General features: G+C 44.3%; 2 protein-coding genes across 4 annotated transcripts; one reads left to right on the top strand and one right to left on the bottom strand.

Moving 5' to 3' along the window:
* Nucleotides 1-40,349: 40,349 nt before the first annotated feature.
* On the bottom strand, nt 40,350-40,628 carry LOC133102613 (U6 snRNA phosphodiesterase 1-like). Its single transcript, XM_061207658.1, has one exon. The coding sequence runs from the start codon at nt 40,626-40,628 to the stop codon at nt 40,350-40,352; it is 279 nt and encodes a 92-aa protein (XP_061063641.1).
* A 3,207-nt stretch (nt 40,629-43,835) lies between these two features.
* On the top strand, nt 43,836-102,468 carry SCML4 (Scm polycomb group protein like 4). 3 transcript variants are annotated; one of them, XM_061207292.1, is made up of 8 exons: nt 43,836-43,991; nt 63,535-63,664; nt 65,847-66,047; nt 68,437-68,568; nt 70,412-70,606; nt 90,467-90,757; nt 99,523-99,668; nt 102,158-102,468. In XM_061207292.1, the coding sequence occupies exons 1-8, from the start codon at nt 43,836-43,838 to the stop codon at nt 102,281-102,283; spliced, it is 1,377 nt and encodes a 458-aa protein (XP_061063275.1). In that variant the 3' UTR covers nt 102,284-102,468. The 3 variants fall into 3 exon arrangements, with proteins under 3 accessions (XP_061063275.1, XP_061063276.1, XP_061063277.1); XM_061207293.1 differs by lacking the exon at nt 68,437-68,568; XM_061207294.1 differs by lacking the exons at nt 43,836-43,991; nt 63,535-63,664; nt 65,847-66,047; nt 68,437-68,568; nt 70,412-70,606 and adding an exon at nt 79,839-80,071.
* The last annotated feature ends 34,768 nt before the right edge of the window (nt 102,469-137,236 follow it).

A 137,236-nucleotide genomic window follows, 5' to 3' on the forward strand; every position in this document is an offset into this window, starting at 1 on the left:
CCACACAAAACAAAACAACAAAATTAGATGATTAAGTGGTGAATTTATTTCTTGTTCAATAAGTACAATGCTTTGACTTCAAAAAAATTTAATTTTTTTCCATGTTTATAATTTGAGGAGAGAGATTTCTTATTTCTTTCTTTTGTGACTCTGTATATGTATTTGGAAAAACCTCAAATTGTAATTTCATTTTTTTCATTCTCAGTAACTGTCCAAATTGTGGTCTAAACCTTAATTATCCCTGGTTGATGTTTAGTCCTGGCTAAATTTGCTTGTTGTTCATCCCCAGGAATAAGCCTGCAGGTGGTCACATATTAAACGGATGTTTCATCTTGTAGGAAATACTTGGGAATAAAATGCCAGAATGGGGTGAATGAAATGGGCAATTGGGAGCCTTGCTCCACTTTACAAAAAAAAGAAGAAAAAGTCCCTTTACCACTATAAATTGATTTGCCACAGAGAAAACAATAGGGCATAGAGGATGAATAGTAGCCCTTATCCCATGTGAGGACCATTCTACCTCATGCAGGACCCAACCATGTTTATGAGTGTAAACCATGTTTACGCTTCTGCACTTACGCACAGATCTGGAGCCCAAGTCAGTGCCCCGTTTAAAAGAACTAACCATATGTGTTGTATGCAGCTGTAGGGTCAGTACGTATGAGCATGGTGTGCTCACCTGTAGAGGCACACTCCTCTGGCAAACACACAGTCTCCCCTGAACAACGATGTCATTAGAATAATTCTTTTTATTTTATTTGTTCAAAGTCAAGCATTCACTGCTTCAGATCACCAGTATCTTATAAGCCCGGTGCTGGCACACTGCTGCAGGACTGGGACAAAGAGATGATGTTACAGTCTGGTTCCTATGGCAACAGAGGAGGGGTAATGAAAACCGAAATGTTGGAAACACCCATTCTGACAATTGTGACATAATTCAGGTTATTACAAGGACGTAACTACCAAGGAAGCAAAAGTGTCCTTACCTTGCAGCTTGTGTCAGCAAAAAGCTACACTGCACATTTCTCTTAGTTGGGCTGCTAAGAGGAAGGAAACACAAAACACACACACACACACACACACACACACACGCACTCGCACGCCTCGTTTTCTGCATGTAAAATGTGTGTGTTCTTTAAAAGCCAGTGGTTGGCTGGTTTTCCGGACATGAGGTGGTTGAAGCTGTCATCGTAATGGAAATTCATTGCTGTAGCTATGGTAAATCGAGTTTTCTGCCTGTGCTGAATGCATTAGTCTAATGAGATGTTTGCAGCCGGAGAGCAGGGCTGCTGGAGACTAACTGTGAGCTACTAACACACGGGTGGAAGATTAGCTTTTGCAATACTCGGTTTGCATGTACTGAAAGTCATCTGTCTTCTGAGTCAACATTCCCGGCCTGGTAAAGAACCTGATCAGGGCTCTGGTGAACGAGCTGTAGGTAAGGGAGATGCACAATCGGAGGGTGTGCCGTTGACATGGGATCCTTCTCTTTTCACTATAAGCATAACAGATTACCTGTTTCAGTTCTTCTGGATTGCATGCCTACATTTACGGCAATGCACGAGTGTCCTGCACTAAAACCGCTGAGGCAGGCAGGTAAACTTTAGTTCCTCCTACTCAAAATACAGTGTTTGATTTCTTGACCAGATCTCAGAGGGGAAGACATAGTATAGAATTATATAGTTTATCAATTTGGGGTACATATACTACTCTTTCACTCTGCATTTGAATATGTAGAAAGTTATTTTTTTTCCCAAATGTGCACTCAAATAATTGGTTAGTTTGTTTTTTTTTTTGGCATGATGATTACACTTTGCTTTGTTCTGTTTTTTAATTTAAAAATTGTAGTATGTCTTGGGATAAAAATATTCACCTAAAATTTAATTTTTATAATCAGTATGTTGTGAACATGTAAGAGTGGTTTTTAAAATTGAATTTTGTTTTTTATATCTCAGATGGAATATTTTATGTGTCTTTGTACTAGTTTCTCCTAATTTACCAGGATAGATGAGAATACTATTTATTGCTAGTTGCTGGTGTTGGTTAGTTTTGGGGAAAAAAACCAGGTGACTATGGAGTGTCAGGAGCAGTTTCCCCAAGTTCAAATACAGAGTCACCTCCTTCCAGGTAGGGCTTTGTGTGACTTGAATCCAGGGGCGTGATTGCTTGCTGAGCAGGACAGGACAGTGGATGAGGGTGAGGTGCGGGCTGCAGGTAATCATTAGATTGATGGTTGAGGTGCTCAAAAGTTCTTTCCATTACCTGTAACAGTGAAGGAGAGGAGGCCCTGGATTCTGTGATGATACTCAAGAGGGTCCGACAATCAGTAGCTTCCTGAGAAAGTGGCTTTTTGGTTGGTCTCAGAAATTGTGGTATTTGAGAAAGTAATCCAGTCACTTCAGAATCCAGATGTTTCTTGTATACTCTGTTTTTCTTCCTTTTCAACCAGAGGAACCATTTTTGAAGAGTGAGAAACATAGTTGCTTTTTTTTTCCCTCAAGACTTTAAAATATATATATAAGATAGGATATTTGGAGTGAAAGCATAAAAATAACTATAAAGGAATTTATAGTGTGGAAAAGTAAACTACCTAGGGGTGCAATATTCATGTGCAGCATTTTTGTGTGTGTTGTTTGGTAGAACTAGCCTGAAGAAATGAAGCGGGTATTTGAGCAACAGTGCTCGGTGAAGATTACCTAGAAAAGCAGTAGTGAATCGTCTAAACTCAAATAAAATGTGAACGTAGAGCCTTCAGTTTTAGGGGAGTTGTCTGGTGGCTCCACAATCTACCTTTTAAACATATTTGTGACAGATATTTTTAAAAATATGAATGTGTTTTTTTTAATCTTTGTGTATGTGGAGGGGCTGTGTAATATTTTGGTAAATAATTTATGTCTGCTTGATTTGTGGAATTATAAGAAAAGTGAAAATTCCGCAAACACCCAGTTCTTTTATGTTTAACGTGTTTAAATTTCTTCCCTATGCCACTAAAATGACTTCTGTTTTGCTGCCAGGACCCACCCCCCCAAAACCAGGACAACAGCAAGAATAAAAAAAACTGACAAGTAAATGAACAATAATAGAAAGAAAACAATAAGAGATACAAGAGTAAATTGCTTTGGGTCATTTATCTGTTTTTGGTGGTGTGTTTTTGAGGCAAGTGAAACCAGCAGAAGCAGTTTCACTTTCTAGTTCTTGGCTTCTGTGGGCTGGGGTCGCAGGGGCTCCTCTAACAGCAGGTAAGACAAGCAGACCAGCTGCTAGAACACGAGCCAGCCCCGGGTACTGTCTCTGCTGTAAAACTTTTATATTGAAAATTTGAAAGAATAGTGACTTTTAAAATGTGAAATAACAGTTGCTTATTATAAAATTCAAGCGATGCCCCAGAGTACAAAGATAGAATTTAAAAAAATTTTTAAACTTTAAATGATGTGAAAAATCACAAGCAGAAACCTCTCATATTGTGGCGGCTTTTATGCATTTTTTAATCTAAATTTTGGATCTTAAATATTTCAACAAGTTTAAGGAAACATTGCTGAAGTGCCCTTAAATCAAAACAAGGAATGCTCAGAGAGAAATAATCTTTACGCACACGTGGGAAGTTATAGTTTAGAGTGTTTTGGAGGTCTGCAGTTCGGCGTGGCTGGCTGACACATCACACACATTCAGTCGCTCCTGAAGACACTGTAGAGCGAACACGGGGTCCTGGCAGGCAGAGGTGGGGCGGAGCTCGGAACTGGCTCCCTGGGGCCCCGGGCAGAGCTCCGAGGGACAAGGTTCCTCCCGAGTCTGTACCCCTGGAAGTCTCAGCGTCACACTGACGCCAGGTGGCCGGGCGTGCTTACCCCGATCCACACGTCCTGGAGAGAGCAGGAGGCGACACTGCCTGGGAGCTTCACAGCCCAAGCACCTCCAGTTTCATTCCGTGAGGCTTTTCTTCCACAGAGCCTCTGCTTTTATTTGCAGATGGTGTGGGAGAGAAGGGAAAAGAGATGAGGAAAGACTCTTTTCCCATCAAATTAACAAAGGGCATAAAATTAGGTCTCACATTTTGGAAATGAAGTTTGTGAAAGCAGTCCCTTTTGGTGTGAGCCCATGTGATTCTTAATTTCAGTGGACAAATCTGACATTGCTAGGAGAGAGCTTTGTTTAAGTGTCTCCTGGACATCTTACTTCTTAATCCTGCAATCTCTCAAAAGGCTGGTTTGAGATTTACATGTTTTTAATGTTTTTGTTGCCTTCAAAGGCAGACAGGTGAGGAGAGGCCAGGGGGATTAAAAACAGCCCCTGGGAGAAAAATCAAATGGTTTTATACTATATAATGTAACAGAAGCCACCGCTGTGTCTAGTAAATTACTCTAAATTTTAATTGAGTCACAAAAGCCACACCATAAGCTTTAAAAATTACCCCTTTATCAATAAGGTGATAATTAACTTTCTTTGGAATTAGCAATTCTCTCAGCCCCGGGCAGGCTGCAGCCTAGTAAGTTCTCTGGAATCTTGCCAATTTTTAACAATTGGTCTTTTGGCAAACCTACTGGATTTTAATTCAAACATCTATTGCGACATTTTCCAATGTACTTCAAAGACCATTAGGATCACTCAAATTGTGCAATTTCTGAGGTTGAAAGAGTGACTCAGAGTGTTTGGATTGCATTTGCATCTGTCGCTTTCTCTTTCTTCATTTTCCTTTTCTACCTTTCCCCCCAAAACCTCTGCCTTTGCAAGAGCACCACACGCTAGTCTCTGCTGTAAATCTCTGCTAGAATCTCTGCTGTAAATCGCTGTGGCGAATCCTGCATTCATTGGAACGTTCAAACCAAGTTCGAGTGTCTGGCTGCGAGCCCACGAGGTTCTAAGTGTTTTTCATTGCTGCACTCATCTCGGTTGCAGTTCTGGCAAGGGTTCGTTCCTTAATACGTCTTCAGACTCTCACCCTGGGGCTGTCAGATGCCGAGGTTCAGACTGAGGCTCAAAGAAGTGGAGCTGCAGGCCATTTTAGACGTGCTCAGGGCTGTTTGAAATCTGGCTTATCCTGACCTATGTGTATAAATGTTCGAGGAGGTAGAGGAGCACCGGGCACTTCAGAGCAGCCTGCCCCGCAACAAAACCCCCGTGCCCCACTCCCCTGTGCTGTTGGTCACTTGTGGGTGGCATTCAGGGGCAGCCTGAGGAGGGACGCTGCTGTTTGGCCACAGCAGATGGAAGGCAAGTGGCGATGTGTGCAGATCACTCCTTCCAGGAGTCAGACCTCTCTCTCCACCCTCTGGGTTCTTCACATGTTAGCGTTGGTGAGCTGTTGCTTCTCTTGGCCAACAGACCTGGCGAACAGGGTGCTGGAGACAAAACTTCCTGCTGGGTTAAACTGGCAGTTCTGACACAGGCCAGAACATCCCTGCCTTCAGGAGCGGGGGACGGAGACGAACAGCCAGCAGGATTTCCGCATTCTGGAATAAATCAGCATTTTTCAATCTGAAGAGGCACTTTGCCACCACTGAGGAGATAAAACACCTCTTGCTTCTTGAAGTGATTACTTCGTGGACTATCACTGCTTCTTGCAGTGATTATTTTAGGACAGAAAGGAGTTTATTACCCAGTGGCAATTCTCACTTTGCAGTAGGCTGAAAAGTCATTCCACTGAGTCTATGTGACACCTGGAGTAACAGGAGTATATTCCGAGATGCACATCGCGGGCCTCCCTGGCATTGCTATTGTTACTGTTTGACCAGTTGTGATTTATAGAGAATCTGGTGGCACCAAACTGTATAAACTCCTCTTTACTCTCCCACAAACTCAGACACGTTCTCCCTGAAGTTTTATTTGTGGGGAGGCAGGCGTGCATTCTTTTTCATCAGCTTCATTTATTGATCATATAAATGGAACTTGGTCCCAGTGTTGCTGCTTTTTAGGAAGGATTGCACACTACTGTGAGCCCTTTGGGGAAGGGGCTGGACTGAGGAGTGGTGGTCTTACTATCTCCAGAGGGCATTCAGTACAGAAGCAGAGGAGTGGAGTTGGCTGTTGTGAGAAAATTAATGTGCCAGGGAAAAATAGTGTCAATGCTGTGCTTTGAAAGGTGGTGATGTTGTCTGGTTAGCCCTGTGATGGTGACTCAACTTTCGTGAGCTGAATATTTGGTAACAAAAGACTTTGCCCTTTTTGTCTCTCTGTGCTGACCATTCTAGAGCAAAAGCCCCAGTTCTTTCAAAACACACACATATGGCTGAAATTCATTCTAAAGAAATATACAGCCTTTCATGAAGATGGGCACTAAACTTGAGAGCAAATGCTGATCTGGGCAGAGCAAAGAATTACTCTGGTTAGGTCCTAGTCCAGCCCAGAGAAAATGGCACTGAACAAAGATAAAACCAAGAGGAGAGAGCCTATTCCATCCCTCTTCCAAGGAGGACTTGGGCATCACCCTCCCTCCTATATCCCCTGGTGCAGTTCAGAAAGGATTCAGTAATAGCCAACAGTAGCACAAGGCTGTCAGCTCACAGAGCTTTATGGGTCGTTCGTTTTCTTTTGGAAGGAAAGATTTTCTATGTTCCCTTTCGCATTCGTCCACAAGTCATCCTGGGACATCATCATTCTGATGAGAAAACCAGGGTGGAAGGCCAAGGAGTGTGTTTTTCTCTGGTGTCCGGAGCCAGGCCCTGAGCCCTCTCACCAGACTGGTGTTAACACTTACAGCGGCCCCGTGTGAGGGTCTGCCTTGACTGCAGTCTTTGAGCAGGCCTGGGACTGGCCTCAGGATTTGCATCCTGTTTTGACAGGGCCTTGGTAAAAGAAAACAAGAAGAATTGAGGAGAAAAACCCAAGGTGAAAACCGACTTCGGGGCATTCGCACTTTTTGTTTTGGAGCCAGGATTTGAAGTTGGATGCCAGTGACAGTGATCAGGTGCTTGACATTTGCTACCTTCAGTGCAGCTAAAACAGGCGAGTGACACTGGAGACTTGGATAGCACAAGCTTGTGCTGCTGCCAGTGACATGGTTTTCCAAAATGGTAAACAACTCTTGGAATTCTGAACAAAATAGAGAACAGTCTTTCCTTGGTTTATGTACTAACTGAATTCCTGGAAAATATTATAGCTGAATAGAAATACATTATGTTTATACGCAAAACGAAGTTAGTTCTAGATTCAGAAAAACGAGGTCTTCGCTTACGTGACTATATGGTGAGCAAGTGCTTCATTATGTGCGACAGCTGCATGCACCCAGCGTCCCTCGTCTCTGCCCTCCAAGTACAGTAATGCTTACCCTGCCCCCTGCATTGGACCAGCGCATTTCCAAAATGCCCCTCTGCAGGGGTGTGACCACCACCGCCGAGCACCTGTGGATCAGAGCATGCCAACTGTCATGCATTTCACTCTCTCCTCCCTCCCCAAACACCTGACTAATTATGGCTTAGAAAAAAGATGGTTCTGTTTTGCCAGCTCCCTACATGATTACTAAGCAGAGCCATCTCAAATATCACGGCAGGAATTTGGGGGGTAACTTTGACATTCTGAGAAGATGCTCGCTAGCGATTTCCTCCCAAAACTGCAGCTTTAAGCTAAGTGAGAAGGCTCTTTGTATCATGTCTCATTCTCCTTCAGAGTATGAATAGGTTTTATCATAGATACAGTATTTTAAAAATACCTTTGTAAAATCATCAGTTTTTTCTGGGTTTGCTTAAAAGCATTAACTCTTACTGACTAAAGTAAGTCTTTTTACTAGGTATCCACACGATAGCCCTGGAACATACCATTATTCCACTTTACAGACAACACTCCCCCACCCCCGAGATTCAGTGAGTTTAAACTCAAGGTCACCCAGCAAGTGGTGTAACTGGTGTCAAAGCTAGGTGTGCCTGACTTCCAACTGATGCCTTTGCTCCAGTGTGACCTGGCTCCTGCCTTAGTTCTTAGACGATACACTTTTATCCATGATGTGGAAATCCCATGTCTGAGGACTTTCTCCTTCTTCAGTACGTAAGAATGGGGTGAAGGAATAAAGATGGCACAGATTATTTGACATTCCTACCATGGAGCTGTGGAGTCTAATTCCCTCTCTTTGACTCTGGGCTGTCCTAAGTGACTTCCTTGGCTCATAGGATGTTGCGGAAGTCACATTCCAGGACAGACAGGAGGAACCTCTGGGACTCTCCGAATGCTCGCCCTTGGAGCACTGAGCTGCCACATAAGAAATGTGACTGCCCCAGGGCTACCAGGCCATAAGAAGTCAAAGCTCTGTGGAGAGGCGCTGGAGGATGAGACACCAAGGGGAGAGAGGAATAGGCAGGAAACACGGAGCCACTAGACATGTGAGTGAAGATACCATCCTGGAAGTGGATCTTCCTGTCCCAGCCTCCCCAGCTGATGCCACAAGGATCAGAGACAAACTGCCCAGTTGAGCCTTTCCTGAATTCCTGACCCACAAAACGGTGAGACCTACATAATAAGCCAAAGTTTGGAGTAGTTTTAAGTGTAGCAACTGATAACTGAAGCACATAGTAATGGCATTCTCTCTGTTGTATTGAGTATTACTTTTGATGCCTAAGAGGAAGGGATTTTCCACTTGAAAGGAGGGTAAAATTCACTATAAAATATAGTTGATCTCCATTTGCTAGGGACTGAAATGAGAGACAGAAGTTTTGTGCCATGTACAGTTACCAGAAGTGTGTGTTTTCAGGGGAACTATTATTTTAATAAGTGTGTATTTAATTTTACAGTTAGCTTATATATTTATATTTTTAACAAAAATATTTGATTTAAACTTGTCAATATGACAAAGTTGCATTTTAAAATGCATTTATTTAAATAGGCTATTTAAAGATTTAGTAGGTATTAAGTAAATATGGTACAGGGGGTGTATTATTAGGGTTCTCCAGAGAAACAGAACCAATAGTATAGATAGATAGATAGACAGACAGATTAGAGATAGAGATCTATTATAAGATGTCGGCAGGGAATTCCCTGGTGGTCCAGTGGTTAGGACTTGGTGCTTTCACTGCCGAGGGCCCGGGTTCAATCCCTGGTTGGGGAACTAAGATTCTGCAAGCCATGCGGAGAGGCCAAAAAAAAAAAAAAAAAAAAAAAGGAATTGGCTCCCATGATTATGGAGGCTGAGAAGTTCCACAATCTGTGGTCAGCAAAGCAAGCTGGAGACCCAGGAGAGCCAATGGTGTAGTTCCAGTCTGAAAGCTGGAAGACCTGAGAACCAAGAAGAGTTGATGTTTCAGTTCAAGTCTGAGGGCAGGAATAAAATAATGTCCCAGCTCAAAGGCCATCAGGCAGGAGGAGTTCCCTCTTACTCAGCCTTTATGTTCTATTCAGGCCTTCACCTGATTGGATGAGCCCCACCCACATTAGAGAGGGCAAATCTGCTTTACTCAGTCTACAGAATCAAATGTTAATCTCATGCGAAAACATCCTCACAGATACACTTAGAATAAAGTTTGACCAAATATCTGGTTACCCCATGGTTCAGTCAAGTTGACACGTAAAATTAACCATCATAGGAGGTGTTCAGACATGACAAATATTGTGAAGGTTGTAGCCAAGGATCCAAAGTTTGCTAACCACTCCACTGTGCCCTAGGCCATCCCTATCTCTGGTCTGAGGGTTTGGAGCTGAAATCCTTGGTGATATTGCTTAGTTCACCCATGGAGACTGTGATCCTCTGAATCCTTCCCATAGTGTCTCCTGGAAGAGTTATTCTTTGGCTTTCAGAGCAGCTTTTAGAGAATGTCCCTGTTGGTGACTCTACTTCTGGGGAGGTTTGAGCCACCCTTCAGACTACTGGCTGCCTTCCTGGGAGTGGCCGTTCCCTGCCTCTCCCAGCTGGCTGCCATGTTTGCTGTCGGTGCCTTGGGCTGCCCACAGTTCTGCGGCTGCCGTTCGGGCTCCCTGCCAGCTCCTGCACAGGATTGTATGTCACAGCAAGCTTGGTTCTCTGGTGAGAGAATGTCTGCCCCAGAAGTCAGGGTCGCTGGACACCCTGTCTCAATATGTAATGTGAAGTCTGGCTCAGTGGTGACAAGGAGCTCAGATGTGATGTATATGATGTGACATCATAGGAGCTATGATAGGTCCATGTCTCATGGCCATGAAGGGAGCTGAACATTTTCATATCCCCCTCTGGGCTGGACTTGTTTGGATGATGCTATGTAGCACCATCAATTTCACTTACCCACTGTCCCCTCTCTGTGAATTTGTGTCTAAACTGCCCTTGGAAGTGGAATAAAAAGTCTTTAGGGCAGCATTTTTATCTCTTTGACCTCTTTGACTTAGTGTCATAGCAGAACAGAAAATCAGTGGTGGGCACTTCAGTGGGATTGAAGAAGACACATCTTTTTCTCCAGGAGGATGCCTTTTGACTGGGGGCATTCTGGGCAGCCCTCATTTACACAAACTGCTGCAAATCAGCAGAGCCTGTAATTGTCTTCACCCTATCTTCGATGTCTGAGAGAGGGATGGAACTTCCACTCCCTGAAATGATGAGTTCTGGTCAGACTAGAGAAAGGAGTAGGGGTAGGTTGATTCAGAAGTAACATGAGGAACAACAAGAAGCAAACAACACAATAAAGAAAACAAGGAAGTTCACAAAAACAAGTTGTATTTATTTTGATTATATATCTATAGGATGAAAACAGCAGTGATCTCTTTCTGGTACTAAAGAAGAAAATATTCATAGTGCCTGTGTTAGTCTGCTTGGGCTGTCATAATAAAATACCAGAAACTGAGTGGTTTAAACAACAGAAATTTATTTTCTCACAGTTCTGGAGGCTAGAAGTCCAAGATCAAGGTGTTAGTGGTTTCACTTCTCCTGAGGCCTCTTTCCTTGGCTTGTAAATGGCTACCTTTTCGCTGTGTCCTCACACAGCCTTTCCTCTGTGCGTGAGTACTCCTGGTGTCTCTCCCTCTTCTTATAAGGACATCAGTCCCATTGGATCAGGCTCCCACACTTATGACCTCATTTAATCTTAATTACCTCTTTAAAGGCCCTCTCCAAATATAATCACATTGGGGGTTAAGCCTTTAACATATGAATTTTGGGGGTGTACAATTCAGTGCACAGCAGTTTTAAGATTTCAGCTGACAGTTTTCATCTATTTCCTTGGAAACTATCAATGCTAAATGTGCCTCATGATGGTCTCTTATGACTTAGCAAACACCTACATTTCTTTGAATTTTAGGTCAGTCATATATCTGTCGAACCCACTCCAGATGGCCGGGGGACCTACCTCACAAAGGTTCCAACTCTCCCCTCAGGGCAGAGGAGGTGATCTGATGTGTCCAAATTCTTTTTAAATGGCAACTGGAGTCTCCCCCTCTCTCCTCCTCCCCCAGCGGTGCAAGTTCACAAAGTTCATGACGTCGATGGAACTCAACAAGGAGGGTTGTACTGATAGCGCCTCAGAGTTTATGCTGTGGACACAGCTCCCACTGTGCACTCTACCTCTCCCAGTAGGACACGAGGCATCTTAGGATGTCTTCGGAAATATCCTAAGATGCTTTGTGCACCAGTAGGGTGGGGGAGTCTTGAGGATACAGATTCTATTCAAGTGAAAATTATTAATCTAAGTTTCATCCCTTTAACTAGATTTTCTTGAACTCTTCAATCTGGGAGTTCCCTCTTATTCTTAAGAGATTAACCTGTTGAAAATGAATAATAATTATTGACCTGAGTTTTGACACTGATGTTTGGATGCGTGTGCGCTGGTTAACAAGCTTCGTTGCAAGGAGACTGATGCGCCCTTGTTGCAGGGTCTATGACAGTAGCAGGGTTAGGATGAAGAGCTTGCATTCTTGAATCCCAGGCCAGAGCCACTGTCAATGTTAACCTGTAAAGTTTTCCTAGAATCCCTGATTTGAGGATGGGCAATATGTGATGGTTGTGCATGAAGAAGTTTGAAAATACTTTGCTATAACATATAACTCAAGCACTCTCCTCACTCATATTTGATGGTGTGAATTGGCTTTGACTGGCCTGTCATGGTTTCGGTTGGTGTCCAGGCATTGAGAGAAAGCACTGGGATAGCCGCCTTACTTGGGGGCCAGGGGTTTTCTCGGGGCTTTTGGAGTGACTTTATTTATCTGCATACCACTTGATGCCCCTGACTGAAGATTTCCGGTGACTCTTGGCCCCGATGTGGCAGGCAATGTGAAGAGGGCTGTAGTGAGTGGAGTGAGAATGAGTGCCCTTGTGTTTGAGCTCCTCAGCTGATAGTGGTAGCATCAGGATTGTTGTGTGAGCCTCCAGGACAGGGGCCATGCTTGAAGTGGCTAGTGCCTTATCAGCCCAGGAATGGCCTCTCTGTTAGCTGCCCCTTCTCTGGACCACGAGAGCAGCAGGCCTGGCGTGGAGCTGCTCCCTGTGTTTTCCGGAGGGATCGAAGGAGATGTATGGACAGAAAGGGGAATGGGTGGTTACATGAGGGGGTTATGCACCCAAAGACTTGCTTGGCTAGCTTCCCAACTTCCAGGTTGGAATTTCAACTGTTTTAGTGGACATCTCCACCTACATGTTCCACAGGTACCCTAAACTCAACATTTCCAAAACTGGACTCATTATTTGCTCCCTTCCCCACATCTTCTCCTTCTCCTTTATTCTGACTTCATGAAAGCGATCACTGCTTCCTCAGCTACCCAAGATAACAGTTTCAGAATCCCTAACTCTCCTCACCCCATGCCTTCCAACTAGAAACCAAGTTCTAATGGATGCTACTTCAAAAGAGTTCCTGCACTTTCAGGTCCTCCCTCCACCCTCTATTGCCCTTGCTCAGGCCCTCACTGTCACCCTTCTCCTGGACCATGGGCTTCAGCCCTGCTCCTCTCCCTGCAGTTCCTCCTCCCTTCATCCACTTCGTGCATTGCAGCAAGGTTACCTTTGTAACACATGGATCCACTCTAGTCACTCAGCTGCTTAAACATCTCACATAGACTCCATTGCTTACATCAATAGGTGCCAAATGTTTGGACTGTGTTCTCCATCATAAATAATTCCTTGAGCGCACATTTCCAGTATATGTATAGTCATAGATTATATACATACACTTGTATTAATGTAGTATACATATTATAAAACATATGCAAAAATAGAAATGAAAAAGGCCATATGAGCCTTTTGCCCTTTCCCATACATTCTCAAAGCCTCTGTGTTTTTTCACTTTCTCTTCCCATGTCTTCCCTCACTTCTCCATGTGATGAAATTCTGTGTCTTTTAAAACATTGCTCACATATCACTCCCCTGACCCTGATTCTCCACACAGACTTTATATATAGTATTTAGATCCTTAACCTTCTCCTGCCTCACGACTTGAGAATATTTTTCTGGTGGGCAAAGAGAAAGAAGGAAGGTATCAGGATATACATCCCTGTTGTGGCCAAGAACAAAACTGTAATAGTAACATGTCTTTCCTTCCTTGTCAAACATCCCAAAGAGGTTTTTGTTTTTGTTTTTGTTTTCTTTTTTCCTCATCCAACTTCTCTATTACTCTGGGTAAAATACGTCTCCCACAGATGAGTGCGGAAGCAGGCAGCCAGACCGACAAAGCAGGAGGGAGTAATTGAGGGAGATGTGCAAAAGTAAACTGAATTCCGAATATCAAGCAATTGGGCTGAAGTGATTTGGAACAACGTGATGGGTGATGTTTGTGTTTGTTTTCCCCTCACACTGTAATTAAGTCATGGAAGTGCTGTAGGTTGTTAAATTTTAGTAAACAGATAACAGAACTGTTCTTTGAAATAAAAACAATGGCAACAACCTAGTCATTTTACAGTTTCGTGAATGCAAGACAATTACAGTTTGCGAGAACGTCCCCATCCAGTGCAGGAACACCGGCAGGGCGGCTTGTGTTTGGCGGGGAGTTGCTGTGAGCACAAATTGCAAAGTTAATGTGTGTTCAGAGAAATGGCCAAAATGGCCAAGCATTTTCCCCATCTCGCCAAGGAGAGTGCTTAACTCACTTTTCAGATATTCCAACCAGTGTCCAACAGGGAATTGTGCTAATAAATATGACAATAACTTTGTTATGGGACAAGAAAGGCTGACACGGCGTTTAGTTAGTGTTCAGCATTAGCAGGGAGCTTTGCGACCCCTGGGCAATGAAGCAGGAGCATATTGGTTGACTGTAGTCATTCTAATTAGGGGTCTTGGGAATATTTCTGTGCTGTGGCAGCTGAGTGAGACCTGGCCCCACGAAGTTTACCCAAGGTGGGCTTTCCTCCTTGCCCTCAGCAGCCATTAAAAAGTTTTACCCGAGGCAGGGGTCTGGAGGAAGGGAGGAAAAAGTTTCTAAGAAGAGGAGGACTCCTGGTGGGCTGGGGTCCAACACCAATTAGCTACTCGGCTGTCAGCACCCAGAGCCCTTGTTTTAACCAAGTGGTGGCAAAGATTGACATAAATGGCTCGACCCCATGATGGGTCCCAATGCATTTTTAAAAGGTTCTTTTGAGTCTTGCTACCTTTTCATAATTTGGCATAAATACAGTGCAAGAATACAGACATCATAAATCAAAAGCTGTTAGCGCACATGGCCCCTGAAATTTATGGGTATTAAGTAGAAAAAGCTTAGGAACATTTCACCAAATAATTTTCCAATCCCCTAAGACTCATTTAAATTTCCCTCCTCTCCCTCTCCTCTTGCTGATGCACGTTCTCTGGCTGCCAGCGATTTATCGATTATCACACGGGAGCACCTGAGCCTTAAGGCAGGGGAAGCCAGTTCTTTGCCATCAGACAGGCTGGAGGATTCTTACTGGGCGGAGCTCAAAGCTTCGTCCAGCTACCAGCACCACATGGGCAAAGAGCCAGGAACCAAGAGAAAGATATGGCAACTGCCCTCAGGTCAGAGATTTGGCCTTGGAGATGGCTGAATCAGAGATGAAAAGAGGCAGTGTCAGGGCTGGGATTCAAACCCTGGGCTGCTCGGACACCAATGCTGCATCACAGAGCCTTGAGTGCGAGGCAGCAGCTGTCCTCAGAGTTTGCCCTAAGTGAGGAGAAGACATAATTGTGTGTGCATGAGTGCGTGCACCCGTGCACACACACACACACACACACACAGAGAATAGATAACCTCCGACCTAAGGGAGCAGGGGATTGAGGTGCAGACCTGAATGGCCCTCCAAGAGAAAGAACAAGAACTGGAGGAAGACAGGGAGGCTTCCTGGAGGAGGTGGTCCTTGAAGGGCAGGAGACCCACTTCTGGTGCTAGTGGACCTGACTTTGTCTATCTGCATGGCCAGAGTAAGTTACTCCATGTGTCTCACCCATCAGAGGGGCTCAATAATTATTTGTCAAGTTCACTGATTACAAACAAACGTAACATCACTAATTGGTTTCTACTTCTCCACTAGCAGTGAGACCCAGTAACCACCATCCAGGGCACAGCTGGGTGGGTCTGCTCCTTAATGTTGACCTCTGCTGGGCCCGCTGCTCTACAGACATGAACACCTATATCATAGGTAGCTATGGGGAGCAAATGAGGTAAGATGGGTATAACACTTAGCATATTGCCTGGCCACAGGGAGTGTGCAATAAATTGAAGCTGATATGATACTGTCATTTAGCACATGGATTGTCAACTGAGCCCCTATTCATTGTCTATTAGGACAAAATCTCTTTTTGATTGTTTGTCCTTCTGAGTTGACAAGGGGCCCTCTAAGTTGAAAGCTGCCTGGGAGAAGTAGAGAAGGTGGTAGGCATAGGACTCTCTGTGGTATCACCTGGCCCCGTGATAAATCTTATTTTGTTCAATGAGGAAAGAAAAGAAAAGGAATGTCTCCTTAAACATTCTTCTGAGGCTGACAGAAATCTACAGATCAAGAACTCATAACCGTGGCCTTCTCCACGTAAATCCCTGGGTTCTCATGCTCTCTGATCCCCTGCCAATCCTGGTTCTCCTCGGAGATAATGTCTGTCCATTTCAATGCCATTGTTCTTATTATAATTAGGGATATTATATTTCAGAACCAGGCTGATTTCTCATCAGGTCTGATTGCGAATATTATAGCTGCCACGTGCTCTCAGATCTGAGGGCCTATAAAACAGCTCACCACATATGTGAAACTCTGCATCACTCATTCCCAGGCACTGAGAGGCCAGCTGTAAGAGGAGGTCCTACAAAGCGCCATGGGTCCTCGCTGTTGGACAGGGTAGGGAGTCTTGCCAAGAAAATGCCCTTGGAACCATCTGGAAGGATGGCTTTGAGTGTGCCGGACAGAGAAGGGAGGTGGGAAGGGATTCCAGCAGGCTGAACGGTGTGTGCAAGACAGTCTGTCTGTGGATCCGGGGGAGCATGTCCTGGGTCTGGAATGGAGAGAGGCAAGATGAGAAAGGCAGGCTGAAGGTGTGAGTCTCACCATGATCCTCTAGAAACATAAAGAATTAGTCTTCCGTATGGAGGGGAAAGTGGACTTCCCCATGTAAATCCAGAGATAGAACTAGGGCCGGGGAGAGAAGTTTCTGGGAGGCAAGGTTGAACTCAAGATTAGGAAGAATTTGCAATCAGTCATGTCCAGCAGCGGAGCAGGCTTCGTCCTGCTTGCTTGCACGCCTCCCATGTGTGCCAGCAAGAGCCAGGGCATGTGAGGGCAGCAAGTATGGGGGTGTGGCTTGTCTGGCAAACATAGAAGGCATTCGTGAATGGGATGAGGGGGAGACATGAACTTGAACCCCACCCCACTCAGATGACCGGTGCTGGTCTCACGCCTCAGGCCGGGATGAGAGCAGGGCCTCTTCCCAGGTAAGGGCCACGTGTCCAGCTCGGCTCTGGGCTGCCTCGACAACCCCAGTTTTGTCACACTTTTTCCTTTCAAGGGCTGAGAAAAAAATGGGACAACTGGATAATATCCTCTGCTAGCAGGAGAAATTTGGAGGGCTAGCCAATTCTTAAAATTAAAGGTTGTATGTGTCTGTGTGTGTGCACATACATATACATAGGTATAAAATACTGTGTTTGGATTCCAATATTAGGTCTACTTGGATGCTTAAACAACATATTGCAATTTGAATCTGGCCCCCATTTTCTCTGTCTCCTCTGGACTCCCCTCTGGGTGTCCTGCATCTATAAGGCTGAAATGAAACTTGAGAAGCAAAGCCCTGGACCCCATCTTGCCTTCCCAGGGGGCCTGGCCTCAAGCAATGGTGGGCACTCTGCCAGGACTTAACTTTGTAGCAGGCTGTTGAGGGTTATTTACTTATTTTAAATTATTTTTTCAAGATATACAAGTTGTACACATGCATGTTCATGTTTAAAATGAAAATTAGTAAATTGGTACAGAATTCACATAGCTGTGCTCTCCACAGCAGCCAGAGCGAGTCACATTATTTCTCTGGCTTGGAAACGTCTGGTGGTTCTGCATCTTAGAGAAAGATCCAACACTCATAAGTGGCCTACGGGGTACTACAGTCTCTGGTCCCTTATTCTCTCTCTCACCTCATCTCCCATCCCTCCCCTCAGACAGTCTACGCCCAATATCCTGGCCTCCATACTGTCCTGGAACACCCAAGTACATACCCACCACAGGACTTGGAACTTGCTGTTTTCTCTGCTTGGAACACTCTTCATTCACATATCCCCATGGCTCATTCTCCAAGTTCCCTGAGGTCTCTGCTCAAGTATCCCTTGATGAGAGAGGCCTTCCCAGGCCATCAATATAAAAAAGCACCCACATTGCCATCAGGCTTTATCCCCCTTAACCTAATTTATTCTTATAGCATTTATCATCACTTAGCTTATAACATATTTGTTTATTTGTTTGTTTATTGCCTGTCTCTCCCCATTAGAATATAAGTTCCAAGAAGATGTGGCACATATATACAATGGAATATTACTCAGCCATAAAAAGAAATGAAATGGAGGTATTTGTAATGAGGTGGATGGAGTTAGAGTCTGTCATACAGAGTGAAGTAAGTCAGAAAGAGAAAAACAAATACGGTATGCTAACACATATATATGGAATCTAAGGAAAAAAAAAAAAAAGGCCATGAAGAACCTAGTGGCAAGACGGGAATAAAGACACAGACCTATTAGAGAATGGACTTGAGGTTATGGGGAGGGGGAAGGGTGAGATGTGACAGGGTGAGAGAGTGTCATGGACATATATACACTACCAAATGTACAATAGATAGCTAGTGGGAAGCAGCCGCATAGCACAGGGAGATCAGCTCGGTGCTTTGTGCCCACCTAGAGGGGTGGGATGGGGAGGGTGGGAGGGAGGGAGATGCAAGAGGGAAGAGATATGGAACATATGTATATGTATAACTGATTCACTTTGTTATAAAGCAGAAACTAACACACCATTGTAAAGCAATTATACTTCAATAAAGATGTTTAAAAAAAAAAAAAGAATATAAGTTCCATGACAGCAGTGACTTTTTGTTGTTGTTCATACTATATCCTTAGTGCCCAGAACACTGGCATATAGTAGGTGCTCAATAAACAGTTGCTGAATAAATGAATGAATTAACAAAGATCATAGTAAAAAGTAAAAATGTCTCTCTTTACCCACTTATGTGCTCACTCTCATTCCACACTTCTCAGTCTTTAGTCTTGTAATAGCATATACTTCTGGAAACTGTCTTTGCATGTGCAAGAATACCTAGAGACTTCTACTTCCAGTTAGGATGTAAAAAAATGTGAAATATTTTTGGACATGGGAAGCAACAAGAAAAACTTAGAAAAATAAAACCCATACTTTTCAATGGGACTAGCAAAAAGTGATAGATGCAAAGAAACCTTGATGAACTATATTCCAGAGAGAAATGAGCCCTTCCTAGGTGTAGCAGAGAACTCTAGCTTCCATACCTAGGGAGTGAGCAGGTATAGGTAGATGTAGGAATGGGGAGTTTCCTCAAGGAGATGCCCTCTGAGCCATCTGGAAGGATGACTTTGAGTGCACCATGCCAGGAAGGGAGGTGGGGAAACATCAAAAACCAAAATATAGGGCTTCCCTGGTGGTGCAGTGGTTGAGAATCTGCCTGCCAATGCAGGGGACATGGGTTCAAGCCCTGGTCTGGGAAGATCCCACATGCCGCGGAGCAACTCGGCCAGTGAGCCACAACTACTGAGCCTGCGCCTCTGGAGCCTGTGCCCCGCAACAAGAGAGGCCGCGACACTGAGAGGCCCGCGCACCGCGATGAAGAGTGGCCCCCGCTCACCGCAACTAGAGAAAGCCCTCACACAGAAATGAAGACCCAACACAGCCAAAAATAAAAATATAAAAAAATAAAAAAACCCCAAAATATACTTAATGATAAATTTAACAAAATGTGTGAATGATATCTACACCAAAAACTACAAAAACATTTCTGAGAAAAACCAAAGAAGTCATAAATAAATGGAGAGGTATACTACGTGTAAGGATTATAAGACTTCATATTGGTAAAATTTCAGTTCTTCCCAAATTGATTTATAGTTTCAATGCAATCCCATTCAAAATGCCAGTAGGTTTTTTTTTTTGTACTTATGTGGAAATTCAAATGTAAGTTATGAAATAATCTTGAAAAAGGAAAATGAAGTTGGAGCACTTACATTACCTGATTTTAAGACTTACTATAAAGTTATAGTAAGCAAAAGAGTTTGGCATTGGCATAAGGATAGACAAATATGTCAGTGACAAAGAATAAATAGCCCAAGAAATACACTAAAATTCATACGGTTAATTGATTTTTGACAAAGGCACCAAAGCAATTCAATGGAGAGAGAAAAGCCTTTTCAACAAATTGTGTTGGGGATGACTTGCTAACTATGTGTGGGAATGAATGAATCCTGAACATTATCCCACACCAAACGCAATAGTTAATTTGAGATGAATCATAGACCTTAAACTGTAATAAGTAAAATCACAAAGCTTCTAAATTAGAAGAAAACAGGAGAATATCTTCATGATCTTGGGGTGGGAAAACATTCCTTGGAGAGGGCACAAAAACCACTAATCAATAAGATGTTGCTATACTGGACTTCACTGAAAAAAAAACTAACCCAAACTTCTGTTCATTAAAAGACACTATTCAGAGGGTAAATAGGCAAGCCGCAGACAGGGAGAGAAGTTTTGTAGTACAGATATTTGACAAAGGACTTGTATGCAAAATATATAAAGAACTCCTACAGCTCAATAATTTAAAAGGCAAACAACCCAATAAATATTTGGGCAAAAGACTTGAACAGGTACGTTAAATAGAGGCTACGTGAATGGCCAATACACACATTAAAAATGTGCTCAACGTCTCTACTCATCTAGGAAATACAAATTAAATTCTACACACTAGGATGGCTAAAATGAAAGACTGACAGCACTGATATTGGTGAGGATATGGATCAGCTGGGCTCTTTCACGCTGCTGGTGGAGTGAAGACGGTGCAACCATTGGAAAATTGTTGCGCAGTTCCTTATAAAGTTCAACGTAAACCTACCCCATGACCCAGAGATTCCACTCCTAGGTATTTACCTTAGAAAATGAAAACATATGTCCACAAAGGACTTGTACATGAATGTTTCCAGCAGATCTGTTCAAATACCTTAAAAACAGAAACAATCTAAATGTCTATCAACAGGTGAATGGATTAACAGGTTGTGGTATATTCATATAACAGGATACTATTCAGCAATAAAAATAAATGAATTACTGATATGTGCAAAAATATGTTTATGAACTAAAGATGCCAGATGCAAAAGAATATGTATTGTATAATTCCATTTAAATGAAACTCAAGAACAGAGAAAACTAATCTATGGTGATAGAAATCAGAATAGTGGTTGGCTTTGGAGGAGTGAGGTTGACTGGAAAGAGGCATAAAGGAATGTTCTGAGGTGAAGAAAATGCTCTAAATTTTGACTGGGATATGAATTACATTGGTGTATGCATTTGTCAAAACTCATTAAACTGTACCTTTAAGACCTGTGCATTTCACTGTATGTAATTGTGTATCAATTAAAACAAATATTTTTATCTGGAAAATGTAAATTTAAGTGGAAAACTTTACTTGCACAAATTAGCTTGAAGGTAAAAAAATTATGGTTAAATTACAAGAAGGGCTAACAGATTTTCTTCATCTTCCCAGGGGATGTAGGAAGAAAAATGTCTTAAATTATAGCAAAAGACTTCTATAGAAATTCATATTCTAGTTAACATACCACCACAGATGGTAAGATAAAGACAGTATTTCCCCCAAATGAAAGGTCGATGCATACTACTTGTACTGGCCTGGATAGTGTCCCCCCAAATTTCACGTCCATCCAGAACCTCGGAATGTGATATCATTTGGAAATAGGATCTTTGTAGATGAAATTGGTTAAGATGATGTCTAACTGGATTAGGATGGGCTGTAAATCCAATGACTAGTGTCATTACAACAAGGCCATGTGGAGGTACAGAGACACACGGAGAGGGATGAAGGCCATGTGACCATGGAGAAAAAGACCGAAGTGGTGTAGTTGCTGGCCAAAGAATGCTAAATATTGCTGGTGACCACCAGAAGCCGGGAGAGAGGCACAGAACAGACTCTCAGATTCTCCCTCAGGACCCTAAGAAGGGACTAAACCATGCTTGGCACCTTGATTTCAGACTTCTGGCCTCCTGAACTGTGAGAGAGTAAATTTCTGTTGTTCTAAGCCACCAAGATTGTGGTAATTAATTATGACAGCACTAGGAAACTAATTCACTACTCAACTAGGTTATCAAAGAATAAAGTTTAAGTATTGGAACATTTGTTTGGGACACTCAAGTAGATTTTAATCAATAAAGTAAACAAAATGTGCTCTGAAAAATGTATATACGCCTTTTCTTGTATAAAACATGAGATAAATGTACATGCTAACATACTCTTTGGCTACTTCTTATTGTTGTTTTCTAACGGAACAATAAATCCTGGAGACATTTCCCTGTTAGCACACAGAGAGATGCCTGAATGTGCTCCTCTGGGCTGTTCTGGGGCCAGAGAATTAGTCTTTCTAAAGACTGCACCGTGTTCCAGGATATGGATTTCCCATGATTTATTTTGCCAGCCCACCTCAGTTAGATGACGGTTTATTAAATGCCTCATCCTGAGCGCTTCTATTTAAATCTGTTCAATTCAATCCAACGTAGTGCAAACCAACTCAGTAAGCATCTATGGAGAGCACCTTCCTTGTGCCAGCAACTCTGCTGTGATCACATCTTTGGTTTCATCTTAATTGACTACCTCTGCCCCTCAGGTCTCATAGCAAACAAAGATTCTTCTTGAAAATCTATTATGAAATATAATATGAGACTGATAATAAGACCAGAGTAAAAGAGTCTGATGTTTGGAATGGATACAATATTTTTCTTTTCCTATACTGACCTTCTTGTTTTAATAGGCTCTAATGTCCTTACTTAACTGGGCTTCTTAGAATTTGGGATTTGCCGCAGATAGAGAGGTGCAACTCATCCTATAAAGAAGTTACAGAAGAGATGAAAGCAGAAAGAATGTGAGTCCACCTGAGTCACAGTGAGAAAGATGCTCGCCCAGAAGCAGTGAGGAGGAAGCCAATGTCCTGTCCTGTTCAGCTTGGGTTAATTATTTGTTTGTCCGGTATGATTCCCAGTTATTGGTTCTGTGTTTCACGTGCATGCAGGGGCTTCCTGCCCCGTAGAATAAATACCCACTGGCAGTAATACATAGTATCTCACTCAGTTCTTCTTGCTGCTGATGTAAGGAAGCAAATTAATTACTGCTTTCCCACTTTTGAGTTAGACTGGGTCTTAGATTATGAGAATTCTGAGTAATCAATGTTTCCGTTAATAATTTAATTTAAATTCTTGACACAGTGTGGGAGTGGAGATGGGGATCATTGGGGGCCATTTTGGAGGCTGCCTATTATATTCTGGTTCTGACTCGTTGTGCCACATGGAATAATCAATCTCTTCTCCAAGCTAAGGGTCCTCAGTTATTTCAACTGTTCCACAGAGGAAAGTTTCCATATGCCATTTTCCCCTCCTTTTGGATATAATATTTCCTTTAATTTTTGCCCCCAGAAACAAGTGTAAAACTCTAGATGTTCTGCAGACAATGAGGTTGTTTCCTTTGATCTGGACACTCTACATAATCTATAATCCTGTGAGCTTTTTAATAAAATAGCCCACACCATAGTCTAAAAAAGACTTGTCGTTAACTAAAATTCCTAGATCTTTTTCACACAGGAAGCCTTCCTGTCAAGTCTCTCCTGTACATCTGTGAATGAGGATTTTAAGTATTTTGTCTTTTAAAATTTCTATTTGATTGATTTGGTTTACCTGGTTAAAAAATTTTTTAATCTTAATTCTGTAACCTGTAGCATTAGCTGTCCCTCCCAGACTTGTGTTATCCACTATTATTTGGTAGGCCTGCTTTCCAGATCTTCATCCATGTCATCAGGGAGAATATAACTTACACTAGAGACCTGTGGCGTGCCACTAGAGACAACCTGCAGATTGGTGTTGTCATTAGTTATGCAACTTAGAACCTAGGTGGTGTCTCATTAGTTACAATTCTACCCAAAAGTATTCTCCTTCTACTCACATGTACTCTTGATCCATGAAATAATCTTGGGAAATTTTGCCAAATACTTTGTGGTAATCAAGACAGCCCGTGGTTATAGCATTCCTGATTTCCAACCTAATCCCTACTTCCCCACCCACCCCCCTTGCCCCACCAATAAATCTAGTTAGGTTAACCCTTAAACTTTAAGGGAATTTGCTCTTAGCAAGCCAATGTTCCAATATTAGTGATGGCCACATTCTTTTATAAGAGTTTACCAATTTGTTTAAATATCAGTTCTGTAATGGCTTATTCACATCCAGAATTCAACCTGTTTTGAAAATTGGGATAAAATATGCCCCTCTGCTCTTCTAGTACTTCTCCACTTTCCATGATTTCTCATAAATTTCCAGCAGCAGCTCTGAGACCCTATGTGTAAACTCCTGCTGCCCTGGAGGAAGGGTTTGTCTGAGTCTGGAGAGACTGAGCTCACTGAAGTGATGAACAGTTACCAATTTTTCTGTCCCGACCCAGGGCAGCTGACCTCTTTCTCACCCTGTGTTCTGCTGCCTCCAGTTTGAGATCCTTCCCCTTCCCGTACTAAACAGGAACAAATAGTCCCCAAGCCTTTTGGCAGCTCACTGTCACTTGCGAACTCTCCAGTCTATTTTAAGCAGTAGGCTAATTCCATCCTTGTTCTTCTTGCTTTGAAAAATAAAAGTTAACCCAATGGCACATCCCTGTGTTCTTTAGTGCTTTTTGTCACTCTCAGCTCCTTCTGTGCTTTGACCTCTGCTGAGACTTTTCTGCCTGCCTCTTGCAGTAAGTTTGCAAGGTTTGTCCCAGGCCAGGCAAGCCTGCCGCTGCAGATACTTTTCTGTTTGCATGCTTGTCCTGATGCCCCTTTGTATCTCCAGGGCCTGGCACACGTGCCTTGCACCTAGTAAGTGGTAAGTGTTCAATAAATATTCATATAGGTATGGATTTTCAAAAGGTAAATGTTGAAAGCTAATTAAGAATTGATTTAACTGCCGTTGCACAGCCTCAGGAGACCTCTGAGAAGGGGAGAAGATGTAGAAAATTATCCAGGAAGCCCCTGTTTGCTGACTGCTAACCCACTGGAGAGAGACCAGGACGAGAGAGTCATTATTTTTTCCTTTTTTGACCTTTTCTTTCACAACCAAGCAGTAGAAGGCCACAGTTGTGTTGTTCTATGCTCCCCTCCCTCCCTTTCTTTTTATGAGTCAATCAAATCATATTTGCTGAGGATTCACTCCATGCAGGGCCCCAGCAGGTCACATAAGCTTTACCCAGCCCAGGTACAGCAGTAATAACATCCTTGACTTCTCTCAGGTTGTGTGCAAGGCTTCCAGACTTTTCGGTCAGACATTTTAAAATACAACACCTCCCACTCCACCTCCAGCCAGAAACAAAAGCCCTGGGAGATGACACTCCTTGGGTCTCAGTGACTAACATCTTGTTAACCAGGTGCTGGTGGTGAGAGGCTGTGTCTGGCCCAAGGCGCAGAGCCTCTCTGAGCCCTCATCTGTGTAGATTTGATAGACTCTTCATCTGTGTCATGGGGGTACATAATAATACTTGTTTTAAAGACTTGTATTGAGAATTTAACAAAATAATGTATGCACAGTTACATGCTTCTTTTATCCATTTACTTATTCATCCACTGTTTGTTACCCTGTTGGTCCTGTGAGCTGGGCCCTACGTGTAACCATGTCTACCAGGGACAGCGCCTGCAGCATCAGGGGCACAGGTGTGAGGGAGGCGCTGACAAGGGCTGGAGGGACTGGGGATCCCGTGCTCCATGGGTGGGGTGTCCCAAGGGAAGAAGGAGTTGCTCAGGGAAGACCCGAACATGAACTTGGCTGTTGTGCCATGGGCTGGCATGCCTGGTCTGCAGAGGCTTTGCATTTGTGGTTACCAGCCACCCCTCCTTATCTGGACTGAGTGTGTGCTGTGACTGCTTTTCCTTGTTGAGTGACCTGCGAGTGTCACCAGGCTAAGAGCCATCCTGGGAGACGGAGACTGAGAATTTGGCTGTGCTCTGAACACCACAACATGCCATTGGGGCCCCCCTGGAAGGAGGTGTGTGTGTGTGTGTGTGTGTGTGTGTGTGTGTGGTCAGCATGGGCTGGGACTTGAGGACATGTGATGACCTGTAGGTGCTCTGCTTTCCTTCTGTCCTCCTGAGAGTCTCTGGGGAAGGGATCACTCTGGGTTCATCTTCATGTCCCCAGTGGGCTCTGCACAGGGCCTGGTACACAGTATTGTGCCCAGAAGGTATTTGTTGAATCATTGAAGGGATGACCAAGGGGATAAGAGTCCATTTCTGAGCAGCGCTTCCCTTTTGAGGGCCAAGAAGTTGCTTTTTCATCCCTAGTCTTGTAGTACCGTGAACTCTGGGGCCCCAGGCTGTTTAAGGGTGGCCACTGGGGGACACTGGTCCAAGAAGTAGTGACCAGCCCACCGTGTCCCTGGTGGGATGATGCTGCAACTACACTTAACAGGACAACTGGGAAGCCTTTGTGACCCTTGGTGATCAGAAGCAAATAAGGACTACACTTTGTTTTCCTTTTTTACGTTAGGAAAACAAATACGGAAACAAAGAAACAAAAAATACCGCAGGGAAAAGTTTCCCAGTACTCTTTGTTCCAGCCCCTCCTTCCCTTCACCCATTCTATCCCCAGACCTGGTGATAGTTTCCATTCCTATTTAAAGACCCTGGGATTATTCTTTGTGAAATAAGGGGAAGAGTGAACCAGTGCGCAGTGACTGCACGTACAGATGATGGATGGTGACAGTGTGAGGCATCAAGGACCCCTCCAGCCTCACAGCTTTCTAGAGAGCTCTGAGTCCCCCAGATGCCAGGGTGTCCATAGCAGCTTCACCCCCATGAGGAGGGTATAATCCAGCCGGGAGACAGGACTAGTGTGATGCTCTGTAGGCGGAGATGAGGAGCGTGGCGTTCTCTGGATGCATTTGGGTGTATTTCTTTAATAATAATAAGATTAGGATGGGCTCTTGTGGTCATTTTCTTATCGGATTCTCAAGGCAGCCTGGTGATGTGACCCTGGCAAGTACTGGTATCTCTGTTTGACAGGTCAGGACACTGACGCCCAAGCATCACATTGCTTTTCTAGTTACTTCCCACTTCAATTCAAAACCGGCTCTCCTGATCCTTGCTCGCTGGACCCTGACCACCAGCTCCTCCTACTGGCCTCTCGATCAAAGAAACACGGTCCTTGTATATTGCGGAAGCAAAGCTTCCCACCACCAAACACAGAGGACCAAAATCAGTTTCAAGATAAACATGCACGTGCTGTTGCCTTTCACCTCTAACGTACATCTCTCCTTGACTTGCAAAGAGGTGAGGGCATTGGTTCCTGGGTTATTTTCATATTTGTTGACTGCTGTATCCTGCCTATGTGGAGCCAATGTGTATATCTTTCTTAGACAGTCCAAGGTGTGTATCTTTCTTAGACAGTGAGTTCTTCCAGGGCAAACATTGAGTTGCTAAGTCTCATTGCAGACCACTAACAGAGTGTCTTGGATACTTCAATGTTTTGCAAAGAGTATCATAATGCAGATAGCATAGTTTCACATTTCTGTGCCTGAAAAGTTTTGTGAAAATGTTTGTGTTGAAAAGGATGCTGTCTAAAACATCCCTGCATGAAATCCTTGAGGAATTCACAACCCCCAGGACTGCTGAATGGATTCCCATTCCGTGAGGCATTGATTTAGAGAGTTGTGATTTGTCTTATTGTTAAAGCTTTAAGAATTTTTCTTAGCAAAGTATTTTAAAGGAATCTAGGTCTACAGTTCAGTTATATGACAAAACATCGTCTTGAAAAGAAAGTTTGCTTTGTTGATAAAGACTGAACTAGAAACAACCAAAACACCAAACCACCAGTGCTTTCTCAAAACTAAATGTAAAGTATAAATAGAGAACAAAACAGGAAATTGTGGTTTTCAAAAAAAGAAATTGTTGTAGTTGCCCTAAAAAAGTGCCTTTCCCTACACTGTGGACTGAGTTCAGAGACCAAGTGACAGAAGGTCACTGGCTCCACCTCCCAGCAGAGACAGCATCTTCCAGCACGCGCTGCCTTACTGCTGCCTGCAACTGCTCTTTAATAATCTTCCAAAAATCTTTGGATCAGTCTGTATGTCACAGGCACTGGCCAAATAACTGTGCTCCTGACTGTTCAGTCACCACATGCTCAGTGAGTTGATTGGGTTGCCTGATACCACCTAAGCTTTCCCTTAGTGTCAGTGTCACCTCTTTACATCCTATAGAGATGTGGAGATGTGTCTTGAAGGGTTGGGCTTCCCTCTTGTCCCCCTGACCAGCTCCATTGCCAGCTCCTGGCATGCCACCCAGGGCTGACCCTGGGAGGCAGCTGTAGGGATTTGTGCAGAGGACCCTGGGGTGGAATCTGAGTTCTGCCCACTAATGGGTGATCTCATGCGACCTCTCTGGGCCATAGCTCTGCATCTGTAAATCCAAGGACAGTAATACTTATCTTAGAGAATCATGAAAATGAATAGAGATGAAGTAGGTGAAGGCCCATCTTGGGAGCATGTGGGGCACTGTGTCTTGCTGGGGTGGCCTTGTTGTAGGAGAGTGGCTATTGTGGGGTAGAGTTCTGAGCTTGCTGGTGGCAAGTGCCCTGGGCTGGATCCTGCTGCCTCAGTGCTGGGGAGGGGAGGGAGTCCTGGAAGAGGGGCTGGGTTGTGATCCTTCACTCATCGTTTATTCAATAAATATTTGTTAAGTCCCTAAGTTGTACTAGATGCTAAATTAGATGGGATATGTGGATCAAGATACAGTGCCTCCTTCAAGGAGCTCAGATATATTAGGAGACACAGACAAGGATACAAATAAATGGAATGACATGTTTGTGGTGTTGTGATAGAAATTGTCAGTCACAGACACTGGGGGGATGTAGAACGGAAACATCCTATCCAGGCAGAGCTGTGCGGGAGGAGTCTCTAGAAAGCCACCTTCTTGAGGAAAGTGATTCCTTTTTATCTAGCCAAGGGGAAAGGCCTCACATTTCAGGGAGAAGCTGATGGCTTTTGGAGAAAGGATAGATCTCTCTCTTGAAAAGCTGGGCAAAGATCAAGTAACGGCACTTCTCTGACTCCGACCTTAGAGAAAACTGTGAGTGAGGGCACCACCTTAGAGGCTTCTGGGGAGACTTGTGATTCAACTCACTCACCTTGAGTTCTCCTTCTACCCTTCAGTCCGACTGGAAGCAGATCAGTTTCACCACTATGTTCAAGCCCATGAAAGCCACCTGAAATGAGCTAGGAGTAGGTAATAGGGCAAAATTCCAGGGCTGCATCAGGGGACCCCCTTCAGTTTGGATGTCCTCTTGGTTCAGTAGCAAAGGGGAGGGTGCCCAGGGCCCCTCGGGGAGTGCCAGGCTGCAAGGACCTGCGGAGGGTGAGGTGGAGAGAGGTTAGCAGGCCGCACGCTCTGACTTCCCTTGGTTGTTCTGCGGCCCCAAGAATCTCAGCCCCACAGACCTCTTCTCTCTGAGCATCCTGGACCCTTTGGTCCTCATCCTAAGGGTACAAGTTGCCTCAGAACCGTCCTCCTGCCATATCGTGTACAAATATCTCTTCTCCCCTCCTCGGTGCTTAGCTTCTTGAAGGCTGGAGGGGAGTATGGGGACCGGCTCAGCCATGGCACCCTGGGGACTTGGCACGTCTCCACATAGGCCACCAGGCAAAGCTCAACCAAGCTGATGTGAGTCTTGGCAGAGCCCCTGTGATGCTCCCAGACCACGAGCGTGTAGGAGGCCTGTGAGGAGCTGCTAGCAGGCCACTTGCCACTCACCTCCCTATTTGCCCAAGGGCCGTCGTGGGACAGTCTCCCATTGCCTCCTGGGCGAGGCCTTCACCTGGCTCTCCCGGAGGGTGCAGCTGCAGCCTCTAAAACTGCTTCCTGCAGCGTGAGGGCTCCTCAGCAACAGGGTGCAGTCATCTGGCCCTTTTTGTTTCTGTGTTGTCCTATGGGACAAGGGACACGGGGGCATTGGTGCTCTTCTCGCTGGTGCTTCAATGTCAAGTGAGAAACTGTCTGGATTGAACAAGGGCTTGTTGTCTTCTTACTGGAGGTATCTGTCAGCTTTGTTCTTCAGGGAGTTTAGAGATCAAAACCTGCACAGATTAGAGGGCGGGGGCTGGGAGAGTTTGAGTGGTCTTTATCTCTCTGCCTGTTAGGAGCAGAGCCGGGACTAGAGGCTAGCTCCCTAAATTTGGGGTCATTTCCACTAGCACCTAATACTATGCCTTATGGCCTATGAATGCCCTTTGAAACAATTGCTGGTCCAGTCAGTCAAGTCACTGGGGTTATTAGTTGTCCTGGTCAGTACAAATGCACGCAACCATGGCACCCAATGAGCGTAGCACCCACATATTGGCTTGTGATTTGTGGTCCTTGCAGGGTCCAGAGCACCTGACCTATCCTATCCCGTACATGCTAGTGCAGATGGCCCTGGCTGATCAATGGCTGCGGATGGTAGAGCCACTCATTCATTCTTCTCTGGAGTAAGAGATTGCGCATGAGCTCATTTATTTGTTTGTTATTTTTATTTTTGAATAGACACAAAATACAAAAGGTAGAAAACAGTATGCAGAGAACAATCCCAGTCCTCCCACCGCCAACCTCCAAGAGATGAATGCTACCATTTTTAAACCCTTCCTGAGGTATTTTATGCATATATAAGTGTATATATGTGTGAGTGTATATATTTGTATGTGTATCTTCCTCACCTACCATATGATAGCATGCTATCCATGCTACTATGTAAACTTAAGCATTTATCTTGAAGGTCATTTGCTCTTATTTTTCTTAGCCACGATTCTGCTGACCACAGCAATGGCAGAAAGCATTCTATCTCCTCCCTCCTCCAGGTTCCTGCTCACAACCCATGGGTTTGCATGTGCACAGAGCTCCAGGTGTGGCCACAGAGAGACAGACTCCATTCTTGGAGATAGCAGGAAAGATGGGAAATTCCCAAAGGAGGCTTCCTTACAAAGTTCTGCCCGGTCATGAACTGACCTGCCTTTCCATGTCAGTCTGTCGGGGTCTAACTAGGAAACCTCTTTAGTATTTAAGGCGCTGGGCATGTAATGCAGGGAAATGGTGGCACAGTGATGGAAGAGCCAATACAGGAGGCTGGACCATTAGCCACAGTCCCTGGAGGTGAGCCACTGTAGGCTAGAGGGGCAGAGGGGCGAGGTGGTGTGGCAGGAGGCAGGGCCAGGCCACCCAGCAGAGTGTGGGACCACGTGGGCCTGCCTAGCGGGAGCTAGAGCCTCAGAGGAGAGGCAGCTCCTGGCGGAGACCCAGCAAAGCAGAGTCAGTGGGTGACAGAGCCCTGGCTTCACCCATGCCAACAGCCACCTCCAAACTCAGACCGGCACTTCCCATTGAGCAAACGCAGCCAGCAGCCAGCTGTCATGGCAAGCTTGGAAAACAGCTTTGGGGACCAGGCCCCTGGTGTAGAGAACTGCTGCGCAGCATAAGGGGCGGAGCTGAGGGAGGCCGGCCAGGGCTGGCCCGTGGAATCTCCGGAGGGCTGTCTTCTCTAAGGACATCACCTGAAGGGGGAGGCCTGTCAGTGTGGGGGACTGGAGTTTTAAAAAAGGGATGAACACTTGAAACAAGGAGGTGGCAGCCAGTGCTTCTGGGGTCTGGCCTCTGCTTTCCCTTGTCCTCTGAAGTTTACCTTCTGAGGAGCAGCTCTAGGCCAGATGGCGGTGCTGGAGTTAGAAGCAGCTTCCTCTTCTTCTTGTGCCAGCTGAGGGTACTGGCAGGACCCAGAAAATAGTTGATTGAGGGTACCGCCGAGCAGCTGCCCAGCCAGTAAATAATTCATACCTCTGCGGTGTGCCTGCCTCTCATGCTTTCAAATGTTCTAACGTTTTCCAAACCCTGCAGATTGGAATGGGTGTTTTCCCCACTTCGAGGCTCATATTCTCTCCTCCTCCTTCATGTATCTTTCCTCCTTCCCCTTAAATATATGAATTTTGGCTCTCTATCACCCTGGCTGCTGCACCCTTTCCTGATGCAGGGAAGGTTGCAGAATCGGGGGGGAGGGGCTTTTGTAAGTTCAGCCAGGGGTGCAATGGATGTGACAGGCTTTAGAATCTACCCTCTCAGCTGACAGCCAGTTACAAGAAGGCGGGAAGCCCTTGCGCCTACCCAGCAGCAGAGCTGGGAGTTCTGTGGAGAAGGAGGCGCCTGCACCTTGAAGTCTCCACACACTTACTCTGCACATCTAGAAGCTTCATCTCTGGGGACTGAGGGGGTAAGTCTGCACATTAGAACCCCTCTAAAGACACTGAACAGATTCATCGCCTTCAACGTTCTCTTGAACCCACTTTCTACCTGGTTATTATGTGGCATAACTGGGGCTAACCAGTCCTTTTCGTCCCTGGGTCAGTTGCTATTTTTCCAGAATAAGGTGGCTTATTTATAATTTCTTTGTACTCACCCATGTGTATTTAGACATGGAAAGACAAGGGCATATCAGTATGCAATCAGTGGATAAATAAGTTACATTTTATTCTATTCTCCCTTCTATTGTATTAAAACAATTACAAATAGAGTTTGGGGCACCTTAGCTTAGTCTTCTGAGTATCATAAAGAACTCATAGCCTTTCACAAACAATTATTTCAATTCACTATATTACCATTGTTATTATTATGGTTGATTCATAAATTGTTACAACTTGCTTCTTTGTCCTCTTAGCACCACCCCTGATATTCTTTTTTTTTTTTAAACATCTTTATTGAAGTATAATTGCTTTACAATGGTGTGTTACTTTCTGCTTTATAACAAAGTGAATCAGTTATACATATACATATGTTCCCATATCTCTTCCCTCTTGCATCTCCCTCCCTCCCACCCTCCCTATCCCACCCCTCTAGGTGGTCACAAAGCACCGAGCTGATCTCCCTGTGCTATGCGGCTGCTTCCCACTAGCTATCTATTTTACATTTGGTAGTCATCCTTGTCTGGTAATAATAAGATGTTCCAAGCTAATTCTGGCCTTTCTCTGTCCCCAAGATACAGAATCAGCTCCCTCTAAGGAGTCTTGGTTTTTATTTCCAGTGGAAAATAGTGGCAGAGAACAAAAAGTGAGTGCCAGGAGTGAGTACAAATGAGTGTTGGTTTTGGCTTCTGTGGGCCCAATTTTTGTGACAGAATTGGGGAAAAATGTATATTAAGGGAATTCTTTTTCTCCATTCAACAGATTATATTGCTGTCCCTCTTCTTATGGTATGAAGCTTTCATTGACCAGCAGAGTGTTCTATTATGTTCATATATTTCTAGCCAAAATTAAAACATATGAATGCACAGCTCTGACACCAGCTGTGGGCCGGGAGCCTCGGTGAGATGGCAGACTCCATGGCGAATGGTATTGCCACAGGTGCCAGGTGCACTCTGTGGGGGCAACATTGCACCAGGTGCTGTGAAGAGCATAGTGACAAATGAAAGAAGCATGGCCCCGGGCCGCCAGGGATGGACAGAAATCACTTACGTGCTTGCAATGAGAAAACTATATAAACCATCATTTAATCAGTGCCTGCTGAAACTGGCGGCACAGGCAATAGGTGGTGAAGGAGTTGAGAGAAGGGAGAGATCAGTGTGTGGAGAAGGGAAGGTCCCTGAAGCAGGAGGGCTTAGGTCACCTTGGAGAGTGGTTGAATTTTAGATAGATGCCAAGGCTCATCCTACTTGCTTGAAACCACCTCACATACAGACCTAAGAAGCCTGGGGAGCCGTGGGTATTAGGATGCGTACGAGGCTGCTGGCAAAAGAATGATGCTAGAGACTCTGGCTTATGGTGAATTCAACATGGTGCCCCCAGAACGAGAGAAAATAAGATTCCGGTTGTACTTTTTTTTTTAATTAATTTTTATTGGAGTACAGTTGCTTTACAATGTTGTGTCAGTTTCTGCTGTACAACAAACTGAATCAGTTATATGTATACATATACCCCCTCTTTTTTAGATTTCCTTCCCGTTTAGGTCACCACAAGAGCATTGAGTAGAGTTCCCTGTGCTGTACCGTAGATTCTCATTAGTTATCTGTTTTATATATAGTAGTGTATATATGTCCATTCCAATCTCCCAATTCATCCCACCCACTCCTTCCCCCCCATGTGTCCACACGTCCATCCTCTACGTCTGCCTTTCTATTCCTGCCCTGCAAATAGGTTTATCTGTACCATTTTTCTAGGTTCCACATATAAGCAATATTATACGATATTTGTTTTTCTCTTTCTGACTTACTTCACTCTGTATGACAGTCCCTATGTCTATCCACGTCTCTGCAAATGGCACTATTTCGTTCTTTCTTATGGCTGAATAATATTTCATTCTATATATGTACCACATCTTCTTTATCCATTCCTCTGTTGATGGACATTTAGGTTGCTTCCATGTCCTGGCTATTGTAAATAGTGCTGCAATGAATGTTGGGGTCATGTATCTTTTTGAATTATAGTTTTCTCCACATATATGCCCAGTAGTGGGATTGCTGGGTCATATGGTAATTCTATTTTTAGTTTTTTGAGGAACCTCCATACTGTTCTCCATGGTGGCTGTACCAATTTACATTCCCACCAACAGTGTAGGAGGGTTCCCTTTTCTCCACATCCTCTCTAACATTTATTGTTTGTAGAGTTTTTGATGATGGCCATTCTGACTAGTGTGAGGTGATACCTCGTTGTAGTTTTAATTTGCATTTCTCTAATAATTAGTGATGTTGAGCATCTTTTCATGTGTTTGTTGGTCATCTGTATATCTTCTTTGGAGAAATGTCTATTTAGGTCTTCCACCTATTTTTTCATTGGGTTGTTTGTTTTTTTGATATTGAGCTGCATGAGCTGTTTGTATATTTTGGAGATTAATCCCTTCATTTGCAAATATTTTCTCCTATTCTGAGGGTTGTCTTCTGGTTGTACTTTTAAAATGACAGTGAGAAAGAGCATGACTGACACCAAAGTCAGAAACCCATCCCATGCAGTTAATAGAAGGAAATAATCTCGAGTCCATTAGGAGGCTAGAGAGCCTTGTAACTACCTCGTCTCAATGCTTTTAGAAACAACAGAAAGCCATTGGTCCTGCTTCCGGTCTGGCTGGCCCATCCCTTCTCCATGCACCACCAAACATCCCTGAACGTACCTGCTCTATCGCCAGCTCTGTGCGTTTAGCTTGCTCTGCCTGGAAAATCCTAGCTCTGATGTCACCTTTTTTGTGCTTCTCCTGCCTCCACTCTTTCCAACCCTGTTAAAAGAAATGATTTCTTTTCTCCTTGATGTTCTCATAGCATTTCATAGGAAACCTTTGTTATACCATCTACCTCACATATTATTATTGCCTCCTTACTTGTCTGCTTCTCCGTAGTGCATATCTTAGGGAGATGTGTTTTATTTACTCTTGTCTGTAATCCAAGTGCCTATGCACAATACTTGACACTCACTTCATATTCAACAGATATTTCTTGGATGTATTAATAAATGAAACAGTGAATGAATGAATGGATACATGAACACATGCCTCAGGATTGAATTAGGTGACTCAGTGGCCCCATGGGATTGGTGTATGCTTTGAATTTGGTAATTCCTTGTTCTTTACCTTGATGAAGTACCATTAGCCAGGATCTTGATTTATGTGTATTAGATCTGCAAGGCAAGCAGGTAAACTGTCATCCCCAAATTCATAGACCAGATCTTAGTTTCTCTTGGTTTCACCTATAATATTTCTAGCCAAGCCTGTTTTTGATAAGAAGAGGGAGACTTAGAAAACCAGCAGCAAATCACTTGATTTAATACGTTGTCAGGATTTGACAACCACTTAAAGGTTATAACTTGGAGATTTAGAGACTTGAATGTTAGGTTGTTCTAAGGACAGGATCTTTTAATGTTTACTAAAGCTCTTTGCTCTAAGATGGCTTCCAGTTCTGAAGTGAACTGAGGCAGTCTGTATTTACCAAAGTCCACAATTGAAAACAGAGAAATTCAGAGGTATCATATATACCTCGGGATTTTGACAGTTCTCAAATGATTTATATAGTTGGTTGTATCAAATTATGTGCCCATGGCTAGGATGTCCTTGGAAGCACTTGAGGTCTTTTGAAGGTCTCTGGAGATGAGTGGAAATCTTTGGGCGAAGAGCAGTAACCCAGCTGCCAACTGGGTGGAAGTGCCTGCAGGGAGGTGGTATCAAGGGCGGTAAAGGCAGTGAGCTGGTTCTCTCAGGAGCCCAGCAAAGCACCCCTGTCCACCATCTGTTTATGGACATTCTTAGCTCTGAAACAGCCTTCTCTGTATTATTGGTTATAAAGTCTTTTTGCCTTTTTGTTACAATTTATTTGTGATGTTAAAGCAGTGGCCAGTGAAGTTCTGTGGCTTAGGAGCCAAAACCGTTAGAAAACAAGAAAACAAAAGGCCATCTAAAGAAGCACAAATTTCCAATAGAAACTTCCAGAGAATGAGAATTATTCACTCATTGTTTATTTTCCCTTTATACTACTTTTCTGCCTATGGTTTAAAAATTCAAATAATGCAAAATGGTACAAAGAAGAAAGCAAAATCATCTTTCAATATTTTTCTGCCCAGAGCAACTACCATCAGCCTTTTTGATGATTATCTTTCTCAGACTTCTTTCTGTGCCTAAACACATGCAGATTTTTCTCTATCTGTATATGTAAAAGAGGTATGAATAGAATCGTACTATAAATGCTATTTTGCAATCTTTATAAATGCATGTATATAGGCATGTATGTATATACACACAAATTACAAAGTATTCCATTTTATGAATGTGAAATAATTTACTAAACCAAGGCTGCTTTGAGAGGGGCATTTTGATTGCTTTCAGTGTTTTACTGTCATAAACAATGTTTGAAGAATATCCTTGGCCATCTATCTTTGTGTTCTTCCCAGATTATCTTCTTAAGATAAATCCTTAGGAGTGACATAGCTAGATTAGGAAGTGTGCACGTATAAAGCTTGTAAGTGATTTTCAAATTGTCCTCCAGAAAATTTAACCAATTTCTACTTCTACCAACAGTAAATGGGAATTTCCTCTACCCCCTTGCCAACATGGAGTATTATCAGGGTTATTCACATTTATCAATCTGATAAGTGTCAAATGATATCTCAATTTACTTTTTGGAAGGTTACCAGTGAAGTTTAGAATCTTTTCTTGTAATAATTGATCATTTATTTCTCTCCTCTCTCTTTCCTCCCTCCCCCCTTCCTTCCTTCCTTTTCTTTCTTCTTTTTTTCTTTCTTGCCTTCTCCAACACACCCCCTGCCTTTTGTGAGTTGTCTGTGTCCTTTGCCCATTTTTCTATTGGAGTGTTAATTTTTATTTTAATAATTTGAAGGAGTTCTTTGTATTAACCTTCTGTTGGTTCCATATGTAGCAAATAGTTTCCTCAGATTTTCATTTATTTTCAACCTTATTCATGATTGTACTTTTGCTGTATGAAAGCATTTGTGGTCATGTCCGTCAGTCTTTCCATGTCCACTTCCTGAGTTTTCCATCATACTTAGAAAGTCCATCCCCATCCCAAGAGTATTAAAAATGTTGACTTATATTGTCTCCAGCACTTCTTTTTTTTTTTTTTTAATTTGCAATCTTTTTTTTTAAATAAATTTATTTGTTTATTTATTTATTTATTTTTGGCTGCGTTGGGTCTTCGTTTATGTGCGAGGGCTTTCTTTAGTTGCGGCGAGCGGGGGCCACTCTTCATCGCGGTGCGCGGGCCTCTCACTATCGCGGCCTCTCTTGTTGCGGAGCACAGGCTCCAGACGCGCAGGCTCAGTAGTTGTGGCTTACGGGCCCAGTTGCTCCGTGGCATGTGGGATCTTCCCAGACCAGGGCTCGAACCCGTGTCCCCTGCATTGGCAGGCAGATTCTCAACCACTGCGCCACCAGGGAAGCCCTCCAGCACTTCTTAATGTTTCTTTTATTTTTGTATATTTTAGTCTTAGATATCTCTAGGATTTGTTTTGCTGACATATAGTCAGAACTTTATTGATTTCTCAGTGCCAGTTGTCCACAAATTATTTACTGAGCTGTCTGCATTGATATGAAATGATCCTAAATTTCAAACAAATGGAAACTTAATATACGTTTAATTTCTGGACTAACTTTTCCATTGATCTGATTGCTTATTTCTGTACCATACTACTGCCGTTGTTATAGTTTTATAACACATTTTAAGAACCAGAAGGGCAAGTCTCTCCTGCTGGCCTTTGTTTTGTCTTTCTTTTCTTAAAATCAGTTTGGATTTTTAATGTGATTACACTTAATTTATAGAATAATTTATGTAAAAATTATATTCTTAAAATATCCATCTGTCCAATGATAGATTAATATTTTAATTTATTCATCTTATTTTTAAGGCATAAGTAGAATTTCAAAAACCATTATTTTCTTCATGTGACTTCTTCCACTTCTTATTAAGTCTATATGAAGAACAGAGAAGGGTCTGAAATTTTATCCTCTGCAAGCAGACAGGTTAGCCTACCCCGGTGTCGTGGATGCTGGCAGAAGAAAGGTGACTGCTAGATCAGAGGCACAGCAGGTGGTATAATCTTCATGTTCCCATCTGCTTCTCTTGTCCAAGTTCCATTGTGGATGCTTTACATGCAGTAGTCACAGCTGAGGAACTCTAAGCTTAGGGAACCTTAATGAGAACTCAGGGTAAGTTTCCTTGAGCTAACTGCTGAAGAATGAGGGTACTAAGCCAGAGCAGGAGGAAAGAGCATTGTAGGCAAAGGCCCTGTGATGGGAGAAAGTGTGGCAACAATAAATATCTGGAAAAATGGCCACCATAGTGATTCCATTATCTTCTGGCTAATGGAGCTGAAGACAGCTAGCCTGCTTATTTTTCCTATTGTAAATGATCTGTTTGTTCTGCCTAAATGCTTATAGATTTTTCCCTTTGCTGTTGAGTGTATTTTTTTTAGGATTTTTTTTGTTGTTGTTCATTCTTAAAGGAAGTTTCTTAAGACACAGAGAGACTCTTTATGCTTGATGACAGCCTCTTAATATATCTTTGAGTATTTTACTTTGCTATTAGTTTTGACCTTTTCCTTAAATATTTGATAAATTGTGATTGTCTATCATCCATAGTTTTGTTTTCCCTAAAAAATTTCCATCTGTTTTGTTTCCACTGCAGTCCAAGATTGGGACCTTTCTTTATTTTCAGTATTGATCTTTGCTATTTTTACTTTTTGTTGTTGTTCATGTCTTAGTTTTGGAAAGGAAGACTTTGGGGACCCTGCAGTTTTGCCACCATCTTTTCCAAAGTGTCTGGATCTGGTTTTTTTCATTTTGTTTTTTTTTACCCACAATAAATGTGTATTTATTTATAAATTTCAAACATGTGCTACACTGCAAAATTATGTGTTATAAAATGTACACTTGGAACAACAGAAATTTTAAAAGATGAGATAAAGAGAAATACCTAAAAAGGTTTTAATACTTTTCTCTCTAATGGATCATCTTGATCCCTTCCCCAGGCACATACAGCCCACTTTCAAGACATTACCCTAGAGATAAAGGCTGTCAAATGTGATGCCTATTTCCCCAGCCTTTTCTCAGTGCATGTACTAACGTATATATCTTATTTGTTAAAAACGATGAGGGCATACCAGTTCTTCAATTGGCTTTCTCCATATAACATTACATGTTGGACAGCCTTCCTCTCATTACGTAAATCAAACTCATGATTACAGCTCCACAGTAACCCATAATCAGAAACAGTTCATTTCTTTAATCAGACATTTACTAGACATTTAGAATCTCCTGATAGACATTTAGAATGCTCCTAATTGTTCATAAAGACAAAGAACACAACAAGGACCACCACTGTATGTTCACAGATTATTCATTTTTAACCAAACATGTGACTAGAGCTGCATGGTTAATAGTCTGCTCACAACTAATAAGTTACTCGATTTGCCCAAGTGCCCTGTGGAGTAGGCAGTATAGAGAATCATTCTCATTCTGTGGATGGGGAAATGGAGGTTCCAAAAGTCTACCTGATCTAACACAAAATAATAAGAGCCACTACGTTCTCCGTGTATCGTGCTAAGAACTTGACATAGATTATCTGATTTAATCTTCACCAAAGTCCTAGAGGATAGGTATTACTACTATCCCCATTTTAGAGATGAGGGAACTGAGGCTCTGAGAAGTCAGCAACTTACTAAAGGGCACACAGAGTAGTGGGTAGCGGAGTGAGGTCAGACTCTGAAGCCTGGGCATTTACTGCCTGCCACTAACTCATTAGGGCTAGGGTGGGGTGGGATTGGGGGCCAGCACACCTACAGCCCTCTTCGAAATAAAGTACCAGCTACAGCTGCAGTCTGGGATGGCCTTGACACTCTGCCCTAGACCCTCCCTTGGTCACATCCTCATGAGCAGGGAGAACATTTTACACAGGGTTAGTAAAAAATATTTCAGGCAACGAATTCAAAACTGAACTGTATATCACACGGAGCTCTGCTCAATATTATGTAACAACCTAAATGGGAAAAGAATCTGAAAAAGAATAGATACATGTATATGTATAACTGAATCACTTTGCTGTACACCTGAAACTATCACAACATTGTTAATCAACTACACCCCAATATAAAAACAAAAACCAGAAAAGCTGAAACGAAGTTAACAGAAAAATCCCCTAGTTCTTGAAACTTGTTCTCTCTCTGTTGAGTTAATCTCTTTCCCACCACCAATGTCAAAGGTTTCTGGCTTCTTCCTCCTGGTTGGGGCCAGCTTCCTCCCATAAGGGGCACCTGTCAGTGTCAGCCACGTGCATTACTCACATGGTACATAGATGTGGGCGGCCCAGTTGCCCCGCTTGTGGGGAAAGGTGAGCACCCGGCCCCCGTGTTTTGCGCTACCATCCGCAGGCCACTCCTCGGTGCCCGGGAACATGTCCAGTACACTGTCAGGTACTGGCAACTTCTGGCTGGGAAGGGGGCTCCGACCCTGACTGCGGCCTCCAGTTCCCGGCCAGACCCGGGCCCGGGCCCCGGCCTCAGCCTCAACCTCGGAGCCGCTGCTGCTGTAGCCCACCCGGGGCGCCACACTCATGGGGGACCCCCTCCACTACAGCACAGCCTGCCTGCCAGTGGTTGAACCACACCAGGAATTCCTCTGCGCAGGAAGTTGGATCTGTTATTGAAAGAACCATTTTGTAGATGCTTTCCTCCAACTCTCTAAAATTATTCCAAGAAGACATTTTGAGACTCCCCCATGGTTAAAATAGACTATTCAGTTTTTAACAGCTTTCTGTCCCATTACTTAAAATTGGATTTATTTTTGTGTTAAAATGGTATATATTTGTAACAAGGAATTGGGGAACAGCATCTTCCTGATTGATGGACGAAATACATAATCATTCAGGTATGGTGAATTGAGGAGACTGTGGGAAGACTCCCTATCTCCAAGTATCTCCCCAACCACTAACCAGTACTTAGTATTCCACTAAAAATACTTCACTGTTGTTCCATTAGCATGAAGTCCGTTGATCAGATTTAGTTATCTGGAAAGGTCCTTCATACTCCTGCGATGGATGTGCTTCTATAGAAGGGAGTGGAAAGTAGCACAAGTCCTGTTTTTTCCTCCCACTAGGGAGAGGGAAGTAGAACAAAAGAATCCAGTTTAAAAGATGACTATTTTTCCTAGGAAATTATTTCTGGCATATTAGAAATTTGGGGATACTTAAGTGTAATGTTGAGTGATACAAATTCTTAGGATAATGTGCTCATTAGTTTGTTACCCTTCCTTTACTCTTCAAAACCTGTTCAACAAGAAGAGTTTTGTGAGGGAGTGACTCAGTTAGCAGAGTATCCCAACTCACCAGGGAAGGAGTGCTGCTAATTGAACCTTCCAGAGGACTCGCATTTTCATGAGAGGAAAGAAATTCAGTGCCTTCTCTGATTGTGGATTTTCTCTTGTTGACTTTTGATCTTGTTGTTATTAAATACATTGCTGACCTCCTCATTAGAGGAAAGTAGAAAGGTAGAGAAACTTGTCCTAGACTAGGAAAATTCCTGTTTCCAAAATCTGTAAAGATAAACTAATTATGAAGAAGCAGAAACTTGATCATGGTAGTTCAAAATGGGATTCAGATAAAGTTTCACATAGCAAAAATCTTACTGAATAATTTCTTGTGGTTTTTCAATGTTTTTAAAATCCTCTCTTTTGAAAATGAATATTTGGGTATTTGTTGGCACTGTGGAGCAGAGACACTAAGTCTAGAAATAGTCTAGACATTTACATATTTGTTTACATATGGGTTTATCTGCATTGATCATAATTCCTTGACTCTAAGATGTCTTTAAATATATCACACGTCATTATTTCATATACCACTAAGAAAGAAAAAATGCTCCCTATGGAATTCTGACATGCTTACAGTGCTTTAGGGTGCATCCTGATTTCAAAGATGTTAATATGTGAAAAAATATGCATCATAGAATTGATGAGATATAGTATTTTTCTTAAACTGACAAAAACAGGGAAAATTGATATCCTTAATAACCTGTCCATCTATCTGAAATATTTAACAATACAGTCAATAGGTTAATTTATGCTTTAAAATTCTATTTACTAGGTATGATATTTCTAAGAAAAATCAAGACATTGATAGAATACCATTAATATTCAGAGAATTAACAAAGTGACCTTACATCTATAGATGATACGCCCCAGATTTCCCCTGTCATGTTTTTTTAAATATTTATTTTATTTTATTTTTATTTTTTAATATTTATTTATTTATTTTTATTTTTGGCTGTGTTGGGTCTTAGTTGCGGCATGCAGATCTTTTGTTGCAGCGTGGGAAGACTTCTCTCTAGTTGTGGCGCGCAGGCTCAATAGTTGCGGCACCCGGGCTTAGTTGCCCTGTGGCATGTGGGATCTTAGTTCCCCGACCAGGCATCAAACCAGCGTCCCCTGCATTGGAAGGCAGATTCTTAACCACTGGGCCACGAGGGGAGTCTCTTCCCTGTCATGTTTTTAAGAATTCCCACTATTTGACATTTTCATTCCTGAGTAAAGCAATCTGGTCCCTGCAGTGTTGCCCAGACCAGGGTGTAGGGATTGCTTCTATTGTCTTTTCCAACTCTTTCAGCAGCCTTTTGAGAAAGAGCTTCTCATTTCCACTATTAGGTATCACTAATGCTCAGAAATGAATTTTATCACCTAACATCACCCCTGAATTAAAGTCTAAAGTTCTGTCCCACTTGCCACATTCCTGAACATTCCAGGAAATGTGATCCTTGAGCTCATGATACAGCTGCGTTCTCTAGGTTGAGGCTGATCAACTACCTCTTGCTGCAAGATTTAGCCAACTTTACTTGAGAAGCTTATTACAAGTATTTTTAATGCTAAGCATATTATAATACGAGGGGGAAAGGATTTGTATGTGGTGAACAATTACCCATAGTCCCACTATCTTTGCCATTGGCATCATTTTCTCACGTTTCCTTCTAGTTTTTCACCACATAAATTTTTGCAGAGTTGAAATAAATTTTATGTGCAATTTGTGTGATGCTTTTTCACTCAACCTCATGTTATTAAAAAGAGTATTGTTCAAGGCTTGTAACTAGTTGACTGTTTTATTCTGTAGATATATTAACCATTCCCCTATTGCTTGTCATTGGGCTCTATCCATTTTATTTTTGCAGTTCTGAATCATGTCAAAATGAACATCTCTGTATGCAAATCTCTGTCCACATTTTGATAGGGGACATAATCAACGTTAATCCAATTGATTTGTACTGTTAAATTTCTTTCATGGGAAAAAAAAGGTCATAACAATCTGTCACCCAACCAAAGGGTAGGAGTGAATGTGACAAAACGGTTGTGTTTATTTAATACTGTTATTATTTCAGTTCAAAGTTGAACTGGGAAACTGAGACACATAGATAAAGTTGTCTCCTTGCTGGTGACACCATCTGTTGTGCTTGTTGCTGGGAAGCTGTTGTCCTCTTCAACTAGCCAGTATCTTCCCTACTTCACTATAGTCCCGTGGAAATTCACTATCCTTGAAATTATACCAGGAGCCCAACAGCACTTTAAAAGCTCCTACTGGTGCCTGGCTCTCTCATATTTGGTCTTCCCCTCCCTTAAGGGGTAGGTATGGCCAAAATCACCAAACCGGATCCATGTTTGCCTTGCAAACCAAACAAACACTTCTGTTTTTGTTTTGCTTTGTGTCTGGACTAATTCTTAGCACCTCTTCTGCCTGTGAGCGATTTGTCACTTCCTTCTGTAAGACTGGCACCAGCAGAAATGCAGTCTCAGAGGATCCCGGGGAGAAAGCGAGGCCGACCCCCACTTCACTCAACACCTATGAAGATGGCAGTTCATAACCTTTATTCTGCTTCAGCTGGTTCTTTACCAGCAGTGAAGATCCCAAAGAAAAGAGGGCGGAAACCTGGGTACAAGGTATGGCTCCATCATCTCCTTTCTCCAAAGTGGAACTGGGCTGGGGCATGGCGCTTGGGCAGAACTCCAGTGCAAAATGTGATGAGAGGTTGGAAACTGGGTAAAGACAGGGTGAGAAATAAGTTTCTCTCAATGAAGCATGTGACAGACGAGGCTTCATTGTTGCAACATGGCACACAATACATGCTGTCGCTGTCGTGTGCATTTTTACAAGTGGAGAAAGCAAATTACACCAGATGGGGAAAGTTGTAAGGCGAGCAGATTTTAGGGTCATAGCTAAACACACATTATTAAGCCTCGCATCTCAATTAACGTTTCAGACACTGAGCTTTCCCCTGACTGTTCTTATGAGGGCGGCTCTGGAAGCCACTTTCCAGAACTCATTTGTCATTAATTTCAGTAGAAGCAGATGATGTCCCTGAGACATTTAAATTAATAATGCGAGCAAGCTAGTGTCAAAGGTCGTGAAGAGTTTTCCCTAATAGAGCCTCAATAAGGGGACTCATCATGAAAATTCAGGGTGTTAATTCATAGTTTCCTGCTTACAAAAGGCGCTGACGTCAAGATTGGCTACAAGGAGACATAACAGCCAAAATGAAAATCCTGTTACTCTTTCAAGAATTAATGATTTGGCGAGGCTGTGGGGTGGAGAATAAATTCTCTGATGTAACTGAAATCACGTAAAACAACCCAAACCCGAGGGAGAGCTTCTCCTCTAAGATGTTTTTGAAGAGTCTGCTAGAGAAGAAAGATCATTGAGTTGTTTTCCATGAGCCTTTCGGGCATTAGAAAATGAGCTTCAGAAGTTTTCCTTCGTCTATTTTTCTAGAAATAAAGAGCTTATGTTTCCATCTTGAGATCTGAATACGCAAACCAAAATGCAAATTGGCAATTAACTCCCATATATTTAGGAAAATGTATGGAAATTATTTCAGGTCAGCAGAAAGACAAAGCTTCCGGAAGAATTGGTAATGAATTCAACCTCTATCCCTTTGGTTCTCCACAGTTCTTCCAACTGCTGGAAAATAGACACAATAGGTAGGGGGAAGGTGACTTAAAGTTATTTGGGGGTCACTGGTTTTAGTAAAAGAAGCTTTTACTCAGCCAGCTCTTGAAGCAAAGGCTTCTGTCACTGGTTATTTTTTTAACAAAGAGAGCTTCCTTTTTCTCATGGGCACACCGGTTTCAGAATTGTGTCTCTGAAGCTGGCCCAGGGCAGGTCTCTCTGCTCAGCTACCTGCGCAGTTGCTGGGGTCTGGGAATTGCATCTGGAAGGCTGGAGCAGGGCAGCCCTTCTGTTTATAGAGCCAGGGAGTGAATCCAGGATCTAAAGAAACACACTGAAAATTTTTCTCTCCTATTTGGCCTTTCTCCTGCTCCCTTGGGAGCTGTGACCCAAGAAAGAAAATTACCAACAGACACAGCATTTCTGGGGCCAGGAAAAATGGAAATTCACTCTGTGGAATGAACCCAACTTTGCAATTTTCCTGTCTCCTGAAAAAGGCAGTTTTCAGTTCTCCTAACACTCAGAGACAGCTCAGGGCAGGAAGAAAGCTTTGGAGACGGTTAGCTGACATACGGGCCCTGCACATGGCAGGTGGATCTTATTCCCATGCCTCACAGGGTCTCTTTTCTGGGGACAGCAGGCCACAGCTCTTCTTTCAGTCCACCTCCCATATATTTGAGGAAATTGTGGGAATTATTTCAGGCCAGCAGCTCCCAGATAGCTCCCCAAGCCATGGGCTTCGTGTTGGAGAAAAACGGCTCCAAACCGGGTGCCAGTCTGTATGAAGTCCCGACCCGCTCCTGGTGACAGGAGAAAAACGTCTAAAGTCTTCACAAAGCTAAAATGATTCCACCTAAAAGATCGTCCTTTATTCTTTTTTTTTTTTTTTAATTATTTTTAAGATTTATTTATTTTTGGCTGCACTGGGTCTTCATTGTTGCGCGCGGGCTTTCTCTAGTTGTGGTGAGCGGGGGCTACTCTTAGTTGCGGTGCGTGGGCTTCTCATTGTGGTGGCTTCTCTTGTTGTGGAGCACAGGCTCTAGGCACGCGGGCTTCAGTAGTTGTGGCGCGCGGGCTTAGTTGCTCCGCAGCATGTGGGATCTTCCCGGATCAGGCTCGAACCCGTGTCCCCTGCATTGGCAGGCGGATTCTTAACCACTGCGCCACCAGGGAAGCCCCAGGATCGTCCTTTATTCTGAAATATCTGCTTCCTGCTATTTTGGTGTTAAAATCTATTAAGTGTCATATATTGTGAGGGTTTGGTAATCTTAAAAAAATGTCCTTACTTGGCAAAGTAAAGTTAGCAACGTATTAAGTCTCTCCGGTTTTATTTTGACAATTTCTTAGACCCTGAAGCCCCATTTTACCAGTAATGAAATGGTTTTAATTGTGGAGATGCCAGCAAGGAAACTGTACAGTTTGATTCCATTTACCAAATGGCCACTCATTTGGCAATTTTAACTACCTGGCACACAGTTGGGGAGCCAGAGTTGTTAAAAAAAAATCCTGAGCAAGTGAAATAAGATATTACTTGGTCTACCCTTAAAGATCTTGTATTTTATTACTATGAAAATGCTTCCAAACCCTTCCTCAGAGTCTGTTTACCTTTATTGTAGACGCATTTCTTACAAGCTTGATTATTGCAGTTTAATAGCCTTTGATTTGAAGGGGAAGATATTTTGGGGAGAAGATTGCACACACAGCTGGATACTGAAAGTATAATTATATGATATCATGTTAGTAATTTAGAACAATAAAATAATATACAGTAATATTATCAGTTATAAAATAATAACAATATAACTTTATGTCAGCACATTATTATATTTATATTAACAATATTATCATAATAAAATGATAAGTATTGAGCCAGGAGATTCTGAGGATGCCTGGTTGTACCAACTGTATCACAGGTTTGTGCTGGTTGACATTTGTCGCTTCTTGCCTGGTGCTGTCCCAAGCTGCTCTGTCAATCACCTCTGTGTCCCTGCATGTGTGGAAACTCTCTCTGGTCCAAATATGGGTATAAGCCTCTCCCTTTAAGACCCAAGCACAGCTAACACAGGCTGTGATATTTAACCCCTTCTCTGAGTCTTGAGAATAACATGAGCAAATTATAGGCAGAAAAGGAAGGGTTTAACTGGCATTCAGATGTGAGTGCTCCAGAGTTCATGGGTCATTCCTCCTCCCAGGGCCCATCTGGCCATGTCTCTTGGCCCCGGCCTGCAGCCACTTTGCTGGGGCATGCTTGCTGCTGTGAGTATCATTTTATGGCCTTGCTACCCCATTCTCACCCCAGTCAAAGGAAGGAAAAACCTCTTAACGTCATATTTTCTCTGAAGAGCCATACTCTGCCTGCCATGAAAACAGCTTTGTTCATTATAGAACGGAACATTTACATCTCAGTTTGAAGACTCTGCTGTTGATTTAGGTCCTCAGTTCAGAGACTCCCCAAGGTCAACAGGTAGAATTTCCGTACATTTCATGACTAAGGAGACCATGGAAGTCTTTTTAAAAAGATAAAGAGAGAGGGGCTGCACCAAGGATAAACCCTAACTTCCATTCAGTAGACATATCTGATTATAATGGCTCCAAATAGCGGGATTTTCAGCTTCTGTGTCTTTATGATTTAAGCAGGAAGAAAAAAGTGCCGGTTTTTTAAGATAGCCGTTTGTCCCCAGTACACAATAATAATAATTAATACTAATAGCAATAATAGTCATAAGTAACACCTACTGAGCACTTCTACATTTGAGTCTCTGGGCCTAAGCACTTTATATCTATATTTCTTATAGATCCTTGATAATTTCATAGTGAGAGGAGTCAGAAAAACTGCAGGAATTAGGCATGAATTAACCATGCTCCGCAGCCTGAGGCCACATACTGTCGGGCCAGCAGCCCTCTCCACCTCAGCAATCTCTTTGCATTATTGTTCAGAATAGTATTTGTGTTTCCTGATTCAGAAAAGCGTAGATTACTTTCTGTCTGCTCTGTTTAACTAGCTAAGAAAAGTGTAACATGCTCTAGAAAGAATATCATCCCTGAAATATTAAAAACAAATAGTTTAAATGTTCTAAAATGTTAATAATTGTATCATTCAGCATACAAATTCAGCTGCTGTAACAAAAGCCAAAGAGCAGTGGCTTAAAGAAGATAGAAACTAATTTCTCTCTCATGTTACTGTCTGGGAAGGCCATGTGGGGCTGATTCGATGACTCCACTGTGTCGAGGACCCAGGCTCCTTTTATATTGTTGCTCTGCTATCTTAACACACAGTCTCTACCTCATGCTCTAAGGTGGCTCCTCCAGGTCTCACCATCCCACTACTTCGGCCAGCAGAATGGGGACAGAGGTGGTGGAGGGCACGTTGTTCCCCTTTAAGGGTGAAACCTTCAAAGTTGTATACACCCTCACACTTGCAACTCACTGGCCAGAAGTGAGTCACTTGGCCACACTTAGTTCCACGAGAGGCGGGAAAATGTAGTGCTGAGTGACCATGTGATAAGCTGAAATCCAGGGATTCCATTAATAAATGAAGAAAGGAGCATGGATATTTGGGAAAAGCCAGCAATTTCTGCTAAATATTTAAAGGACAGTCTTCCGTTAACTGGAAAATTCACTTTATAAAGAAAGTAATTTTCTGAAGAGCATGAGTAAATGCAACATTTTGTTTTGTTCCTCCTTTCTTATTGTCATCCTTTTCCCCCCGGAAAAAGTATGTGTTCTTGGAACTGTGTAACAAGGACGTCAAGTTAACAAAAATCTCAATTAAGAGAATGTTCAAACTTAAGTAGAAAGGGTTTGTTTGTTTGTTTGTTTCAACATTTGTTTAAAGCCTCTTTCTAAAGTGTGTTTTCATTATAACTGTTGAATTGGCTTCAGTGCTTCTTTGATTATCCAGATCTTGTATTGCCTTAAGAGTCATAGTTACGAACACTAATGGCAGCCTAATAGTATGGAAGGGAAGAATCGACATCTAACCTTTCCTGTGCCTATTTTCAAGGTCCCCCTCTTGCTGATGGTGCATATGAAGTACCACCTGTGGCCCGTGAGGGAAATGACTACACAGGCACTAGGCAGGGGCCATTCCCTTGGGCTGAATGGTGTGCAGCACCTAGGGAGGGGACGGTCTCTCCTGGGGTTTTCTGTGACCCTCCTGCCCTCAGCCCAGGGCTGGAGCAATGGTCAGGGGTGAGGCTAAGCAGTGGATCTGGGGCAGCGGTATCTGGTGAATGTTTCCTGACCAGCATTCTGAGTGTAACTCAGACATGAATGTTAGTTGGTATTTTCACTTATGTTAAGGAGTGAGAGAAATGTAAACAGTGAAGTTGTATGTTGGAATTTCACTCATTTGTCAAGGATGTGGTTGACTTCTTTGCTGAATTGGATAATAGTTTGTGAAAACAAAAAATATTTGTTTTTTCATTCTATTCGCTGTGTAATGGCTACAGACAAGACACACTTTTAAGTTTAATTTGCATTTTTAATATTTTCTCCATCACTCTCTTAAGCCTATAAGTCAACAAAACAGTAAATCCAGCCCTATTTGTAGCATTTGCCAATTTCCAAGGTGTAAATATTGCCAACATGGCCAGTTTCAAGGCACCAATGTGACTTTCCTGAAAGTGGAGTTGGTAAAAGATGTGCTGCAGTATCACTCTTGTACTGTATTTCCACACAGATGCAACAGTAAAATAATTAGAAAGTGATGAGTTTTGAGTATCTATTACCTTTGTTCTTAATATATTTTAAAAATTAATACTCTGTAAGTGTATGCACTTTAATTTTTAATAATTGCTGTGTTTAACAAACAACTTGCAATATTCCTGAAAATTTAACAATCACCTCTTTTGAACCAATATAAGCTGCTCCACCTCCCCACTGCTCTGAGCTCTGCTATGCGCAGGATGCCTGTAAGTGTATGTTCCATATCCCCACTGTCATCTTCAGGGCTGACCCCACACCTGCTGGTGCGTAGAACTTGGCTCCCTCGCCAGTTTCTGTAAGAAACTCCATCACAGCAAGCGTTCCTTGAAATGTGTGGTCTCTACTAAAGATTGTTGGAGTCACAGGGCAGAGTCGACATTCATTAAATACTTCACATGGATGGATCTGTTTTTCTGCATCCCGCTTTATCCAATGATGGTTATTTTTGTTTTCCTTTTTCTTCCTTCTGTCTCCTGGTACTCACGGAGTATGGGCTTCACGGCTTCACTGTCTCCTCTCTCGGCTGCCCTCTGTCAAGAGGAAATTAACCCATTCTTCTCAGCCCCACCCAGGCAGAATGGTAGCACCACCTCCGCCTCTGCCTCCGTGCACACTAACCCTAGAGCTGGGAACTGTCTCTCCTGGGGTTTTCTGTGACCACCCCCGCTCTCCAACGCCCTCACCCCAGGGCTGGAGCAATGGTCAGGGGTGAGGCTAAGCAGTAGGTCTGGGGCAGTGGTATCTGGTGAATGTTTCCTGACCAGCATTCTGATGTAACTCAGATATAAATGTTAGTTGGTATTTTCACTTATGCTAAGGAGTAAGAGAAATGTAAACAAGGCCAAAGGATACTGGCCCCTCCATCCTTTGCATGTTTAATCTCTCCCAAGGGAAAGGAGAAAAAGGTGTGGGTAAACCCAGAAACAGGCTGACTCCTCGGAATGGAATTAGGCCATTGGCCACAAACTTCTTGTTGTTGGAGCTGATTTGCATTTCCAACAGGCAAGTTTTTTAGACTAAAGTCTAAGGTTAAACACGGTGAGGTATTCAATTTTCCCTAACCCTGCTCCCTGAATCTCCGCAGAACCCTGAGGGAGTTTTGTGTGAAGAAAGATGAGCCTAAAGGAGCAATGTGCCCCCAGGGAAAGCTATGGGCAGGGACGTGGACAAAGCTATCCTCCAATGGCGTGGGAGAGGAAGGAAGGGAGAGAAAACATGATTTTTAAAAAATAAAATCTGGTATATCAGTTTCCTAGGGCTGCTGTAACACAATACAACAAACTGGGTGGCTTAAACAGTGCAAATTTTTTAAAAATTTTATTTTTATTGAAATAGTTGATTTACAATGTTGTATTAATTTCATGTTAGATATACATATATATCACTTAATATATATATATACATGTTAGATATATATGTATTACTGAATATGTATATTCTTTTTCAGATTCTTTCCCATTATAGGTTATTATAAGATATGGAATATAGTTCCCTGTACTATATAGTAGGTCCTTGTTGTTAATCTATTTTTTATATAGTAGTGTGTATCTGTTAATTCCAAACTCCTAATTTATCCCCCCCTCCTTTCTCCTTTGGTAACCATAAGTTTATTTTCTATGTCTGTGAGTCTATTTCTGTTTTGTGAATAACTTCATTTGTATCATTTTTTTAGATTCCACATATAAGTGATATCATATGATATTTGTCTTTGATTTACTTCACTTAGTATAATAACCTTTAGGTCCATCCATGTTGCTGCAAAAGGCATTATTTCATTCTTTTTTATGGCTGGGTAATATTCTATTGTGTATATATACCACGTCTTCTTTATCTATTCATCTGTCGATGGAACAACAGAAATTTATTGTCTCACAGTTCTGTAGGCTGGAAATCTGAGATCAAGATCAGCCAGGTTGGTTCCTTCTGAGGGCTGGGTGGGAGGATCTGTTGCTGCACGCCTCTCTCTTAGCTTTGGGGGGCCTCCGGTGTTCTTTGGCTTGTGGATGGCATTCTCCCTGGGTCTTCACATTGTCTTCCCTCTGTACATGTTTGTCTGTGTGTCCAAATTTCCCCTTTTTATGAGGACACAGTCATATTGGATCAGGGCCCACTCTAATGAGCTTATCTTAACTTGGTCATCTGCAAAGACCCTATTTCCCAATAAGGTCACATTCACAGGTACTGGGGGTTAGGACTTCAACATCTTTTGGTGGGGAGACACATTTTAATCCATAGCATCCAGTATAATAATCTTTATCTTGTAACTAGACATTTAGTCCATTTATATTTAAAGTAATTATTGATAAATTTGGGTGTAAATCTATGTCTTATTTTCTGTATTCTATTTGTCTCACTCATTCTATGTTCCTTTTACCTGTCTTTCCTGCCTTCTTTTGGATTTTTAAGCATATAATTCTTTCTTTTCTACTTCTTGAAGTTTAAGCACTATGTTTTCTATTGTATTACTGATTGCTCTAGAAATTACAGCATGCTTATGTACTAGAGTTTTCTAAAGTTAACCTTACCTTTGCTTCTTCCTAGATCATACAAGGACCTTAGGACACTTTAACTCCATTTATCTCCCCACTTCAGTATAACTGTCGTCACACATCTTAATTCTTTTTTGCTTTTTTAATCCCTCAAAACAATTATTTTTGTTTTGTACAGTTATTTTCATTTAGATTCACCTGCTTATTTACCACTTAAAAAAATTCTTCATTTCTTTTTGCATATCATACATTCTACCTGAAATCACTTTCCATTTCCTGTAGTACATCTTTTAGAAGTCCCTTTAATACAGATCCTCTAGTGATGAATTCTCTTCGCTTTTGTTGTCTGGAAGTACTTTTATTTCATCTTCACTTTTGGAAAAAAATATTTTTCCTGGGTGTAGAATTCTAGGTTGTTATTTTCCTTGCAGCACATTGAAGGTATTATTCCATTTATCTTCTGGGGCCCATTGTTGTAAAGAACTCAGCTCTCCATCTGGCTTATGTGAGTGTTCCCTGGCAGGTTTTGTATTTTTAAGCTGATTTTAAGATTTTTTTCTTTGTCTTCGGTGTTCTACAATTTCATTCTGTTGTGTCTACCTGTGGATTTCTTTTTTATTCATCTTATTTAGAGTTTGTTGGGCTTCCTGAATCTGTGGATTAGAACTTTCATCAGATCTGGAAAATTCTTAGCCATTATCTTTTCAAATATAACCTCTGTTCCATTCCTTCTGAAACTCTAATGTTAAAACTTCTCATATTCGCATTGTCTTTTAAACTTCCCTCAATAGTTTTTATCTATTTGTCTCTATGCTACTTTTTGGTGAATTTCTTCTGACATATCTTCTGGCACACTAATTCTTTCTTTAGCTATATTTAGTATGCTGTTAAATCTGTTTATGTGGTTTTTAATTTTAGTTATTGTATAGAAGTTAAATTTGGTTCTTTTACAATTTTGCTATGCTATTTTTTATAGTTTTCTGTTCTCCAGAGATATTTTCAAACTTGTTCTTTATATCTTTATACATAGTATCACACTTGCTTTTAGAATCTAAGTCTGATAATTGAAATATCTTAAGTATTTTTTTTTAAAGGAAACATACTTTAATAGCCTTTTCAGATAATTGTGGTTATTTTTTTGATATTGTATGGAAATTCAACAAGTAGTCATTTCTTTTTTTTTTTTTAATTTTATTTATTTTTATGGCTGTGTTGGGTCTTCGTTTCTGTGCGAGGGCTTTCTCTAGTTGTGGCAAGCGGGGGCCACTCTTCATCGCGGTGCGCGGGCCTCTCACTATCGTGGCCTCTCTTGTTGCGGAGCACAGGCTCCAGACGCACAGGCTCAGTAGTTGTGGCACACGGGCTTAGTTGCTCCGCGGCATGTGGGATCTTCCCAGACCAGGGCTCGAACCCGTGTCCCCTGCATTGGCAGGCAGATTCTCAACCACTGTGCCACCAGGGAAGCCCAAGTATTTTATTTTATCTATTTAATTTTATTTATTTATTTTTGGCTGCGTTGGGTCTTTGTTGCTGTGCGCGGGCTTTCTCTAGTTGTGGCGAGCAGAGGCTACTCTTCGTTGTGGTGCGTGGGCTTCTCATAAGAAGAAAGAAGTGGTGACTTCTCTTATTGTGGAACACAGGCTCTAGTCGCACACGGGCTTCAGTAGTTGTGGCGCACAGGCTTAGTTGCTCCACGGGATGTAGGATCTTCCCAGACCAGGGCTTGAACCCGTGTCCCCTGTACTGGCAGGCGGATTCTTAACCACTGTGCCACCAGAGAAGCCCCGTTTCTGGGATTTTACTGCTGTGTGTTTTTATTGCCCATTCTTGCTTTGGTTCCTTGCTTCCTTGTGTGTTTGGGCTGTGTTATTCACTGACTTTGAAAAATTATTTTGGGGACTTCTTTGAGACCTTTCTCCAGAGATGATTTGTGTTTGTTTTTCCAGGTAACCTGGGAGCACTGCCAGATTGGGTAATTTTTAAACTAACTTCACAGCCTGAAGTTTTCTTGGTTGCCCAAGTTCTGTGAATTTGAGCTGCAAATCTGTGTGAGCTCTGGCTTGTGGCAATATCTTCCCAGGGATTCTGCATACCCCCTCCCCCAGTGTCAAAGCAACTTTCCTTAGAGTCAGGTATGGGCGGGGTAGGGCAGGACAAGTTTACAGCTAGCTTACCCTTACCCTGAGGTTGTAGCCCTTTGGGTGAGCCCTGATCCATGGTAATTCCAAGGCCTAGATTTCACCTATATTTGGGCCCAATTATCCTTTATATATTGTTAGCTCCTCCATACTTTTACTAATCTTACATTTTATCCATTGTTGGTAGTTGTTTTCAGTTGATCCAAATAACATAGTTTTCTATATTCCCAGAAACAAAACTCCAAAGAAATTTAGGATGCCACATTTCTTCTAATCAACATTCAAAATATGGCACTGACACTGGTTTTATCTCAAGCTCTTTAACATTTTCAGAAATAGTCTAATGCAAGGTACATACACAACATTACGAGTTGGAATAGAACTTAGAAACCAACAAGCTGAGATTTCGCAGGTGGTCCAGTGGTTAAGACTCCGTGCTTCCACTGCAGGGGGCACGGGTTCGATCCCTGGTCCGGGAACTAAGATCCCGTATGCTGAGTGGCAAGGCCAAAAAAAAAAAAAAAAAGCCAACAACCCTACCCGCATTAATGGCTTTGGAAGATGAAGCCCAGAGGCATTGAATGGGTTGCTCAGAGTCCCATGTGAGTCAGGGGCAGAACGAGGATTAGAACACCAGCCCTCTCTGAGTCCTGTGTTCTCACCACTCCCTGCAGCTCATTGGGCAATGTGAAATCATGTCAGTTCTCAGTGTTCATTTCCCAGATGAGGAAATGTGGATGCTCGACTTCTTTTTCACGTCCTCTCCCAGAAGTTCCGCATAGAATGTTTCCTGTCATATTCTGAAGTTTTACTGCTTGAGTATTAGAGGAGGAATGTTTTGAACCTTAGACACAAGCCAATATTATGGCTTCCCCAAAGTTAACTAAATGAGCAACAAGTAAAATGCTAATGTTTTAAACTAATGTAATAAAAATATACTATCAAAACAAAGTTTATGTGAATAAATCTAGAAGTTATCTTTGATTTTGCACTTTCTCTCTCTAATCACCTTAATTTCACCTCCAAAGTACACCTGAATCCAACCAATTCTTTCTGTCTTCACTACTTTCACCCTAGTTCAACCACCTATGCCTCTTGCCTGGACCATATGATAACCTCCTCACTAGTATTCTTTTCTCTATTTTGCCTCTCCCCATCCATTCTCTGTATAGCAGCCATACTTAATTTTATAAAATAAAAACTGGGTTGTGTCTTTCTCTGCTTAAAATTCTCTGATTGTTTCCATAACTCTTAGCATAAAATCCAAACTTTTTAATCTGACTGTATTTATTTACTAGGAGTGCTATAACAAAGTACCACAAACTGGGTGTCTTAAAACAACAGTTCTGGAGGCTGGAAGTCCAAAATCAAGGTGTTGGAAGGGCCATGCTCTCTCTGAAGGTTCTAGGGTAGGATCCTTCCTTGACTCTTCCTAGCTTCTAGTGGTTGCCTGCAATCCTTGGTGTTCCTTGGTTGTAGACATATCACTCCAATTTCTGCCTCCATTGTCACATGGGATTCTCCCTGTGTGTTTGTGTCTGTGTCCAAATTTCCCTCTTCTTATAAGGACACCAGTCATTGGCATTAGGGCCCACTCTAATCCAGTATGGCCTCATCTTAACTTGATTACATCTGCAAATACCCTATTTCCAAGTCAAGTCCCATTCACAGGTACTGGGAGTTAGGACTTGAACATGTCTTTTTTGAGAGGGACACGATTCAATCTACAACACTGACTTAGAAAGCCCTCATGATTGGGCCCTGATCACCTAGCTAACCTCATCTTGCATCCTTCTGCCTCTTGCTCATAATTCCAGCCACTCTGGCTTCCTGGTTCTTTGAAGAAGCCAAGCTTTAGGAGGCTTACACTGACCACTCTGTCTCCTTCGAAAGTTCTTTCCTTAGCCTCTCTCTCTTTTTTTTTTTTAATAAATTTATTTATTTTATTTATTTAATTTTTGGCCACATTGGGTCTTTGTTGCTGCGTGTAGGCTTTCTCTAGTTGTGGCGAGCGGGGGCTACTCTTCGTTGCGGTGCGCGGGCTTCTCATTGCGGTGGCTTCTCTTGTTGCAGAGCATGGGCTGTAGGTGCATGGACTTCAGTAGTAGTTGTGGCATGCAGGATCAGTAGTTGTGGCTCGTGGGCTCTAGAGTGCAGGCTCAGTAGTTGTGGCGCACGGGCTTAGTTGCTCCGCAGCATGTGGGATCTTCCCACACCAGGGCTCGAACCTGTGTCCCCTGCATTGGCAGGCGGATTCTTAACCACTGAGCCACCAGGGAAGCCCTCAGTCTCCCTCTTGTCATTCAGGTCTTGATGTAGGTGTCACCTCCTTATCAGCCTACCCTAGTCACCTGGTCCCTTTTTATCACATCCCCATATTTTACTTCTCAGAGTAGTACTTATCACAATTTGACATTTTTGTTGTGTTTCTTATTTGTTTCCTCCACTTTGATATTACCTCATCAAGAACAATGACCTTATCTCCCCCATTTACAGATGTATCCTCAGCACCTACAACAGTTTCCTGCACACAGTAGATGCTCAATAAATATTTTTTGAGTAAATGACTGCCTCATGGAATGAATTTTTTTCCCTTTTTAGACTTAGCTTAAATGATACAACTTGGAAAGGGCAGCTCTTGCCTAAGCAATACTTAACGTACTGGGAACATTTCTTAAAGGGGATCATGTGCAATGTGTAAGGTAGGAGGGTGGGTCTTCAAAGATTTGGGAAGATGTGATCCCAAGTGGGTAAGTGTAGAAAATGTAGATGGGTCCTAGAAGAAAGATGGGCAATTTCCCTTTCCTGCCATGGCTACATGAACAAGAAACTTGGAACTCATTTGTATTTCTGGAATTTCTAATAATAAAATTACAATACTAGCAGCAATAATGATCAGAAACACTTATTGAGTTCTCACTTTGCAGTAGCCCTATACTAAATGTTTACACTTCATTCTTGTCACATCCTTGTGAGAAGGTGCTGTTATCCTTACCTTACAGATGAGGAAAGGTAGGCTCTGAAAGGCTAAGTAGCGAGACTTAGGACAGGGTTAGTGAGTGACTAAGCTGGGCTTTGAACCCAGACTCAAAAGCTAGTGCTCCATTGTATGTGCCCACTGCTATCCTGAACTTACTTTAGTTTTGCTTTGCTGCTTCATCCTCTGCTGATGTGCAGGCAGGCTCTACACATCTTTATACTCCCCCAACCACATTCTGTATCCTTCATTTACCAACCTCTTGTTGTCAGTCTAAGAAATACTCTTTAGTCAGTACTTCTGTTTCTCCACACTTGCATATTTCTAGAAAAATACTTGAATTTTACATCAGCTGATCCCTTCTTCTTTGGTGTGCCCTGGCCATACATCTCAGTTTGCAGACAAATCCCCTCCCAACTCTTTGTAGTGATTTTCTAGCAAATGTCTTAGAGAAGGTCTTCCCCTGAAGACAGCAGGAGCAAGAAACTCTCCAGGCCCATATTTTGGATCTGTGAATGGAAAAGAAAGATGAGCTGATCCCAGCTTCCCCAGCCCCTTTGGTGAGACTCCAGCTGGCAGGGGCCGCCTCTACCCCTCTGCTTCATCCCACCATGATGCTTTAAGAAGGCAAAGCACAGCCATTGGCAACCATGCCCTGGATGAGGAGTCGCCATACCCATTTGATTGAGGTTTTGAATTTCAGGTAAAGGTGTCAACTTTGCCAGCATCCGTACAGGGCTGTTGGCTTTGAAGGCCAAGGATTAGCTCCTGCATGTCAGAGCAAGGCATCCTGGGCAGCAAATCTTCTTCCAGTCTTATGCAGCCAAGAAAGAGGCCTCTCCTCCCTCCTTCCTCTTTATTTTACGCAGTTTATTCTGCCAGATTCTGTTTTGAATATTTTTAAAATAAACTATATATTAGAACAGTTTTAGGTTTAGAGAAGGGTTGCAAATATACAGAGGATTCTCATATACCCAACACCTAGTTCCTCCTATTGTTAACGTCTTACATTATTATGGTACATTTGTCACAGCTAGTGAACCAATAATAATACATTATTGTTAAATAAGGTCCATATTTTATTGAAATTCATTAGTTTTTCCCTATTTTGTTTGAGAATCCATCCAGGATACCTCATCACATTTAGTCATCATGTCTCCTTAGGCTCCTCTGGGCTGTGAAAATTTCTTAGACTTTTCTTGTTTTTGATGACATTGGCAGTTTTGAGGAGTATTGGTCAAGTATTCTATAAAATGTTCTGCAACTTGGGTTTTTTGAAGTTTATCCCATGATTAGAAGGGAGTCATGGATTTTTGGAAAGAAGATCTCAGAGGTAAGGTGCCATTCCCATCACGTCATATCAAGGGTGTGAACTATCGACATGATTTATCACTGTGGATGGTGATCTGGATCCCCTGGCTGAGGTGTTGTTTGACCAGTTTATCCACTGTAAAGTTACTTTTCCCCCCATTCCCATACTGTCCTCTTTGGAAGGAAGTCACTATGTGTGGCCCACACTTAAGGAGGAGGAGTTATACTCCACAATAAAATATTTGGAATTTTTATACATGGGAGATCTGTCTATTCTCCCCATGTATTTATTTAGTCAGTCACTCATTTATGTGAGTATGGAGTCATGGATATTCACTGTATACTTTAAATTATAATCCACTACTACCTTCTTTATCTGTTGTTCATGTTGCTCCAGGTTTGGCCATTGAAAGCTCTTTCAGTTGACTCCCGTGTCCCTATGACCTACCCCTCTCCCTTTTCTAGGTTAGCTTACTTTTGATTCATTCTTTATATTAAGCAATGAGATAGAAATTTCAGAATGCTGAGTCAAAGGATATTCCTACTGATGATTTATCCTCTTACCGAAAGAATATTTTTTAAAAGTCATATACCACCCACAGTTGCATGAGATTCCTTCTTTGTTCAAAAGTCCCAGAAGTTGTTTTACAGGTTGAATGAATATGTAAGGTTTTTCCTGAAACCAGCTGACTTATTCTAATCCCTTTAATTGCTTCACCTGGGCAGAAATTATGGGCAGAGGTAACAGCCAACTATATTATTTCTTTGGAGTTGGGTTCAATGGACAGATCCCCCTCTAATAAATATTAAAATAGTGAGCAAGTATTAAAGTTAGGGTCATTATGAAGTTTACATGAACAGTAAACAGTGTCTGCTATCTAAGTCTTAGCTGCCGTCATCCTCCTCCTCCTCCTCATCATCATTGTCATTTTTCTTGGGAAGGATCACACGGATCTTTGTGTCATTTACTTAAAGAACACAGGGGGGAAAATGACGACTTACTAATCCTGTTTATTTTCCCCCACCAACATCGTTATCTGTATGTTGGGCATTGAAGGGCTTTAAGCCTGTAAAGGAGGATTTAGCCAAGGTTCTTCCAGAGCCTGCTGCCCACAGTCCTTGGAGACTGTCACCACCAGCCTCTCCATCACAAGCTGTACCTTCCTAGAGATACCATTCCTAGAGAGACCACCAGGGGAACCCTTGGTGCATGACCTGGGAGAACAGGCAGGGTGGCCGCAGCCCTCTTCACACTTGGCAGATGAGGAAACCCTGCCATAGTCATGGTGACTGAGTCACAGGAGTTTTCCCACCTACTCTGTCCCACCACTGAAGTTTCTTTTAAATTATTTTTATAATACTTAGTATGGTATTGCTACATGATGAGCCTTTTAATTTTTTCAAATGCTAAGCTCAAATTAAGATGAACTATCTATTGTTAATTGCTGCTTCTGATTAACACAGGATCTCTAGCAAGAGCCCCAGACTCTGCACACATACAGCCTTGTGTAGCCAACATGCTCACTTTTGGCCTGTCTCCTTTTAAATTCATTTCAATTAATTTAAATTCATTTCCACACATCCCACTGTGCCCTCAATGCTGCTCAGCAACCACATTCCATTCCCCCCCACGGCCTCCCACCCTCCTAGTTCATTAACCCACCCTCCTCCACCCTCACACACAGCTTCCAGCATCACTGAGCAATTAGAAGCCACTGCAAAAGGCCTTCTGTAAGCTCCCACCTCCACATCCACTCAAACCCAGAGCCTCATATTCCTCCTTCCTTCCTACTGCAGTAGATGAAAAGTCCTTGTTTCTTTCTAAGGCCATAGCCCAGTTCATTAAATCTCATCCTCTCTCACCTGTTCAGAGTCTCAATGCCAGCAGTTCTCCACACACTCCCCTGTATCATCAATTTTTTCCTCTCTACTGGGCTATTTCCACCAGCATTAGAACATATTTCCCCCTTCTCAGAAACAACAACAAAAAATCTTATAAAAATTTAAAAAAATAGGGCTTCCCTGGTGACGCAGTGGTTAAGAATCCACCTGCCAATGCAGGGGACATGGGTTTGAGCCCTGGTGCGGGAAGATCCCACATGCTGTGGAGCAACTGAGCCTGTGCACCACAACTACTGAGACTATGCTCTAGAGCCCAAGAGCCACAACTACTGAGCCCACCTGCCGCAACTACTGAAGCCCGCGTGCCTAGAGCCCGTGCTCCACAACAAGAGAAGCCACCGCAATGAGAAGCCCGCGCACCGCAATGAAGAGTAGCCTCCGCTCGCCGAGACTAAAGAAAGCCCGTGTGCAGCAACGAAGACCCAATGCAGCCAAAAATAAAAATAAAATAAATAAATTAAAAAAAAATTTTTTTAAAGTAATTGTGATAAAAACCACATGGCATAAAATTTATCATCATAACCATTTCTAAGTGTACAGTACAGTAGTTTAAGTATATTCACGTCGCTGTGCATCCACCTTCCAGAACGTCTTCACCTTGCAAAACTGAAACTCTATACTCATTAAGCAACGGCTCTCCCTTTCCCCCTCCCTCCATCCCTTAGCAGCCACCATTCTTTCTGTTTAAGTGCATTTGACTACTCTAGGTCCCTCATATAAGTGGACTCATACAGTAGTTGTCTTTTTGTACCTGGCTTATTTCACTTAGCATAATGTCCTCAAGTTTCATCCATGTCGTAGCATGTGTCAGAATTTTCTTCCTTTTTAAGGTTGAATAATATTTCCTTGTATGTATATACCACATTTTGTTTATCCATTCATCTGCTGATGGACATTTGTAGTTGCTTCCACAATGACCATTATGAATAATACTGCTATGAACATGAGTGTACAAATATCTCTTGGAGACACTGCTTTTAATTCTTTTAGAAGTGGAATTTCTGAGTAATTCTATTTTTAATTTTTTGAGGAATGCACCATTTTACATTCCCACCAATAGTGCACAAGGGTTGCAGTTTCTCCACATCCTCATCAACATGTGTTATTTTTAATTTTTTTTTTTTTTATAGTAGCCATCCTAATGGGTGTGAGGTGGTATCTCATTATGGAGCAAAAATCTTTCAGTCCTACTTTTCCTGCTGCTATGGCTAATTGGCCACTCCTTTTTAAGACAAGACTCCTTGTAAGAGTTGGCTTTACTTCCTGATCCAGTGCCTCTCTTCCCACTATTTCTTAAGCTTATTCCAATCAGGTTCTCATCCCACCTACTGCACCACAGCCTCTCTTGTCAAAAAGTTGCTACGTGGCCACTTCTGGTCCTCCTTGTCTGACCGAGCATTTGACATGGTTGGTCACTCTCTTCTCCATGAGACACTTTCTCCATCTTTCCCCACAGTGCCACGCTCTCCTGCTCTTCTTTCTACCCCACTGGATGTAGTTCCTGGTTTCTTTTGCTGGTCACCCCTCTCTCTCTGACTTCTTCATGTTGGAGTCTTTCAGGGATCAATGAATGGATCCTCCTCTTCTCCACCTACCCTCAATTCTCTGATGATTCATTCATTATCATGGCCTTAAATATCAACTCACTACTTACGATTCCAAAATTAGATCTCCGTTTAGACTTTCCCCCAGAACTCCATAGTCCAGTATACGTACCTGCCTACTTACCATCTCTTCTTGGATCTAAGCATCTTAAACCTGACATGTCCAAAATCAACCCCTGACCTTCCCTCGTTGTCTCCACTCTCCCCTCCTCCTTCCCCCACCTGAAAACTCCCTGGCCCAAACCCTCGGAGTCATCCTTGACTTCTTTCTTTTTCTCTCACACACTACGTCCAGTGTGTCAGAACGTCCTTCTGGTTCCACCTTCAAAATCTGTCCAGAATATGTCCCCTTCTCTTCACCTCCACTGCTCTCACCCTGATCCAACCTACTATTGTCGCTCATCTACTGTAGATTAGTGGTCCTCTCACTTTTGCTCCTTTCATCTCTTCTCAACACAACAGTCAGAAAGATTGTTAAAAATGTCTGTTTAGATTCTGTAGTTTCTCTGCTCAGAAGAGCTCAGAGCAAAAGTCAAAGAACTTACAGTGCCTTGCAAAGCCCTGTGGTTTTACCACCTCTCCAATCTCACTCTTGCCTCCTTAATGTTGCACAAACACTCCAGGCATGCTCTGCCTCAGGACCTTTGCCGTTGGTATTCTCATTCACTGGAATGTTTTTCCCTTAAACACTGGTATGACTTAAATGAATGAATGTAGAATGGTTGGATAACTAGCAGTAGGAATACTATTTCTCCGTGACTACTATTATTATTACATCCTAAAAATCCAGGAATCAAGTTAGGATATGGATGGGGATTGCATATACATTAACAACAGAATGTCCACCCTTGCTACTCAAAGTGTGGTCCATGGACCACCAACATCAGCATCAGCCTTTGATGGTCTCCACTGCAGGAAATAAACCCTGAGAAGCATGTCACCTTTTGGAAGAATGGCTCCTGCTGTCTCTTCTAGCAGGACCCAGTGATCTTTGTGAACAGAAAACTCAGCAGAGTGAGCAAAGCTTCTGGATTGGTCACTGGGTGGCTGTCAGGAAAGACCTGTCCACAGGAACCTCAGGAGCACAGGGGTCAGGCTGGGAACTGTCCCCCACCCTGCATCCTGCACTCAGGAGGCTTATAGGCTGCAATTCCTCACACCTCTGTGTGTCCCACACCCGCTGCCTGACACAGTCATTTCCTGGGTGGCTCCACTGTAAGGACGGGGTGAAGAGCTGACCTCTGGGTGTGAGCCAAACTCGAATCTGAAGTTCAGCCCCCAAAGCTGCACAATAGAAAGGTGTGGAAGAATGACAGAGTAGCAGTGGTTAACTGAGCCCAGGAAGGATCCTGGGAAAGTGTAGAGAGCATCTCCAGATTTTCATTGACTCCCTGGGTTCTCTCTTGCAGCTCAAGTCTCGGGTTCTCATGACGCCTTTAGCCCTCTCACCCCCGCGGAGCACGCCGGAGCCGGACCTCAGCTCCATCCCTCAGGATGCAGCCACCATACCCAGCTTGGCAGCGCCACAGGCTCTCACAGGTAGGTGAGGCGAATGAACTCCAAGGCTGGGATGGCCTCCCCGCCAGCTAAAGTTACTTTGTGAACTAGAGAGCTGCCACTGAGGTCGCTCAAATGAAGGATTCAGTGTGTCAGTTGGACAGTAGATAGGATGACCAAATTCTCTGAGAACAGGAGTTTAGTGTCTCACAGCTTGGATTATTTAAAATTGATTTTCAATGCATCTTGGGTTCAGCTGGTTGCTGTGGGTGGGTGGAGGCTCGAAAGAGTGGTTGGCGGCCCAGACTTTTATCTTCAGAGCCACGTTAACTTTGCAGCAACAGCGAGCCTGCTCACCTTGAAGAGTTTCTATCCCTGTGTTTGTACTTCCAGATCTCCTAAGGATCCTAATGCCCCTCAATCCCACCCAGTGCCTTCCAATCCAGTTCAGGGTGGAGCTCGGGCCAGTCTCTCTCATGGGGCATCCACCAACCAACAGTTCCATCTTAAGAGTAACAGCAGTCGGATGGTGTCTCTCTGTCTCTCTCTCTCTCTCACACACACACACACAAAACGTACACACACACACACACATACACATACACATCCATAGGTCCCCCTCATCACAAACCATCCCCAGCCCCATCCCCCTTAAACCCCTCAGTGCCCTCCTGATGCTGTTAGGTAAAGACCAAATTTTGTAGTATGGCCAACAAGGCCCTGCTCTTAGTCTTTAGGGCCCACCATAGGATCGTAACATATTCTCTTTCCTTCTTCTGGAATGATCTTTCCTCTGGGGTCAACCTATTCCTCCCTTGTACCTCAGCTCAGGTACCTCCCTCCAGAAACCCTTCACTGACTTTCCTGCCAAAGTTCCCAAGACAGGCTCTCCTAGCATCTCCCTAATGTTTCTCACAGCCAAGGTCCCACATCACTTCCTGTGATTCTCTGAGTAGGTCTGTCTCCCCTTCTGGGCCCTAAGTTCTCTGAAGTCAGGGATTGTGTAGATTTTCTCTGTAGGGCCTAGCACACTGCCTGGCATGAAGGTCCCTTAGCAATTAGATTTTCCTTAATCATGTGGGATTAGTCGAAGAAGGAAGCCTGGTAGAGTGAAAAGAGCACAGGCCATGACATCAGAAAGACGTTGGTTAAAATCCCTATTGCACCATTAATTACACTTTCTGAGCAGCCACTAACCACTTTTAACTTCAGTTTCTTCTTTAGTAGAGGAAGTAATAATATTTAATTCTCAGGCTTATCTTGAGAATCAAACAAGATAAAGGATATACAGTGCCTGGAATATAGTAGGTGCTCAATAAAAACTAATTTTCTTCAACTTTGTTGTTACTGTTTAATCCTTCCAAAGTCATATTGGTCTCCTCTTAAAGTCCCTTTTTAACACTCCTTTGCACTAGTGGCCCCGAGGGTAAGATGCTCATACCTGGGCTGGGGGGAGGGGGAGACATAAGAGGAGTCATTAACATGTGGAAGAAAATATGACACCTACTATTAATATTTCTTTTTATCTCATCCTTTAAAATTTTCTATTTTTTGGTTACATCTTTAAAATGTATGTAATACATTAATACAGTTGAGAATGTATATAATCTATAAATAAATAAACACATGTTGGGGCATGTGCTAAAAATTCTTTTACCAATGGGGTATATTAGTTTAAAAGTGTGGGGACCATTGGTTGGGCTCACCTAAATGGACTGCTGAGTGTTCATTATCCTGAGATTGTAAACAGAATTCTCTTTAGAATTTCATCGAATATATAGTCTTTGGAGTAATTAGCAACATGTTGATTTTTTTTAATTACTGAAGGTTAACCAAAAAAATGGCAAACATTATATATAGCTTGATAGCTTCCTGGGAGGAGAAGGGAAGATTTTGTGTATGTTCCCAGCACATAAATACATTTATATACATGGTCCACAATTGTCCATAATTGTCTACAATTCAGATTTGAGTACATCGGAGGGGACATGCCTATTTCTTCCCAACCAGGAGGCCTTTCTGAGAGCAAGCCCTGGCAGCTGGAGGTGATTGACTCTATTGCCTCTTTTACTTCTTAAGTTGGGAAGAACTGGTCCCACTTTGGCCTTTGCTTTCCCAAGACCAGGGCCAAGGGGGCATGGCTGAGGCATCCACAGTGTGCACGGGAGCCACCCCTGGCCTGATGTGCTTCGATGCTGAGGGCTTTGTGGGTCTGTTTCCACAGTCTGCCTCTACATCAACAAGCAAGCCAACGCAGGGCCGTACCTGGAGAGGAGGAAGGTACAGCAGCTCCCCGAGCACTTTGGGCCCGAGAGGCCGTCGGCTGTCCTGCAGCAGGCCGTGCAAGCGTGCATCGACTGTGCCCACCAGCAGAAGCTGGTCTTCTCCCTGGTCAAGCAGGGCTACGGTGGTGAGATGGTGTCAGGTAAAGCCCTGGAGCAGGCTGTATGAGGAGGGCCGTGGGTGTGTCTCCAAAGAGGAAAATAGCTGTAATCAGGCTTAGGGGACTGTGGCCAGGGTCTGTTCCCCATCTTCTGGGCTCCAGGGTCCTTAAATGAGCCTGTGTGCCGAAGGTGTCTCTTGGGGCTTGAGGAGAAGATACTTCCAGATCTGGATAAGAAGACTGGACATCTGAATCCTCTCCCTTGACTTGCCTTTTTCACCTCCCACTTCCAACCCATCAATAAATCCTATTGTTCTAACTGCAGAATATATCCAGAATCCTTTCAGAATCAACTTCAAAATATATCCAGAATCCTTTCACAATTCTGGTTCTTTCAAAATCTAAGTCAGATCATGCCCCTCCTTTTCTCCAAACCCTCAATGGCTCCCATGTCACTCTGAGAAAAAGCCCACATCCTTACAGGGGCCCCCAGGTCCTATGTGACCTGGTCCTGGGAACTTCCTTGATCTCCTGGGCACTTCTATTGAGTCCCAAACTCTGCTCTGGCCACAGTGGCTTCATTCCTGTGTCCTCCAACCATGCTCCTCCTGCCTCAGGGCCTTTGCACCTGCTGTTCTCTCTTTCTGGAATGCTCTTTCCCCAACTGTCCACATGACTTGCTCCTGGAGTTCCTTCAGATTCCTACTCAAATGCCACCTTATCAAAAAGCCCTTCCCTGACCACATATCTAACACATCAGCCCTTGTCACTATTTATTCTCCCTTCCTCTGCTTTATTCCTTTATTCCTTAACACCATGCAGGGAAGTGGGGAAAGTTCATGGTCTAAACCCCATCTCACAGGACATTTTTTTTTTTTAAACAAGAGCCTTCAGGGTCAATCCCATCTCCCATTGTCACCACCCTCCTCCAGTTTCCACCCTGACCCAACAGCATCCAGAGGGAGTGGAAACTGTCACCACAAGTCTGAGGCAAAATTGGGAGCTCTGCCCCCTTCATATGTTTCCCCGCAGAGGCTCTGTCTGTCTTACCCGAGACTCTCCACATGCACAGTGGTTGTCACCACCTGCCCTTAAGCCCTGGAGCTCCAGGCCTTTGCAAGATGCTTTGACTCCAAGGGGACAGCCTGGTGTCTTCTCTGGCCCAGCATCATAGACACAGCCTCCGTATCACCAGGGAAAAGGGATACAATACCCCAGCCACGGGGCAGCGCAGGTGACCTTGCTGGCTGGCTAAGAAAGGGTCGGGGAGAGGGGCCTTTAACGTGGCTGCGTCCTGAAAAACCAAAGCATAAGTGTTTTATTTAACTCCAGATTGATCCCGAGGGCTTGCAGATGGGGAGATTTTCCAACATAGCTTCACCAGCTCTGATTGATTCAGCCCTCCTTCTGGAGCTCCCTCTGAGCAGGAAGCTGGGTCTGACTTGCTGGTAATTGATTAAAATAGAACTTGGCAAGGTCTGGGTGCATGTGTCTGACCCAGGGTGACTTTTAAGAGACTTCAGCAGATGTGGGCAGAGACAGGACAAAGAAGTACTGCACCAAGGGAGGCCAGGAGGAGAGTCCTGCTGTTAGGCCTCTGAGAGCTCCTTGGCTGTTCTTCTCCTGGTTTCTGTCTGAGAGCCAGGTTCTTGATCCTGGGCTGCCCTCTGAGGTTGAAGGCCTTGTCCTTTTCCTGGCTAAACAGCAGGGCTCAAGACACAGACCCAGTGCTAAGAGAAAGCTCCTCCTGTACCGTGTGTCCCCACTCTTGAGCGAATCCCGTCTGAGTTCTTTGTGGCCCCTGCCCCCCAAGCTGGGAGAGCTGACCCCGTTCTCCCTGCTCTCCTGCTCAGCTTTTCTGTGGCCTCAGGGGCCTCAGTGCTGGGGAGGAGGCTCTGCAGTGCCTGGCACCAATGCATGAGCGGGCAGAGCCCTGCCAAGTTTCCCTTGGCTGAGGGATTCCCAGGAAGGCCAGAGCTGAGGACTTAGTCATGGAGAATGCAGTAGCGCTGAGGGGCCTCCTCATGCCACCGCCTTGAGGTTGTGAGGTGGCAAGGTGGGCTTTCACGTTTCTGATGGTGATGTGGCAGCCCAGCAAGGTGGCAATAGCCCCAAGGTGGTTTAGGGAGGGACTCAAGGAGGAATAGTCAGACTCTCCCACTCTCCACCTAGAACCTGATCCTTAGGGCACTGCTTTCTAAACATCCCCATGGCACAACATGTAGAAAATGGTGACACTGGTGCTGGTACCATGTGCTAAGGGAATTTAACCTGCTGTGGCTGGGCCTTGGGCCACCCCAAAGGCTGAGGGGGAATAGTATCTCAGTACCCATGACCCATTCCTAGCACACCTGTTGGGATGCTCTGCCTTAGTCACACTCTCCCAGAGGGGTAGATTTTGTGATCTCACAAATTCCATGTCTGCTTCCAGGAGGTGGAATTTTCCTACTACGTGACCATCCAGGCACCTCTGGGAATGTATACACACTGATTTATGGCACAGGCCTGATGACCCAGACCTTCCTGCTGTGGGTTCAGTTTCCAGCACACCTACTCTTTCAAGGTATCAGAGGCAAGCAGCAGTGCCCACCTAAGAGGGAATTTCCAGAGTGTTCGAGTGGCCAGGATGACCCCCTTACTGAGCATCTAAGCAGCTCTTTGCTGGCTCTCCTAATCTGAGTCACCTGGAGTATTAAAGTGACAGGCAAGTGCCACTTACAGGCCTCATGAGCTGGAAAAAACCACTCTAGGCCTTCTCCTCAGTTTCCTCATCCGTATTATGGAGTCATAACTTTTTCTCCACTGTCCTCACAGGACAGTCAGAAGGCCTAAATGAGGTGATAGGTGTGAAAGCTCTTGTCAAACTATAAAAAGTTACACAAAAGAAATAGATTGTTTTGATTTCTAATTTAAATGGGTGCGGAGTTTTTTTGTTGTTTGTTTTTTAGTTCTGAAATCAAAACTAGCTCTGGTCGCCCTGCCGCAGCCCTTACAGTGTGCTAGCCTTTGAGAGATATAGTATAAGGATCCAGGCTGCCCTCCAGGTGCTGGTGCTGAGGGCAGAGCCCGGGTGGGAGCAGAATGTCCTGCTGGGGATCTTCTCACGTGTTCTGCACCCTGGGGCTGCTGTGCGAGCTTCATGCAGCAGCAGAGGGCTGTGAGGGGGGTTACAGAAAGAAACATGCTCTGGGCTGGAAGAACCAGGTGTTTCTTCTAAATTCTGATCACCCTAGAGAAACTGAGTTTGATCTAGCATCACTGTGGAGACATTATTGTTCTTTTATAAAGACTCCTCCCCAGAAGGCTGAATGCACCCTGAACACTGTGGTGCTGCGTTAGAGTTGAGGACCTCAATATGAACTCAGGTTTATTTGAATATACCTATATGTCTAGATCTAGATGTATCTATCTAGACCTACCTATTGATCTAGATCTATCTATCTAGAGTTGCTTAAAAAAAATGAGGGTATGTCATAGGGACACAGGAGTCAATCTGAAAGATGCCAAAGACAAAAATTGGAATAATTTAGCAATAAGATACATAATATAGTATTGGACAACCCACAATACAAAATAAATATATATATTTTTAACTTTTATTTATTTATTATTTTTGGCCGCACCACGTGGCCTGTGGGGTCTTAGTTCCCCAACCAGGGACCGAACCCAGGCCCTCGGCAGTGAGAGCGCTGAGTCCCAACCACTGGACTGCCAGGGAATTCCCCCAGAATAAATATATTGAGTCTGCACTGATATTAATGAATAAACAAATAAATAAATGGAGGAAATGGGACAAGTCTTCCTTTATAGAAGAATTCCAAATGATATAGAGACTCTTCCCTCTCCAGGAGGTAAAGCTTAATCCCTCCACTGCCCTTAACTGTGGGTAGGACCTTGTGACTTATTTCCCAGGAACAGAATACGAAGAATACAGGGGAGAAATGTGGCAAACACTGTCTTGGCCAGGAGATAAAGGTTAACATCCCAGTGATGAACTGTGGCTATCATGTACCACCCCCCACTGCCTCTGTGGTCTTCCTCCTCAAAAACCCATAACCCCAGTAAAATCATAAGAAAAACATCAGACAAACCAGATCGAGGGACGTTTTACAAAATACCTGACCAGTACTCTTCAAGACTGTCGAGATCATGAAAAACAAGAAAAGACTGTGAAACAGTCACAGACCCGAGGAGACCGTGCTCACACAACAGCTACACCCGATGTGGTCTCCTGAATGAGATCCTGGAACTGAAATAGGACATTAGTGAAAAAACAGGTGAAATCCAAATACAGCTTAGTTAAAAACAAAACAAAACTGAACAAACCAAAACCTCTTCCCCAGGGCTGACGGGCTGACGGCTTTCCCAGAGTCCCGCTCTGAGTCGCTGTCTCTGTGCTCTTGCAGTCTCCGCCTCCTTTGATGGGAAGCAGCACCTGCGGAGTCTGCCCGTGGTGAACAGCATTGGGTACGTCCTCCGCTTTCTTGCCAAGCTGTGCCGAAGCCTCCTGTGTGATGACCTCTTCAGCCACCAGCCGTTCCCCAGGGGCACCAGCGCCTCCGAGGAAGCCCCTGAGAGCCAGGAAGACAGGATGGAGTCAGGTAGGGTTTGCCCGTCTGTCTTCCTGGGCCTGCAGGTGGTTCCAGGTGTGTCCGCCCTCCCGGGGCAGGTGAGGCTGCCACTGAGGGGGCTCCTGGGAGCTCTGCTGCTGGAAGCTCACAGGCTGCTCCTCTGGGCACCCGGGGAACAGTCAAGGCTGACCAGGACCAAGGACACCCCGACGGTCCCTGCCCAGGCTGCAGTGGGAAGAGATGGCTCCAGCTACTGAGAGCTGACATTATAGCTTCTAGGCCTATGTTATTAGAATTTAGACAATGAGACCGCATCACATGCAATGAGTGATTTTTTTTCCTCTCTTCTAATTAAGTCTCTTGGGCATTTATTCATCATCGTTGAGTAATTGAAGGACTACTAGCCTCAGGAACAAAGAAATCCTGAAGAAACAAGGGCTAAAGAATTGATTATGTTGGTCCTGTCTGGGGGCCTCAGATTCCTATCCAGGTCAATAAAATGTGTAACAGAGTGTCTAATGTGGCAGGAATTTGACCCGCCCATAAATCACATATGTCCTCCAGTGAGAGTGTTTCTCTCTCATCACAGGATAGAAAGTGACCCAGGGGCTGAATGCCTTTTGTATCACCAGCCCCAGAATAGCTCAGCATAGGGAACTGGCCAGTGGGAAGGGCAGCAAGGCCACATGGGCATACTTGCCACACCGTTGTCTGCCCAATGGGCAGCTCCTTCCTTCCCCACTTAGCGGCCCTGAGTTATGGATTTGCAAGGAGTTGAACATGAGTCCAGGTTCTAGATTCCAGGTTCCCAAGGATGAACAGGCATGTTGCCTTTTTTTCTTTCTCTGGAAGCAGTGTTGTTGATACATAAAGAACACATAGACAGTGAAATGGAATCTAGCCGTTATGTCATTCTGCAAACACTTGCTGAACCCTTTTCTGTTCCAAGCACCATGTGAGACCCTGTCTTGGAATAAGGCAAATACGTTTGTGAGCTTAGGAAAGTTTTTGAGGTATTGAGTGACCAGTATGAATAATGAAAAACTTACATTTTCAGGTACGTGCTCACAGACAGGCTTAGAGCATTCAACAAAAGGATACTTATAATAGGAGTGGCTATGTTTTAAGCCTAGGAGGACATCAGGGAAGGATAAAGTTAGATTCTAAGCGTAGATTTTCTCACATCCTGTCAAGAGCCTTGTCTACAATTTTACTTTAAACTCTCAGAGACCTGGGAAACAGGAAGAAATCTGGCCTTTACAAAGAAATGTACCTAATTAAATATAGTCTGTGTGAGCAGATGCTATATACTTCTGTGTTTTTCTTGATGCCTCTGTATGTGTGAGCTTGGGAGAGTCTTCTCATGTCTCTGGGCCTCAGTTTCCTGTGTGAAACGATGGGCTGAGTTGCTCATGTATAATGTTCTGGTTCTGACAGTCTATGAATCTGGCCTCTCCTGTAAACCTTAGTTGACTCAGAAACATATTGTAAAGCTAACGTATCTTACAGTGACTCTTGCAATGAAAATAGCAGATGATGATCTGATTTCACTTCGCACACCCTAAAGTCATTGTTACATTGAACAAGCAATGACCCATGGACATAATCATAAAGCCACATAATTCATGTCTCCCATTCTCCTTTAAATGAAAGTCTCCTGTGAGACCACTTCTTCCCTGTCCATGGATGAAATTTAGGGCAAATCTCGTGACTTTTCTGGCTCCTTTCAGATAACAAAACATTCTCTAATAAATAATTAATATGCCCAGGTCAGTGTGATCATCAAACTTTAAATTTCACTCGAAGATGGAACTACTCCCCATTCCCAGCTCAGCCCTGCTTCAGGCCAGTTGCCTGCAGCAGTAAAGGAGGGCATGGTTGGCTTCTCTCCACCTCCTGCCCAACCCTATGTTTTTGCCCCTTCCTTATCTAACTAATAATGATTCCCAATCCTTCCTGATCAGAGTGAGGGAAGGAGGAGAGGCAAGAGGTAGGAGAGTTTTTACTTGACTAATCCCACTGTGAGCTGGCATCAGGCTCCCTGGTTCTGGCAGGTGTTTCAAGCTGATTCTGCACCCTGTGGGCTCTTGCATGGGTCCTTTGGTGATCCTACCATCTCTCATCTGCACGTTCCTTGACGTGGACAAAGGTAACTCTTCTCTGGCTGGTCACTTACAATTCTTCCCACAGCCTCAAGGCATCCGTGGGTACATCTCTAGCTTCTTTCTGCTGAGGCCCCCTTGTGCCTCCAGACAGTCCTATGGAAAGGACCTAAGATAATCTCACTTCAGATCTCTCTTCTGATGGCCTGCATCTGGTCCCTTAGAAACATCCTTTGCCCAAACAAACTCAGGGCGTGCAGGCTGATCTCAGCAGGCACCTCTCCTTTGTCCTGCCATCACAGCAGCCAGACTTTTTGGCTTCTCATGGAAATCAAGCAATAATCCATTGTGTCTCTTGAGCTCCAGGGACAGATATCAAGCTATACACACGGCCACACTGAAGCCCTTGGAACACATGGGGCAGTTCTCTCCACAGTTCATCTTCTATTCAACCTGCTTTTCAACCTCTACAATTTCTTTTGCAGGCTGCATGTGGGTGGTCATCTACACATGTAAAACTGGCTTCCCACCACCTCTTTCTGCTAGATCTCCACACTTCACTCTGGTATGGGGAGGCTATTGTCTTGCAGCTTCAGCAAAACTGAAACTAAAATAGTTTCATTTTAACTTCCTGCCCCAGGAACCCCCCTTCAGCTTTCCTTAAGTGATCATTGAGGAAACCTTTGCCTTGGTTTCCACCTTATCCTTTCTCCTTCCAAGCTCACCATGCTGAGTGAAGTTCCTGTCTTTCTCCTGGGAAAAGTGTAGTGTAGCCGCCTCACTTCTTCCCTTGGCTGAGGCCGGTATTTCTGCCTGCAAGCTGGTTTCTTTCTTAGTTGGCTTGGCTTTGGAAGTAATGACTCCAGTTGTCTTCATGAGCCCTTCCCTAGCCTGTGGCTGCTTTGAAAAACTGAATTGCTCCAGTTCTTGTGGAAATTGTTCCCCGTGCCCTGGGTGCTACAGAACCAAGCGCTGTGTGTTTCTTGTGTCTGGGGCCCCAGGGAGGGTGGAGGAAGCAGCTACGGCACGGTAAGCTTTGAGCAGCCCCCTGGCACACATCTCTCCTACCCGTCTGCCATGGGGCCTAGGATGACACCACTAAAGAGTTTGCCTTTAGACTAAGACATTGCTTCTTTAGGATTGCCTTGTCAAAGTTCCCTTAAAGGATAACATATCAAGTTATTATTACCTTGGATGAGGAATTAGTTTATTACCCACTTTCCCATGACTGTGGCAAGAAAGGCAGGTGCATTTATAAGTGAAGGGATGGAGGTCTTCATTGATTTTAGGCTTCATATCCATCCATAGGACCACGTCGTTCCTAAACAAGATCGTACAGTCTTGAACTCATTTGAATCAGATCCTGGTCTGCCCCAAGGTTGTTCAGTCAAAGCTGGAGTGTTCCAGGTTTGGTGCCACACAGTTAGAGGGTTTGTCAACACTCATTAGGACATTTCCAAAAGACAGTTAATCAGACAATAAGAAAATGCAAAGCCATGACACATAAGGAACTATATAAAGAAATGGATGATTTGGGGAAGACAAAATTTTCTGTTCCAGGATATGACAGCAGGTCATGTGGATCTGTTCTCTGTGGCCCTGAAGATAGATTTAATTAAACCTCACGTCTTGCCACTCAAACTCTGGTCAGGAGCACTTTCATAACCTGAGAAAGGAAAAGCTCAGTGGCCCTCCCTCACTCCTTCACAACAGATCCCAGGTGTTTTGAAGACACGCTAAAGTTGGAGAAGCCTGGGTTTCAGGAATACTTTCCCACGTAGAGGACTTGGCAGCTGACTAACCAGGTGGAACTCTCAGAAGACAGCTCCCTCAGGAGTCAGGTGGGGTTGACATTGTAAAGAACTTTGAAAAGTCAAAGCCATTCAGCAGTAGAAGGAGCTGCTTGGATGGAGAGATCTCCTCATTACTGGTGCCAAGTGCAGATGTCCACGTGTCAGGGCCATTAGGGTGAACTCTGGCAGCCCAGAGGAGTAAGAGCAAGATGTCCTCTCTGGTCCCTTCCAAGCTGAGAGTCACGGCTGGAGGTGGCAGAGGAAGGCCGCGGACAGCAGGAGATGAGAGGCCCCAGGAGCCCTGGGGAGGGGTCCCCCAAAGGGGAAGATGAGGATACCAAGACAGAAGGGCTCACATTAGAGCAGAGAGAGGGCTTCTTCCAAATCTCTTCCTCAGACCTTTGAAAGATACACTCTTGTCACCAAATGATGTTTCTCCTGCATTCAGGGAAAACCGGGCTTCAGACCCACTCAGCTGCCTGAATTCAGTCTGGAAGGTAGAGTTCTTGGCTTGAGACCAAGAATTTTAGTCATTTTCCTCCAAATCTATTAACTGACAGCCAAATGTTCATGTTTTCAGAGAAGAGCAGTTCCCTGGATGCTTTAGGAGAGTGGAAGCAAAAACATGGATTGATAACATTTGTGGTTCTGTCAGAAGTCCTGAGATGATCATGGGGAAATTTTACCTTATCTTTGAATGTTGAAAAAAAAAGGTCTCAATTATAAGTACGCTTTAGCCAGTGCTTCTCAAACTTTAATATGCTCTGGTACCACCCGGGCATCTTGATAAAATGTGGATTCTGGCTCAGGAGGGCTGGAGTGGGGCCTGAGAGTCTGGTTTCTAACAGGCTCCCAGGTGATGTCCGTGCTGCTGCTGGTTGGGGACCACACTTTGAACAAGAAAGTGTGTGCTGACGGAGTCCTGCTCCCAGAGGTAAATTTATTTCAGGTTTTCAGTAAAATAAGTCTATCTGTGCTAGGATGGTGCCAAACCTGTAAAAGCATTGCTGCTGAGGATGATCTGGTGCCCCATGGAGGTGTCTGTGGGCTGGAGAAGAAGAGAGGGGCGTGAGGGGGCAGAGTCGTCAGGCAAGGTGGCACATGTGCAAATCCAGGTGAGAAAGAGGAGGTTTGCAGTGCTGGGGAAGAGAGTAAAAGAAAGGAAAGAATGATGACGGGCAAATTTCTCGGTGCGGCCTGACCACCACCGGCAGCAGGGTCTCTGTTGCCCTCTAAGCTTCCCTGAATTCCTAGAAGACCCTAGGGATCTATTCTCTCAGACCCTTGTTTACATACCCTCCCTGCCTTATACTGCTAGAATCTGGGTCCAGACCTCATCTCCCTGCTAGGTAGACTTGAGGGCAGGGACGTGCAGTCCCCAGCAGAGCCTGAGACATAACAAGTCCACAGTAAATATTTACTGTTTCGAATTCTATGCGACACAACAGAACAAACTGTCTGCTCACGAAGCGTTGGGGAGATCTTCTCTGGAAACCACAAATGTGATAGCTGAACTCTTTTGCAAGATCTAGTTTAGTGATTGGTTTCCTGCCTTTTGAAGGTTTGACATGATGGGAACAAATTGTTTACTTTTTGTTGAGTAGCTTTTTTTGATACACAGACGGTGGGGGTGGGAGATGAGAAAGGACATTTATTCTTGAGACTTGATGTTTTCTTCCTTGGCTGGTGGTCTTGGAGCCAGGCACCAGAAGACTACTGGAGTAACAGACACGCACGGTACATTCTGCTGTGGTTGAATGGTTGAACCTTCATACCCAGCATCTAGAAATCAAATCTGCTTCCTTGTTAAACTACAAATTTGTCTAATGTAATAGCTCTACAGAGAATGACTATCCAGAGAATATCTCTCTTTCCAAAAGGTTGTTTATTTCTAAAAGGAAATAGAGCTTATCAAGTGGCATGAGTTCCATTATACAGAACTATCCATATGATCAGTTGGTAAACATTTTCTGAGCTCCCTCTACGTGTGATACCTGCAGAGCTGAGGCCACTTGTTCAGAGCCACACAGAAAGGCAGCATCAGGGTGGAAGGTGAGCCTAGGTCTTCTCCTCCCTGGCCCTTTGCTTTTCCTCCCAAGCCTATCGGTAGGGCCCCATTACCCAACACTTGCTGGGGTGTGTGTGTGTCCTGTTCCCTGGCTCAGAAGCCTGACCACACAAAATGGATGTTCACAAGTGGCTTGTGGTACCCCTGTGTCACTTCTTCTAGAAAAGATGTAAAAGAACAAAACAAACACAAATGCCCACTTAGCAAAATCTAGGCAGAAACTGCACTCCAGGGACATCAATTATCTTTTCTCCTTCTGGTTAATATCTTGGCCCCAAGGAGCGTCTCATCCTTATCCTTGTGCCCTAGCTACATCGTTGCTAGACGACCTCCACAGGACAGGCAGAGCCTATCATCCTAGGCACCAGGAGAACTTTCTCATCCCTACAAAACCCACACAAAGTGGCCTACTCCACCGACACTAGGTGTTGTTTGACCTGGTATTTTAAATAATATATGAAATGATGGGGGAAAAAAAGAAATGAAGGAAGGCGTGTGCAGGCCAATGATTAGAATATTGCAGAGCTATGTTCACCCTGTCATAGCCACGGGCCATGTGAACAAAATGAGCCATCAGGTTCTCAAGCCATGCATTGCAAAGGGGGTCATTTGGAAGGAGAACAAAGTATCAGTGTCAAGCTCAGTTCTTAAGAATCTTTGCAGAAAGTTTTGATGGAAAGGTGAAAAGAAGAATGTTCACAAGTTCGGCAGCAAATATAAAAGGCCTTCCTATATTTTCGGACAGATAGGTCCAGGAGAAGCCCAGCCAGAGCTCTTACAGCATGGAATAGGGAGTGTTTGCCAGTGTAGAATTCCTGATCTTAGCTCTGCCTGTGTGCCAATAGGAGTTCATTTAGGAAAAGCTATTTATCATCCTTTCAGTGATATCATTCATTAAAGTATAATATCTGTACCTATTTTAAAACATTGAGCTAAAAAGGAAAAATGTAACCACTAAGGAAAACACTGGGTTTTGTAGAATTTGAAATAGATTTTCACAATGCTCAGTAATTTATTGGATCCCTTTGCGCTGTAATGCTTTGGTTCTCTTTTGAATCCTGTAGATATTGAGGAAGCACAAGGATTCAATAATTATTGGTTAAATGAATGAATGAATGAATGAATGAATGTTACAATTAAGTTGTTGGAACCTCCCAAGGTACTTTAAATATGGGATAAATAGGCTACTATTGAATCATGGTGACCAATTTGGTAATATTTTAATAGAAAGTATACACATTAAAATGAAACAAAAAGAAATGAAGATAACGCTCCTCTTGTCCAAGATCACAAATAAAGTCATTTTGTGGATTAAAGATGCCAACACCAAAGACTTGAGGAGCAGAATGATGATGGTGGTAAATCCCCAGTAGGCTTTCTACTGTTTGGGAGAGCTCCTTCTAGGAGGGAGTGTGGAGGAGAAAAAGAGGCTGCCAAAAAATAGGCGGTATGAGCTCTTTCTTCCTACAAGGCTGGTCTCAGGAATTCTCTGAAAGACACCCCTGCCCCTGCCCCATGCCTCTCTTCAAATAAAGAAATCTACTGGAAATCTTCCCCTTTGTTCCATGAAACTGTCCTTCATGTGACACCCCTACCCATCAATCCCCCATGAGCCACTCTTGAACTGGGGACGATGCTGGGGACAGCTGAGTCAGGTGCGGAAGGCCCTCTGTGTCTCTGGCAGGCCTGTCCAAAGAGGCTCCTGCCTTGATGGAAGAGTAGACGTAGAGAATGGGCAAGGTCTCTAAGGAGATCCAAGGAGATGGTGACCAAGGTCTCTGGTTTATACATCAGAACACAGAAAGCACAAGGACTGATGGAAACAAAGGATCAAGTATATGAGATTTGGCCATCCCAAAATCTCCAGGGCCCAGAGGAGCTGTAATTGGATTCTCTATCCTTTGGGCTGCTCCTCTGGACTAATACCCTGAGCCCCTGTGGTGGGTCCTAAGGTAATATCTGCAGGTTATCCACACCAGTATCTACTGACCGTGCATCAGAACTAGGGTTAAATTGGCAAACCATGCCAAGAGGAATTGAAGCAACTTTGGAAACCAGTAGCCTTCTAAGATAAACTCCATGAGCTTTCTCCTATTAGTTGGTAGTTTCTGGGTCTCAGACATAAGTAGCAAACCCTTGGATTTTGGAAAAAAAAAAAAAATCCCATAAACTTCCTGACAGAGAATTAGATATTCTATAGCAGATACATCCTAGCTGCTACCGAATTAATAGTTACAACTTCCAACCTAGATATGCAGAGTCAAGAGGAATGAAACAAATTCCCCTTTCCCACCTGTATTATTTATCTATTGCTGTGTGACAAATTACCCCAAAACTTAGTGGCTTAAAATAACATTTATTATCTCACAGTTTCTGTGACTCAGGAATTCAGGTGCAGCTTAACATGGTCCCCTGGCTCTGGGTCTTTCACAAGGCTGCAAGCATCCCAGAGTTCAACTAGGGCAGGATCTACTTCCTAGCTCATTCATATGGTTGTTGGCAGGATTCCATGTCCCACAAGCCATTGGTTCCTTGCCATATAGGCCTCTCCACAGAGCTTCTCACAACATGGCAGCCTGCTTCACCCACTTGAGAAATACAGGAAAGCCTTCCTAAAAATTAGGATGTCCATTTAGAACCAAAAGTTATATGGTGTTCTCTAGTCCAGGGACTCCAACATTTTCCTGATTAAGGGTCACTTTAAATTTCCCCAGAGTTCTATAAAAGACCAAAAAGAGCGGGGGCTATTGAGGAAACAGAGCTTGACCGTGGGAGGTCCCACACTCTCACCCTCCCCCGCCTTCTGGGAATTCATTCCCTTAAGCCTCGGGGTAGAGGCTTGGCAAAGCCGCAAAGAAAAGACCACAGAGATGGTGGTTAGGGAACCTGCTCCCCTCTGGAGACTGAAAGGGCATTCACTATTCTCAAACGGCTGACACTGGGCAAAATTGCCTTCGGGCAAAATTTCCACAAGAGGAAATCTTAAACACAAAGTCTCAGGCAAACCAGCAACATTGGAAAGGACTAAAGAAGTTCAGGTGTCAGGGGGAAAATATAAATGTACTTAAATGGACCCAAGGGGAGTTATAAGGTTGATTCTGAGGGCTGAGTGATCTGAACTTAGAGACGAGCTTGAAGAGAAAATCTGTACTGGCCAGAGACCAAGCTAATGGAAAATTTAATTGAAGCGAACGAAAGGCTAAGCCTCATAGGTGGTGTGGCCTGGTGCCCTTTGAACCAGGAAGGCTGGGACAAGAGGCCACAGGGGGCCCTAAGGGAGAACGTGATGAGCTTATCTGAGCCAGAACAAGGGGCGGGACCGAGCCGGAGTGAAGGAAACCTGCAGACCTCCACGAGAACCGCAGTGAAAGGCGGCGGGAGGGCAGAGAGGAGATCTGCTGGTTTCGGACACCGAGGAGTCCCGCCGAGGGCCTCCCTGCCGGCCACAGCCGAGCACGCGCTGGGCGCTGGCGGCGGTGCTGGCGAGAAGCGTGCGTGCGGCTGCCTGGTGGCGGAGACCGGGCCACTCCAGGTAGGAAGTGAAGCCCAGGTCCGGCTCTGAGCAGGGGAGGGGCTGCTCTACGGGGACCTGCTAGTGTCTCCTGGCCCTTCTCCCTCCTGCCCGCCTTCCTCTTTCTGCTTCTCTCCTTGCAGGTCTCTTTCCCTGCATTCCAGAACTCACTGGCTGTGCTCCTTAGGTGGTGGCACCTGATTAAGCAGAGGGGAATAGTTATTGCACGGTTATTCACGTGGCGGTGTTATCAGGCCGACTCTGTTACTTCCTTTCTCATCGGGGGTTCAGGGCTAGGGACCCGTGGTGCCGCTATCTCTTTAAACAGCAGAGCCAAGGCGCTCACACACGGAGCCCTCTGGACACTGGTCCAGTGGTCTGACCTTCTTGTCAGCCTGGGCAGGGTCACGTGGCCTGCTGGGCTGGGCAGACCTGCTGGCAATCAATCCCAGGAGAGGCAATGGCTTTCAGCCTGGGGGAAGGTGGCAGAGCTGATTGCAGAAAGGGTTCACTCTGTGCAGCTGCTCCTTCAGCTGGGAAGTTGCGACTGATGTGAGGAAAGGGGAGTGGAAGGTGAGTGTGTGTGTGTATGAGAGAGAGAGAGAACTGTTTAGTGCTGGGAAGAACAGTGTCTGAGACTCTGGGATGTAGGGGTATTATTGCACGCAGAGAGATTACTTGAGAATAATTTTGCAGACGGTGGTGTTGTCGCTTTTCAGGGCTTCATTTGGTTAGAGAATCCAAGTAAAGTGCCTTTTAAAATTCTTTAAATAAATTAAATAGTCCAAGCTCACTTAACTGTGAGCAGTTGGCTCTTGTGTCCTACCTGAAAAGGGGCCAACACCCCCTGAACTAAACCTCCGTCAGCAGGTCTGGAGTCTCATCCATGTGGGCCCCTCTTTCCTCCCCGGGCCGCTGTCGCTGCTTTGGGACTTTCTCTTTCTCTCTCTGGCTATTGGCTTTCTCCTTCCTGTCCCTCTGCCTCTTCCTGCTTCTCTTTGGAGTTTCTGCACTTTCCAGGTGCTCAGCTGACCCTCCAGAACTGCAGCAGGATGGGCTGTGCTGGGCATCCCCCAGGCCTCTGCAGGGGTGTGGGTGGAGGGAGGAGTCCACACACTCCTGACTCAGACCCTAGACCTTTGTTCTCCAAACAAGGAGGCTTAGACCTGGTTCAGGTTCAGGAGCAAAGGGGTGTCCTTTGAGGCTTGAGTGGGTTTGAAGTCTTCTAGAGTATTTTTTAGCCTAATGGGCAGGCTTTATACGTAGCAGCTGGGGAAACCATAGTCCACAAGCAGATTAGCTATGGTGAAAAAGGCACGTTAGCCTCTTTTGAATGTTCCTAAGACACCAAACCTTGAAAACGTGGCAGCCTTCTTTGAATGTGCCATTTGTGTCTGTGCCTTTCTATTTAAGCATGCTCTTGTGATCGTATGAAAGCAGATTAATCCTTTTTCTGGAGGAAAGATTTAATGATTTATAAGTGGCATCCTTAGTGTCTTGGATAGAGGCAGGAGGTTATAGAAGAGAAGCACATAAAATGCCTCTTGTTTACCCTGCTTTGCTGAGCTGGTGCGCACAGCGATGAAACGGCCTTAAATAGAGGCTGGGCTGGATCCTCTTGTTTAGTGAGAGGTGCCAGGGTGACAAGGTAGCTCATTTCAGATGAGAAGTGATTTTCTAAGAATCCAGGAAGAAAGACTGGGAACGTCTTAATCTGTCAGCCCTGTGGTTTACCACAAGTCTGTGTGCAGGAATCAGATCCACGCAGGGCACTCTCCACAGATGATCCCAGGTCTGCTGGCCCCATCTGGTGTTCACTCACCAGTCAGCCACAAAACTGCTTGAAAAGTGTAGTTCTCTCTCCAAGGAGATTTGGTCCTTTTTTTTTTTTTTTTACCAACTTTAAATAGTGGTTTTGGGTAACAAAGAATTCACGAGCCACACTTTATTAAATTCATCTTACCTGTATGTTGGATGACTTAATGGTTTTAATAGTATAAAGGGTAGGTACCCAGCAGTCATCATTTTAACTGAAGCAAGAGGAATTGGGATTAGGTGTAAGGAAGAAGTTTCAGGCAATGAGGTTTGTGGCACAATGACCTAACTGTGAGGAGATTGTAAGATCTCTTTTGGGAAGCTTTTAAATAAGAGGCTCAGTTATTTACTTTATTTTCCGCTCCAAATACCACCCTGCCTGAAAAGAGAATTTGGGGCAAGCTCAAGGCATTCCACCATTAATTTACCACCTTCACAATTTTTGCTATGTCTGACTAAAACCTATAGAAGTGTTTACTCAAGATATTCCTTTAAATGGATTCATTTCTTTTAACCGTAGCCTTTAGTCATCTTAAGCAGTGATACCTTATCAGTGAAATCATAGTTTGATAAGCTAACTATATTTTATTGCTGTGCACTAAAATATATGACTATAATAAAATAACGTTCACCTGTTTTTGTGTCTTCCAAAAAGATACATGTTCAAGTCCTAACCGCAGGTACCTGTGAAAGGGACCTTCTTTGGAAATAGGGTCTTTGCAGAGGTAATCAAGTTGAGGTCACACTGGATTACGGGCGCTAATCCAACGACTAATGTCCTTACAAGAGGGAAATTTGGACACAGACACAGACACAAAGGGAGAATGCCATGTGACCACAGAGGCAGAGATTAGAGTGGTGTGTCTGCAGCCAAGAAACACCACAGATCATTGAGTATCACCAGAAGCAGGTAGAGGCAAAAAAGGATCTTCTAGAAACTGCAGAGAGCATGGCCCTGACAACACCTTGATTTCAGACTTGTAGCCTCCAGAAGTGAGAGAGAATATATTTCTGTTGTTTTAAGTCACCAAATCTGTGGTAATTTCTGCAGCCTTAGGAAACTAATACACCTAAGTACCACCAAGAATCATCCCCTGCTGGGCCAGCGGGACACTTTTTTTTTAACATCTTTATTGGAGTATAATTGCTTTACAATGTTGTGTTAGTTTCTGCTTTATAACAAAGTGAATCAGTTATACATATACATATGTTCCCATATCTCTTCCCTCTTGCATCTCCCTCGCTCCCACCCTCCCTATCCCACCCCTGTAGGTGGTCACAAAGCACAGAGCTATCTCCCTGTGCTATGCGGTTGCTTCCCACTAGCTATCTATTTTACGTTTGGTAGTGTATATATGTCCATGCCACTCTCTCTCTTTGTCACATCTTACCCTTCCCCCTCCCCATATCCTCAAGTCCATTCTCTAGTAGGTCTGTGTCTTTATTCCCGTCTTGCCACTAGGTTCTTCATGACCTTTTTTTTTTTTTCCTTTGATTCCATATATATGTGTTAGCATACTGTATTTGTTTTTCTCTTTCTGACTTACTTCACTCTGTATGACAGACTCTAACTCCATCCACCTCACTACAAATAACTCAATTTCGTTTCTTTTTATGGCTGAGTAATATTCCATTGTATATATGTGCCACATCTTCTTTATCCATTCATCCTATGATGGACACTTAGGTTGCTTCCATGTCCTGGCTATTGTAAATAGAGCTGCAGTGAACATTTTGGTACATGTCTCTTTTTGAATTATGGTTTTCTCAGGGTGTATGCCCCGTAGTGGGATTGCTGGGTCATATGGTAGTTCTATTTTTAGTTTTTTAAGGAACCTCCATACTGTTGACACATTTTAACACTCGGGGAAATGCTGAGCCGGGTGCTCTGTGAAGGTCCTTTTCAGTCCTGTGGTTGAATGATGATGGCCTTCATTGTATCAGTCATTTTTACACTCAGGTATGATGTAAGTGTCAGCACCCCTATTTATAAAGGTGAGGAAAATGCTGTGTTAATCGGGTTTGAGCAGATCCATCTCGTCAATTCTGAATGGCACCCTGATGTGTGCACCTGGACGTGCTAATCACTCCCAGGCTTCCTGGGAGCTACAGGCTGTGTAGGACCACGGCTGGGGCTTAGTGGTCTGTTTCCATGGCTGTCCACCTGGCCGCCTTTGGAATCACTGTCACATCCTTTGCTGGGTGGAGGGCTATTGCTTGACGCTCTCTCAAGTCGGTTTTACTTTCTGATGAATTCATTTGGATCATAGCCCAGAAGCTGGCTTTTATTACCTTTGATCTCACCCATGGTTGTCAGCAGTTTTTAAACCAATAAGGTCCATATTCCCTTGTTCCCCATTTCCACATGTTGTCATAGGAGAACAATATTCCATCTGCATCTCTATTTTCCAGCTGTAGTGCAGATTGGTGAATTATCTGCATTCTCTACCTTAGACTATCAGACTTCCATAGGCATATTTAATTTGGATTTAAAATATTTAATAAACAGAATAAATGTTTTAGTTAGATTTTTTTCATTGTTTACCGTGCATCTACATGAAGAATTTATATTTAGTTCTTTATAATCTGAATTTTAACACGTCTTTTGTGTAACAGCAGCCTTACTGCCCAAATGTCTACTTAATATTTATTGAGCACCTTCTGAATGCCAAGCACCATGCCAGACACTGGGGACACAAAAAGGATTAGTATCCCAGACTATGAAAACTTTTCAGTGAAGGGACTATAATGGCAGGCTTCCTGCTCACTGGCTTGGAATGTGCTGGCCCATAGTAGGTGCTCAAAAAATGTTAGTCTTCCTTTTCCTCACTCCATTCAAGAAGCAGCCTAGTATCTGGCTCCATAGCCAGGTCCTTCCTGCTGATGTCTTCTGACCAGGAGGGAAGATGCAATAGAGGCCATCTAGGGGAAGGTAGGTCCTTACAAGAGGGAAATTTGGACTTGACTGTACAACACTGTCAAGAATGTGTTCACAGCCAAACTCTGGGCCTCTGCAATGAGTTTTTAAAAACAGCTTTATGGAGATATAATTCATATATCATACAATTCACCCATTTAAAGTATATTATTCAATGGTTTTTAATATATGTGCAACTATCACCCCAGTCAATTGTAGAAAGTTTTCAACACCTCAGACACCATACACTCTTTAGCTAGGACCCCTGGTTCCCCCAACCTCCAAATCCTAAGCAACCACTAATTTACTTTTGTCTCTATAGATTTGCCTATCCTGGACATTTCATACAAATGGAATCATTTAATATGTGGTCTTTTGTGGCCCAGTTTCTTTACTTAGCATAACATTTCAAGGCTCACTCTCACTGTAGCACGGATCAGTACTTCATTCGTTTTTATGCCTGAAATTATTCCATTGTACGCATATGCCATGTTTTGTTTATATATTCATCAGCTGATAGCTTTTTGAGTTGTTTCCACATTTTGGCTATTATGAATAGTGTTTCTGTAAACATTCATATAAAAATTTTTATGTGGAAATTTCATTTCTCTTGGGAATATATATATATTTATACACACACATACATACACACACACCTAGGAGTAGAATTGCTGGGTTGTATGGTGAATTTATTTTTAACCATTTGAGGAAGAGCCAGACTGTTTTCCAAAGAGGCTGCATCATTTTACATTCCCACCAGCAGTGTGTGAGGTTTCCAATTTCTCTACAGTATCACCAACACTTACTATCATCTGACTTTTTGATTATAACCATCCTAGTGAGTGTGAAGTGGTACCTCACTGTGGTTTTGATTTGCATTCCCCAATGACTAATGATTTAGAACAAGTTTTTGTGTGCTTATTGGCCATCTGTCTATCTTCTTTGGGAAAATGTCCATTCAAGCCCATTTTAAAATTGGGTTATTTGTCTTTTGATTGTTGAGTTGTAAGAGTTTTTTAAATATACTCTGGATATGAATTCTTTATCAGAGGTATGATTTGCAAGTAATTTCTCCCATTCTGTGGGTTATCTTTTCACTTTCTTGATAGTGTCTTTCAAAATGCAAAAGTTTTAAATTTTGATAAATTCAATATGTCTATTTTTTCTTTTGTTGCTCATGCTTTTGGTGTCAAATCTAATAATACCTTGTCAAACCCAAGGTCATAAAGATTTACCCCTATATTTCCTTCTAAGAGTTTTATAAGTTTTTGCTCTTACATTTAGGTCTTTGACCCATTTCAAGTTAATTTTTGTGTATGGTATGAAGTAAGGGTCCAACTTCATTGTTTTGCATGCGGATATCCAGTTGTCCAAGCATCAGTTGTTGAAAAGACTATTCTTTTCCTATTGAATGATCTTGGCACCTTCGTTGAAAATCAGTTGAACATGACACATAGGTTTATTTCTGGACTCTCAACTCTATTCCATCGTTCTATATGTCTCTCCTTAAGTCAATACCACACTGTCTTTGTTACCATTGCTTTGTAGTAAATTTTGAAATTGGGAAGCGTGACTACTCTACTTTGTTCTTCTTTTTCCATGATTGTTTTGGCTATTTATGGTTCCTTGAAAATCCATATGAGTTTTAGAATCAGCTTGTCAATTTCTACAAAGAAGTCAGCTGAGATTCTGACAAGAATTGCATTCAATCCATAGATGAATTTAGGGTGTATTACCATCTTAATAATATTAAGTCTTCTGATTCATAAACATTGGATTTTTTCCAATTAAGTATTTAGATCTTCTTTAATTTCTTTCAATAATGTTTTGTAGTTTTTAGAGCATAAGTTTTATACTTCTTTTGTTAAATTTATTCTTTTTAATGCTATTATAAATTGAATTCTTTCCCCAATTTCATTTTCATATTGTTTAATGCAAATGTATAAAAGTACAATTGATATTTGCATATTAATTTTGTATCCTGTAACTTTACTGAATTCATTTATTAATTTCAATTAATAAAAGTGTTTTATTGGATTCCTTAGAATTTTTTACATACAAGAGATAGTTTTACTTCTTCCTTCCCAAATTAGATGCCTTTTCTTTTTCTTACCTACTTGCCCTGGCTGGAACCTCCAATACAATGTTGAATAGAAGTAGCAAGAATAGAGACATCTTTGTGTTGTTCTTGATCTTAGGAAGAAAAGCATCCAGTCTTTCGCCATTAACTATGATGTTAAGTGTAGGTTTTTTTGTGGATGCCATTTTTCAGCTTGAGGAAGTTCCCTTCTATTCCTAGTGTGTTGAGTGTTTTTCTCATGAAACAATGTTGGATTTTGTCAAATGCTTTTTCTGCATCTATTGAGATAATCACATGATCTTTGTTTTTTATTCTATCGATATCACATATTACATTAATTGATTTTCAGATGTTAAACCAACCCTGCATTCCTGAAACAAATCCTACTTGATCATGATGTATAAGTCATTTTGTATGTTAAGGATTTGTTTTGCTAGTATATTGTTGAGAATTTTTGCATCCATATTAATGAGACATTTATCTGTAATTTTCTTGTGATGACTTTGTCTAGTTTTGGTATCAGGGTATTAGTGTTCTTATAGAATGAGTTGGGAAGTATTCCCTCCTTATATTAGTCTGCCTGGCTGCCATAACAGAATACCACATACTAGGTAGCTTTAACAACAGAATTTATTTTCTCACAATTCTAGAGGCTAAAAGTCTGAGATCAAGGTGTCATCAGGGTTAGTTTCTGGTGATACTTCTCTTCCTGGCTAGTGGACAGCCACTTTCTCTCTGTGTCTTCACATTGCCTCTTCTCTGTGCATGTGTGTGAGGAGGGAGAGAGCTCTCTCATGTCTCTTCCTCTTCTTGTCAGTACTTTCTTTTTAACCAGTCCTGTCAGGTTGAGGTCTTACCCTTAAGACCTTACTTAACCTCTATTTCCTCCTTATGGACCCTCTCTCCAAATATAGTTGCAATGGGGGCTAGGGCTTCAACATATGAACATTTGAGGGGGACACAATTCAGTCCATAGCACTCTTTTTTATACTTTTTGGAAGAATTGGTTTTAATTTTTCTTTAAATACTTGGTAGAATTCACCTATGAAACCATCCGAGCCTGGGATTTCTTTGTTTTTTGATTACTAATTTAATCTCTTTAATTGTTATAGGTCTATTCAGATTGTCTATTTCTTTTTGTCAGTTTTGGTAGTTTGTCCATTTCTTCTAAGTTACCTAATCAATTGGCATAGAATTGTTTGTAATATTTCTTAATAATCCATTTTATTTCTGTGAGATTGGTGATAATGTCATCTCTTTCATTTCTGATTCTGGCAATTTGAGTCTTCTCTCTTTTTTTCTTGGCCAATCTAGCTAAAAGTTCGCCAATTTTGTTGATCTTTTCAAAGAGCCAGCTTTTGGTTTCTTTGATTTTCTCTATTTTTCTATTCTCTATTTAATTAATTTTCACTCTAATCTTTATTATTTTCTTCCTTCTGCTCGCTTTAAGTTTAGTTTGCCCTTTTCCCCCCAGTATCTTAATGAGGAAGATTAGGTTATTAATTTGAGAATGTTCTTCTTTTTAAATATAAGTATTTACAGTTACAAATTTTCTCTAGGCACTGCTTTAGCTGCATTCCATATGCAATGGTTTTTATTTCCAGGCAAGCTCCATATGCATCCCCATCTGTGAGAAGACCTGCTAGTTCCCCTAATAGAATCAATTCTTAATCTTTCAATACCTATGTTGTGCGAGGAATCCATACTTGAAGAAGACATCTGGATCTTGTGGCCCAAATGTGTTTACTCATTGCCAACATTGGAGGATCCCTTGGTTTTTGTTATTCTAATGCCTTTGGGGATGTCTATATCTGTTTTGATCATGTGTAGTATATAGATGATTGTTGATGGGGCTAGATAGATATGATCTTGTCTGGGGTGGGAGGGACTGAAGAAAAGGATCTACTAGAATATTTTTCTTCCTCTTTCTATCCCTATAATCCCTCTGGACTTTGTTCTTCAAAACAAAACAAAGCAAAACACCCCACACCATTTGGCCACAGGTATAGCTCACAGAGTTCAACAGGCTGCAAGAATGAGCTTTAAAAGTGTAGAAAGTCCTGATCTACTTGGGTGGGGGAGCTGACGATGAGATTGGCAGAGTCTCCAGGTCCTCTACTCCCCCTGCGCTTTAGATTGGTTCTTTCTCTCTCATCTGCAGGGTTTGGGGAGGACCATGGGGCCATCCAGATCAGCATTTGTGTCCCTAGTTTGTTAGCTTTGGTGGAAGGTTAGTGCCCTTGTGTGTACTGGAACTAAAAGTGTGGGGAGGAAGCACCATCACACCTGTGTCAGAACCCAGGCCAATCATCAAAAAATCTACAAACAATAAATGCTGGCAAGGGTGTGGAGAAAAGGGAACCCTCTTGCACTGTCGGTGGAAATGTAAATTGATACAGCCACTATGGAGAACAGTATGGAGGTTCCTTAAAAAACTAAAAATAGAACTACCATATGACCCAGCAATCCCACTACTGGGCATATACCCTGAGAAAACCATAATTCAAAAAGAGTCATGTACCACAATGTTCATTGCAGCACTATTTACAATAGCCAGGACATTGAAGCAACCTAAGCGTCCATCGACAGATGAATGGATAAAGATGTGGCACATATATACAATGGAATATTACTCAGCCATAAAAAGAAATGAAATTGAGTTATTTGTAGTGAGGTGGCTGGACCTAGAGTCTGTCATACAGAGTGAAGTAAGTCAGAAAGAGAAAAACAAATACTGGATGCTAACACATATAAATGGAATCCAAAAAAAAAAAGGTTCTGATGAACCTAGGGGCAGGACAGGAATAAAGACGCAGACGTAGATAATGGACATGAGGACAAGGAGAGGGGGAAGGGTAAGCTGGGACAAAGTGAGAGAGTAGCATTGACATGTACACACAACCAAATGTAAAATAGACAGCTAGTGGGAAGCAGCTGCATCACACGGGGACATCAGCTCGGTGCTTTGTGACCACCTAGAGGGGTGGGATAGGGAGGGTGGGAGGGAGATGCAAGAGGGAGGGGATATGGGGATATATGTATACGTATAGCTGATTCACTTTGTTATAAAGCAGAAACTAACACAACATTGTAAAGCAATTATACTCCAATAAAGATGTTAAAAAAAAAAAGAACCCAGGCCAAAGTTGTTACTCCTAGCTCTGGGACACTGTGACTCTGGCTTGATCTCTCCCAGGAATCATGGGCCAGGTGCGGGAGGCAGTGGTGATGGGCAAGAGAAGAGGGAGCAGGGAGATTCTGACAAGCTGGCAGAAACTCCTGGAAGAGCAGAGCCATGGAGGGAGAAAGACCTTTGTTTGAATTTTATTTACAAGTCATCAATAACCAAGATAATCACATTTTCCTCAGAACATGGAGGGTCACATGTCCCAATCCCTACTAAAATATGCTTCGTTGGTGAGGTGTCAATCTTCTGAGAGGTGAGCTATTTGGGATTATGCCACGGTATCCATTCCTTCTCATCTGCCATCCCCACAGACAGTGGCACCTGTGCTGCTGGGGAAAGGTTTTCCAAGACTCAGCACCAGGTGTATTCTTGAACTGCTCTCTGATCTCTGCTTCTCTGCCCTGCCTTCTTGCTTAGCAAAAACGGTCACCACTGAGGAGTGCCTGGTGAACCCTGCGAGCATGAACCGCTACAGCGTGGACTCCTCCTCCTCCGCCTTTAGCCACAGGGGCTCCCTGCCCACGTCCTCTTCGTTGTACTGCAAGAGGCAGAACTCTGGAGACGGCCACCTTGGGGGAGGCTCAGCCACCACAGTCGGTGGTCCCCATACCAGCCCCATGTCCTCTGGAGGCCCCTCAGCACCTGGGCTGAGGCCCCCTGGCTCCAGCCCCAAGAGAAACGGGACCTCTCTTGAAGGAAACAGATGTGGTAATGTAACGCGTGCACTGGCTTCCCCATGACCTAACCTCCTCTGCTCTTGCCCTGGGACCACCAAATGTAGGGAGACCGGGGGACTGTGGTGGTTTGAACACAGCAACACTGGGAAATTGGTGGTTTCCACAAATCCCTTCATGGATTTTTGTTGTTCTTGAGGGCAGCTGACTTCAACCTTTGACCATAAGCAAAGAAAATAGTGTATTAGAGTAAGTTAGGCTGTAGGAATAAGTAGAATCCAAAATGTACAGTGGCTCAAATACAATAGAAGTTTTTTATCCAGGAGTCCAAAGTGGGTGTTCCTAGTTGGTGTGTGTATCCCAACTCAGGGACCCAGGATCTGTCCATTTCATGGCTCTCCTATCCCCTATGGCCTCCATGCCCCATGCATCTAGTGGTAGAAAGGGAAAGAACAAACGAGGAAGATGAACGTGTTTCCCTAGAGCCTGGAAGTGATGCCCATCACTTCTACTCACGTTTCATTGGCAAGAGCTGGCCATTTTACCACACTTAACTCTGGGGGAATCTGAGAGGTGTAGACTAGCTCTGTGCCCGGAAAAAGAAGAACCAGAAGTTGCTAAGGACTTTTCTCTTGCACAGTGGGTGACTCTTGCAGGATACAAATACATGGGCAGACCAGAGTTAAGTAAAATTCCCACAATGCTGGTTATTTTTTTTTTTGTCCCGTAAGTTTTTTTGTTTTGGTTTGGTTTTCCATTTATTTATTTATTTAGGCTGCACCAGGTCTTAGGTGTGGCATGTGAACTCTTAGTTGTGGCATGCATGTGGGATCTACTTCCCCAACCAGGGATCGAACCCGGGCCCCCTGCATTGGGAGCCCGGAGTCTTACCCACTGGACCACTACGGAAGGCCCCCCACAATACTGGTTATGATGCTACTTCTGTCTCACCCATTAAAGTTAGCTTATTGGAATGCAATGTAGGAAGGTACTGTCATTCTAGGGGTAGCTTGATGTCCATTTTGATTTATGTTATTAAAAAAATCATTTTCAATTCAGTATTTGAGTATGAATAGAGCATAGTGGATAATCACATGGACTATGGAGCCCGATGGCCTGGGCTGGAATCCTGGATCTGCCATTTTCTGACTATGTGACCTTTTGCAAGTCTGAACTGCTTTGTGCCTCAGTTTCCTCATCTGTGAGATTGGAATAATAATAATAGCACCTACTTCATAGGTTTGTTGGGAGGATTAAATAAATTCATATGTGTATTTAGTACAAGGCCTAAGAGTTACTAAGAGCTCAGTAAATATCAGCAATCACAGATCACGTGAACACACCCCTCAACAGATCACAGCCCATCAACTCTACACCTGAGAACTGCTGAACAAAGGAGGCCAGAGGCCCGGGAGTCAGGGAGTCTTCATCTTGCCCCTCTGGTGCCTCCTGGGGGCTGGCTGTCTTCTCTGGCATTTCTGTTCTGAGCCTTGGCTCGTCCACTGGTAGCCCTGACAGCCACGGTGGTGAGCTATTGCGTATGATCCCAGATCCTCCACACTGTCCCCTCAAAGAGCCTCACCATCACAGACGAGCCTCTGTGGGCCGAGGAGGGGAGGCAGTTTTGAGGGGCAAGGCACTGTTCCCTCAGCCATGGGGGCTCTTGCCAAACATGGATGGCCCTGCTCCCCAACATGTCACGCGGGGCCGTCGGCCAGGCAGGTTTGAGTGGGCAGAGCCCATTTTCCAAAGCGGAGAGACGTTGTTGCATCTGATTTCTAAGAACAAGAGAAGGGAACAAAATCTGGCACAAACCCGCATCATAAAGTAAATGAGGGGCAGCAGTTATTTCCTAGGTTTATCCCCAGAGTTAGTGTAATATCAGACATATAGTAGGCGTTCAGTAAACATTCATTCTCTCTACCCAACTCCACTCCCCCCATGGAGCCCAGTGCCCTCACATTGTCCCTGCTTGTCAAAGCCCTCATCCTGGGGTCCCTCTGCCCATCACATGTCTCCTTCTCTCAACCTCTTCTCCTCAATGCAGTTCCCATCTGCTCAAGGTGGTGATCACAGGACACCAGGCTGATTGAATGGACTCATAAACCTAAGAGTATTGCCATTCTTTAAAAAGGAGATATTTACTCTCCTATTTAAGTTGGTGAAATCTTAGACCCTATGTCTTAAGCGTAGGATTTCAAGCAGTAAGGGGAAGGCACGATTTGAATGGGGAGAACTTCTACCACTCCATCTGTCACTGAAGAGTTGTCTGCCCCATCCCAGCCCATCTGGTGGCCCAGATGAGGGGAATCCAGGACCCTTCAAAGGGGTCTCAGGTATTTAGCTCCCTCCCCCTTTCTCTTTCTGCCTCCTTCCAACAGAGTCCTGGGACGAACTCCCATCCCAGTTCCAACAGCCCTCCTGTCCTTCCTTTTCATCTCCGCTTCAGCCCTTTGTTCTCCTGGAATTAGGTCCTCATCTACTGTCTGAGTAATCTAGCCAAAGGGAAGCCCAGACCCTTGCTCAGAACAAGCTCTGAGAGAGCCCTCTCTGTCAGAGCCCTAGTTGCACCCCAGGAGAGCCCCATTAGCTCAGGACTTCTGCCTCTCAGGATCTTGGGTGAGACCAGAGAAATGGAGTGCACCAGTGCCTGCTGCCTTCCACTCCAAGCAAGCCACTGACTGTGGCCAGGAAGATGTAAGCAGAAGTGGAAAAAAGATTGGGTCGGCAACTGGCAGTTTCAGTCACTGCTGACTAGAAATATTCCTTCCCTCCTGTTTCCTCCTGTGGCACTTTGTCTCCTCATCTCTGGTACTTCCTCTCTCCTGTCCCATAGTAGGAACCAGACTCTCAGCTTCATGAAGTCTCTCACTCATATTTGAATCCTCCGCAGCCCCAGGAAAGGGGCCTGTTTGAGGCATATCCTAAATAGCTATTTATTGAGCACCTACTGTGGGCCAGACACTTTCCACACAATATTTATGACTTATTATAAGTTATATCTTATAATTTATTATTATAGCAAGTATATATTATTATTGTAGGTATTATTATATTCAATTTACAGATAAAGCAATTGAAGATCAAGAGAAGGTCAGTCAAGTGTTGAGTCAGGATTTGACTTCAACTGACTCCAAAGCTGGCTTTCAAAATTATCCCAGGGATTTTCAAACCATGCGAAATGGGCTTCAAGGGGTCCCTCAGAGGTTCTAGGGCATAGGAGAGAGGGGATGGGAGCAGATAATACTCCAACACTGCCCTCTTTAACCAGGGCCTCTTCACATTTGAAGAGTGGGGTTCTACGTTTGTGTAGTTTGAACAAAGTTTGCACAGCTAAACGCATTTGGAAACCATGGAGATAAACCATGCTGAATTGAGTGGCAGTATACTAAAGTAGGAGAGAAAACCCTTGGCCTCCTTACCCATTTGTCACCTAGCTGCCAGTCTAGGTGCCGGCTGCAGGCCCGCTGGAGGGCTGTGAAGTTTTCCCTCCACCCAAAGAAGTGCTCAGTATTGCTCTGAAATTGCATCCCAAGTGAAAGCAGTTGGTATTAAGAAACCATATCTCTTTAAGGGGGTTTGACCTAAGTCATAAACCTGGAAGGGACCTAGAAATGGATTCTCCCCCATGGTGCTAATCAAAATGGTTTAAAACCGCAGAAGCCAGAAAATGGCATGAGGCTGCACAGGACAGTAGGTATCGATGACATGACAAACTTCTCAGTCCTCTCTCTCATGTGAATACCTACCCTGGCCTCCTGCTGTCTTTTTTTTTTTTTTGAAATGTGCAACTCTTTTATTTAAAAAATTATAAAATATTATTAAAGGACATAAAAATGAATAAATCGATAATTAAATTATACCCATCAATTGACCCAATATCATGATGGTGCTAATGCTCCCCAAATTACTGTATATATTCCATTAAATATGTTCATGTCCTATGACCCAATAATACGTCTAGGAACATAACCTATAAAAACTTCCTCAGAGACATGTGCAAGGAAATTCTTTGCAGCACCGTTTGTACTTCCTCCTGCCGTCTTGATATATCGTGCCCATCACCTCTGTCAGTGGACTCTGAAGGGATGTATTCACAGGACACGTTTCCCTGTTTTTTGCTGATACTCAGGTGAAAATCTGAGAGCTCTCCTCCGTCTCTCATCCAAGATATAATCACTGAGAACTATAAAGAGGTTTTAGATAACAAAAGCTTCCTGACATTTGCATTAACAGGAGATGCTGTAGAATTCCCAACCACAAGTATGTCCAAGCTTCAGAATGGAAGTGACTCTGACATTGTTATTACCACTCATATGCTTTCCATGGGTTGGAGTTTGATTCCGTAGGGTATGGTCTCGGGTGACGGATAGAGAACAATTCAGCAAGAGAAAGAAGAATGGGGACAGCGCTCGATGTGGGGGGCGGGGAATGAGTGAAGGTGCGGCACGGCTTATTCATTCCAAGGAAAGAGAAGAGTTTGTGCAGGGACACCAAGGGAAATCATGCTGGGAAATTTGGGGTTCAAGTCAAGCAGACTGGGCTTTCTTTACTCTGTGGAAACCAGACATGGCTGAACAGGGAAGTGAGCTGATGACCACAGAATTTAGGAAGACAAATCTATTGGCCATTATGGAATGATATATAATAATAAGAATAGCAGCTATCTTTTGATTAATTCTTACCATTTAATGCTTCACATTATCCTATTTAATCCTCACAACATGGTAGAGGTTTGACAGGTGAGGCAACTAAGCCTCAAAGAGATGTTGGTCAGTCCTGGCCAGTAGATACTTATGGAGCACAACATGCCAGGGCCTCTTCTGAGGTCCAAGGATGGAGCTGTGAGCAAGACAGATGTGGGCCCTGCTCGCTGACAGCGTCCAATTCCAGAGAGGCAAACGTTAACGAATGTAACAAATGATTCTGAGGGGCCCCTTTTGGAGACTGATGGGCTTCCCCCTTCAAGATGCTTCTTGTCAGGCTCCAGCGCAAAGCCATATAGTCACTTGACTCCTACAATACTTTTGAGAAACAAGATGAAGAAACGGAGGCTCATAGAGAACAGAATGATCAGGTCCAGGAAGGGACTCAAAACCTGGCCATTGGCTCTGCATTCACTGTGCTTTGCACACAGACACATTGATGAGGCTTCAGATGTGTGAGAAAGTAGCTCCCTCGTGTTACCCGGGACAGCCTGTGGTGTGAAGGGACCTTGGAGATCCTTCCCAACTCCTTATTTCACACCAAAGAAGCACAGAGACGCTTGCACAGAGGGTGGGTGGTAGGGGCTTCTGACTCCCAGCTCATTGTTCCTTCCATTCCTCCACATGACTCTATTGTTAGCTAAAGAGTTTCCTCTGAATTATGAATGAACAAAAGGAAATTATGCATGTGCTTGTGGGTCTGTGTGAGACAGAGAGCGACTCACAGGCAGCAGCATGAGTACCGGGGCTGTGAAGATATCCGGGGTTGCTTTAGACAGATTCACAGTCAGTCTATTCCTGGTGGATGTGAGTTCAGCGTTAGAAACAGCCACCACCATCCTTCATTCTACGTCCATGCACAGCTGGGTTTTACTATACACACGTCTCCCGCATCGCCCAGGGAATAGACCTGACCACGTATGAAGTTCTCGGCGCTGGAGAATGCCACCTCCCGTAAAGGCGGTTGGCAAGCGCTTTGCGTACTCTCTTCCTATAGGAGCAAGGTATTTTCACCTCTATCATGTCTGAGTGCTGACCAGTCACATCTGCCTGGCCTGGCTATGTCAGGCCAGACCCATCTGTCTTCCTGACATCTTCGCAGCAGCTGGAGGGGCTAGCGTGCTTATTATCTTTGTGTGAGCACAGGCCATTGCAAAGCCTCTTCAAACCTGCTAGAAAGTTCCCTCTCTTCCTCTTAGAGCTAGTTCATGTGCTTTGGATCCTGAGCAGGTCCCGAGGTGTGACAGCTTCCCGCTGCCGTCTTGTATGACTGTGAGGCACCTCAGAGAGCAAAAGTGAAAATGCCCACAGCTAGTACCAGGTGCCAGGAGCGGAGCCACTTCCCCTCCACATTCATCACCTGGAGAGCCTCCCCATAAAGACAAGCCAGACCACCTTGCTCAACTCCATGGCTGTGGCTCACGGGGAAAGTATTTCCCTGGCCTTGCTCAAAGGACCTTAGGCTCCCATGGATGATGTTGTGCGTCGGTCTGGTGGTTTTCCTTCCTGTCAAACACAGGAAATTAGATTTGACCTCCGCTCTGATCACTCTAAAATCATTCTTGGCACTGAAGACTTCCCGCCTTTGTAATCAGAGCATCTATTATCACCCTGATTATCGCCGATGCTCCGATGGGGCAGGCTCCAAACGCAAATGCGATTTCCGTGGTTCCTCTTCCCCATGTTGAGTGCAAGTGTCTTTAAATGCAGTGAAATCATCTCTAATAAGCATGCGTCAGCATTCAGATGGCCCTAGGGTGTATTAACAGTTTCCCGCCAAAATGCACCCAAGCCCGTGCCAAATCACCTTAGGGAACCCTTCCAGGTCCAACAAGGAAAAGGCAGGGAAAAATCTCAAAGTAAATCCAATTCGCAACCAAACTATTATGTATTTAGGACAGACTTCAAATGTGATGCTGTACTTTTCTCAGCACTCCTGGAGAACTGTGCACTTCTCAAGTACATTGAAAAGAGGAAAAAAAGAGACAGCAGAAAACCACTGCATTCTGAGATTAAAGAAGGGAAATGGAAGTGAAGGCTTCTCAACTTCTAACTTAGAATTATTCTGTAGGGAAGCTGCTTCATTGTTCAGAGCCTGAAAATAGGATTAAGGATTACTCGCACAAAGCTTTTGTGTAAATTACTTATACTGTTTCTATGAAGTATATTGATTCATCTTACATTCATTGAACCCATATTACAAATATATTTGCATGGAGCTGTGGAGAGTCAATGATTATAAACTCTGTAATGAGAGGATCCCATTTTTCACCAAACACTTTGCCCAGGACCTGGTACAGAAGAGACACTCAGTAGATGTCCGTGGATGAATAGGGGGAAGATGAAAAAGATCATCCTCAAGAAATTAAAACTAACTGGAGGTTACAGGCAAGCACATGCATAATGGTAATACAAGGCAGATGTGGAAAGCATCTTTAAGAAAAGAACAAACAAAGATTTGGGAGTTAAAGGTAGAGGAAGATGACATCCAGATGGCAGGACATGGAAATGCTGCCTGTGAAGGGGTCTACCTGGGCTTTGATGTCTGGTAGAGCTTCTTTGGAAAGGAGGGAAGGTAAACACCTTCTAGAGAGAAGCAAAAGCACTAGCTAAGGTGGAGACTGGAAGCTGGAGGAACATTCGGTCAGAACCAGTATGCCCAGATGGGGGTGTGCAGAAGGGCAGGGAGGCAGGCAGGGTGCCTCCTTCCCTCTGTGGACCACCTGATGCAGGTCAGCCATAAGGCCAGCCCCAATCCCATTTCCATCCTCACACCTGCCCTTTCAGGTGGAGAGCATTGCCATTTTACAGCTAATGACGGGCAGCTCCAGGATTTGTCCCTAGGTTTCTCTGGCACCAAAGCTCTTCCTCTCTATCCAGGCAGGAAAGATGTTATTGAGACCAAAGAGAGCCCTTGACCTTGTGCTAGAGTACGGACTTGGCGCACGGGTGAGGGGCATCCACAAGGGTCACTAGGGAGAGTGTGAGGCCGTGACAGTTTTGCTCTAGAAGGAATAAAGCGTGAGGTGAGGACATCTGCTAGAAAACCTTTGTAGAGGGTCAGGTAAGAAGTTCCTGGATTGGGGCAGCAGGGATGGAAGACAGGAGACCAGTGTGAGAGGCATCCTTCTAAGAGCTTCAGAATAATTAAATGCGGGGAGCAAATAAGGGACAGGAGGTAGAGATATCACTGAGGTTTCAGAAACATGAGAGATAGGAGGGGATGCTGGTTCTAGGGAAAGAGGATGAATTCGTTTGGGACATACAAAACAAGTCACCCCCTAAATATTGCCTAAATATTGATACACTACTCTCTCCTCCTTCATATGTCCTGCACCTTTTAATCTGCCATGTGGGAAAAGCATTTATGCAGCAATGCAATTCATGCCGCAATCACTGACCAGGGACCAGCTGTGGACCAGGCACAGGATTAGGCTCCTGTTGTCAAGGAATCCCTCGTCTAGTGGGAGGTTGGAGTGAGTGCTCTGACAGACCCGAGGGCTGGCGAGGCGCTCAGTGTAGGCGGTGAGTCTTCTTTCTGCACATGCGGAGCAGGGCATGGACCTCTCACAGACAGGGCTTCTGAGACTGTGGCACCAGAGACCCAGGACAAGCACAAAATGCCCCTCCATTCTGCCGCGTCCTTCTTGTCTCAGGGTGACACCAGTGGAGGCGGAAAGGACCTGAGGTCGTTTTGGCATCACAGCACTACAGAGGTCTATTTGGAGCTTCATGGAACCTGGTTACAGCAGGCCCGGGGCCCACTGAGACAGGACTGATCAGGAGGGGGTCTTTAAAACTCTAACATGGGTCAGCATTTCAACCTGCTGCAGGAGATCCATTTTCCAATGCTCTATTCCCTGGGAGAGCAGAGAACCTCTGTGTGGAGGGGGAGGCTGCTGCCCTTAGGAGTGGCCTCCGGTGCTCCAGGCTCCTGCCAAGAGCAGGCACTCCTGGCCTTGCTCTGTCGCAGGAGGTCACTCGGGCCATCGCCTTGGACTCGGGGGCCAGGTGGGGACAGGCGGCACCAGGTAGGTGCCAAGGCCCGAGGCCCGCTGTCTCACGGCCTCCCTCTCTGTGCTCTACCTTCCAGCCTCAAGCCCTTCTCCGGACAGGCAGGACACCCGGCGTCCAAGGAGCAGGAACCCCTCTACCTGGTCCGTGGAGGATGTGGTCTGGTTCGTGAAAGATGCAGACCCGCAGGCTCTGGGGCCCCACGTGGAGCTCTTCCGGAAGCATGTACGCGCAGTGGCGGGCCTGGGGGCGGTCAGGGAGCTGCGGGGCTGCGGGGGGCTCTGCACTATGCCCGGGGGCACCACTCAAGGGAGACCAGATGGAACCACAGGGTTCTCAGAGCGGAACAACCACCTAGTTTTGTTTGTCCCATCCGTTGCCTCACTTTGGCCTTTATCAGGAGTGCCTGTTTTCCTGCCCATCCATCCGTCTGTCTGTGCATCCGTCTGTCTGTGCATAAACAAACATTTATAGCACACCTACAATATGCCAGCAGACAGTGCCTATTCCTAAGCTGCTTTGAGGATTAAATGAGAAAATGCACATTAAGTGTTCAGCACAGCGCCTGGCTCGTAGATGGCCTTTGGTTAGCAGGCCATCTACATATTTGCATAATTATTTAGGAGATTCTAAAATATATAAAGATGGTAATTTGTTTTAAAAAGGTAAGAATTAGTACTTTACCTGCCAAGCTTACTATGTCAGTTATCGATTGTTGCTATAACCCGTTACCACAAACGTAGTAGCTTAAAACCACACAAGTTTATTATCTTACAGTTCAGTGGGTCAGGAGTCTGACAGGGGTCTCACAGGGCTAAGACCAAGGTGTCGGTGGGGCTGACATTCTTTCTGGATGCTCTAGGGAGAATTCATTTCCTTGGCTTTTCAGCATTGAGATCCACCCTCATTCTTGGCTCCTACGTCGCTATCCTCATCCTCAGAGCCAACAACATCAAGCTGAGTCCTTCCCAGGCTGCCAACTCTTTGGTTTTTTCTTCTGATTTCTTCTTCCACTTCGAAGGGCCCTGTGATTGCAGTCTCCTCCCTCCCCAATAATCCAGGATACGCTTCCTATTTTAAAGGCAGCTGATTAGGAGCCTTAATTCCCCTTTGCCAGGTAACCTAACATATTCACAGGTTTCAGGGATTAGGACGTAGACATCTTGTGGGGAGGAGAGGGAGCATTCTTCTGTCTACCAGAGTTATCGTTATTTTTTTCCTCCCTGTCTTTCATTTTATTTGAACTGAAGATCATAGAAATCATACACTCAGACCTGAGGAGGATCATCATCTAATCCAACACTCATATTTTATTAAGGATATATTTTATTTGACCTCAGCTAAAAGTGGGGCCTTGAGAGCAAGGACCGCAGAGGGTTTATGTTTAGACAGATCTGGGTGGGAGGACTCTGGCTTCCTTCCAGCATGACAGGAGGCAGTGGAAGTCTAGGAGGTGGGGGAAAGAGAGAGAACATTCGGCACTGAGGCCCCTGGGAGGCCCCACAGATGAGCTCTGAGTGACGCAGAGTAGGTGCTTCATCAGTGCTGGCTGAGTGGCTGGCTGGATAGAGGAATGAGAGGGGCTGCTATATGAGTCCTGTATTGTGCCTCTTCTCCCCACCTGAGCACCCAAAATCTCTACCCTTTGTCTCTAGTAATCTGAAAATAGCACTATAGGTGAAGGAGGAAACCCAGCCTTACTAAGTTCGTGAATTCAACATGCAGTCTGGAGGGTTACCATTTTCAGAGACAAATGGGAGCAATATCGGGACCTCATGGGATTGGCATTCCCTTAGTAATGATTTGTGCTAAACCCTCAGGTGAAGCAGGTGCATTATTTAGTTGTATGCCACCTAGTATTATTGACAGGGCCAAAAAACACCTGAAATCCCTTATAGAGTGTTATTAGCAATTTGGTAATCAGCTAAAGGCAGGCGAGTGTCCCACGAAAAAACCCAGAGATCAGGATGATGGATGGAAGTCAGGGCCTTATACCAGCACCTGGGATGGAAAGGTAACTACTAGTTTCAGGGTCTAATGGGATGATACTTTGCCTTAGTCAGTCCAGGCTGCTGTAACAAAGTACCACAGACTGGCTGGCTTATGAACAACAGCGATTTATTTCTCAGTTCTGGATGCTGGAAATCCAAGATCAGGTTGCCATCAAGGTCTGCTTTTGGTGAGACCCTTCTTCCAGGTTTCGGACTGCCATCTTCCCATTGCATGAGGACACTAATCCCATTCACGAGGGATCCACCCTCATGACCTAATTACTTCCCAAAGTCTCACCTCCAAATACCACCACTTTGAGGTTAGGATTTCAGCATATGAATTTGGGGAGGGGGTAGGGGGGGCACAGTCAGTCCATTGAACACTTCTTGCTTGTTTAGCCCTAGATTGGATGAAGAGATAAACATATGTGGGATATTGGGAGTATGGCTGGGATTATGTTAGATTCCTTCAATCAGGAGAGAGCAGGAATATGAAAGATCCAGTGTATCAAATGACCCCAGGGAGAATATGGGAAGAGGAGCACATAGTATTTGTAGGCTTTCATTTATTTTCTTAAGGTCTTGCCTTGGGACTAAGAGAATATGCATCTAAGCAAATCCATATTCCCTTACTTTATTCCCTGACCATACTCTAACTGTGGCCACTATTTGATTACTTTGACTACTTTCTGGGTATTCTTTTTTCTGATTCTGTTCCACCAGGAGATTGATGGCAATGCCCTCCTGTTGCTGAAGAGTGACATGATCATGAAATACTTGGGCCTAAAGCTGGGACCTGCACTGAAACTCTGCTACCATATTGATAAACTGAAGCAAGCCAAGTTCTGAAGGTGTTTAAAAGACAGAAGCAAAATCCAGACAACAGATCTCCAGATCATCTTCTGCCTTACCAACATTTGCCACCATCACAAAGATTCTCTCCTGAAAAAGAACAGCCACAAAGACTTGGTCTTTTTATAAAACTCGTGCATCTTGACCTTTTAAAAAATTCAACATGGCCCTTTTGAAAGGTTCTTCTGTGTTAATGATTTGCCAAAAAAATTACAAAGAAGCCTGTTATTTTTAACATTTCTGGTAGGTTGGTTGCTCTTAGGGTGGGTGCTATTTTTATAATGAGAGTGTGGGGAACTGAATGCTATCACCCAAGGAGGGCACTGGAGACGTCCAAGGATGTGAGAAGAACCTTTGTCCCTGCAGGCTCTGCGGGGATGCCCACCACAGCACTACCTGTCTTTAGCTCTGACTTGGGGACCCTATCATTGTGAGCCTTGCTTAATTCAGCTCTGGAAGCTGTCTTCTGAGGATAAATGCCTCACCTTGCACTATCTGGAAAACTTGAATTCTTTTGCTCTCTGAAAGAGAAGGAAAAAAAATCTTTTCTATTCCTAGTTATCTGAAGTACTGTCTTGCCCCACTAGAGGGCAGACTGCTAATGTATTTTCGGGACCCTCACTTCAGCAGCCTGATACTCAGTACCCAGTGGATGGATTAGGGTTTCTGTGAACAAGACCTAGCCTACACAGACACAGGGAATTTATTCCACAGTCAGCACCACAGATTGCAACTTGGGAAGAAACCGTCTTCTAGAAGGTTCTAGTTCATATCCAATCATTACTGACTGACTGAGGTGCACCAGCAGCAAAGTCAAGAATTTGGAAGCACGTTCTTCCCAGATGGGGCTTTGGAGTTCCTTCCCTTCCAGAGTCCTTACTGAGGTGTCGATGTATTGGCATGCTGGAGAGCTTAGTGACATTTAGCCGTGGTGTTTCTTTAAAAAAGAAGAAAGATGTCTCTACTAAGCTTTGAAATGGGAGAGTGTTGATTTCTAGTTACATCGTGGGATTATATAGTTGTATGTGTGGCTAATTTTAATAATAATAGCATGTACACAGCCATGCTATTATTGGGTTTAATTCAATTTACAAATAGGTTTTCCTTTCTCGCCGTGGAGTAATAGAAAAAAATTGATTTCTACCCTTTTGCAGCTGTGTCCAGGGACGGACAATGAATCCACAATTTACTAGGCAGAAGGGCAGCCTTGTCTCCATTCTTCTTTTTATCCTTTTCCTTGCTCTCTCTCCCTGTCTCTTTTTTCCTTCCTCTCTCACTGAATAGGAAACATATCTTCAAAATGATTTCGCCTTTGCCTTGGGCATGTCCTCTTCCTTAAAAAACATCCGAAGTGTTGTAGGGGAGGAGATGAATACTAGACTTTGTGATCTCTGGGAGGGGGAAGATCAAGGGCCACTCAGGGCCTCCCTTGGCCCAAATGCAAACCAGAAAAGGCACACCATCCTCGGTATGCAGCCTGGACAGGCGTCTTGGCCAGTGAGTGGAGCAGGGTGGGATTGCAGCCTTCCCACCCCTCCACTAGGTGACCTTGTGCAGGACAAGACCTGTACAAACTTGAGGGCAGCCCTGGGTAGATTTGTATATTGATCCTCTATAAATCAGTTAGAACTTGGATGAGGATCATAAGAAACATTCCATGCCATGCTCTTAGACCCACTTTGATGAGTGGTATTTGAGAAGGCACATCAGAGCAAAATCCTTTTTAGACACGCAAATGGTGGCGGACTTAAAGCGTGACAGAAAAGGGATAGAGCAGAGTGTCCGAAAACTGCCCACGGAACTGAGCTTATCAGGCTGTGGAAGAGCTGAATGTCTGTCGGTCCCGGCACCTGACAAAACTACCCTGAATCAGGCCTTGGGACAGCGTCTTCAAGATTTTGAAACAATAAATTGACTCTGTCCCTCAAAGTTTGTAAATCGTGAAGTGCTCACTGCTGATCTGGAGTTAGATAGTTGCCCTCAAAAAACCATGGATAGTGTATATATTCAGAACGGCCAGTGTGAAAACAGTGAAATCCGGAAAATCCCACGACAGCCTATGTTTCTCACTCCACCATTTTTCCTCAGTCCTCTGAAACTTGTGGTGCCTCTTGCATCCACATATACCTCATATAGAGATTTTCAAAACTTTCTACCGTTCTTAGTAGTGCCTCCCTCGGTACAAACACATCAACATTGGTGCCGCCAAATCAAAATCATCTGCAAACAATGTCAAGGAGATACTCGGAGTAATTTTCAGGGGAGAGAGATTTTCCCATCTCAAGTCTAGGAGAAAACTGGGTCCACGTTCATGTGGAACTGCCCTCACAGAGATGCTATCTCATTTTGCATTAAACTTTAAGCAGGACAGATTGCTGAAACCATGATATTTAAGGTTTGACTTTTTAAAAATCTCATTACTCTTGAAATGAATGCTGCCACATCAGAGAATAACCTAAGGAGGAAATTCTTCCTTGCCTGTTTTTGCACTGAAATGCAGTTAGCCGACCAAATTATTGTTGCAATACTGCAATTAAATTAATTTTCACCCCTTTCAAAAATCTTGTCAAACCAGGCAGCTAAATAGCTTAGCAAATGTAAAACATGCCAGGCCAGCTCCTCTAAACGGACCTTACAGAGTCATGCAACGTGTGTCATTCTCATCTGAATGGGAGCTTATTTGGCGGCCCTTGAACTTGTACAGATGTGTTACTTGTTATTCCATGGCAGTAGATTTGCTCCAGGTTGTCGTAAACAATGATATAGTTTTGCATAATTTCAAATTAGTGTGTGTGTGTGTGTGTTCATGTTCCAAACATTTCCAATTACACCTGTCTGTTAAACACTTTAAAAAAAAAAATCTAGAGACAGTTCTACTGCCTAAGGCATTTAAAATATTTTATGAGGCACATTATTCCCTTTGTGAAGACTTCAGGTAAAAGAAGTGCATTTCGTCTGTGTGTGTGTGTGTGTGTGTGTGTGTCCTGACACTGTAGTGGGTGGGAGTGTATCAGCTTTTGCGTTTGCTTGGTTTCAAATGCCTTCCCAGCTTTGTAGCACTGAGGCAGAACGCTCTCTAGGCTGTTACTGCGAAGTATCCCCTCTAACACCAGCAGGGTGTGCCCTGGAGGCAGCTGGGGGACAGTGCTGGGGTTCTGGGCCTGCCCAGGTCAGGTGCTAACTGGACTCACCAAGCCAGCCCAGGCTCTGCTCCGTGTCACTAAGGGGACAGGCCTCGCCAGGGAGCCCAGTGGGCTGGTTTAGTGCCCACCGGAGCTATACCGCGCTTCCATCATTTCCCTTCAGCAGGGCTGCCTTGTATTTTCCTTTACAGCAGGAGAAAGGAGTGGGGAGCTCCTCAGGAAAACCAAATAAGATATTAAAATACACTGGGGAGGAATACTGCATGAGAAGGAAACAGTAAAGAAGGGAAGACAAAAATAACTGTCCTAGGAAGACGATAAGAGAGCACCTCTTCTAACAGGCCCAACCCTTTAAGGTACAATAACCTATTTTTGTATTTATGTGCTGTATGGAAGATTTCTTATTTTTTTTAAATTAAAAGTATGTTTTTTATTACTTTCTGAGATTGTTTTAGGAGAATTTTGTCATAGCTCTGAAGACTATTGGAAGTGCCCAGAAGTGACCAGGGACTTGAATTTAGTCATTGTCAGAAGGTCTTGAAAGATGGAGATACTCTGCTTTCTTTCTAAAGAACTAGCCAGGTTTCCATACGCGTGAGCGGGAGGTGAGTGCTGTGTGGCATTTGCTCTGATCCAGTGCTTTTTCAACTCTTCTCCAATGGGCTTAAGAGGAGGAGGAGGAGATGGGACTCACGTTTTTTTTCCTTAAACCTCAGATAACAAGACAGGCAATTGGGAAGGAGGAGATGATTTTTCAAAACTGCAATATTTTGTTTAGGAGAGGGATGAACACCTGTCCGTGGGCATGGTTTATTTTTTGTTAGAAACTCACTCCAAGAACTAGGTAGCTGCCCAGCTCTGCTGTGGTCTTGCCACGTGCCATGTTCCCTGTGGCATGAGATGACCGTGCTGAGAAGCCCAGCGGTGAGCCCAGAAGATGGTCCGCCGTCTAGAGGTACAAACAGCCCTGTTCCCATCTTGTGATGTCACCCCAGTGGCTACGTTCACAGGACTCCCGGCCGTGCTGCCCCGGGAAGAGGGCTGGGAGCCTCAGCTTCCAGGGTCCCCTTCCCTCCAACCATTATCCTAATCGAAGACGATTCCTTCATGGACAATTGGAAGCTGGATTTTTGGAAATCTAGCATTTACTTGAAAGAGAATTGTTCTTATTTATTGCCACCAGTTAAATATTATGGAAACATGTCTGCTAACAATTTGCTTTGTGTAATTTGTTCTAATGCTAATAAGCAACAGCTGGGACACTTCCTGTGGTAAATTCCTCTGTGGTTACAGTGGTATCATCACACATGGACTTCACCAAATCGCTGTACTTGAGAAGAACGCTCACTCTGGCTCTCCTAGGCTGCAGGAAATTCCCCTAACTTAGAAGCAGTTCTGGGCAAGAGTGATTTTTAGAGGAGGATTTGCTTTTCTTTGCTCCCTGCTTTTCTAAACAGGGCCCCAGACCTGTGCTCTTAAAATCCTACATAGAGAGCCTGGGGTTCTCCTCACGCTCAGCATTGAGCTTGATTTCCTCCAGAGGAAAAACAGCAAGCAGAGCTAAAGAATGACCCTTTCCTCCAGGTCAGTGTGCTGTACCCATATTTGATATGGGGCACAAGAAGGGTGGAGATGCATCCGAGAGCCAAGAGCTGCTCAGCAGTTGGTTAAGTAATGATAGCTGACAGTGTGGGCATCTTTCCGTCCAAAGGGTCTAAATTTACCACTCGGACTTGCTCTGGGCTGGCAGCCCACCATTCTCTGCTCTGTAGCTCGACCACATGACCTGAGCCTTCGAGTTGGTTCCATCTATTAGATGCTTGTTGTAAAGGCCAACACAAATGTCTTCGATTGATCGGATCCTACTTTGGAACACAACCAAAGCCTTGCTTCTCCAAACAGCTCACTATGGAACAGCAGACCCACACTGGGTGTCATTTTACAGTAAGCATATGTGACCGGAGGCTACCTCCATCATAAATGTAGCATCCTCAAACCTTAGGCAGGCTCCACCTCCCCATCCAGTGCTGGAATGCCTTCCGCACAGCCTGACCGCTTCTCATTAGGAGGAGTTTACTCCCATAGGAAGTGGCTTATTTCTCTGTTGGACAGCTCTGGTTGTGAAAACGTTATTTCTCAGGGAGACACAGATGTCTGTGAATCAGACACAGACGTTTGAGATGAAGCCAACTTTGCAATCTTTCTCTTTTTTAACAGAGCTTGTCCATGCAGTAACCACACCTATAATACAAATTGACATTGGCGAATAAATCCCAGCTCCACTACATTAGCGTGGAGGAGCAGACACTGAATATCAATGTGGGACTCAGATAGGTCATGGCCATCAGATTCATCAGCCCTGTCCTGAAAATCTATCGAAATTCCTGTGGTCTCACACACACAAAAAAAGGGTGTCCTGGGAGAATCTTTAGTGTAGTTGTAAATCTGGCTGTGGTCACATAAGGATGTGAGTTACAAAAGTTTGCATGAACGAATCTATAAGTCCATGCACCTCATTAACTGGAAAAGGTGCTACGAGACATGAAAGCCCTATCTCTTAATTGTACTCACTGGTGATATAATAAACTAAGGAAGCTTTAGTTTAGACAAAAACAAGTTATAATTGATGATAGAAAAGTAAACATGGTCTGTTGTGAATTTATACAAGAGGTATACAGTTTATGACAGCAAGCCCACGTGGATTTCATGCTTGTGTGTGCACGCCCCAGTGAGTGTGTATTTGTGAGTTAGTGCAATGAGAGGTGGGAATTGGGGAAGGTTAGAGAAGGGATTGCAAAGGGAGCTTTTGCTTTCTAGAGCACTCTTATTCAGAAGAGCTATCTAGCAATGATTTAGAAATCAGATCCCAAAGTACACATAACATGTAGTTTATGTAGTTTGCTTAGATAAAATTCTGGATTATGGAGCAGATTCTCTATGAAAATAAGTAGCTACAATTATATCTAGCACCCTGCACAGCGGCACCTGCCATATATTGTAAAAGGCACCTCATTAATATTCATTCGCTGAATGAACAAATGCTTGACTAGTTTCCGTATTTTATTCAAAAAGCCACTAGTTTCTTTTTGGACCCCATATCTTTACTGAAAGGAGAAGTGCCGAAGGGACAGGCCAAAAGAAGAGATAAGGCATTTCGTTTCCTCTGATTCCCCAAACGCTCAAGGAGGTCAACCCCGCAGTCACTGACTTGCATTTCACTCCTCTTTTTGTCTTAGCCTCGTGTTCTACTGCAAGCATCAGAGAATAACAATAGATTCCTTACAGCTTCACTTCTAAGGCATTTTTTCCTTTTCTTTCTCAATGCTTGGTGCCTCTCAGCATGAGTAGGGTCTCGGTGGGCTGGTTAACTGCTCAAGGACAGCAAGCGTCTCCAGGAGGAAGAGAGCACCTTCCCTGAGCCCTGCACTCCCAGTACCTTGCTCACCTTGGAGAGGGCAGGTCAGTGGAGCTGGGTCTTCCCCACAAGCCACTCTGTCATCATGCTGACGGTAGCCCGCCTGGGAGGGCGCAGCCCACAGGACGTGGGTAGAAAAAAAGCTTCCCCTGTCCTTTTCACTCTTTACCCATCTCCACCCTTGAGAGCAGATTTGGAGAGATCAGGGGCTTCTCTTTTTTCCCCAGAAGGTTACATAGGAGCATTGAGAATAGAATTATGTGACTGATTTTTTTTTTTCACAACCACACCAAAACTTAGAGTGTTTCACCTTCAAAGAAATCACCTCAAAAGCCTGACTGAGCACATGTTCCAAGGATGTTGTCATTGCTCAGAATATTTCCACTGCATCTCTTTTGAGGTCATTGTTAGATGCTAGAACCCATTCTTTTCCAAGTGGAAAACCCATCGTCGTCACTCGAGGGTGGATTTTTTTTTTTTTTCTTTTTGGAGTCAAAGGCACTGGGGTCATGTCTGGTGAGCAGCACAGGTAATCCACTTGAGATGTAAAGCAATGTTTCTCCATACTCATTAGTTTGTCTTTTCCTTGTGTGTTTCCTTACTGGGTACAGATGGTTTGAGCAATAACAGCCACAACTCATTTGTTAACTTGAATATATTAGGCAGGTGTCAATATAAGGGGCTGCAATGCAGAGACTGATTTGAAGGGCAGCGTCACTTGGATGAACATTCAACGTGTTCATTTTAAAGCTCATTTACAGTTCGTTAGGCATCTGTATCTTTAGGCATCGTAAGCTGAGGGTATTGTGAGTGTACCTAGAACTCTAGAATAGCAGAGCAATTGGGAGGTAGAAGCCTTAGGGGACACCGGGACAGCTCACCTCCAGGGTAAAGTCTTCTCCACACCGTCTTCCGCTGGTTGCACACCACTCGGGCGGCAGATTGTGGTGCAGTACAAAGAAACAAGCTCTCCGAGTTACTGCCTCCCCCGCACCCGCATCTCCTCATCTGGAAAAGGAGAGGCATCCAGATGACCTTCAGAGGCATTTACAGCTCAGTTACTTTCAGCAAAGGCCGGTGGGACTGTTGGCTCCTCGGTCTTCTGTTTTATGATTTCCAGCTTCTGCCTCTCCTCCTGTCTGGCCTCGTCTAGATGTTTTCTCATCCTCTTCTCTCATTGGCCCATAGCTCCTCCTCAAAGCCACGGAAGCATCCCTTTGCTATCCTTTCTCATTATTTTTTACTTTCCATTTAATTCTTTCTTCCTGTCTCCATGTTTCTTTTGTCTCCTCTTTTCTGTTTTTCTCCATTCCACTACCTCCAATGCCTTGTGGGAAGGAGAGGAGGTGGAGAGAGAAGTAAAGAATTAACAGGTAGCCTCTTCCCTCCCTGGCCGGGCTGTCCTGACCCTTGCCTGCTCCCACTGTCCCATCGTCACCCGCCTACAGCATTCCTCGGCTCTGTCGTGCTTCCGGCCCGAACTCCACTTGTTCATTCCATTCCTCAAGGTCCTGCCCTCTCAGCCTGTCCTTGATTTCAGGAACAAGAGTCCTGTCCCTTTTGATTGCTTCATTCTGTGACTCACCCTGATGTCTCACTCACAGGCCTCATCAGCCTTCCTCAAGCACAGGCCCCAATGCCCATCCCACCAGGTGTCCCTCCTCATTCGGCCCCGAAGGTCAAGAGCCCAGTGACCTGGAGCTGATGTGACATACCTCTTCAGAAGCATGAGTTGTTTCTGCCAGCCATGCTGGCTCTTGCAATCTGCATGGAGTCACTCTGCCCTCCAGTAGCAATTCTGATCATTCCACAGTTTTTTTTTTCTTTGTAAAGTGATTTTATTAATTTAAATTCTTTTTTTAATTGGTGTATTGATTTACAATGTTGTGTTAGTTTCAGGTGTACAGCAAAGTGAGTCAGTTATACATATACATATATCCACTCTTTTCTAGATTCTATTACCATATAGGTCATTACAAAGTGTTGAGTAGAGTTCCCTGTGCTATACAGTTGGTTCTTATTAGTTATCTATTTTATACGTAGTAGTGTGTCCATAGTTCTTTATAGAACATGTAGCTTTGTCCAGACCCGCTGAGCACTGACTGTGCCTCTCAGTGACCAAAGCCAGACCAGTGTCTCAGTTTAAATGACGAGGGCCAGCTGGGATCAAAGATGAGACACAATGACCTACATCAGAAGCACTTCTGGGGTGAGGGTATGTTTTTAGACATTTATAAGTCTGCTGAGATGTGTGCAATGTTAAGTGGCTTGTGTCTGGGTAGGGGAAGATGATGACATATTTCCCAAAGGAAAATGTGATTTAGAGGAGGGAGAAAGGCAGCAAAATTCTGGAACGGGAATGCTCTGTTCCTGGCCTTTATCCAGCACCATCACATCCCCTCGAGGTCTTTCTAGAAGTCAAACTTGTTTCCTCCACAGGAACTGAAAGTGTTTCTGACGAAGTGTGAGAGAGTTTGGAGAACTTTGATTTCTTTCATTCTCCACTGTGTTCTAAGCCACGATACTTAATTTGCTGTCATCTTCCAGCTACATCCTTGATCACATCAGGATTAAAAGAACGAGCTTGTCTCATCTCATTCTCCAGAAATTTTGAAATAGCAGTTGTTTTATATAGCATATATTTTCATTTATAGTTATTGATTAATTAGACTGTTTCTCTCCTGTAGATAAGTAGAAGTAATTTTATTAATATAAAGATTTTATACTATAAGTACATTTGTAGATAAATTTACTTTTTATTCTATACACACACGAAAACTAAATAGATGAAATAAAATCATTTCATCATAATTGTATTCTGTTGAGATTTTTTTCTTCACATTAACAGTGAAAACTTTTTGCTAAGTGCCACTGTAACATCATGAAGTGTCATGAGGCCAAAAGGTTTGTGTTTTACTAGCGATGCTAGGCTGTGATTATCTGACAAGGCTCTCGCTAAATAATGAGGAATTCTGAGTAAGTGGAAATCCATGTGTGCTAAGCTCTCGAGGTTGAATGATGATGATTGAAATGTTGTGCCTTTTGTTTTATAAGTTGAGGGGTTTATTTTCAGATTCTTTCTTTCAACTCAGCCTTAGTTAATCTCATGTTTCCACCTCTTTATTCCACATCTTGACCCCAGTATGCCCACGCGGGAGACTGCTGTCTTTCCACCTGGGAGACGGGCAGCTGCACGCTTTTCCTGGTTAAGTTCTGTCTTTAACGAAGGTACAAATATGTCATCCCCTCATCTCGGTAAGAGAGAAATAGGGTTGACTACGTCCCTTTTCTCTAACTAGATGGTCTCCCCTCCCTTCTAATTAAAGACTGTAAAAGGGTGCATGTACACACATATTCATGCGTGTGCTTATGATTAGGTTTGGGTATTTGAAACAAAGGTCATCCAGTGAAAGTTTTTGCATCATTTGCTTGTGCCGAGGCATGTGTGCCAGAAGGGCCGGGTGTGTGTACTGCAGATACGGTAATTACTTGAAAATCCATTGTGCTTTCACTCTTTATGGGCAGAAGGTAATTCTGGAACATTACTTCAACTCCCTGCTTTATTTAGAAGTGCTCAAGGAATGCGGAGCTTCGATTAGGAAATGTGTAGTTTGGGGGTCTGACTTTTTTATTTTTTAAATACTAATGGATCTAATCTTGCAGACCAGAAATCAGTGAATAGAACTCATTGTATGGGGAACAGCATTTACACTGGAGAGAAAGAGCAGTAAATTCTGTCACCTGGGGAAAGAGGCCGCTCCTTAATTTTTGCTCTTTGCCGGCGTGATGCAATCAGTGTTTCCTGATGTTAGGACAATCCTCTCACCTCAAAGTGTTCCTATGTAATTGTGTCACATAATGGGAAATTGTAACAGGCAATTTGGTTCTGTAATTCAGTTTGCAAAGCATGCAAACATAAGATAACTAGGTTAAATGCAAATAGGCATTACACTAAGGTACGAAAACAGGTGGGGAGAAAAGATGCTGTGTCCATAACTTAGAAACGACATGAATTTCATTCCTCATGTGCCTCAAAGTGTAGCACTTATTAAAGTTATTTATCCTCTAGTTTAATTTCGTCACATACCATTCATACAGATGCATTATCTGTATGTTTTTTTACCGCCCATATTTATAATTTGTCTCTTATTTGTAATAAGCAGGCTCCAGCGAAGCACGTTCAGGAATGAGGTGATGTGCTCATTTTTTACAATGTACAGTGCAAACAGACTATTAACAAATAGACCATTATACATGACACCATATCAAAATGTGCTTTAAATTTTTCAAAGTCTTTTGGTTATTGTCTGTAACTTTTTCCTTGGTGCCAATTCTTTCATTATTTAGAGGTCTGTTTTTAATGTATTCCCTTAAACAGTGACTGTTTAGTCAGATATGTTACATATCTGTTACATAGTCAGATATGTACAGTTTCATTAAATAAACACTACTGGCCTTAATGATTTTAATATTTTCAGGTGCTTTTTTCCATTTTTGATGCAGTTTTCTTTTTTTTTTTTTCTAGTACAGTGTATCATGCACCTGGGACTGATTCAATAAAATTTCTCAATCCTAAGATTCCAAGACAATGCAGTGTTTTCTGTTCATGCTGTAAAAAGCATTTCTGTATTTTTATTAAAGAATGGAACTTATGAGCCTCTGTATATTTTGTCTGATCAACTTTTTAATGTTCATTATTATTTCATTAGGACTAATTCCTGTAAGAAGATAACAAGGAAAAGTCTTTCAAATGAAGTCTTTTGACAGCCAAGACCCCAAAGGCCTGATTCACAGCTGCCTGGGAGGCCCCTCCCACTGGCTGCCTGCAGTCCAGCCCCTCAGGTCGCCAGCCCAGCCCCACAATGGCTCAGGAGGGACTTGTTACAGGAGCCCAGGGGTCTCTACTGACTATACTTCGAGTCTCCCTGACCTTCCTATTCCAGCCCATGACTACACAGGGGCAGCCCCGGGGCAGGGAAGGAGCACCAGATTTGATCAGAGCCCCCAGGTAAGGGTCCACCCAGGCTCGTCTTGGACTGGGATCTCCTTCCAGGTCAGTAATCAGGGACAAGAGGGCTGCCTCCTGTGACAGGAGGATTAACCTGAATTGCAGTGCTTGAAAATCTCCTCAAACAGTGGCCTTTGAATCTGGAATCCTTGTTCCAGGCTGTTTACTCCCATCAGTTGGTTGTGACTCTAGCTGTTTGGGGGTCGTGACTGCTCCTGAGTTTTGTTTGTTTGTTTTTTTAAATAGATCTTTATTAGAGTATAATTGCTTCACAATACTGTGTTAGTTTCTGTTGCACAACAAAGCGAATCAGCCAATCAATATCTAATTTTATTGATTTGCGTCCTCTCCGTTTTTTCTTGATGAGTCTGGCTAAGGGTTTATCAATTTTGTTTATCTTCTCAAAGAACAATCTTTCAGTTTTATTGATCTGTCCATTGGTGAAAGTGGGGTGTTTAGGTCCCCTACTATTATTGTGCTACTGTCGCTTTCTCCTTTCATGGTTGTTAGCATTTGCCTTATGTATTGAGGTGCTCCTATGTTGGGTGCATAAACATTTATAATTGTTATATCTTCTTCTTGGATTGACCCTTTGATCATTACGTAGTGTCCCTCCTTATCTTTTGTAACAGTCTTTATTTTAAAGTCTATTTTATCTGATATGAGTATTGCTACTCCAGCTTTCTTTTGATTTCCATTTGCATGGAATATCTTTTTCCATCCCTTCACTTTCAGTCTGTATGTGTCCCTAGGTCTGAAGTGGGTCTCTTGTAGACAGCATATATATGGGTCTTGTTTTTGTATCCATTCAGCCAGTCTGTGTCTTTTGGCTGGGTCATTTAATCCATTTACATTCAAGGTTATTATCGATATGTATGTTCCTATTACTATTTTCTTAATTGTTTTGGGTTTGTTTTTGTGGGTCTTTTTCTTCTCTTGTGTTTCCCGCTTAGAGAAGTTCCTTTAGCATTTGTTGTAAAGCTGGTTTGATGGTGCTCAATTCTCTTAGCTTTTGCTTGTCTGAAAAGTTTTTGACTTCTCCATCGAATCTGAATGAGATCCTTGTTGTGTAGAGTAATCTTGGTTGTAGGTTTTTCTCTTTCATCACTGTAAGTGTATCCTGCCACTCCCTTCTGGCCTGCAGAGTTTCTGCTGAAAAAATCAGCTGATAACCTTATGGGGATTCCTTTGTACGTTATTTTTTGTTTTTCCCTTGCTGCTTTTAATATTTTTTCTTTGAATTTAATTTTTGTTAGTTTGATTAATATGTGTCTTGGTGTGTTTTTCCTAGGGTTTATCCTGTATGGGACTCTCTGTGCTTCCTGGATTTGGGTGACTGTTTCCTTTCCCATGTTAGGGAAGTTTTCAACTATAACCTCTTCAAATATTTTCTCAGACCCTTTCTTTTTCTGGGACCCCCATAATTCAAATGTTGGTGTGTTTTGTGTTTTCCCAGAGGTCTCTGAGATTGTCTTCAATTCTTTTCATTCTTTTTTCTTTATTCTGCCCCTTGGCAGTTATTTCCACCATTTTGTCTTCCAGCTCACTTATTCGTTCTTCTGCCTCAGTTATTCTGTTATTGCTTCCTTCTAGTGTATTTTTCATTTCAGTTAGTGTGTTGTTCATCTCTGTTTGTTTGTTCTTTAGTTCTTCTGGATCTTTGTTAAACATTTCTTGTATTTTCTCAATCAGTGCCTCCATTCTATTTCCGAGATTCTGGATCATCTTTATTGCCGTTACTCTGAATTCTTTTTCAGGTAGATTGCCTATTTCCTCTTCATTTCTTTGGTCTTGTAGGTTTTTACCTTGTTCCTTCATCTGTGACATATTTTTTTGCCGTCTCATTTTATTTTTTATTTTTTACAAGTGGGATTGTTTTCCTGTCTTACTGGTTGTTTGGCCTGAGGCTTCCAACACTGGAGTTTGTAGGCTATTGGGTAGAGCTGGGTCTTGGTGCTGAGAGGAGGAACTCCATGAGACCTCACTCTGATGAATATTCCCTGGGGTCCGTGCTCCTGGTTTTTGATCCACCCCTCACCCTGACCTGCCACTTCCCTGCTCAGAGGTCTCCATCCCATCCCAAGTGCTTTGCAATGATCCTTGACAAGGGCAACATGGTTCTCAATGAAACAATCCGGGTCCACGTTCCCCCACCCACCTCCTGGTCGCTCCAGCTGCCATGGGCCTGCGGCTTAGCCGTAGAAAGGCCGTTTGTGCCTAGACTCTCCTGTCGTGGTCTTGAGAGTCCTGAGCTGGTAAGACCCATGGGGCCCTGTAGAGAAGAGAGGAGCTTATGCAGCTGAGACCAAGATGATCACCAAACTCAGGGGTCTCTCTCCCTAGGGATCTACGAGGGAAAGTTATTCTTAAGATCAGAATGGGGTTGATTTTCTCAGGCAAGTTACCAGAGAAGAGAATTTCCTACATACTATGTGAATCACTGTGATTCAGGTAGTGAAAGAGATACTACTCCATTGTAGGAATGTAAAACGCCATCACACACATTGAGCACGGACACATCTTGCCTTCTGATCTCTAAGAACTTCCATTCATTTTAGTGCTCAGTGAACTTGCACATTTTCCCATTATCCCTTTCATAAAAAAATCATTTTTTAAGCAGAATTGCTTTTCTCCTTGAACTCTTCACCAAGGTTGATTCAGTATCCATCTAGGAGTAGCTCCTAACTTATTGTTAACCTATTAGTGAAAGCAATAAAAAACTATTGAGAGGCAAGGGCTATTTAAATGAGAAATATTTCTGTAAAATCCCCTGGGATTGGGAGGTGAAGGAGAAGTGGATCTGACAGTAGCTCTGTTGCCGGTTTCAGACTAACAGGTTTGGCAATGATGTTTTGTTAGCAGCAGTTAATCAGCGAATCCCATTACTTAATAAGGTTATCATTCTTAGCAAAAGCTGCAAATTACAGTTTCTTTCTCTCCAGGCTGAAGATAACATCCTTAAAATTTTGCATCTACAAGTAGTATCTCGTTAGTGGAAACCGGGTACACAGAAGCACACTGAAAATGCCATTTGTGTGCAAATCAAGCTGATGTTTTATCCAAATATTTTACAGTCATGCTAGCCTGCCACTTCCCTTCTCCCCCATTGTTTGGTGCTGGCGTGGACTGTAAATCAGGAAGAGGTAGGAAGCTGCTCCTTTGTTCATCACCAGCTGAAGGAACACACTCTCATGTCCACCGAGAGTAAATTCGCAGGCTTGTAAAAGCCTCGCTAAGTCAAAGCCAATTCCAGGTCCATCTGCTCATCAGCCTTGGAGGAGACTTTCCAGTGATTTAGTGATCCAGGAGATCCACTTTCCTTCAACAAAACCACCTCCATTAACGTCCCTCATCTCGCACTTCAAGTCTCTCGTCCAGGGCACTTAGAGTAGCTCTGAGCTCTGCCTCCCTACCCTTGGCTCTTGTCGGTGTTTAAATCCCATAGCCTCATCTGCCAAATTTCCTGTGCGTGAGTTCATACATGCTCACCCATCCCTTTCCCTGTGGGGCCTGGGAACCTCAGAGAAGGACCAGGTGGTGCTAAACATGTTGGCGTCTGCTTTGACCTTCTACCAAGATGGCGTCATGTCCCCTGTGGAAGGGGAAGTGGTGTAATGGTGTGTCATGCAGCTGGTGGGAGTGCTATGGCAACCCCTCAGAGATGGAGGCAAAGGCAGCCATTCCCTCCATGCGAAATACAGGACTGGAGGTGCTGGGCCGAAGCCGTCGGGAGCCAGGAGAATAGGCAGTGGAGACCTTCTTTCAGCATCCCCTCCAGAGGGGCAGGGCTGTGTCTGAGCACCACGCCGACACTCCCAGGTGTAACCCAGCAGACCTGCTGTTCCCTCTCCACACTGCTCCACTTTCCAGTTCAGCTGTTTTGTTTTGTTTGTTTGGTTTTTTCCTCTTGGCTCAAAAAGCTCCAGAGGGGATGAATTTGAGAATTTTTCTGGTGTGTGGTATGTGGTACGTGGGGGGCGTGTGTGTGTGTGTGTGTGGTGTGTTTTGTGTACGCACGGAGTCTCTCTGCCTCGTTCCAGTAGTGGATGACATTTTCCCTCCCACCCTTTCTCCTCTCGCCCACCCCTTCCCACGCATCCTCTGGTCCCTAGCATTTCTTGGAGCTGCGTGTGATTTCCCCCGGGAAGGACTTTGTGTTTTCTGGCTGAATTATTCTTTATACATCTCCAGTCCAACACTTCCCCTTCTGGTTGCACCTCTGCATCCTTCCTCCACTTGGCTCTTGAAGCATTTTTTCTTGGCGTTTTATTTCCTCCTCAGCCTCCTCCACCCCGACCCCAGTGAGACCGTCTATGTGCTCGTCTCACAGCCTTACATTTTCCACCCGCAAACGCTCTTCCAAGGGCCTCAGTGACTTGTGAACATTCCTTCCAAACTTGTCGCCTGGAAACGGGATGGCAGATGAAAGATTTCCTCATTAAAATTAGACACTTTAAAGAGGCATCCAGTAAAAGCTCTGAGAGTCCCAATGGGCCTCCGTCTGCGCGGAGTTGGTGCGGCGGCCGGGAGGAGGCCTGGGCTTCAGGGAAGGCCAGGACCAAGCGCGCTGGGTCTACCCGCCCCCCCCCCCCACTTCTGACACAGACTCCCTCCCACTCCCCGGGCAGGGAGGTTTTGAGGTTTGGGGTTGTTGCCTCGCTTCCTACCCATTGCTCGTACCGTGACCGCTGCTGCAACAGCTCGTGTGTGAGATGCCTGGAGGTCCCGATGACCCGTGCTTCTCAGAGAACTGACTATGATTTATGACTTGAGAAGCTGGTCGAACCTCTGGATGTAATTCCATGCTGTGATTTCTCATTTGGGCTCCTAATGTTTGATTATGCAGCTGGGCGGTGGCCCCTCTAAGAGGCCAGTTCCCAGCCCAGCAGAGTGCGATCCAAGCCTGCAGCAAACTCCGGGGCTGGGCCTTAGGAAACTCAGGGCCTGGGAGAGCGGCTGCGGAGCTCCGGCTGCAGCAGGCGAGGTGGCTGCACCAAGCCGGTTCCTGCTCCAAGCCAGGAGCCGGGCTCGGCACTGGGCGCTTCACGCACGACAAACATCTCGCTCATTCCTCCACCACCCTTGCTCTGCGGGCACCTGAAGGGCAAGGTGAGCACGTGGAGGACCCCTGTCCTCTGTGAGGCCTTTGGTTCTCCACGAGGGCCGAGGCCGGGTCATCTAGTCTGGTGATTAGGGCCTCTGTCCTAGGCAAGAACCAGCTCACAGGCCCAGCCCTCAGCCTAAGTGGAAGCTTTTCTTTCTTTCAGGGACTTTGTGAATAAGCCTCTCAAAAGTTACCGAGACACCAAGCACAAAAATGGATGGCGATTTTGGTTTTTGTCACCTGGCCCACCAAAGGAAGCCAAGGGTAAAGCCCCTTCTCAGAAGCACACACGCACTCACACTCACACACTCATATACACTCGCAACTCTCTTTCACACTTACTCACACACACAGCACTCACAGCAGATGTGCCCCATGCTTTACTGTAGACCCTGGTTGTATGTAACTTCCAAGCAAACTCTTAGGATTGGCATTCCAGCCAGCGCACTGAATCCCGCGGCACCAGTGAGTGACCCACGTCAATCAAGTCCCTCTTGTCCGGCCTACAGTCCGCCCTCATCAGTCCAGCCTCTGCAGACTCACGGTCACGTGTGCACACATTGCTCCTGCCAACAGACGTTCGCCGGGTCCCGGACGCTGTGGTGTGTGAGCACGGTCCCCCTGAAGCTGGGACTGTGTGTCCTCATTTAGCTCTGCTGAGACCTGCCCCTGGCAATCAACCTGGAGGCAGCAAGGACTTGGGGTGCAGATCTCGAAGAGTATGTGGACCAGCCTTCGAGGCTTCACACATTGTCTCCAGGCAAAGGGAAGCTGTTTTCCTCTGTCCAATGAGAGGGGCCTGCTTCTGCTGGCCTGGAGAACTAAGGAGAACTCGGGGCTGAGGATTCTCAGACTCTTCCAATCAATGTCCCTATCCCAAGTCTCAGGGTCCCACCCTGTCACTTTTAGGGCCATGAATTTGCCGCAGGAGACCTAAGGCTGCACATTCAGTGTCTTTCACAGCTCTGCCTCTATTATTATCAGATCCCGGGGCTGATTTTCAGCACAGTTTGTGCCATGGATGCAGGAGATGGGCGTTAAGGGCTGTCACAGAGGCCCCCTGGCTTTCCCAGCGTGCTCTAAGTTGGCAGTAAACAGTCCCAAACATTTATTTTTTTTAAATCAAGTATTACAATGCCATCAAAAGCAGCCAGAACCTACCACAATCCTTACCATTGTAATTACCCCATTTCACCAATCAAGAGCCACAACCCATGCATATTCCAGCGGTTCCCAAACTTTGGTGCATATAAGAATCACCTGGTAAATTTTAAAAACTGCTGACACCTGGCTTCCACCTAGAGACAGTTTGATTTAATTGGTATGGGGTGGGGCCCAAGCGTGGGGTTATCTGAAAGATCCCCACATGATTTTAACGTGCAGCAGTTTGGAAACTACGGGCGTATCCCAGTCCCTCGACTTGGACCTCCACCGCAGCGCAGGTGAAAGCGTTAGTGCCACCACTGCACGTTGGGTTGTTCCCAATCCACTCACTACCAGAACCGGGGCCTAGTGCCTTCAGACCAGTGGGCTATTCAACTCCCAATTCCCATTCTGAGGATCTGGTCTCTAGGACCTCACTTGGAACTGTCTCTGCCCAGAATCTCTAGAAAACAGAGGCTGAGCAAAAGGTTGTATGTTAAGACTTTATTGAGAAGCAGGATTCCAGGGAAGCAGAACTGAAGATAAGAAAGAGTCAGGGGAAGAGGGAGGGCAAACATACGGAGGTGTGTTACCAAGCTGGTCACGGCTCCACGAGAAACCAATTGCTCCGTCCTGCAGAGAGACCACGTGACACGACCCCTCCTCAGACAGTCCCTCCCAGGGGAAGAAGGGAGACAGATTGCCCCTCCAGCTCCCATCTTCCGTTGGTCCTGGCGTGCCAGTTGCCATTTCCAGATGTGTCTGTATGGGCACCAGTGGGTCTCATGATATCCTGCATCTCAGAAGGTGAGAGGCAAGAGACATGCGGCATGGCGTGTGGGAGAGGTGCTGTGACTATTGCTGTGGGACACACTGCCCTAAAACTCAATGACTTAGAGCAACAATCATTCCATTTGCTCACAATACCATAGGTAAGCATCTTGGGCTGGGTACAGTGGAGTGGTTCTTCCCTTGGTCTTGCCAGGGGTTACTCCATAACCACAGGCACCTGGTGGCTCACCTGGGGCTCACCTAGGGCTGAAGGGTCCTAGACAACTACACTCACACGTCCAGCTGCTTGCCGATGGCAGGGCCTCTCTCTGTACATGGTCATTCACCCTCAAGGGGGCCGGCCTGGGCTTCCCGACGTGGCAGGATTGTGTTCTAAGAAGGGGAGACAAGAGGCTGCAAGGTCTCCTGGGGCTGAGGCTCAGAAGTCACACAGGTCCTTCCTTCCTATTACTCAAAGAAGCCGTGAGAGCAGCCCAGATTCAAGGAAGGGGAGATAGGCCTCTTGATGGGAAGGACAGGACAGGCACACAGCCATGGGCATGCGCACGGCAGTGGAAGGGATCATTGCCTCCCTCTTTATAAAGGGTGCACCGCGAGCATTGTCCCTTCAAGCCTGCCACCGGCCCCGGGCCCAGGGCAATGTGGAGGCACACTGACAGAACAGCACAAGTTGTAGTTAGAGCCACTCCAACTCCAGCCCAAATCCAAGGAGAAGGTGTGGATCTGGTTGGCTAGTACCTGAATCTCTGAGAGAGCAATGTGGCAATGTCTAACAAAGTTGAAGACTTGCCTACACTACAACATCAAAATTCCATTTCTAGAAATTCTCACAGGTGTTCACAAGGAGGCCAAATATATTTACAGTAGCATTGCTTGAAATAGCAAAACATTAGAACAACCTAAAAGCCTATCAACAAGGGAATGGATAAATGAACTCTGATATATTCATTCAGTGGGATACTATACAATAACTAATATGATATAGGTGTGTCAACACAAATAAATGCCAGAAATACAATGGTGAATGCAAAAAAAGTTGAAGGAGTATTGATATAGTTTGAGCAAATCTTTAAAAATACAAAAATGATACCTTATATTGTTTAAGTATGCAAATGTACATAGAAAAATAGAAAAACACGTATGGGAGAGATACTCTCAACCTCAGGAAGGTGGTTATCTCCAGGGCAGAGGAAAAGGATGCGGGGGTGGGGAGGATGTCAAAACTCTGCCACATTTTGTTTATTAAAACAAAAGGTATCTGAAGTAAATATACAAATGAGAACTTTTGTTATATGTGGGCCTTGGGTTCATAGATTTTTGTACTATTTTCTATACGTATTGTGTATTTGAAATATATCACAATAAATAAAAGCAAATATTCTTAAAAGACACCAAGAGACTTCAATTCTGGCCTGGGTTCAAGTTCTAAACTTGCCCTTTGATAGGACTAAGTCTGGAGATACACACCAAAATGTAAATGGTGCTTTTCTCTGGGTGATGGGATTTTAGATTACCTTTATTTCCTTAATTTTCATTGCAATTTTTAGTATTATTTATATTTTTTTATTATCAGAAAAAAGTAAGACATTAAAGGAAAAAAAACTTGTTCTTTGGCCTTAGACAAATCACTAAACTTTAAAGCCACATTATGCCTCACAAGAAAAAAAAAAATGGAGGGACACACTACAAAACACCTAACCAGTACTCAAAACTGTCAAGGTCATAAAAGAGAAAGAAAAGTGGGAAACTGTCATAGACCAGAGGAGACTAGGGAGACATAAGAACCAAACACAACGTGATTTCCTGCCTCGGATTCTGGGACAGAAAAAGGACACTAGTTGAAGAACTCTTGAAATCTGAATAAAGTCTGGAATTTAGCTAACATCGATGTGCCAGTGTTGGTTTCTTAGTTTTGACATGGGTACCATGGTTATGTAAGGTGTTAACAGTGGGAGAAACTGGGTGAAGGCTATACGAGAACTTTGTGTACTATCTTTGCAACTTTCTTGTAAATCTAAATTTCTTCCTAAATAAAACATTTATGCAAAAAAACTATTTCCCTTCAAGTCAGGAAGAGTGGTAGGATGACCTCAGAATGCTAATCAGCACTGGAAAAAAACAAAAAGAAATAAAACATATTAGGATCAAAAAGGAGAAACTAAAACTGGTATTATTTGATATGATTGTTTACACAAAAAATTCAAAAAGACAGGCAAACTCTTAGAACTAATAAGGCTTCAGTCAACTGTTATCAACACACACACACAGACACACACACACAGATAATTAGAAAATGTAGATATTCTTAAAGATACCATTACAATAGCAATAAAAGCTATAATTTATCTCGGAATAAATCTAACATACAATGTGCAATATCTTTATAAAGAAACAATTTTATATAGAAAGATATAAAGGAGAAATGGAATAAATGGAAGGTGCACCATGTTCACGGAAGAAAAAATGTTATATCATAAAGATGTCACTTTCCGACCAATTGATGTATAACTTAGTCAAATTATCATCAAAATCCCATCAGAGTTTTTCATGGGATATTTCCAGAGTAGTTCATTTCCACCAAGGGATGGGCCACAGGAAAAGCTCCACAGAGCAATGACCCGTGAGGACAGTCTAATCTCTTCTTTGCCACCATCCCAGGGTGATGGGGTCTGGGTCTCAGTCCCCATTCACCCCAATAAGGTGATGAGCAGGGGAGTCTCGAGTCGAACCCATGACTGTGTATTTCAACATCGGCTGAGTTCTGCGTTTTTGAAAGAGGAGCAATGGAGAAAATTGGTTCCTGCTATTTCTATTGCTCAGGAACCAAAGCCTCTTCAACCCTTGGATCTGGCCAGCTAGGACATAATAAATAACCCCACCAGTGGAAAAAATGCCTTCATTTCATTCCACGAGTTTATAAATCAGTATGTTACTCAGTTATCCCCTGACTTCATCTAATATTTTTCTCCATCACTCCACCATTGGGGATAGTGTCCTGCAGGAAAAACTTACATTCTAAAATGTGCATTTCATCTTCTTCCAATATGGAAAAGCAGGCTCAGTGGAGGAAGAGGGAGCAGCCACTGCCAGCTTTCTGCTTGGAAACATGCCATGGAAAGGCATCCAGGAAGACTCTCGTTGGAAGACGACTCTATCAGGCCAGATCAGGAGTTTACGGCCTGCAGCTCATGCAGGAGACTCCAGTGACCCTCTAGGAGAGGAGCTGGCCCCTTCCCCTGCCAGTGTCTGTTCCTCCAGTCTGTGAAGCTCTGTGACACGGCTCAGGTCAAAAGATGAACCCCTACAACTGCACACCTGTGTACATGGGACCTCATAGTTTGCAAACCATTTTGTCTCCTTTGATCCACAGAACAACCCTGTGACTACTGCCATTTGAAAAATGAGGAATGTGGCATTTTACAGAAGGGGAAGCAAAGCCAGACTTCAGATTCACAGCTAGTAAGCAAACAAGCCAGAACCCATGCCCAGATTAAAAATAAATAAAAAACTGTCCTTACTCCTCTGTCTCCACACCCCGAGCATCGGTGCTTTCTGGGCGTTCTCCCCGCAGTCCCCACCTGCCTCAACCTCTTCAAGCTGTGGTTTGGTCCAGACGCCCCGCAGTGGCCGTTTTACTCATTTGAAGGCAGAGAGAGGCCTGTGGTGAGTCCACAGGCAAGACCGAGGGAGGGGCTTTGGTAACTTAATCACCGTGCCCCTACTAATAAGAATGGCAGTTTCTCCAAACAAGGAATTTTATTTTATTTTATTTTTATTGGAGTATAGTTGCTTTACAATATTGTGTTAGTTTCTGCAGTACAGCAAAGTGAATCAGCTATACATACGTATATATATATACGCGTATATATATATATATCCCCTCTTTTTTGGATTTCCTTCCCATTTAGGTCACCACAGAACACTGAGTTCCCTGTGCTATACAGCAGGTCCTCATTAGTTATCTGGTTTATACACAGTATCAAGAGTGTACATATGTCAGTCCCAATCTCCCAATTCATCCCACCACCCCACTTCCCCCTTGGTATCCATACGTGTGTTCTCTACGTCTGTATCTCTATTTCTGCATATTACTCAGCCATAAAAAGGAACAAAATTGGGTCATTTGTAGAGACATGGATGGACCTAGAGACTGTCATACAGAGTGAAGTAAGTCAGAAAGAGAAAAACAAATATCGTATATTAACGCATATATGTGAAATCTGAAAAAAATCTGTATAGACGATCTTATTTACAAACAAGGAATTTTAAAGGGCAGCCGGCGACACCTTCTCTGCGTGCTGGGCGGTCCTCCTAGAGCCGCGCGCAGAGCCGGCACCTGACCATCCCACTGCTGCCACCTTGTGGCCGAGAAAAAGAGCGCCCGCCCATTTCCCCTCGGAATCCCATCAAGGAAGGAAGCTGAAAGCTAGGACCAGCCCGACCTCCTTCTTCTGTCCTTCTCCTGCTCCCCTGGCAACCCCCATCCTCTGAAGCCTTAGTGCCAGGGCTGCTTAGGAGCTGGTATAACCCTCGGTGGGTAGCTGCAGGGCTTCCTCAGGCCAGGGGCTGCCCAGCTCCTGCCAAACCACGGTGGTGGTCCCAGGGCCCTCTAGGTGGCATCTGCTGCCCAAGGCAGTAACCAGCACGCATGGCACTCGCCAAACAACTGACAGATGAAACAAGGATTTGCTCATAAAAATAGGCCTGAACCGGACACCTGAACACCGGGTCTGCTTGGGGCCCTGTGTCTGCTGCCGCAAGCTGTGAGCGTCAGAAGGCGGGCAGAGGACACTCTGCTGGAAATAGAGCTTGTGGCAGACGGCTTCTGGTGATAGCTACTGAGGCAAGTTTAGAGGCAGAAATCATCGGGGTACTTGTTCCCATGTCAGCAAGAAAACACCTCAGATTCTCGGGAGACACTGATAAGCAATAGGAAAGGGGTGCCCTTATGACACCTGTTTGCACACCCTTCTAGTGGAGGCATCTAAATCTGGAGAGTCTATTGCTGTTTTAAGATGTGGTGTGCAGTGATTTCAGTTCAAGGGTTTCTTTGTTTGTTTGTTTAATATTCCTAACAGTCATCATCCGTGTAGCTGTGATTTGCTTACTAAGGATTTAAGGCGGTTCTATGTCAAAGCACTGTGACGCCCCATTACACTTCGGTAGCTGAGGGTCCTGAAGCAGATCATTTGATCTCTTGCCCTCTGTTTCCCCACCTATAAAATGAAAAGATTGAACAAATCCGTATTTCTCAAAATATGGTTTGTGAACATATGTGCCTGAGAATCACTTGGTTTTATTAAAGACCCAGTCACTGCTCTGGCGTCTGGGGATCTGCATTTTAATCCATTCTTCAGGTAATTCTTATGCACGAGTGTTTGAGAATCACTAAACAAGGTGACGTGGGGTCTAAGATTTACTGAGACCTACATGCACCAGGTACTGGCAAGAGAAGATCCTTTCCCTCAAAGAGCCCACAGTCCTGTAGGCTCACAGAGATGAGTGAACAAAGGGTACAGCAAATGACAACAGATGCCGTGAGGAAAGAGGAGAGTGGGTGACTGCCTGGGTCATCGTCCCTGAGGGCTTCATGGGGGAGGTGACGCTGGAGTTGTCTGGAAAGATGGGGTCACCGGTGCAGAGAACGTGCTGCTGACAGAGGTCAGGAGGGGTGCCGCAAGCCTCGACAGCAGCATGGGGCTTTCCGCCCCGTCCTAGGACGGGAACTGTTAGAGATCCGACGCCCACCCCTAGGGTGAGGCCAGCATCTGTAAGAGGAGAGGAACACGCTAAGGATTAGCCTGACGTTTTCATTTGATCCAAAAATGGATCCAAAGCTCTGGTAATCTCATCCTCTCCTTCCAAAGCAGTAGGAGGTCAGGTCCTCACTGAGGGAATGCCCAGGGCAGGGCCGGCACTGTGTCCATCACGGCACGCACGTGGGAGGTCCGTGGGAGCGTTCACAAAAGCAGGCCTAGGGTTCTGTGTCAGCACATTACTGTCTTAATAAAGGATATTTAAAAAACAATAATCCTTTTCCTCCTTGTTTCTCTTTTTCCTGTGCCTCTTTTCCTGTCAAATTCCTTGACTATCTAATATTTAAAACTTTATTTTCTGTAGCTTTTGGAAGGATGTATAAAAAAATCAACCCCACCTTTATTCACCTGCTACATGGGATCCGATCCATGTTCTTAAGTCTGCCCTCTACACCTCAGCATGGGTTCCATCCAGGCCTTCGTACCCAGATGGCCAGCGTCCTGGTCTCCTCAGCCTGGTGGCCTTGGGCATACCCTGAGGAGGAGCAAAGCACCTTCCCATCCATACCCTGCTAGTGCTGTGCGGAGGCTGCCCCTATGGGCTCACGAGAGCTGATTCTCAATTTTCAGGAATTTTATGAGCCAGTTGTTAAATACAGACATTATTAAAAATTAAATTATACACATTACAGTTAAGTAAGTTATGTTAAAGCCAAGAGTAATTGATACTCAAAACTTATCACTCCTCAATTATTTTACCACCTTTTACTATTATCTATGCTCTTGAGGTTATTTATACCTGTTGTATCTGAATAGTGGAAATACTGTATAACGAGGAACCACTGCACATGTCTTGCCAACTCTGAGTTCAATGACATCACCCTGTTAGCTCGAAACTGATCATGGTGAAAATATTTATGCCACGGAAATCAGCATATGCTAGACACCAGGGCTTGATTTATTGTTTTGCTGATTGTCTAAACTTAAGAAGGTAATGCAAAATATTAATAGTGAGGATTAAACTCAAAAGCATGTCCTATATATGGCTGTTACATTGCAAATAGCACAAAAATTTGAGGGAATATTCTCTCCATATTTGAAGGCTACTATCTGATTTAGGAAAAAAGTCATTGCTGTCACTGATAAACAGGCAAAGTTCCAACCTGTCTTTGTGGCTTTGGTTTTGTGTTATTTGTTAACACACAAGAAAATATCACTGACTGCAACCAGGTACAGAAAATATCAGCAACTGCAACCAGGTACAGGTACAAGAATTCAGCCAAAATCAACAAAAACATCCTGTGAGAATCAACTGGCTGTAGGGGATTTATAACAGAGTGTTGTAGATTTTATTATTATGTGTAAATTGTGTGCTACACATCCTTTATGTTAGCAATATTTATAACGCACTTGTGTATGTATGTATATGCACACATTATATTTTCCAGAGAGTCCATGGTTGAACATTTACCAGGGCACCATGAATCTTCTCTGGGCGTCACATCTGTGGAATACAACTCACATGCATCAAGGCAACAAAAGCTTTGGTTGGTTTTAATTGCCGTGGTGGTCACCGGAAAGAGCACTCGATTGAGGTCCCTGAAGACCCAGGTTCTCACCTTGACACTGCCCCTCACTAGCCACCTGCCGTTGGCCAAGTCACTCAGCCTATGTCCACATCTCAGTTGCCTCAGGTGCAAAGATAGGTGCATTGCATGGTATGAACGGTGAAGTCCAGTCCAGCTCTCAACTGTTACGATTTATGACTGTGTGAGAAAGGGATGAGTCTGAAATTGCAGGGCTGCAATCTGGGAGATGTTGGTAGTACAAACCCAAGGATTCCCAGCTCTACGCTTGAGTGTACAATGTCATCTGTGACGTCACGGGTGTGTTTAAAATGTCCTCATGTTGTTTGGTTACTATACTTTCAATAGGAATGACATGAAATCCAGCCAAAGGGGAGGAGAGAAGCCTTACCCATAAAGAATGTCTTTCTAGGCCTGTCACTTTGAGATGAAATAGCATAAATCTGCCCGAGGATATGGGAGTGAGAAAAATGTATTAAATATGCTCCTCAGGCAAAGGCACTGCTGTCCTAACTGTCCCTCTCCCCACAGAGCGCAGGTAGCTCAGGACCCAAAGGGTGATGGCCCACAAAATATAATAATCAAATAGAGATCACTTCATAGCTCCTGCTGTGCCTTTGTAGCCTTCATGATGCTGGGCAGGAAATGGTTAAGCAGGGACCGTCCTGAGCAGGGCAGCCACCAGCAGGGGAGGGCCACCGATTAATAACACTACACAGGAAGTCGGGCCTCCTTCTCTCTGCCCAATGGGGAAATCCATTTTCAATTCTGACCTCAATGAGGAAGTTACTCTTCCTGCCAAAAGGGGTGAAATACAACCTTCCCCATCCCTGTGGCACAGCAGAACCGGAAGACAGAAGGCAGGCGGAGAGAAACAGCACGGAAGCCAAGCAAACCCGGGAGAGACAGAGCAGGGGGTCGATGGACACATCCCCCCTTAGTAGTACAGGGATGAGACGACCCTTAACGCTCACTCACTGAAGCAGGGGACGAGGCTGGGAAATGAGAAAATGCTCCCAGGTGTGAAACAGGAATAGCAGGAGACTCAGGAGAAGGTCAGCAGAGCATAGAAGAGTCTAGACACACCAGACCACATCGCCTATAGGTGCCTGAGCGGAGAGTAAATGGAAGGCAGACCAGAAGTCCACTGGATATTTTTATTATAGTATATATATTTAAACTAATGTATGATTTTTAAAATATATAGGTCTTATCTAAGTTTTCTGTCTTTATAAAATCCCCAGTTGAAGAACCCCTCTGGAAAGTGTTTCCGGTTGACATCTGGCCCAGGAGGATCCTGACCTCAGGGTTAAAGTCCAGGATCTGATGCTTAGGGTGAGAAGAACCAGGTCAAGCAGCCCTCTCCCCTCGCACTTAGTGCAATGAGAGCTTCTGTTTCCATCTAGGTGTCCAGTACGTTTACATGTTCACATGCTCTATTGCCTAAGGTCCCACCAGGAAAACAGAAAGCACCTCAGCACTTACATTCACATGCAAGGGAATTCAATGAAGGGGACTGGCTACACAGGTGATGGTGAGCTGAGCAGCTGGACAGGGGATGGCAAGGTCACCCCGAGGCTGAGGGACAAAGGGAGGAGGCCATTACGGGAGCTGCAGTACTAAGGACTTTCCGGAGGGGAGTGGAGGCCTGGCAGAGAGGAAGCTGCTGCCGGAGAAGCTGCCTGAGTCAGAGAGACGGGGAAGGAAATACCTTCCCCCATGTTCCCATTGGCTGAACTCAGCCAGGGTCCGGTCCCCTCCCATCCAAGGCAGAGCAGGGAAAGTGAAGGAACAGGCCCAGAGCTGGCACACATAGGATCATTTCATCCTGGAAGTAACTCCACGAGTCGGTATTACAATCTCCATATCATGGATGGAGGAACCAAGCCTCAGAGACAATGAAAACCAACACAGCCAATAACAGTGTAAATGGTGGAGCTGAGACAGAAGCTCAGACCTCCCATCTGTCCACCCACACTCTGTCCACTCTCCTTATTTGCTCCTGCACTGGTGTGGGGTTTAGGGCTGCCTATTGAGCCACATGGCACTTCCCAGCTACCCACGGTAGTGGTCCTTAACCTCCAGCTCTTTCCTGGGCCAGGATGCACAGTCAGGGCACCACGTGGTGCTCTGGAATGGGGGGAGACCACTGTGTGCCAGGACTGCCATCCTGGGAGGGAGACTCATGGAGGGTCTTGCCCAACCTCCCTGAGCCTCCATGAAATGACTCTGTGTGCTCTTCAGAAGGTAGAGCAATGGGCCAGCACGTAGGCTGTGCCAGCTAATTACCTAGCCCTCGTTCTGCTCCCTGGAAGCCCAAGCCCGGCTGGACGGGTGGACGTTCCGTGTTTCTGATGTCAGATGGCCTGGTTCCATCTCTCACTGGGGCTGGTATTTGGTTGATCCTTCGGGCTCCCATTTGGATCATAAAACACAAACATCTGCTGGGGTTCTGGTTGGCCCGTGGCAGACTTCAGAGTGGAGAGGGACAGAGAAAAGGTGAGGAAGGGAGAAGGGACTCAGGGAGGGAGGATGAGAGCAGTCTTTCCCGAGGAGTTCATTAGCTACCGTGTGATGGAAAGGCTTTATCAAGCCAGTGCCCTGATCAGCCTCGGAGGAAGGGAAAGGCAAAAGAGAAGACGAATTTTCATGGAGTTTCACTGGAAAGCCTGGGGTAGAGTCTGTGCATGCTTTTCCTCCACTGCTTTGCTTCCTCCAACTGCTCCTTTTCTCACCAGTTGGCTATTATTTTCTAACGCATTTTGATAATTACTTTATCAATCAAGAAAGACAAACAAAAGCCTAAAAATGTATCTGAGGGAATGAGCTCCTAGAGCTAACCAATCTTCAGTACTATGATTTTTATGTTTTTTTTTGTTTTTTTTTTTTAACAGACATTCTTGGGAAACAGTTTAAGGGCTCGGTGCCTCATTCATCGGTGGTTCTGTAGAAGATATTTGCCACCCTCTGCCACCCTGGCACTGATCCAGAGGGCCAAAGAAATTCAGTGAGTTAAGGAAATGCTACCCAAGCAAAATAAACACCCTAAAAAGACTCACCTACAGTCTTATCCTTATTAGAATGACTCTTTGCCTTTGACTGGCTTATTAAATCAACAGAGTATTGGGTCAAGAGAGACAGCACGTCACGAGCCACTTCTAAAAGGTAAAATGCAGGGAGTTTGTATCATTGCAACTGTTTAGGAAGAAAAAGTGTCAGTTACTCAGTGAATAAAACTCATCTTTCAGAAGCCAAAATGCTGTCTAGATGTGCCCTGTGAGGGACTGGATGTAAATCCAGCCCATCAGCCTCAAGCGTGTATCACGGAGGGGCCCAGCTGGGCCTGGCTTAGCGAGAGCCCTGGGAGAAGCCCAGGAGCCCCGCACTGGGGCGGGGACGGGGACTCAACTTCCGCCTCCGTCCTAAATCCATGACTTTGGAATGAAAAAGTCACTGGGGGCAAAGCACCCTTGTGACCAATTGGAAAGGCTTGTGCGGCCTTCCCCATCCCACCCACCCCCTCCCGGGTGCCCTTAACTTTGTGCCCTGCCAGGAGGGGGCCTGGGTTTTCTCTCCTATCAAGAACAGCACAGGACTAACACCTTCAGTGATCATTCCCGACAATCCTTAGCAGGTACCATAGGGATATCAGACCTGAAGGAAACCATTCAATTTATAGCTGCTCACGTAAAAGTCATCAGGAGAATCATGAAATGATTCTCCATATGGTGCCCTGAAGCTTCCAAAAACTATACGAGAAAGGGGCTTGGAAGGAATTCTTTCCTTTTCGGAGACAAGAAGGGTCGAAGCCAAGCATCTGTGGAACCAGGGAAAGACACTCCTCCTTGACACTCACCCCCACTGCGTCCCCAGGGGTGGCCTGGAAGATCGTCTGTGACTCGGCCCTGCACCCGGAGTCACCGACATGGGCTTGTTAGGCTTTTCCATTAACCAAGCTTATGTTTTCTAGTGTAAATGAACTCTACAGTTACATTGTGTGGAAGCTTCGGGACGTGGTTTGCCAAATGGAAAAACATTTGGAGGTTGGGAAAATATCTTGCACATAAATTACTGACGGCACAGAGGATCTAAAAGAGGGATGAAATCAGAAGCCAAGGAAAAGCCGGGAAGGTGCCAAAGTAAAAAAACGGAGAGACAGAGACAGGGAAAGCGATGTAATGATTTCTCTTAATGACCTGCCTTCAGACCGAAGAGGTGAGTTTCTAAGCCATGTTTGAGCCTCATAAAAGCCATGTGCCTGCGTATTGGGAAATATCCTTTAAATGGCAAGATCAAGCCCCCATTTTACATCCTTTCTGAGTGGAGCTCTCCGTTGATTATGTTAAGTGCTGGCCACTGGTAAGAAACACAAAAAGGTCATTGTCCTGGACTGTGGCAAAGGCCAGTTACACACTTGTTAATTTCCTGATTTATGACACTGAGGAGATGGAACTGAGGGCAAGGTTTCTTCTGTCTCTCCCTCCCTCTGTCTCTGTCTCTCTCCGTCTTTGTTTCTCTCTCTCTCTCTCTCTCTCTCTGTCTCTCTTTTGGTGGTGCTGGTGGAAACTATTAAAACAGAGGCAGATCAGGAAGTTTGTGATAAAGAGAAGCCAGGCTCTCGTCTGACATACAATCTCTCTTGGCTTCAGTAAACTTGCTCCTTCAAGGCCTGCCATCAACAGAGTCGGGCTCACGTTTCACCACTAAATCTGAGTCAACAATCTCTAATCTGGACACTGGGTTCGGAATCCAGGCTCAGGTTGCACTTGGAAGCTGACAGCAGGGACGAGAGCAGAGAAAAATACGGCCTTTGTTTCTGGTTTGCTCGTCCCCACTGAGCTGAGCTGAGGTCATGTGTCGTTTTCTGTCATCAACAAGATAAAAGTTTGCACCTCTCTGGCCCTGAAATGGCTCTCCTGCCATTTATATTAAGGCCAAGAAGCTCTCTGCCCCAGGATTGGAGGGCCAAGTTTGTGGAGAGCTGAGATTTGGAGTCCTTTTCATCTTTCTGACATGTGATACCGTGACATAGGCAGCTCTTGCTGGGTTGCTATGCAGATATACAATTTCTGAAAAGTTACACCCGGAAAATGAAAACCTCGGGCTGGATTAGCATTTCACAAAGAACAGGGATAAAATGTGTAGCAGTTAGGCTAAAAAGCTAAAAAAAAAAAAAAAAAAAGTGAATTAAAGTTTCATGAAAACAAACTCTTTTTTAAAGGATCAATATGTATAAAAGTATCTTATTGCATTCCTGGCCTTTGGTCCTGAGCCCTAATCCAGCTACCGTACGTGAAGGGGATACCTGAGGCAAATGGCCGAGACTGGGAAGGCAGGTCTCAGTGTGGGCCGGGGGCTTGGGTGCTGAGAGCACGCAATCCAAAAGGCCCCGCCTGGGTGCTGTTGTCTTATGAAACTCTTCTTTCTCTGTCTATAATTGTTTTCATTGTTTTTATGTTGTGCTCATCTTTCCCTTTTGTTTAAGTAAACCTAGAAAGAAGGGGAAAAGAATACCGCATAGTCTAAAGCTTGTGGCTAAATATGCTTCTGCATTGACCTTCCCTTTCTTGATCAAGGTCAGAAGGCACGCCTTCCAGAGCTCACTCCCTCCACCACCAGCCTTTCCTAAACAAATTTTTTTTTCAAGTATTTCCAATACCAGAAATTATCTTAGATGGAGCATTTAAATGGAATGTGAGGTGTTTGCATGAGAAGCAGGAGAGGGGAAGTGATGAGGGGTTTTCCTTGTTCTCCCCGACCAGCTGAGGCTCCCCGAGCCGGCCTCATCCACACAGCTGGGCAGGTGGTGGCTCCTCTCTGCTGCTCAGAGGCTCTGGAGGGGAACCCAGAGCAGGAAGTGGGGAAGGGGGTTTCGAAGACACAGAGGGTGTGGAGCAGATTCGAGGGACTTGACTGATCCTGTTCCCACGGGGAGGGGAGGCACGGCGGCCGGGATCTACACGCCTAGCAACTCAGTCCTTCGACACTGAGCTCACTGCATGCCAGGTGCCCGAAGGGAATGCAAAGATGAATTAGCCCTGGTGCTTGCTCCCAGGCTGTTAGAGGAAAGCACGGCAGTGGAAATAAGCACCCTAAAGAGCTTTGGAGTGAATCCCCTTGAGCATTCTTCTTTGTTACATTATGAGGCCGGCAGTATTTGCAAAGAAGAGTTCTCATTCAGGACAGGAATTGATGGGAGGTTAGGTGAAGGAGATACGGGCAACTGACTTTTTCTATAACTCAGGAGATGGGAACCATTTCTGTGCTCATCCACATCACTTCCAGGGTTGATGCTCCAGTCACTCTCAAAGATGAGATGACACATGTGAAAGTGTAAGATTTGGCGTCCCTCGAGGTACTCGATTAAATGCTCTTCCATTCATGCATTCAGGCATCCATGCACCCACAAGAGGGAAGCCGAAACGTGAGCGTGCTGGTGAGGGAAGGGCTAGGTATCCGAACGCCCAGATGCAGGAGCACACTCTGCCCTCACTTAGCCTCTGTGTGCTCAGCTTCCTCATCTATAAAATGGGAATAATCATAGTAATCACCTCACAGCGTTGTTGTGAGGCATAAATAAAATAATGCAACCAAAATGGCATTTAGTACACATTGGATAAATGTCGTTAAGATTAGCATTCCCTCTTGGAGGGGTTCACGTCTGCTGGTTTGGCCCAGCCCTGCAGGTGAGGAATGGGTGAGGAAAGAGAACGTGATTTGTTCCCAGAGATCTGGAAGCAGGCTGGAATGACATCATCAGGCACGTGTCCCATTGGCTAATTCAAATTCATATGGAGTTGTGACCTGAGTTGACACTGGTATTTCTGCTGCTGTGGTGCCATCAAAGAGCATTGCATATGGGGACTGAGGGTCCAAATCTTGTCTCTCTGACTTATTAGCTGAGTGACCTGAGCAGATCGCTTAACCTTCCCGGACTGTATCTTCCTCATCCAGAAATGAGCATCACACGGCCTGTATAGCATGTGGTTTAATAAGAATTGCCTGAGACGGTCTGTCTGACTGACCGGTGTGGTGTCTGGCATGTGGGGACTTTCAACATTTCCGTCCATTCATTCGGTCAGCTAGTTGACCCTGGATCCAGTGGCCCAGCCCCAGAGTGACTGTGAGGCTTGGCTGTAGCTCCCTGCCCTCTGGGCAGAGGGAGGAGTCCTGTGTGGCCCGGACAGCCCGCCTGCTGCTCTTCTTTGACACCCCTTCACCCATCCAAACAAGTGCCGCAGGAGAAAGCCCAGCTTACAGCTCCCCAAATCGGAATAAGGGGAAATGGAAAACAGCCCGTGGCCCACATGCCCCCTTTCTTCCTGCCACAGGAATCTAACACAGGACCAGTCTGCCTCTCTCTCCTCTCCTCTGAGCTGTTGACACAGGCCCCCTTCCCATCTCCCTCAAACTTTCCCTATGGAATCATTGACTGTTCCGTTTCTGGTGATGTGCAAAACCAGGCATCAAGAAAAGTAGATTATTTTTTCCTCTCCAAACACAATATAAAGGTCAAAGATGTCTCCAACTCATGGTTTAGGCACCAAGTAAATGACCCGAACTCTCCCTGAACCGCCGGGCGTCCTGGGCCCTGGTGAGGTCATGCTTAGCATGACCAACGGGGAGGGTGGCCACTGGAGCCCACTGCTGGGTTCTGATTCTATTTGTGGACAGAAACCCCCTTCATCGTCATGCCTCAGTTTTTTCTGACTGTGAAATGGGGATGTGGTAATACCAGCACCTCCTTCACAGGGCTGCTGTGAGAATTAAATAAGCAGATGTGTGTAAAGCTGGGGCCGTGCACAGAGGAAGCAGCTAATTCATTGTGAGCCAGCTGAGGCCGCTCCTTTCATGAGAAGAGCTCCATACACTGGTGGCAACTGTTCATTCCATCCACGGTTGAGAAGATAGAATAAGAGGTCCTTTCTGGGTGCTGAAGACTAACTTTCCATCTCTATGTGTGTCTGGGGCTCAAGGAATGATCTAATCTCCAAGGCTCCTCAGGGTAAAAGGTGTAACCGTCTGCGGCCTGGAGTCACTGCACAGCACAGAAGCCCAGGGCAGTGCTGCGTCTTCTCCCCTTGTGTCACTCTTTGCTTTCAAAAGCAGTCTGAAGATGTGCTGAACCGGGGGCTGCTGCTGGCACCTCCTCCCTTGAGCACCAGAAACAAAATGAAACTCCGAACGCAGCCTTCCTGTGTCTGCTGCACGACAGCTCTGGCTTCTGGGGTTCCCTGTCCTCTTCTCCCATCAGGCTGGTGGGAGAAAAGTACCTCAACTCAGCCAACATTTTCTGTTTCAAGAGATCTTCAAAGATGCAAAATTAGGAAGACCACGGTGCCCGCCTTCAAGGGGCCCAGATGATGTGGGAAGGACCCTGTGAGAAGTGGCCTCGGTCCATTTAACCAAGAGATGTGGGAGATGAGGAGGGGAGGGAGTCGGTGTGAGTCTCGAGTGCCTTTGTCCCCGGGCCCCAGCCCTGACATTTGGCTGTGCCTTGTGGGCAGAACCGGCCCGCACCTATAGGCCTGCTTGCAGCTCAAGTTGCCCTTCCAGTGTCAAGGGAACACCTGCAAAAAGAGGGTAGCTTTGCAAAGCTGTGAATCCAGGCTCCACACATGCATTCATATAAACTCTGGAAACCTCCAGAGAGATCCTGCTGAGACCAAGAAGTGGTCCTTCTTTTCCACAGCCCCATCTTCCCGTTACATGTAAGCCACTGGGGCGGGGGCTGTGAGCTGTGTTCGTTTCCGGTCTCCCCTCAGCATCACACATGGGGCCTTGTGTTCAGTGGGGCTTTGATAACCAACAGGGAACTCATTGCCTAATTTCTCAGAAAGCAGAGTGGCCTCAGCACATCCACACACCCAGTAAGATGTGGAGGGCAGTAACCATGAACACTCAACTCTCTGGCTTAGTTTAAAATGAGGGTCACTTTAGAACAAAGCTGAATCACTGCCAGAAACTTACAGAACTGAATTACTGCCGGAAAATGACAATTCA

The sequence above is a fragment of the Eubalaena glacialis genome, chromosome 12 (genome assembly GCF_028564815.1).
Source record: "Eubalaena glacialis isolate mEubGla1 chromosome 12, mEubGla1.1.hap2.+ XY, whole genome shotgun sequence".
Taxonomy (NCBI): Eukaryota; Metazoa; Chordata; class Mammalia; order Artiodactyla; family Balaenidae; genus Eubalaena; species Eubalaena glacialis.

Bases quoted from the DNA above. Each gene is read 5' to 3' on its own strand.
- LOC133102613 (XM_061207658.1), bottom strand. From the start codon at position 40,628: ATGAGTGTGGCGCCCCGGGTGGGCTACAGCAGCAGCGGCTCCGAGGTT.
- SCML4 (XM_061207292.1), top strand. From the start codon at position 43,836: ATGCAGTCTCAGAGGATCCCGGGGAGAAAGCGAGGCCGACCCCCACTT. The intron at 63,665-65,846 runs GTAGGTGAGGCG...CTGTTTCCACAG, and splicing joins AGCGCCACAGGCTCTCACAG to TCTGCCTCTACATCAACAAG. The intron at 90,758-99,522 runs GTAATGTAACGC...TCTACCTTCCAG, and splicing joins TCTTGAAGGAAACAGATGTG to CCTCAAGCCCTTCTCCGGAC.